Source organism: Oncorhynchus kisutch, linkage group LG6 (genome assembly GCF_002021735.2).
Source record: "Oncorhynchus kisutch isolate 150728-3 linkage group LG6, Okis_V2, whole genome shotgun sequence".
Classification (NCBI taxonomy): Eukaryota; Metazoa; Chordata; class Actinopteri; order Salmoniformes; family Salmonidae; genus Oncorhynchus; species Oncorhynchus kisutch.
The window spans coordinates 66,395,477-66,539,655 of record NC_034179.2 but is presented as its reverse complement, the minus strand read 5'-3'; the positions used below and the strand labels follow the sequence as shown (position 1 = coordinate 66,539,655).

The 144,179-nt window shown below is 44.2% G+C and overlaps 2 protein-coding genes across 2 annotated transcripts; both read left to right on the top strand.

Moving 5' to 3' along the window:
• Positions 1 to 40,701: 40,701 nt before the first annotated feature.
• LOC109893232 (collagen alpha-1(I) chain) lies at positions 40,702 to 62,449 on the top strand. Its single transcript, XM_031827213.1, has 47 exons — positions 40,702 to 40,917; positions 43,019 to 43,210; positions 43,734 to 43,756; positions 43,998 to 44,033; positions 45,138 to 45,230; positions 45,915 to 45,986; positions 46,529 to 46,573; positions 47,045 to 47,098; positions 47,585 to 47,638; positions 47,808 to 47,861; positions 48,046 to 48,099; positions 48,350 to 48,403; positions 48,519 to 48,563; positions 48,715 to 48,768; positions 49,372 to 49,416; positions 49,561 to 49,614; positions 50,185 to 50,283; positions 50,408 to 50,452; positions 50,631 to 50,729; positions 50,896 to 50,949; positions 51,119 to 51,226; positions 52,392 to 52,445; positions 52,616 to 52,714; positions 52,889 to 52,942; positions 53,088 to 53,186; positions 53,543 to 53,650; positions 53,925 to 53,978; positions 54,094 to 54,147; positions 54,348 to 54,392; positions 54,635 to 54,841; positions 55,060 to 55,221; positions 55,548 to 55,601; positions 56,097 to 56,204; positions 56,567 to 56,620; positions 56,755 to 56,808; positions 57,187 to 57,348; positions 57,541 to 57,648; positions 57,948 to 58,109; positions 58,327 to 58,434; positions 58,762 to 58,815; positions 58,933 to 59,040; positions 59,234 to 59,287; positions 59,426 to 59,533; positions 59,639 to 59,921; positions 60,162 to 60,352; positions 60,470 to 60,712; positions 61,122 to 62,449. The coding sequence occupies exons 1-47, from the start codon at positions 40,836 to 40,838 to the stop codon at positions 61,266 to 61,268; spliced, it is 4,350 nt and encodes a 1,449-aa protein (XP_031683073.1). The 5' UTR covers positions 40,702 to 40,835; the 3' UTR covers positions 61,269 to 62,449.
• A 9,697-nt stretch (positions 62,450 to 72,146) lies between these two features.
• Positions 72,147 to 131,890, top strand: LOC109898317 (neurabin-2-like). Its single transcript, XM_020493252.2, has 11 exons — positions 72,147 to 72,316; positions 75,086 to 76,612; positions 118,547 to 118,679; positions 119,834 to 119,954; positions 120,066 to 120,170; positions 122,633 to 122,768; positions 124,455 to 124,598; positions 124,765 to 124,818; positions 124,961 to 125,190; positions 129,026 to 129,122; positions 129,299 to 131,890. The coding sequence occupies exons 2-11, from the start codon at positions 75,149 to 75,151 to the stop codon at positions 129,350 to 129,352; spliced, it is 2,538 nt and encodes an 845-aa protein (XP_020348841.1). The 5' UTR covers positions 72,147 to 72,316; positions 75,086 to 75,148; the 3' UTR covers positions 129,353 to 131,890.
• The last annotated feature ends 12,289 nt before the right edge of the window (positions 131,891 to 144,179 follow it).

Genomic DNA, 144,179 nt, shown 5'->3' with positions numbered 1-144,179 from the left:
GAATAATAAAAACTATTGCCCAATAAATGTGTGGAGTTCAAACAAAAGAGAAATTACTTCACTTCAATTCTTCAAAAAAAGGGAACGATAACCATGTGTTATGATTGTGCCCAATAAATGGGGAGCTTTTGAGGGAAAAGATCTATGAAAGGCTACGTAAATAAATCTGTGCGGAAAATAGAGAATACTGTACATGCACAAAAGCTTCCCTTTCTTTAGCTGCCCGGAAGAGGCGTCCAGAGAATTCCACCTTGGCACTTAAATACACATAAATATCTTCCATCTGGTGGCGATGCAATCACTGGGTCTATTTTATCTGTTTGTTTATTGTTCTCCAAAAATATACAACAAACTCAATGTGGATAAAGTTGACTGAGGAGTGATGGGGGTTGTAGTCATGGTTTGTTATTGCTTCCACCTATCCAGCCCTTCCTGGTAAGTTAAGGCAAAGACGTAAGACACAGAGAAGGTACACTGAAATATATAGCTAAATATCATCAGCTCAAGACCACCATCACAGTACCAGATCAGGGACTTTTCGGGTCGACACCATTGTGATGCTGAATATGGCATAAGCAATCTATTTGACGGGGAAGGTGTGGTCACGTCATCAGATAGGGGTAAGCTCTGATGTGGAAGCCACTGCTCCCCGTTCAGGCCAGGCAACTCGGTCAGGGAGGTAGCAAAACACTGACCTCAATGGAAAAGAATGCAAATCCTTTTTCGTTTTCCCCCTTCCCCTCCCCTGCAATTTAATTCAAGCAATATGTGCCGTTGGTAACTCTCGTCTTCTGCAGCGAGAAGAGAACACTCCCCCCCCCCCTCCCATCTGATCCCCTCTCTCTCCCATTCGCCTCCTATTTAGTTCTTGCTTTCTCCATTGCTCTCACTGTTTTTCTCCTCATCCCTCCCTCACTCACTTTCCCTGCCTCTTTCCCTCCCCCTCTCATTTGTCTTGTGGCGGGTTGGTGATTGTCTTCTGGGCTTGGTTGGTCGGTACGTCACAGTGCCACGTCGGAAAGCTCTCTTCTCTTTCCATCTCCCCATCGCCTCATGGCCAGAACTCTGCCTTGGGAAAACAAACCCCAAACAGTCCAAGTCAAGGCTCTAATTTAGTAACCCGAATACAGTTGTTCCAGATTTTGCAAACGCAAAGTGTATGCTTTAGCTTGGGAGAAGAGAAGCAGGGCTTTAGGAGTTTGTGTTGAGCGGGTTTTGTTTTTGCACATTTCGGGTGATTTATTGCAGACCTGTATTGACCCGGAGTTCCATAGGTCATCCTTCCTGTGATCCTAGGCCTCACTACCAGCCCCTCCTAAAAACATTGGGTAGAGGGATGCTCTCAGGTTACCCATACCCAACACACAATATCTGATCCCAAGACACATCATAAAAGACACATCATAACGTCCAATTCAATTTGACTTGTGTAGTATTTTTTAGCTGGGCGGGTGGAGGCTCAGAATACTTTCCTGATGCTTTTCTCATCACTTGCTCCAACACAGGTGGGAGTTAGCACTGTACCATTTCTAAGGGTTGTCACTTCAGAAAGATTAAAAGGCTACTGGAAGTGTTCTTCGTGATCTCATTTGATTGCCCTTCAACAGAGTTCAGATATAGATGGCCTGTATTCATCGCTGGCCTCCATCACCAACTCAAGAAAACTCTATCCACTTATGCAAAAGACCCATTTCTCTTGTAAAAGCCGTTCTGCTGCTTTCCAGTATGGAGTGAATTTTCAAATATCTCTGGTTCATGTGCTTATTAAATCAATTTACTCTGCTATTTTAGACTGACTCTAACTGAGAGAGGGGGAGAGTGAAATTAAGAAGAGGGCAGTGGTGGCAGCTATTCAAAGCCCTGGGCTGGGTCGTTCCATACATTTCTGTGGTCCTGGCCCAGTCATGGAGGGTGCTGCTGCTTGCCTCTTCCAACGTTAACTAAATGCCAGAACGTGAGCAAAAATTACTAGATAGATTTTCAAAACAATACCTCTTTTAACGGTCCACTATTGTGTCTTTCAGGCCAAAATGCAGCTATTTAGAGGTTACATCAACATCGGATTGTAATGGTCCAGAAGCAAAGCTGGTCAAGGCGAAATCAATCGAGGGTTTTTAGAAAGGCAACACTAGGGGTTAAGCCAAGCATTATCCTACAGCTGGCTGGCATGGGTCACCTGGTTTCTATCCTGTGGTAAGACAGCCTTCAGTATCACTTGGATGACATAGAAGGACGAGATGGGATGCTCTTACTATGACTGGAGAGGCCCTGTATTTTTGTGAGAGTACACAAAATGCAATTCTTGTCAACATGTTCCTGCGTTGTTTTTACGTGTGATATTACATTCATGAAGTCTATAAGAATTGTTTGTAATATGCAAAGAATTCTCATTGTTTCCCTACTATAATTCATGTGACATACAGGGCTTATTTTTCATTTAGTTTGTTCATTAAGTGTTTACAGGTAAATTGAATCAACCTTTGAAAAATGCTCAAACGCATCCATGGAGCTCTTACGCCGTTGACCTGTGCATTCAGAACTTTACCCCCAGAGCCAAAGAGGCACAGCAGCCACTGAGTATGCGCTGATGGGGAAAACATCTGGGGTCAAAATGGAAGGCGCTGGATTTTTCACCTCTTGCCAGGAGGCTCTTGTCATGGACTTGCTGTGCCACACTGCCAACTGCTAAAACTAGCACCTTATCCATTCAAATGAATTAAATGTTTTATTTGACCTTTATTTAACTAGGCAAGTCAGTTAAGAACACATTCTTATTTTCAATGACGACCTAGGACCAGTGGGTTAACTGCCTTGTGGATTATATATATTTTTTCACTTAATGTAAAAGGAAATGCAACTCCTGGTGAACAAATAAGGAAACTGCTGCTGATGAAAGTTGGGTAACACTTCATTTTTTAATCCAGGCCCTGCAGTGCCTAGCTCCACTCCTATTCCCCAGGCGCTCTCTTTTGATGACTTCTGTGACCGTAATAGCCTTGGTTTCATGCATGTTAACATTAGAAGCCTCCTCCCTAAGTTTGTTTTATTCACTGCTTTAGCACACTCTGCCAACCCGGATGTTCTAGCTGTGTCTGAATCCTGGCTTAGGAAGACCACCAAATATTCTGAAATCTTCATCCCTAACTACAACATTTTCAGGCAAGATAGAACTGCCAAAGGGGGCAGTGTTGCAATCTACTGCAAAGATAGTCTGCAGAGTTCTGTCCTACTATCCAGGTCTGTACCCAAACAATTTGAACTTCTACTTTTAAAAATCCACCTAAAAACAAGTCTCTCACCGTTGCCGCCTGCTATAGACCACCCTCTGCCCCCAGCTGTGCGCTGGACACCATATGTGAACTGATTGCCCCCCCCCATCCATCTTCAGAGCTCGTGCTGCTAGGCGACCTAAACTGGAACATGCTTAACACCCCAGCCATCCTACAATCTAAGCTTGATGCCCTCAATCTCACACAAAGTATCAATGAACCTAACAGGTACCTCCCCAAAGCCATAAACATGGGCACCCTCATAGATATCTTCCTAACCAACTTGCCCTCTAAATACACCTCTGCTGTTTTCAACCAAAATCTCAGCGATCACTGCCTCATTGCCTGCATCCGTAATGGGTCAGCGGTCAAACGACCTCCACTCATCACTGTCAAACGCTCCCTGAAACACTTCAGCGAGCAGGCCTTTCTAATCGACCTGGCCGGGGTATCCTGGAAGGATATTGATCTCATCCCGTCAGTAGAGGATGCCTGTTTTTTTTTAAAGGCCTTCCTAACCATCTTAAATAAGCATGCCCCATTCAAGAAATTTAGAACCAGGAACAGATATAGCCCTTGGTTCTCTCCAGACCTGACTGCCCTTAACCAACACAAAAACATCCTATGGCGTTCTGCATTATCATCGAACAGCCCCTGTGATATGCAGCTTTTCAGGGAAGTTAGAAACCAATATACACAGGCAGTTAGAAAAGCCAAGGCTAGCTTTTTCAAGCAGAAATTTGCTTCCTGCAACACTAACTCAAAAAAGTTCTGGGACACTGTAAAGTCCTTGGAGAATAAGAACACCTCCTCCCAGCTGCCCACTGCACTGAAGATAGGAAACACTGTCACCACTGATAAATCCACTATAATTGAGAATTTCAATAAGCATTTTTCTACAGCTGGCCATGATTTCCACCTGGCTACCCCTACCCCAGTCAACAGCACTGCACCCCCCACAGCAACTCGCCCAAACCTTCCCCATTTCTCCTTCTCCCAAATCCAGTCAGCTGATGTTCTGAAAGAGCTGCAAAATCTGGACCCCTACAAATCAGCCGGGCTACACAATCTGGACCCTTTCTTTCTAAAATTATCTGCCGAAATTGTTGCAACCCCTAATACTAGTCTGTTCAACCTCTCTTTCATGTCGTCTGAGATTCCCAAAGATTGGAAAGCAGTCATCCCCCTCTTCAAAGGGGGACACACTCTTGACCCAAACTGCTACCGACCTATAACTATCCTACACTACCTTTCTAAGGTCTTTGAAAGCCAACAAACAGATTACCGACCATTTCGAATCTCACCATACCCTCTCTGCTATGCAATCTGGTTTCAGAGCTGGTCATGGGTGCACCTCAGCCACGCTCACCTCAGCCACGGTCCTAAACAATATCTTAACCGCCATCGATAAGAAACATTACTGTGCAGCCATATTCATTGATCTGGCCAAGGCTTTCGACTCTGTCAATCACCACATCCTCATCGGCAGACTCGACAGCCTTGGTTTCTCAAATGATTGCCTCGCCTAGTTCACCAACTACTTCTCTGATAGAGTTCAGTGTGTCAAATCGAAGGGTCTGTTGTCCGGACCTCTGGCAGTCTCTATGGGGGTGCCACAGGGTTCAATTGTTGGACCAACTCTCTTCTCTGTATACATCAATGATGTCGCTCTTGCTGCTGGTGAGTCTCTGATCCACCTCTACGCAAACGACACCATTCTGTATACTTCTGGCCATTCTTTGGACACTGTGTTAACAACCCTCCAGGCAAGCTTCAATGCCGTACAACTCTCCTTCCGTGGCCTCCAATAGCTCTTAAATACAAGTAAAACTAAATGCATGCTCTTCAACCGATCGCTGTCTGCACCTGTCCGCCTGTCCAACATCACTACTCTGGATGGCTCTGACTTAGAATACGTGGACAACTACAAATACCTAGGTGTCTGGTTAGACTGTAAACTCTCCTTCCAGACCCACATCAAACATCTCCAATCCAAAGTTAAATCTAGAATTGGCTTCCTATTTTTCAACAAAGCATCCTTCACTCATGCTGCCAAACATACCCTTGTAAAACTGACCATCCTACCAATCCTCGACTTCGGCTATGTCATTTACAAAATAGCCTCCAATACCCTACTCAACAAATTGGATGCAGTCTATCACAGTGCTATCCGTTTTGTCACCAAAGCCCCATATACTACCCACCATTGCGACCTGCATGCTCTCGTTGGCTGGCCCGTGCTTCATACTCGTCGCCAAACCCACTGGCTCCAGGTCATCTACAAGACCCTGCTAGGTAAAGTCCCCCCTTATCTCAGCTCGCTGGTCACCATAGCATCACCCACCTGTAGTACGCGCTCCAGCAGGTATATCTCTGTGGTCACCCCCAAAACCAATTCTTCCTTTGGCCGCCTCTCCTTCCAGTTCTCTGCTGCCAAAGACTGGAACGAACTACAAAAATATCTGAAACTGGAAACACATATCTCCCTCACTAGCATTAAGCACCAGATGTTAGAGCAGCTCACATATTACTGCACCTGTACATAGCCCATCTATAATTTAGCCCAAACAACTACCTCTTTCCCTACTGTATTTATTTTATTTTATTTATTTATTTTGCTCCTTTGCACCCCATTATTTTTATTTCTACTTTGCACATTCTTCCACTGCAAATCTAGTGTTTTACTTGCTATATTGTATTTATTTCGCCAGCATTGCCTTTACCTCCCTTATCTCACTTCATTTGCTCACATCGTATATATAGACTTGTTTCTACTGTATTATTGACTGTATGTTTGTTTTACTCCATGTGTAACTCTGTGTCGATGTATGTGTCGAACTGCTTTGCTTTATCTGGGCCAGGTCGCAATTGTAAATGAGAACTTGTTCTCCACTTGCCTACCTGGTTAAATAAAGGTGAAATATGTTTTTTTTTTTAAATAAACATTTTAAGGGGTCCTTGTTACAGTGTAGTTACATGTAACAAGTATTGTGGTAAACTGATAGTTACACTGTAATAACCACATGTATTTGGTGGTAATTGCAGTCTGTAATTTCAGAGGTGTAGCAACAAACGCTTGTTACAAAATGGGCAAGTTTCCACTTAATTCACCAATTTTGTGTTTAGTTTGTTCAGCTGAATCCTATCAGTAATAACTGTCACAAGGTTGTAATCTCTTATGGACAGATGCACTGGGTGTCCGAGATTAAAGGTTGGAGGATCAATAGGCTCTAATTACCTACCTGTGAATGCGCACTTTTCAAAATCTCCACTCACTGTTGTTGCTATCACTTGCCCACGAAGTCTAAAATCTGGGTTACCTTGGTTGAGTTTACAAAAACAGATCAGATATAGGTCAACCTCACTGACTGGGGTCAACCATACGGGTGTCATTCCAGATTTTAATTTGACGTATTTACGTATAATTCATGTGTACGTTACCCATTATGGCAACCTGAAAGGGAAAAGGAAAGGGATACCTAGTCAGTTGTACAACTGAATGCATTCAACTGAAATGTGTCTTCCGCATTTAACCCAACCCCTCTGAGCCTCCTTGCCATCCAAGTGAGAGGATAAACCCACATGTACTGCACAGAGTGCATGTACTATCTACATAAGTGCAATCCATTTACAAGGTTTTAAAACAGGATTATTTCAAATTAAGTGTATCTTGAGGGGTACTTGTAATTAATGTGTACTTAAGACCATTGAGCCCAGCTAACGTTAGCTAGCTAGTTAGCTAGCGAGTAGCGACCATAGCATATTTTCCAGCTTTAGGTAGCTAGCTAGCAAGTCAAGGCTAGAAAACTAGCTAGCATGCTAGCTAATCAAAATGGAAAAGAAACAGATTGCATGGAATGTCTATTCTGTAGATCAGTGGTCACCAACCGGTCGTTACCCATCCTGACAACCTGGGCCTAATCTTAAAGCTTCTGGAAGCACCATCTAAGTGAGAATAATAAATATAAACTAGTACACAAGAGTTCATGCAATATCTGCATAAGTACAATGTATTTACTAGGTGTTACACAGGATTTAGCTCGTTAAAATTAAGTGTATCTTGAAGTGTACTTACTTGTAATTGTGTACCTACAAAGTACGTTACACATTCTGAAAATCTAAAATCGTCAGCTTCTGAAAATAAATACAAACACACTAATACATCAGAGTACATATCTGTAATATCTGCATAAGTACAAGATTGTCGCTAGTTGTTACACAGCATTTAACTATTTAAAGTGAAGTGCACCTTTAAAGTTACCTAGGAGTAATTTCTATATAATTTCTTATTACTCATTACCAAGTGAAAATACTTACAAACAAAAGATGAGCTTCTACTTTAGTCAACTTTATTACATGTTAAAAGACCTTCCATTTCTTACAAAATAATAAGGATTTGTATTGTTAGATTTTAAAAAAGTGGATTAAACAAAGATATAGGCATAGGCCACAAGGTTCAGGGAAGATAAGACCATTGAGCCCAGCTAACGTTAGCTAGCTAGTTAGCTAGCGAGTAGCTACCATAGCATATTTTCCAGCTTTAGGTAGCTAGCTAGCAAGTCAAGGCTAGAAAACTAGCTAGCATGCTAGCTAATCAAAATGGAAAAGAACCGATTGCATGGAACGTCTATTCTGTAGATCAGTGGTCACCGACCGGTCGATCGCAATCAACTGGTCGATCTTCCAGATATTCCTAGTTTATCATCAAACATTTCTGTAGAAAAGCCAATTATAAAGGCTTGGGCTCTTTTTTTTATTTCTGTTGTGCTGTTGGCGGTAGGTGCACTTGATTCAGAAGCCCTGCGCACCGGGTAGGCCAAGTGTTCCCATTTTGAACCATTTAATTTGTCTGAAAAGACAAACTCCGTCTACCCGGCCGACTGGGAGATCTGTTGCTAAATTGAGTGTGCCTACTGCGCTGGCCAATCGGATAGCTTAAATCACCGTGCCTACAGCTTCCATGACCCCGGCCACAGCAAAGTTTTATACTAGTCTACATGAGATTACAGAACTTTTAAAACCATGACCAGAAAGAGACTGTCATAGAATACAGCAAAGAGCTGCTGTTTTTATGAGTGAGTTCATGCTTGCTTTATTCAGCACTGTTTTTATTCAACACTTTTACAAAACAAAAAACACTTCTCCCTACTTCCACATGTGTTGCAGCTACAATGAATGATTATTATTATTATTATTATTCGCAGCTTGTCGTGTCCATTTTAATATCAAGGAATATTTCACTTTCTCTGGTAGTAGGAACAACATGAATTTATGTATGAGGCAGATGTGGTGAGACTTGATTTTCACCATCAGGTGGAACAAGGTGTCCCCTCTCTCTGGTCAGCCTCACCGGAGCAAAGAATGGAGAGAGATGGGACCGTGAGAGGTGGACCCTCTGTTGCACTCTCCCCCCCTCCGAGAGTAATGCTCAAAACAACAGGGAACTCGGAAATCTCAGACTTCTGACTTCAGCGTGTTCAAGACAACTGGGACTCCAACTCGGAATTCCATGTCGGAAATTGGGCATTCTAGAACTCTGACTTTCCGACCTGAAAATCACTGATGTCATGATTTGACCTCATTTTATTCGTCCCCGATTACCCAGTTGTCTTGAAAGCACCATGACAGATGCAAGTACCATCAGTCCAGTAAAATAAAAAAGCGAATGATTTGCAAACTATTTCAATTTATGCTCAGCTGAGCCTCGCAAGTGCTCCACCAACTAATCTATTTTGCTTTCAAAGCTCAAAATGTTAAAAATAGATGTAATTTATTTTTTTAGATTTGAGAAGAGCAATATTGCCAGGCATATAGCCAATATGCTGTGATACTGTATTAGGCCTACTGCACAAACCTTATTCCTACAGAACTGTTTTTATTAGGTTAATGATACATTTTTTGAAGTCATCCTTTATTCATTTGTTGGTAGATCTTGGCTTGCTTTTTGACTGCGAACGTGATCTTGAGTCAGAATAGGTTGGTGACAACTGCTGCAGATAGTAACTATTGTAGTTCGCTAGCCTAGTTGGTATCCCCAACAAAAGCCCTAGCTAACATTTCCTAGCTAGCTAACTCCAGTTAGCTAGCTTGCTAACTCGTCCAGCAGAATGCATGTATCCAAAAAAGCTCAAACAAATTGCACGGAAAAGTACTCTCTGTCCTGTGTTGACATTTCTGAATTACAACACGGTTTATTTCACCGCATTCATTGATGTCAGAATTTTGCCCACTGTCCTTCTCCACCCGGTCTTTGCCCACTGACCTTCTCCACCCGGTCTTTGCCCACTGTTACATGATGTCAGTGTCAACACGTGGGCACGTTCGAGTTTGTCGTTATTTTGAACGTGTTGCCCAGATGGGCAGATCTTGACATTATGGGATAAATAAATAATTTCACCAATGCATCCCTTCCAAAAGTGAGAATGTTCCTCAACAGTGACACCAATGCAAGGTTACACGATGGAGTTAAGAGTTATAATGACCACTTTTAAGTGCATTTATAAACCATTATTAGGTTTACAATTTGGCAAGCACGAATGATTCACACTTTTAAGCATAGCTGTTTATTTAATGTTTCTAAAAAAATGGACTCAGATGCTCTGTTAAATGATTTAACAATTTGAAAGTATCTTTTTTATGTGAACCGTTTGTGAACCCGTTTTTGCCATTGGGTATGGGCATCAGATGCCAGATCTTTATTGCAGAGTTGTGTCAATGAGGTGGTCGGTTTTCAATTGGCTAACACTTATGTGGTTTGTTCAGGCTGAAATGTGGCATTGTTAAACCCCTGCAATTGCAGACCGCATTTACATGTTATTACAGTGTAACTATGAATTATTACAATTAATTACAATACTTGTGCATGTAATTACGTAATAAGGACCCCGTAAAATGAAGTATTACTGAAAGTTGGCCATTTTAGAACTTGGGCCATGTCTACAGAAGCAGACACGTCAGATGGCCTCCAGGGACCGATCCTCTGAAGCTGGTGTGGACAACTGCACCCATAACCTGAACGTTGACCTTTCATAGGGATGGCAGTCATCCCCATAGGTTACCCTCCCTATCTTTGAGTTTGCAGGTCCATTAAACCCAGACACCCATCAGGCAGTGTTCACATGTAAAGCTGAGGAGGAGAGAGATTTACACCGTTTCGCAGCTTGGAGGAGTCCCCATGGAAACCTGTCACTAAACGTTACCAGATGTCGATCAAATGTGGTTCTTGTTGTGTTGTTTTGCTAATATGGTGTGTACAGGGGATACGTTCTAAGCACAGAGCTTTGGGACAACCAAGGGAGGAAATGTACATTTAACAAACCTTTTCATGAACTACCTACTACAATGTTCTGTCTGTGATACATGCCTATCTATAGGCGTTACCGTCAAATGCAGAATGAGAGAGATTTGGCTATTTTTTAATTTTTTTATTTCACCTTTATTTAACCAGGTAGGCTAGTTGAGAACAAGTTCTCATTTGCAACTGCGACCTGGCCAAGATCAAGAATAGCAGTGTGAGCAGACAACAAAGAGTTACACATGGAGTAAACAATTAACAAGTCAATAACACAGTAGAGAACAAAGGGGGAGTCTATATACAATGTGTGCAAAAGGCATGAGGTAGGCAAATAATTACAATTTTGCAGATTAACACTGGAGTGATGAATGATCAGATGGTCATGTACAGGTAGAGATATTGGTGTGCAAAAGAGCAGAAAAGTAAATAAATAAAAACAGTATGGGGATGAGGTAGGTGAAAAAGGGTGGGCTATTTACCAATAGACTATGTACAGCTGCATCGATCGGTTAGCTGCTCAAATAGCTGATGTTTGAAGTTGGTGAGGGAGATAAAAGTCTCCAACTTCAGCGATTTTTGCAATTCGTTCCAGTCACAGGCAGCAGAGTACTGGAACGAAAGGCGGCCAAATGAGGTGTTGGCTTTAGGGATGATCAGTGAGATACACCTGCTGGAGCGCGTGCTACGGATGGGTGTTGCCATCGTGACCAGTGAGCTGAGATAAGGCGGAGCTTTACCTAGCATGGACTTGTAGATGACCTGGAGCCAGTGGGTCTGGCGACGAATATGTAGCGAGGGCCAGCCGACTAGAGCATACAAGTCGCAGTGGTGGGTGGTATAAGGTGCTTTAGTGACAAAACGGATGGCACTGTGATAGACTGCATCCAGTTTGCTGAGTAGAGTGTTGGAAGCCATTTTGTAGATGACATCGCCGAAGTCGAGGATCGGTAGGATAGTCAGTTTTACTAGGGTAAGCTTGGTGGCGTGAGTGAAGGAGGCTTTGTTGCAGAATAGAAAGCCGACTCTTGATTTGATTTTCGATTGGAGATGTTTGATATGAGTCTGGAAGGAGAGTTTGCAGTCTAGCCAGACACCTAGGTACTTATAGACGTCCACATATTCTAGGTCGGAGCCATCCAGGGTGGTGATGCTAGTCGGGCATGCGGGTGCAGGCAGCGACCGGTTGAAAAGCATGCATTTGGTTTTACTAGCGTTTAAGAGCAGTTGGAGGCCACGGAAGGAGTGTTGTATGGCATTGAAGCTTGTTTGGAGGTTAGATAGCACAGTGTCCAAAGACGGGCCGAAAGTATATAGAATGGTGTCGTCTGCGTAGAGGTGGATCAGGGAGTCGCCCGCAGCAAGAGCAACATCATTGATATACACAGAGAAAAGAGTCGGCCCGAGAATTGAACCCTGTGGCACCCCCATAGAGACTGCCAGAGGACCGGACAGCATGCCCTCCGATTTGACACACTGAACTCTGTCTGAAAAGTAATTGGTGAACCAGGCAAGGCAGTCATCCGAAAAACCGAGGCTACTGAGTCTGCCGATAAGAATATGGTGATTGACAGAGTCGAAAGCCTTGGCAAGGTCGATGAAGACGGCTGCACAGTACTGTCTTTTATCGATGGCGGTTATGATATCGTTTAGTACCTTGAGTGTGGCTGAGGTGCACCCGTGACCGGCTCGGAAACCAGATTGCACAGCGGAGAAGGTACGGTGGGATTCGAGATGGTCAGTGACCTGTTTGTTGACTTGGCTTTCGAAGACCTTAGATAGGCAGGGCAGGATGGATATAGGTCTGTAACAGTTTGGGTCCAGGGTGTCTCCCCCTTTGAAGAGGGGGATGACTGCGGCAGCTTTCCAATCCTTGGGGATCTCAGACGATATGAAAGAGAGGTTGAACAGGCTGGTAATAGGGGTTGCGACAATGGTGGCAGATAGTTTCAGAAATAGAGGGTCCAGATTGTCAAGCCCAGCTGATTTGTACGGGTCCAGGTTTTGCAGCTCTTTCAGAACATCTGCAATCTGGATTTGGGTAAAGGAGAACCTGGAGAGGCTTGGGCGAGGAGCTGCGGGGGGGGGCGGAGCTGTTGGCCGAGGTTGAAGTAGCCAGGCGGAAGGCATGGCCAGCCGTTGAGAAATGCTTATTGAAGTTTTCGATAATCATGGATTTATCAGTGGTGACCGTGTTACCTAGCCTCAGTGCAGTGGGCAGCTGGGAGGAGGTGCTCTTGTTCTCCATGGACTTCACAGTGTCCCAGAACTTTTTGGAGTTGGAGCTACAGGATGCAAACTTCTGCCTGAAGAAGCTGGCCTTAGCTTTCCTGACTGACTGCGTGTATTTGTTCCGGACTTCCCTGAACAGTTTCATATCACGGGGACTATTCGATGCTATTGCAGTCCGCCACAGGATGATGACTATGACTTACCACCCTTTCTATATGGAACAAAAATATAAACACAGTATGTAAAGTGTTGGTCCCATGTTTCACGAACTGAAATAAAAGATCCCTGAAATGTTCCATGCACACTAAAATATTATTTATCTAAAATGTTGTGCACAAATGTGTTTACATCCCTGTTAGTGAGTATTTATCCTTTGCCAAGACAATCCATCCACCTAACAGGTGTAGCATATCAAGAAACTGATTAAACAGCATGAGCGTTACAGAGGTGCACCTTGTGCTGGGGACAATAAAAAGCCACTCTAAAATGTGTAGTTTTGTCACACAACGCCACAGATGTCTCAAGTTTTGAGGGAGCGTGTAATTGGTATGCTGGCAGCAGGAATGTCCACCAGAGCTGTTGCCAGAGAATGTAATGTTAATTTCTCTAACGTAAGCGGACTCCAACGTCATTTTAGAGAATTTGGCGGTGCATCCAACCGGCCTTACAAGTGCAGACCACGTGTAACCACTCCACCCCAGGACCTCCACATCTGGCTTCTTCACCTGTTGGATCGTATTTCTGTGTGTAATAAAGCCCTTTTGTGGGGAAAAAAATATATTCTGATTGGCTGTATTCTGATTAGCTGGGCCTGGCTCCCAAGTGGGTATGCCTATGCCCTCCCAGGTCCACCCATCCCAGGTCCACCCATGTGAAATCCATAGATTGTGGCCTAATTCATTTATTTCCATTGACTGATTTCCTTATATGAACTGTAACTCAGTAAAATCTTTGAACTTGTTGCATGGCTATTTTTGTTCAGTGTATATTAGCATGTCGTTTGGACTCTATTAGCATAATAATGCCATGCCTTGTAACAGCAATGTATCTGATGTTGCCAACCAAGGTTTGATATGAGACACAGCATGACAGGTATTTCTCTCATTCCCACAACCGCTCAGTGAGGGTGCTAGCAATGGCATTTCAAATAAAACGTTCTGTTGTCTCCTGGCTAGCTGCCAACCTAAACGTAGCTGCAGGGAGCAAGCTGATCCCAGAGAGCCTCCTACTCAGCACATGCCAGAGGGCGTGATGAAGAACAAGGACGGGATGGGGGCGGTCTGTCTGAGAAGCCCATCGAAGGGTTAGGAGTTAGGACATACTGCCAAGAGTCTGGCGCTAGCCCCGTCCCACTGACCCACAGGCCCGTCTTGTACAGGATACGCTGGATCAAAAGGTGGTTAACCCCTCGACACATTGCGATTTCTAGGATTTTGCTGGGATTTCCCTTCCCTTTGTGACACGTTATTAAGAGGAAGCACTGCATGTTAACTATTCTTCAAGCTAGCAAGTTAATTAAGAACTTGTCCTCCAATAGGGTGTCATTTAAATTGAGGATTCAGAAAGAGGATGGTGCTGGCTTTTATGCTACTTTCCAGCGTTGACAATAGACAATGACAGGACATGAATGAGTAGGGAGGAAGATGGATTAATCATTCAAGAGGAATCATTATATTTTCAAAGAGGAGCATTTATCATTTAAATAAACAGCACAGCAGTGGTCATGAGAAGTTGTCCCCAAAGTCCAGCTTTGACTACAATGATCTTGAAGGATTGGGTTCAGTATGCTTTACCATAATTAAACTGGGACCACCATGGTCATTTCTAGTCAGCTGTAGGAATCCTTCCTTCTCCCAATTCCCTCCCTCTCTTAAGTAAAGAGAGATTAACTTGGTAACATTTGACTCCCCCGACCGTTCTTTCCTGCCTTGGAAATCAGCCCATGGGGGAATACGATACACCTACACACAGACCAGAGGTAGACTTACCCATTCCCTCAAAACGGTGACACAGGTAAAGCATACATTAAAGCTCTGTGTTCATCTGTGCACATTACGCTTAAATATGATCCAGTATGTTAAATGTTATATTTCAGTGTTTAAAATACCCTTTGTTGTCATCTGCATGAACCTTGAATGATTCCCCTTTATATGTAGAAATCTGACCCTTGACTTGACTCGAGCTCCAGATACAGTATTTGTTTGAAACATCAACCCAGTCGCCCTTCATTTCCTAGCTCCCTGCTGGACAGTGCTGTGAGAGGTTGGGCAGGGTCACAGCGTTGTTTGAGGACAATCTGTCGAACACAAGAAACCAGATTTCTCAAATGTCATCCCGAAATCTCTCTCCCCCCCAAAAAAAACAGTTCCCTGTTGATTTGAGCTCAAATAAAACTATTTATGATTGATGTGGTAGCTGTGTCACCCTTTGTAACATACCTGCATGCTGTGACGGGATTTGAATTGGCAGGCAAACATTTTTGTAAATGATATGTAAAAGTAGTTCTTCTTACATCGAAATAGGCCTATTGTCTCTACTACTTTTCAGCAATGTGCTGCAAATGTGTTCCGTGCCAGTTTGTCTGAGTAAAAGTTCAGTTCAAACGCTTCTACTGTGGCATCATTATACAACTGAACCCGCTAGAACTGCTAACTCACTCAGTGGTTTGGGAGATTCATTTACCGTCAACACGGGGATGAGGTCGGGAAGGTGAGACTTAACTCCACATGCCAAGGTATCATTTGTGGTCACTAGAGGCAGGGAGAAGACGAGAGAGAAAGATGGCAGACGAGAGACAAGTGCGTAAAAACCCTTTGGCGCGTTATAAAGTCCAAATGCGCCATGGTGAAACCTTTTGGAATATTTCTGGAGCAATTGCTTACTAACTGTAAGAGGGGGAAAAAAATAAAATATGTATATTGGGTATATATTTTCCCCTTCTGGTAAATGGGGAAACAGCGCCACTGTTCACCCCAGCGACTTGGTCATTGTTTAAGTTTTGTTGATGAAACGGAGGAGAGAAAAAAAAACAGAATCGTGGTAAAACAAAAAGTTTCAATACAAATTCTGCTGTTCCATCGTGCAATGAAGTCCAAGGGAAAAAAACAGTTTGGTGTTTGAAATAGCTCCTTGGTTGTTGTAATATCGCAAAATGGACGTGGCCGTTTCACCAACTGTGGATTTCAGCTTTGAGGCCTCTTTCTGATGACCTTTCCCCAAAGTCATTTTCAAAGAAGCAGTGCACCTGTTACTCTCCTTCACAGGCCTTCTCTAACCTCACCTTACAGTCCTGACTACTAATACCTCCGCCGATGTTGTGTTTCATGATGTCCAGGATACTGAGCAGCAGGCCCTCTAGTGAATGGTGAAAAATGCTATATTACAAAGGAAACTGTGGACGGCTCTGGTTTACAGGACATCGTTAACGGCATTCGTTAACCTTGAGAGTTTTCACACACAGACACACACTAAGTAAAGTAAAAACTCCAGACATGCAGTTTGCCCAACAGGGACATGTTCTAATTCTTTATTTTAGAACAAATGATAGACATTACACCAAATGTTGGCCATGACTGGTTTTACTAATACTTTTTCTTTACCATAACATAACGAAAGCATGGAAGAGGAAGTGACATGGCTATGGGTCCGACCTCTACCCATGATCCTTTGCAGCAGTTAATTGGACCGTGGGTGCAGAGTGTGTGATGTAAGGGGAAATACTGATTGTTTACACAGCGCTGCTTGGTAGGTGCTGTACTGCGCTGTCGCTGCCTTCTAATGGAGAGCGGATTGTAAGTTCCAGCTCTCAACAGGCAGGCTGCACTACTGAGAACATTCTTTCCCCATTACATCACGTAGGCCTCATCATCTACAGGAGACAATTCCTGGGCTTTTTTGGTTGTTTCTTTAGTTCCATTAAAAGCCTGTAGCTCTTCACACAAGTTGTATTTAAGTGTTGTACACAAGGTACACACATCTTGATATATCTACAACATTAAAGAGAATGATAAATTCTATATTTAATATTCCTTAAAAACCATCGTTTTTTTCTCTCTATAACCGCTGTAGCAATCTCTCCAACATATTCTGTTCCTCTCCTTTCCCTGTACTCCCTCTCTAAATATATCCTATTTGATCCACTTCTCTTTCACTCTCTCCTTTTCTCTTTCTTTCACCTGTTCTCTTTTCTCAGTTCCTCTCGGTGTCTTTACAGAACTGAACCAGAGGACCAGAGACCCAGATAGAAGACAGGGAGTTAATGTCGTCTCCAGACAGGCAGCTGAGCTCACTCTCTGACTCATTTTCCCATACTGGAACGCTGTACGACGGGGGGAAGGGTAAACCTAATCGCTGCTCCAAGAGCTGTTTTTCCAAGGCTTGCGCAGGTCTGGACAGTATTTCCAGCCAAGCTGGAGAAAAAGGCCTCTAGACTGACTGCAGTGATATTCAACCAAGAATCCCTTTAGATAAAATAAGGCTAGAATAATTCTCTAACAGCTGGTTTCCCAATGTATTATTTTCTAGGGAACACGCCGTGATGCATGCTATAGGTGCATTAACATTCAGTGTGTGTGCAGTCATAATCTGTTGCTAAACCATGGATTTCCCCTTAGGCTCATTCTAGTTGAATTAAAAGGTAATTAATTAGTTCAGACAATCACAGTCTGAGGTCACAAAACATACTTTCCCCTTTAATGCTGAAAAGACACCAAAATTAGCAATATAATTTTTAAAATCTGGGGAATATTTATGGGACATTTATTCAAATATCAACATTTTTCAAAGAATGCTAGGCTACTGTAGGTTTGCTAGGTGGTTTCTGTCAGTTGGCTTACCGTTTAAGTGTTTACCAGTCGTCCCAATGTCAGTGCATCTTCAGAAATCCAGGTGCCTTGCGAAAGTATTCGGCCCCTTGAACTTTGCGACCTTTTGCCACATTTCAGGCTTCAAACATAAAGATATAAAACTGTATTTTTTTGTGAAGAATCAACAACAAGTGGGACACAATCATGAAGTGGAACGACATTTATTGGATATTTCAAACTTTTTTAACAAATCAAAAACTGAAACATTGGGCGTGCAAAATTATTCAGCCCCCTTAAGTTAATACTTTGTAGCGCCACCTTTTGCTGCGATTACAGCTGTAAGTCGCTTGGGGTATGTCTCTATCAGTTTTGCACATCAAAAGGTCGCAAAGTTCAAGGTGCCGAATACTTTCGCAAGGCACTGTATGCAATTGTGTTGGTGTCCGTTATAGTTAGCTACACAGTAAATCAAGGAGAGTTGAAATCACAGAGTAAAACAAACTCAATTTACTCTACTGGAGTTATCGTAACCCTCGACAGAGTTATACGCTCCCGGAGTTAGTGTTGATAACTGGAATTGATTTGAGACGGAGTACTTTTAACTCCATTCAGAGCAACCAGAGCAACCAGAGACAGGGAGTTAAAACTATGGAGTAACCACAAATGTCTCCTAATTCCCAGCATGCACTGTTGAAGGTTGATTTTCTAAATTGTTTGTTTTAATATCTGTTTTCGCATGTACATTGATTCATTTTGATCTTGTACTACACAATTATATGTAACATACATTTTCCAAAATTAATCTCATCTGTAAATGGTTGGATTTATTGCATCCATTACTGAGAAGGCTGTTCCAGGTTACATTTTTTTATTTTTAAACTAGGCAAGTCAGTTAAGAACAAATTCTTATTTTCAATGACGGTCTAGGAACAGTGGGTTAACTGCCTGTTCAGGGGCAGAATGACAGCTCGGGGATTTGAACTTGCAACCTTCCGGTTACTAGTCCAACGCTCTAACCACTAGGCTACCCTGCCGCCCCATGATGTACATAGTCTCACATGATGGTACCCTCCTCCTTACTCTGACATGCATTCTGAATGTACATTGTGGATGTAAAATTGCTGGACATCCTCCCTCTTAAATGACACATTATGTAAATTGGACTTTACACTTCCACCTCAAATGAGACCATATAAACCCAAAAATTGTCTCCATAGGAGTTGAATTAACTAGTGTAATTATATTGTGAAAGTAAATATTACTCTAAATATTAAACTATAGAATATTGAACAACATTGCAGAGTTTTAAAAAGGTAGTTATTTTCAGTGAATAATGTACAGAGTGAGTAGGGCTTTCTCAAGACCAGGAAAACACATGAATTCAATTTGGAAATATACCTCCACATTGTCAATTTCATCATCTGTTTTCACTTTTGTTATTCAGCCAGGAATGTTCCATTACACACCCCTCTCTTTGGCCGACCCCCATTGAACAATGTGCAATGGTCTAACCAAGTTCTGGACTGTCTGTCATAGAGCCTGTGGGGAGAACAATGGCTCCACTGAAAATTAAGATTTTTCTACTAGTGAGAAAATACCACTATATATTTTGCCTCTGTGGCATCAGTAAGAGTGGAAAGGAAAGGATTGAATATTGAATGGAGATTGCAATGTCTCCCACTCAGGTCAGAGTACTTACCAGAGTATTTACCATTAAGAAAAAATGTACCACTAAGAAAAATCTATATAGCATGTATTGTTATGTCTTGAAAAGGCTGTGGACCCATAGAGATCCTTTAACTATGAGTGTTCTAATTCTTCATTTTATGAGTGGACCACTCTCTTTCATCCAGAGCGAATTACATTTCCTGTAGGGTGTTTCCTTCTGGTCTGAACCAAAATGGCTGCCACAGTGATGTGGGTTCACAGATGATCAAAGTGGGAAGCTTACACAGGCAGGAAGCAATGGTGAGGTCACCGCATCTGGCCCAGTATGAAAACCTAGCACTATTTCTGTTTTTCATCCGTGGGGGTCCACGTCAGCCGTGACTAGCCACCCCGGAGGCAGAATCTACTGCGGGAGCACACTCAGGCATAATCAGATAGTAGAAAAATATACACTTCTTTGGGCGCTTGGACTCAGAAACCCATGTTGGCATCTTCCAACTGCAAAGCGATATTAAGTGCTTTAGAAGTGAAAGAGTCATGTATATATAAAAATAAAGTGTTATATTATGTGACAGAAATCTGTCTTGCCTACTACTTACTTAAACTGCATACTGTGTACTAATCGTACGACATACTGTTTAGAATGTAAACTGTTTGGTAAAAACAAACGCGGCAAGCAACAAATATCAGCATACTAGGCTCCTCCTACTGAGAATTATGTTGATTCCAGCCATTGGTTCATTTTGGTACAGCTGCATCCCCTCGGCTGATTATCAGCTGTTGTCAAACACGCGTGAGTCTTGAAAGACGATTCTCTTCTTCCATAGTGTGCAGCGAATTCTACTAGATGAAAAGCCGAATGAGTACGACATCCTGGCATTTATAGCATGAATACACCATTTTATTTCAAAATATAAATGTAATATAAAACTTTATTTTTTAAAACTTTATTTTTTCTCATACCCAAAATGCCTACTATTTATAACGCAGATACGGGTATTCGGACCGTGGATCTGAAAAAGTCATAGAAAAGAACAAAAGAAAGAAGGAAAGAGCCTGCCCTAGGTTTCAATGGGCAGCCTGCCTATGCTAATATGAGAGTCTTACAGATGGCATACAGATGATAGGTAAATTGGTGTCCATGCCGACTCCGCTCCACGTTGCTATACTGTAGCTGCCAATGATGTAATTCCACCCTGTAATTTAACCCCTCCCATGCTCGGGTTCGTCCTCGCTCTCATTTAGTAAAAACACTGCTTTTGGTGCTCTCTATCTCCCTCTTCTTTGGTGTATTTGCCCTTCCAACTGGGCAAAAACTGGTTGAATCAATGTTGTTTCCACGTAATTTCAACAACAACAAAAATCAATGTGATGACCTGTTTTTACTAAATGAGAGAGAGGAAAACTGATTGGATTTGAAAAAAGTACTTAATGTTTGCAAATTTTGTTATTTCATTCACCCAACTTTGAACCTAAATGACATGGTGACATTTGTTGTTGATTCCACATTGAATTCAGGTTAGTTGACAAATCAAGCTAATGTAAATCAAAACAAGATGTTGAACTGACGTCTGTGCCCAGTGGGCTCTCTCTCTCGCCCATTCCCTCTTTGGCATGGCTTACTATACCAGTGGTCTCTCGCACACACACACACACACACACAGCCTGGTGCCAGACACCAGTCCTCAGGCCCTGTCTGTGTTTATGTTGGGTTTGAGAGAAACAGCCCGTCTGGGTGTGTGGCACTGGCTGGATGCGGCAGGTGTGCTACACACTGTCAAGTGGTTGTAGGGCGAGTGATGTTTACTCACACTCATCTGAGGTCAGAGGATTAAGAGCCATGCCAATTAGGTTAAGACGCTTATAATAGATCTGAGACCAGATGATCATCACTTTAACATTTCTCAATGGAAGCTTAGTGTGGCCAACCACACTCTATCCCTGGGGTTTCTCTCTGGAGGGAACAGAGAAGTAAACTGACATTAAATTAAAAAACATATATTTAAAAAAGCTACTGTCAAATGTCACTTTTTTTATTCATGAAACAAAATTTCAAATCTAGTTCCTGGATTGACTGAATCAACATGGAATTGACTCCAACCCTGAAACGAACAACTCTAGCATCTACAGACACGTCATCAAATTGCTCCATGTCGATGTGGCTATCCCTGGTTTTGGCTTCATATTCTCCCTCTCCGTGCTACTCCAGTGTCTTCCCTGACCAACAAAAGCAAAGGCAGAAAAGTACACACAGAAATGATTCAGTTTGGGAATGTTGAAAACCCACTGTGTGGGGACAAAAGTAGTTTGTAAGCTACAGAGCTAAGGCTTACCTTACTTTCAACAGTAAACCATGAGAGTTCTACAGTTCCCTGCTTCCCTGCTTACCACAGTACAAATCACTGTACCATGGTAAAACATATCCAATGTTTTCAGGAAATGCAGTTAACTTGGGGGGTAGCTCAAGCAGGACTCACACCCACAACCTTGCATCAGAGAGAGAGCAAGAGCTCACAGAGGTCAATTAGAACCTAGCGCTGTGGTGTGAATGGTGCTGGTGATATGGTTGTTCACACCTCAGCCGTGTGTAGACACTGCTGCCCATAGTTACAGACCTGCCTGCTAATGTAACGGATGTGAAACGGCTAGCTTAGTTAGCGGTGCGCGCTAAATAGCGTTTCAATTGGTGACGGCACTTGCTCTGAGACCTTGAAGTAGTAGTTCCCCTTGCTCTGCAAGGGCCGCGGCTTTTGTGGAGCGATGGGTAACGATGCTTCGAGGGTGACTGTTGTTGATGTGTGCAGAGGGTCCCTGATTCGCGCCCGGGTATGGGCGAGGGGACGGTCTAAAGTTATACTGTTACACTAATGGCATTGGAAGCCAGGATTTAATGCTCTACTTATAGAAGGTTAAGTTGCTTTTTCCCCCTCAGTGTTTGGTCTAAGCACATCTATATCTGTAGTTATACATTTTTCCTCAAATCATCTTAACGCAATTCTCTCTGTTAGGACTATGACATTTTCTATGTTCTTTGTTGTTGTTGTGCCCATTATTTATTTTGGTGCTTTTCATGTCTCCTGAATATAGCCTTACATAGAACCCTAATGTCTGAGTTGAGCTGCTGTCACGACTTCCGCAGAAGTTGGCTCCCCTGCCTGTTCGGGCGGTGCTCGGAGGTCGTCGTCACCGTCCTACTAGCCACTACCGATCCCTTTTTCGTTTGTCTGTTGGTTTTGTCTTATTAGTTTCACCTGTGTGTATTTTAGTTTAATTAGCGTCCTGATATATAGTAGGTTGTCCCGCCCTTGTTTTGTGCGGGATTGTATTTGTTACTCTGTTGTATGGTGGTTTTCGTGTGTGTATTCTCCAAACTATTTTGGTCCTGTGTTTGGGCTGGTCAATTGTATGCGCCCTGTGTGTTGGCGTGACCGTTTTTGTGCGCCCGGAGAATAAATTGACAATCTACTGAACCCTGCTCTCTGCGCCTGATTCCACCCACCACTCCTAGTAAATCGTGACAGCTGCCTTAGCTGTGTTAGAGCCAACCTGAGGTGTCTTTTATAAAACTAAGCAATGGGGAATACTTTAGGTAATGAGCAAGGATATACGTAATTGACCATTAGTTCAGCCAACTACCTCATCCCCATATTGTTATTTGCTCCTTTGCACCCCAGTATCTCTACTTGCACATTCATCTTCTGCACATCTATCACTCCAATGTTCAATTGCTAAATTGTCATTTTTTTCACCTCTATGGCCTATTTTTTGCCTTACCTCCCTAATCTTACTACATTTGCACACACTGTACATAGACTTTTCTATTGTGTTATCGACTGTAGGTTTGTTTATGCCATGTGTAACTCTGTGTTGTTTGTGTCGCACTGCTTGGCTTTATCTTGGCCGGGTCGCAGTTGTAAATGAGAACTTGTTCTCAACTGGCCTACCGGGTTAAATAAAAGGTGAAATAAAATAAAAAATGAATTTGGTAACTGAGTGGAGCCGAGTCAACTCGGAGTCGCAATAGGACAAGCCCGAGGTTGATGACAGGGTAAGGAAGCTGTAAAGATGTTGTATTTTTTTATTTTTTTAACCTTTATTTTACTAGGCAAGTCAGTTAAGAACAAATTCTTATTTTCAATGACGGCCTAGGAACAGTGGGTTAACTGCCTGTACATGACCTTATGTCCCATTCAGGTCATCCAGTTCCATTTACCATGGCAACCAATGCAAGAATCCTTTCTGGACATTTTGTTTGTCAACATAATGACGTCATTGAACAAATTAAGACTCAAGACACCCTTTCACCCTTTCTCTCTCTCCTTCATCCCGGTCCTATTGTGTCTGCAACATTGGGAAAGACAGTGGCAGGTTACCTGTAATTGGAGCAGATTATTTTTTAACTCCGTGTTAAATGACATGTTTAACAGTCTCCCAAATTGAAGTGGCTTGAAAGGGGTGCGATTTTGGCCCCGTTCTCCCCCCAGCCTATAATTTGTCTGGAACGCGAGGGCCTATCAAAGAGGATCCACTACCGCCGCTGCGCCTGGCGGGGATTTTTAAAAAAACAACAGACGGTCTGTGAAGGGAAAGAGGAGAGAGGGTATCATCTCCACATTAACAAAACCTTCTGTCTCATCTCATCCCACTGGGGCACGACCTGGTTTCCTCGAAGTTGTCGCCATGTCACTTCAACAAACACTTGATTACATTGTAACCCCATGAGCACAGAAATAGAATTCTACGCTCAGTGTGTTGTCATATTAGCCAAGTCTCCAGTGTCTCACTCTGGCCTCCCTGCTCATCTATACTACCAGTAGGTCTCCTCATAACACCCTTGTCACTACATATATAAACAGCCCATAGCTCAAAACACATACTGTCGCCTCAGTCTCCATAGCCCCAAGCAAGTGTCTCTCTGCACAATTCTGTGCCCTTAGATATCATCCACCCACGCCTTTAAATATACAGTAGCTCACTAACACATCTGTGTAGTCTGAAAGGGATGATTATTACTAGGTAAGGCTTCCCATCACCTAGCTATATATGACAAGTTAAATATAGACAATACAGCAGCGGTCCCTCCTGCGCCGTCTTTCCAGTAGTATCAGTGAACCTTATGGAATAGTATGCCTGTCTAGCGGGGTGCCTGCCTGCGAGTTTAGACCTGCACACAAAACAGCCATGGACTGAATTCTCAGCAGCTGGCTGGGGGAGGGGGCGGGGGCTCTGCTCTACCTCTACCTCACCTGACCATCCACGTCACGGAACAAGGGATTTCATTCGATTCAGTGCTCGCGGCCCAGGAGGCCATATGTGACGCGGCAGAAAATGGTCGGTGCCGAGACGGGGAGCTTTCCAAAGAATCGTATTGGCTACATTGGGGTGAAAAACCAAAATCTACCTGGACAAGTTGAAAATAGTCAGCTGAAATTAGGCTGTAGGAGACAACTTTATGCCTTGGATACCGATTTGAAAAATCCTGTGTCTAGCATGTGTTGGAATGCTACTCCAAATATATTACTTGTACCTTACAGCCCGGTAGTGGTTCACTGTGCTTTGTGGAGTAGCGTAGAGTCCTGACACAGTAAAAAAAGTGGCGTCTGGTAGTAGCCTAATCGCAGCCAGAACACCTGCTGTGAAACAGAAGCCCTCGTTGGAAGCAGGCGCCGAATGACTGCGCCTCTCCTGCCCCTTACCTCTTAACAGAGGCTCGTGAAGTGTGTCTCACAGCTAGTATCTGCTGCCTTCCTTGCCCCGGAGGTGCGCGCACACACTCACACACCTAAGCATATAATCAAATACTCATGGAAAAAACACACACTTATGCACGCATGCAGACTCAGAAACGAGAACATTCACACAAAACATGAATTGCCGCCAGTGAAACGATACATTGGTAAACTATCGCATGAAGCCATTGCGCCATGACGTTTAGACTTGTGAGATGGCTAAGCATCGGCTTAGAACATTAACCTCTGCAAGTCATACCCCGGTGCATCACTTTCACAAGTCCCTCACTTATTTCTCCGGGCACACTTCTGATGGCGTCACCTTGGTCAAATATCCCACTTCCGACACCAAGAAGGGAAATGGCGAGTGAGACATTCAGACCAGAAACCTGCTGACAGTTTCAGATGTTTTGCCTCTTGTGAGGTTGCTAAGCATTTCAGTAATGGCTCCTATAAAACACACCCATATCTATGGGCAGACGGGCACTGAAAAGGCGAAGATGGGAAATCATTACTTGTGATGAATCGGTATGAACACTCTATAGGTATAAAAGGCCTGATTGCTACCTTACAACTAGTTTTATTTCACCTTGGAAATAACAGGGATCCTGCCAACCAATGCTGTACACTTTCCCTTCTATGGATTCTGTTCTCAATCTAGACGAGGGCTCATGAGAGGCAACATAACTCAATTACAAAGGGCATGAGCAGAGAACATAAGAGCCTGCGCTGGACTAACGATGCAGGGTCATTACTGTGGTACGAAGGAAGCTCTAAGTGACGCCACACGCTAACTGTAACTATGCAGGCCCCCAATGTGATGAGGTGGCTGCACAGTGCCTGTTCTAAATTCACACTTTCCTGACAGGGCTGAGTAAAGGAAGTAATTCAGGTTGAAATATCTGCTAAAAAGCTGCAACAAGTGACACTTGAAGAGGGTGTTCTTTTTGAGCAGCTGGGATTTCTGCTAAATTGGGGACAACTTAATGAGGAGGAATGTACTGTATACAATTAGTATTTAGGGAGGGTACTAAAAAGGCTAAATGACAGGATATCTATTAAACCTTACAGATATTTTGTTGTATAAATAGACTCTAATCTATGAAGAAACATGTACTGTATCAGTTGAAATGGATGCCTATTTCAACATTGTGCTTTGTATCCAAAACCTTCAGAAAAATGTTCCAATGTACAGGACACCACTTCCTGGTACGAAAATCATTATGAGTAGCATGAGTGAGGCTACGCAAAAACAAACAAACAAACATATATATATATATATATATATACAGTACATATATATATACACATACATACATACATACATACATACATACATACACACACACACTTAATAGATTACTTTAAATACTCATAAATGTTCGAAACAAGCTGTTCAGTTACTTACTACTCTGCCCCTCAGTGACTGCCAGCAGCAGCAGCTCCGCAGGCGCATACGCCGCGCAAAAAAAAAATGTTTTGATTGTTTTTCCAGCTATTTGCTATGAGGGGGAACTGCCCCAATGAAATCACAGGATTTCGTGGTAAATAATAACAGCACAAAGTAAATGGATCGTCATGGGGCGCTCAAATGTGAGTCCCGTCAGAACTTCTGGGTCTTCTCTCCCTCCCAATAAGTCTCTGGAGCCAAACGACTTACTTCCGATTTTGAGACGAGATCTGCTCTATCAGGTACAGATGGCGCTAAATTAAAAAGTAAATTGTAATTAACTTGAAATAAATAATCATAACAGTCATGGGAGCCTGGAAACCTGATGAACCGGACATCTACATTGAACAAGAGTCAAAGGGCAGAAGGATACACTAGCTCGATCCTTCTCATCGCAGATCTGGTAGGACAAGAAGCATGACGGTGGCTGGCCAATTTGATTATTCACCAGGTTCTACTGTGGGTGACAGGTCGACATGCTGTGTGGACTAAAACAGCATACAACCGGGTCTATCACAAAGCATGATCAAATCAATTAGTCATTTTGAGAAACATTTGTCAAGTCTTTGGGGTCAAATGAACCAGTTATCTACCTTTGATAAGCAGCTAGCTGGTAGCTTGCTAGCTGCTTTAACTACCACGCCAATTTGAAGTCTTTCTAAACTAATATCTGATTAACTCGAAAATATGAAGTTATGTCATAATATGAAGTTATGCGCATCATGCTTTTTAACATGATGTTTGCAGTTAGGGATAATGTGTTTTTACTTATTGCATCAAAATGCTTGTTGCGTTCTCCCTGGTTCGCTCGTTCGTTCGTGAGCTGGCTGGTTGTTCTAATTAGTATAGTCTAATCTTTTTTAGATTACATTACATTTTTTATCACCCCTTTTTCTCCCCTAATTTCGTGATATCCAGATTGGTAGTTAGTCTTGCCTCATCGCTGCAACTCCCATACGGATTCGGGAGAGGCAAAGGTCAAGAGCTGTGCGTCCTCAGAAACACAACCCAACCAAGCCGCACTGCTTCTTGACACAATGCCCACTTAACCCGGAAGCCAGCCGCACCAATAGTCTAATCTTTTTTAGCAAGTGGCATTTTGTGCAGCATTCATTCAGTTTTTGACATGCAAAGGTGAACTACAGTTGAAGTCGGAAGTTTACATACACCTTCGCAAAGTACATTTAAACTCAGTTTTTCACTATTCCTGACATTTAATCCAAGTAAAAATTCAAGTAAAAATTCCCTGTCTTAGGTCAGTTAGATCATTATTTTATTTTAAGAATGTGAAATGTAAGTATAATAGTGGAGAGAATGATTTATTTCAGCTTTTATTTCTTTCATCACATTCCCAGTGTGTCAGAAGTTTACATTCACTCAATTAGTATTTGGTAGCATTGCCTTTAAATTGTTTAACTTGGGTCAAACATTTTGGGTAGCCTTCCACAAGCTTCCCACAATAAGTTGGGTGAATTGTGTCCCATTCCTCCTGACAGAGCTGGTGTAACTGAGTCAGGTTTGTAGGCCTCCTTGCTCGCACATGCTTTTTCAGTTCTGCCCACAAATGTTCTATAGGATTGAGGTCAGGGCTATGTGATTGATGGCCACTCCAATACCTTGACTTTGTGGTCCTTAAGCCATTTTGCCACAACTTTGGATGTATGCTTGGGATCATTGTCCATTTGGAAGACCAATTTGCAACCAAGCTTTAACTTCCTGACTGATGTCTTGAGATGTTGTTTCAATATATCCACGTACTTTTCCTACCTCATGATGCCATCTATTTTGTGAAGTGCACCAGTCCCTCCTGCAGCAAAGCACCCCCACAGCATGATGCTGCCATCACTGTGCTTCACGGTTGGGATGGTGTTCTTCGGCTTGCAAGCCTCCCCCTTTTTCCTCCAAACATAACGATGGTCATTATGGCCAAACAGTTCTATTTTTGTTTCATCAGAACAGAGGACATTTCTCCAAAAAGCACGATCTCTGTCCCCATGTGCAGTTGCAAAATGTAGTCTGGCTTTTTTTATGGCAGTTTTGGAGCAGTGGCTTCTTCCTTGCTGAGTGGCCATTCAGGTTATGTCGATATAGGACTCGTTTTACTGTGGATATAGATACCTTTGTACCCATTTCCTCCAGCATCTTCACAAGGTCCTGTGCTGTTGTTCTGGGACTGATTTGCACTTTCGCACAAAAGTACGTTCATCTCTAGGAGACAGAACGTGTCTCCTCCCTGAGCGGTATGACGGCTGCGTGATTTCTTTTGATTTTCCCATGGCGTTAAGCAAAGAGACACTGAGTTTAAAGGTAGGCCTTGAAATACATCCACAGGTACCCCTCAAATTATGTCAATTATCCTATCAGAAGCTTCTAAAGCCATGACATCATTTTCTGGAATTTTCCAAGCTGTTTAAAAGGCACAGTCAACTTAGTGTATGTAAAGTTCTGACCCACTGGAATTGTGATACAGTGAATTACAAGTGAAATAATCTCTCTGTAAACAATTGTTGGAAAAATGACGTGTCATGCACAAAGTAGATGTCCTTAACCGACTTGCCAAAACTAAACTTTAAACTTTTAATGACTCCAACCTAAGTGTATGTAAACTTCCAACTGTATTTATGCTGTTGTAAATGGCACAGATCACTTTATCTTCTCAAAGAAACCCTTGGTAGTTCGAACACTTGGTATTATATTCCTGTCGTGCTGCTTTGTTGAGAACTCCAACCACCCCGCAACCCGGATATTCAGCCAATCAGAGGCCGCCACTGCTCTGATGACACCTTTCATGTGGTTACTTCCCATCTTCTGAGATGAGCAACTATTCCTCATTGGGTAATTCCAGGTTCACATTACTGTACAGGTGTGTTTCATTTTTAAACATGAGACAGTCAGTAGAAACGTCCATGTAGCCATTGACGTGGAGCTTGAACCCCTCTGCAGACGCAAAGAAAATAAATCTTAGGTAACCTCGCTCCTCAAACAGACACAGATTGCCCAATTTACTGGTGCCCTGGTTCCTGTCTTGCAGATGTTCGTAAACCACATGTTGTGTGTTTAAATATATGATTATTAGCCCCCCAGTAATGCGTTTTCTTTTCTCCACCCACCTCCTCCCCACTGACATCCACTTGCTGCTTTTGGCAAACACATGGCTCCTGCAAAACTTCAAAAGGCAGGGCTTCCGTTCATAAAAACGACATGCTTTAAAGAGAGAGGCACCTTTAGGGTTTGTGGGTCGTGAGGGAAAAGCTGCATCGGTGTATTCATTAAAGGCCTCTTATGGAGGTAATGAAAAAACAACGGTCATCTTCTCATCACTTGCTGTGCTGGCTTGCTCTGTTCTGCAAGTCTTTGGTCTCCCTAGTGGAAAATGGTACATAATAAATAATAACCATCAAATCATTTTCTTTACCCTCAAGCTGCTCTGAAGTGCAAGGTAGACCAAACGGAACATCAAGCTACATTGGTGTGTTTTATGGTAGCAAGGTGCTGCTGTACACTTACACAGTGCAGTCAACTCCCGATAAGTAAAGATAAACCTTGTGCCTAAACTCTAGCCCCAGCCATGCTAATATTCTTGATATACCTGTAGCCTCTCGGCATTATTACTTCATTGAAATGTGTTCGCTTACATACTTACTCAGTCAAATCTTTCATGAGTAAGACAAAAGTACTACAATAAAGGAGGCACTTGATCATCTTTCTACTGTGCACTTGATCATCTTTCTACTGTGCACTTGATCATCTTTCTATTGTACTATATACATGTATTTAAAAATTATATTTAGATGAATTTGGCTCTAAAACGTTGTGCTGACCAAGAATAAGTCTGAGCAATATAAAGGAGTCGACCACCTAGGTCTGAACAAACATGCGTCTTCAACTTTGGGGTAAATGGCAAGCTATAGAAGGGTGTGTGTGTGTGTGTGTGTGTGTGTGTGTGTCTGTGCGCACATATGGCAGTTGGCAAACTAAACCCCTAAATGTTACTAGTAGCTTGGCATAACCAACCCTGCTCTTATGGTTTGTCCTTAGAGGCCCCAAATGTAATAATCTGTCCTTCTTTAAAACCCTTTCCTGCAGTGAAATGACCTAGTGGCCTCATTGGTGGAATGTTCATATTTTTCATCTTTTCATTTGAATTAATAAACATTATCAAAAAGACTACCAAGAACGACGCCAAGAAACACCTGTTTAGCCCACTGCAGTAAAAGGTTAACAATGTGTGTAAATCAAACATCCCATTGCCCTTTGTTTCTTTCTGTTGTAAAAACAATAATAGTATTTTTCCCCAATTAAGACTAATGCTAATCTTATCTGCTTCCCTGGCACTCAACTGCATCCAGTCTCACAACTTTTCCATTATCTTGTGTCCAACTTAACTCAAGAGCCTGACGTCTGCTATCGCTATGGGGGGCTATTGTCTCGTGTCAACTGCGAGAGGAGTAGTAACCTTTCTGCGCTGCGGTCTGCAGAAGAAATGTACACCGCGACAGTTCATCCTCTCCCTCTTTCCATCTCTCTAAGAGTCTGAGCTGACCCAGTGGGACTCCACCCTTCTTAACCACCAGTTTGAATTGTATAAGACACTGACCACAGAACAGTAGATTACAAAGAGTCCTGTCAGGCTAGCCGGACCAGTAAATTAATGTTTCTATTTCAGACGCTGTTTTCCCTTTGGCCAATGCAAGGCACCAGTGGTGCTCTCAGGAAAGCTGAACCTCTAACAAATGGAGATGGGTAAGAGTAGGTGACTAACTGCTGCGTGACTTTGCGGTACTGCAGTAATACATTTAGTTTGTAATCCATTTAGCATATACGGCATTTTGCATATTGACCTACTTTCAGCCATTTTAAGTGAAAAATAAAGGTATTTGACCACTAGTGGCCTTCACTGCACTTTACATAAACTCGCGAAAGAATGAATGTGTTAGAAATGACAAATTCGAGTGAGAAATGCAGTACAACCCTTTGAATTCCACAGGCTCCTTGAGAGTAATGAAGCCATTGAAATGAAAAGCAACAAAGACAACAATCATATATAGGACAGAAAAGTTCAACTGGTTCTACAGTGTCTCCTCCTTTTTTCAGAACTTCAATTCCTCCCTGATCCTGTGTTTTCATTCCAGGAAAGCTCCCGGTCGGTCTGCTGGCAGGGCCACGCTCAACAAGAGAAAGTTTCTCTGCTCCGTCTGGCTTCAACCAGCACATTGATCAACACTCACATACAGTGCATTCTGAAAGAATTCAGACCCCTTGACTTTTTCCACATTTTGTTACGTTACAGCTTTATTCTAAAATGGATTAAATATAAAATCTCATCAATCTACACACAATACATCAATGACAAAGTGAAAATATTTTTGGGGGGTGGGCAAATGTATTGAAAATAAAAAACAAATACCTTATTTATGTAAGTTTGCAGACCCTTTGATATGACTTGTAATTGAGCTTAGTTGCATCCTGTTTCCAATTATCATCCTTGAGATATTTCTACAACTTGGAGCCACCTGTGGTAAATTCAATAGATTGGACATGATTTGGAAAGGGACTCATCTGTCTATATAAGGTCCCACAGTTGACAGTGCATGTCAGAGCAAAAACCAAGCCATGAGGTCAAAGGAATTGTCCGTGGAGATCCGAGACAGGATTTTGTCGAGGCACAGATCTGGGGGAAGGGTAACAAAGAATGTCTGCAGCATTGAAGGTTCCCAAGAAAACAGTGGCCTCCATCATTCTAAAATGGAAGAAGTTAGGAACCACTAAATCTCTTCCTAGATCTGGCCACCCGGCCAAACTGAGAAATCGGGGGAGAAGGACCTTGGTCAGGGAGGTAACCAAGAACCCGATGGTAACTCTGACAGAGCTCCACAGTTCCTCTGTGGAGATGGGAGAACCTTCTAGAAGGACAACCATCTCTGCAGCACTCCACCAATCAGGCCTTTATCGTAGATTGGCCAGACAGAACAACTCCTCAGTAAAGGGCACATGACATCACGCTTGGAGTTTGCCAGAAGGCAGAAAAATGACTCAGCGACCATGACAAACAAGATTCCCTGATCTGATGAAACCAAGATTGGACTCATTAGCCTGAATGCCAAGCTTTGAGTCTGGAGGAAACCTGGCCCCATCCCTACGGTGAAGCATGGTGGTGAAGCATGGTGGTGGCAGCATCATGCTGTGGGATGTTTTTCAGCGGCAGGGACTGGGAGACTCGTCAGGATCGAGGGAGAGACGAATGGAGCAAAGTACAGAGAGATCCTTAATGAAAACCTGCTCCAGAGTGCGCAGGACCTCAGGCTCGGGTGAAGGTTCACCTTCCAACAGGACAACAGCCCTAAGCACACAGCCTGTTCAAACATCTCTGAAGAGACCTGAAAATAGCTGTGCAGTGACGCTCCCCATCCAACCTGACAAAGCTTGAGAGGATCTGCAGAGAAGAATGGGAGAAACTCACCAAATACAGGTGTGCCAAGCTTGTAGCGTCATACCCAAGAAGACTTGAGGCTGTAATTTTAATACATTTGCAAACATTTGAAAAATAATGTGTGTAGATTGATAATGTGTGTAGATTGATTGGGGGGGGGGGGGGGGGGCATTTTAATACATTTTAGAATAAGGCTGTAATGTAACAAAATGTGAAAAAAAGTTGAGGGGCCTGAATACTATGAATGCACTGTATAATACATATATTTGACTCCTCTGCTAAAATATACAGGATCTTAATTTGAGCCAGTTTACTACAGCAAGAATAATCCTCCAGCAACAGGAAATGTGAATTATTATGTGGATTATAATTAATTTCATGGGAATGTTTGTAGGGGTTGATACATTTTCCGTAAGGGCAAATCAAGTCTGAAATGGCAAACTTCAAAAGCCTTTTTAATTCTCAGCAACAAAAGTGATCAAATTTCTTAATTCCCGATTTCATTGTATTCTTAGTTAATAATAAAATACAGTTTCACTGCAGTGCAGACAATAAAAATACAGTATTCAACTACAGCATAACAGAAATGATACAGTATGAGGCGATGAGTCATAGTAAGTGATATTGGGTTGCATTCTTCCCCTAGCAGGCCTACTGAAATGGTAACGACATCATCATAAACCCTCAAAAAAGGATGTGGTGGTGGGGTATGGAGCGATAGATCTCCGTCTTACCCAATCTGACACCAAGAATCCATCTCATTTGCTTACAATTGGTTGGAGCATGCAGCAAAGTTAACATGATAATGGTATTGTCAAGAGTTACAGCATCGTAACACGATGAGACAGATCTGAAGTCTCGCATGTTGTATGTCCAGGCTTCATCGAGTTCATAATATATGTTACTTATCTTCAACCTTAGATGAATAGACAGTAGTGGTATGTAGTATGGGTGTGATGGAACCTCAAATGTCTTCCTATTTGTAGTCCAGATAGTTAAAAACCCATGACTAAATATTTGTACCTCTCAGATTAAGTCCTTTCGTCTTTTGTTCCATTTCAGATGTGGTGGTTTGGCCTTTGTTGTCAGAAATCACATTGAGTGCTACAATTTCAGTGACTTGGAATGAAATGAGAGGACCCAAATATTTTGTGAGCAAAATGAGCCAATGGTTTTCCACGAGCCAATCGAGTCACAGTTTGAGGCCTTTGATTGGCTCATTCCCGAGAACTATAAGTCAGTCATTTCTATTTTTCCCTAGTCATTTTTTTAGAGATATTAGTTTTGTTTGTACAGTGTGTGTGTGTGGTTGGAGGCTGTTTGAGGACCTATGTACTGCATCCAGTGTGTCCATAGATGTCCATATGATGTTGTGTTTGAACTATGCTCACACAGAATACGTCTAGGTGTACTTTCCAAATGCACATTTCTCTAGAGTCTAGAACAGAAAGTGATTAAGATAAGTTTCTGCAAAATAAAGCTACTATTACTATAGACAGAATAGAACCATGTATTTTTTTATGAATGAGCAGCGTACGCTTTTCTTTCCATGATTTACTGACGATAATTGAGGTCTTGCAGTGCCATTGGGTCCATCTTGCATTCCTCTCCTTCTTTCCAGGTTTGCAGAGATTCCTACTCATTTTCAGTTTTTATGATGTTACAGGGAACCACAAAGAGGATGGGACCCTTTCCAAGAGGGAACAGCTGCGGTGAAACAACAACCTGCGTGAAGCTGGTGTTTTCAGAGGCATCCCCTCAGAAAGGGCAAGGAGGGTCCCAACACCTGATTGCACAAGACTGACACCCACCCATCAACCAGTCTCCTTGTATTTTCCTTCAACAAACAGTGCCAGTAGCCGTTGATTCGATTAATTAGGCAACTCTCTAAAACAGGTTAATGAGAGGGTACGTGGCTGTGCATCATTGGTCAGGGCTCAAGGCTTGTCATGCGCTGCGTTTACATAGGCAGCCCAATTCGGATAGTTGTTCCACTAACTGCTTTTTGACCAATCACAACAGATCTTTTCACATCAGATATTTTTCAGAGCTGACCTGATTGGTCAAAAGAAAAAAGAAAAAAGATCAGAATTGGGCTACCTGTGTAAACCCAGCTTCAGAGGGCCACTTGGCATAACACAGCAAAGAATGACACTCATAGGAAGCTGATCATTCGTTTATTTGTAGATGGGAGCTCTACCTTGAAAGGTTGGGTAATTGGGTAATGGGTAATTCCACAGTAACAGAGTGATGCTGAGACTCAGATTTTTCACTTTAAAATGTACTATATGTCAAACTAAAACCAATGGTTGCAAAGTTGAACAAACCAACTCTATACACACACACAGATCATTTGTATCCATTTCTACAGATTATTTTGTACAAAAACACATTTACTTGAAGAACAGTGCAGATGCAAAGTTTGGTAACAGAATGATGACACAAACAGCACAAACTATCATTCTGTTACCAAACTTTGCATCTGCACAGTGAAATTGCCTATATGTAAACTGGCATGCATGTGTAAACTCCTTTTACTCAATTACTGTACTCCATTAACATACCATTTTTACCTAATGTGCTCCACTGTGGTTTTTGACATTATCATGTAGGCTTGGGGTCAATGGCATCTCAATTCTATCACTGGCATTACATATCTAAGTGAAGCTCTGCAGCTCTTAATAAGCCACATGTGAGGTGTTTTGGTTGGCAAAGAGATGAAGATTCTTTCTCAATGCTGGTTCTAGACGATGGCGAGATCATTGAAGTCTCTGCGTTCTCTCGGCCTCGATCTCGCCCTCCGACTGAATGATCAAAACTACAGTCTTTTTCGTTGCAGCTTCCCATCTCTCTTCATGCGGTCTTTCCACCATCAACAGTCCATGTCCAAACACTCATAGGCCTAAATGTCTTTGATTCCTAGTTTTCTTTATCCCTCACCTTCCCTGAGGTGAGAGCAATATGGCTGCTGCAGCCACCAGCTATAGCAGCGGAAATTTCCATCACACTGCTTTTACACATTCATATATCGTTAGGATCATATGGCAATGTTGCCCCACTTCTGAGGCGAGGGGGTGTGTGTCTATTTGTCAATAACAGCTGCTGCGTGATGTCTAATATTAAAGAAGTCTTGAGGTATTGCTCGCCTGAGGTAGAGTACCCCATGATAAGCTGTAGACCACACTATATGTATTATTCGTAGCCATCTATTTACCACCACAAACTGATGCTGGCACTAAGACTGCACCCAATGAGATGTACAAGGCCATAAGCAAACAATAAAATGCTCATCCAGAAGCAGCACTCCTAGTGGCCAGGGACTTTAATGCAGGCAAACTTAAATCTGTTATCTCATTTCTTTTTAAATAACTCTAGACCACAATTACTCCACACACAGAGACACATACAAAGTGCTTCCTCACTCTCCATTTGGCAAATCTGACCATAATTCTATCTTCCTGATTCATCTTTACAAGTAAAAACTAAAGCAGAAAGTACCAGTGGCTCAATACGGAAGCGGTCAGATGACGCTACAGGACTGTTTTGCGAGCACAGACTTGAATATGTTCCATGATTCATCCAATGGCATTAAGGAGTATACCACCTCAATCACCGGCTTCATCAATAAGTGCATTGATGATGTCGTCCCCACAGTGACCCTACGTGCATACCCCAACCAGAAACCATGGAATATAGGCAACATCCGCACAGAGAAAAAGGCATTCAAGGAGCGGGTCTCTAATCCGGACTCTTATAAGAAATCCTGCTACACCCCCAGATGAACCATCAAACAGGCAAAGCTTCAATACAGGACTAAGATTGAATACTACTACACCGGCTCTGACGCTCGTCGGATGTGGCAGAGCTTGCAAACTATTACAGACTACAAAGGGAAACCCAGCCGCGAGCTGCCCAGTGACGCCTGCCTACCAGACGAACTAAATGCCTAAAGCATGCATGAGAGCACCAGCTGTTCCGGACGACTGTGTGATCGTTCTCCGTAACCGATGTGAGCAAGACCTTTAAACTGATCAAAATTCAAAAAGCCGCAGGGCAAGACAGATTAACAGGACGTGTACTCAAACCATGCGTGGACCAAGTGGCAAGTGTCTTCACTGCCGTTTTAAACCTCTCCCTGACCAAGTCTGTAATACCTACATGTTTCAAGCAGACCACCATTGTCCCTGTGTCCAAGAAAGCGAAATGAACCTGCTTAAATGATTACCGCCCAGTAGCACTCACGTCGGTAGCTATGAACTGCTTTGAAAGGCTGGTCATGGCTCACATCAACACCATCAACCCGGAAACCATAGATCCACTCCAATTCGCATACTGCCCCAACAGATCCACAGATGATGCAATATCAATCGCACTCCACACTGCGCTTTCCCACCTGGACAAAAGGAACATCTATGTGAGAATTCTGTTGATTGACTACAGCTCAGCTTTCAACACCTAACTGCCCACAAAGCTCATCACTAAGCTAAGGACCCTGGAATTAAACACAATCTTAACTCTATTTCTTGAACTGCATTGATAGTTAAGGGCTTGTAACTAAGCATTTCCCGGTAAGGTCTACACTTGTTGTATTTGATGCATGTAACAAATCAAATTTGATTTGATATACTAAGAACTAAGCCAAGGACAGGGTCTTGAATTACAGGCTTGTAGTTTGACTTTTTAATTTGAGATATCTGACACTTTTGCTTGTCAAAAGTAGCCCTGCACATGTAATGGATGTTAAATGGCTAGCTAGTTAGCGGTGGTGCGCGCTAATAGCTTTTCAATCGGTGACCGTCACTCGCTTTGAGACCTTGAAGTAGAGGTTCACCTTACCCTGCAAGGGTTGCGGCTTTTTTGGAGAGATGGGTAATGATGCTTCGAGGGTGACTGTTGTTGATGTGTGCAGAACGTCCCTGGTTCACGGCCAGGTCGGGGTGAAGGGATGGAAGTAAAGTCTATACTGTTACATTGATGCTGTTGACCCGGATCACTGGTTGTAACGGATATGAAATGGCTAGCTAGTTAGCGGTGGTGCGCGCTAATAGCGTTACAATTGGTGACGTCACTCGCTTTGAGACCTCCCCTTGGCTTTTGTGGAGCGATGGGTAACTATGCTTCGTGGGTGACTGTTGTTGATGTGTGCAGAGGGTCCCTGGTTCGAGCCCGGGTAGGGGCAAGGGGTCAGACTAAAGTTATACACACAACTCCTTCTTTAGCAAACCATTCAGCGTGACCATGTTTATGTATTTTTTTAATGTAGGCTATTTTTTTGTATGCATTTCCCTCTGGAGACATTGGCGTCCATCACAGCAGACAACACTGTGGCTTTTGCTGTTCAACTTGACATTCTTACTGCACGGTCAATTTGACATTTTAGGCACGATTCGATCTTGAGAGTTTGGGCGAACGCCTTTCCGCATACCCTCAATTTATGACGGACATTACTTTTACACGACCCTGCGATCTGTCCATTTTTTTTTGTTTTAATTAGTAGTCTAGGCCTATACAAGCCAATCTAGGAAAAAGTGCCCAATACGTAATTGCAGTAACCAATGCGAAGTTGCAGTTCAGTCATTGTTGTTAAACATTCAACATAAATAAACAGTCTTCCATCAAATTACGTTTCTATTTTAATCTGCTGATCGACAAGTGACGCTTAAAATTGCATCATCAAAAATAAAGCAAGAAGGCTTACATTTACAAAAGGTAGGGTATTTTACGCTCGTAAAGAAAATCACAAAACGACGATGAATTGCATTGATCATTGTAGATATACAGCCTATCAAACATGCGGCTGATCTGAGTGAAATTATCTTTAGGACGGATGATTTGGACGTAACCGCAATCTATCTCATTCACACAATTGCCGGGTGGCTCGCCATTGGTCCTGTAGACTGCCATTGGACTGTACAGCAGTCCATCCTAAATGCTACCTATCCAAATGGAGGGTGCATTCACGCAAAGCAAGCTTCCTTTTCTCACTGACTTTCCATCATTATGAGAAGCCAATCATGCCCCGTTATGTGTTTATAATGGTACAATGCACCTGTAATTTAGTCCCAACTACACCTGATTCAGAACTCGAAATGATGAGGTGGCGCTTTCCATCTCAGAGAAAGCATTCCATCGTCATCCTCGTAAAACAAAGACATACGCATTTCTTGATAATGTGAAGGCATGTGAGAGAGGCTCAGAAGTGAAGGGGATAGAGAAGGGGTGGGATTGGGTAGTTCTGCTCAAAGCTGCAACGTGTCTGCAGTGCAGAAAAAAGACGATTGATGCCAATTTTTTTTCATTTTTTCATAAGGAAGACGCAGACGCAGGCGCGTCTATGGAGAGCTGTCGTTCTGCGCGTAATAATTACAGTTTGGGCGTTACGGAGCAGTGCCTCCGACGACCTACAATTACACTTTATTCACTGATATCTCGTTGTATTGATTTGCTATATGTGCATGGATACTGTATGATTCCTTCATCTGGGGAGTTGGGATGCTTTTTGTTTTGATTTTTAACAAACTTGAGAGAGACAAACGTCCTAAATAAACACATTATTTTTCGTTCTGAATAATTCGTTTCCATTTTGGAAAGTCCCCTAAAATTCCACATCTGTTTCTGTCATGCTAACATTTTTTGCGTGTTTATGGCTGTGCACAGAGGTTCTGCAGCATACATATGACCAGTAGAAATAGAATAATTGACGGTTTCCATTGACAGAGAGAATCAGGTACATATTCTTCAAACAGGCTATAACCGGGAGTTAATTGACGGTATTCTCCTCAGGCGACCTGTCTTGGGGTTGATGCCAAGATGAAAGATGAGCTGGCAATCCACAGGCATTCAATTTTCCGACCTCTCATACCTTCCGAAGCCGAGCCCATATCGCATGAACTATACTATGAACACATTTGAAACAAAAACGTTAAATTACAGCCAAAATAATACTATAGCCTAAACTGTGGCGTTCCATTGTGCCACATAACGACAGTCCTCCCCTAAACTGTATCTCAGTAAGGCCTAGCAGCCATCCTTTCAGAAATCAAGATCCTTATCGATATGATGATGGGCTACATGCAATAGGTTATCGAAAGCACCTCTCCCAATATGATAGGTCATAGACCTTCAAACCACATTTACTACAAAAACGAAAATAATCTTAGAAATACATTCGATAGTGCCCCACATCTGGATTCAATAGATGAGCAATGTCACCGTACACAAAAATGTAGGCAAACGTTTCCGATAGATACATTTCGATCAGAAATATTATTGGCCTGGACACAGATCCCCACAGAATAATACATGGCAACGAAACCACAGCTCCTGAGCTTCTGAGTGCATGCCCAATTTAGTGCCCAAGTTGATGTGGCACTTTTACTCGTAAAAGTAACACTGTGCTACAACTGTGCTACAACTGCAAAGCATTATTGACAACAAAATAACATCTGCCTGGAAACACACAAGCGAGGTGAGGAACATCATTTAAGTCCATTTCCTGTGCACAGCTCGTTTCTATTTAATTGCAACCCTGAAGAATCTACCGAAAGTGAGCTAGGTATCCGGGCCCTCCTCGCCAATCGACTTTTGGAGATGTCATGGCCTGTCGCCTGTCTAAGCCAGGATGAGATGGTTTTTAACAAAGCCTCCACCTTTTCTAGAAATATCAAGTTTCCTGGGACTTTAAGGTGAAAAAAGTGCATAAGACACCCCCTTTGCACTGATGGTAGGAGGGACTTTTTTTTAATGAACATGACCATGCTAGAGCTTTCTGGTGAAGCCAGCACCTCCCCACAAGTTTGGAATATAAAAGGCAGGGCAAAAAGTTTCTGTAGGCAGTAGGGAGTTTTCTGCGGGGTCTGGATTGGAAATACAGAGGACCGGACCCTACTTGTATGATTGGAGTCTAACGGAAAAAAAACTTCCCCCTCGCCTCAAAGAGTCTACATGTCTAATATTTAGCCATGTTCAGCTTTGTGGATATTCGGTTAGCGCTGTTGCTCAGCGCAACAGTGCTTTTGGCAAGAGGACAAGGCGAGGACGATCGTAAGTGTCACTTTTAAGTCTATCCTTGCCTCTGGTATGTGTTGTCTTAACGAAATCGATATGGAAAGACAGTGGGTTGATGGAAAAAAGTGGTTTTCATAGGGACAAGGTTTGCTGATGACTGAGCCAGTCTGATACATATGCATATTGGGATACATTTATATTCTTTATCTGTGGTAAGTGTTTATTGGATCCCTGTTTGTTTTTTGTTGTTGTGGGGCATTAATAAGGATAGCCTACCTCTTGCAACTTGAGCAGAGTGTATGCGCATCATTGCTCGTTGGCCTTCTCACGCTTTGGCACGTGCTTTTGGAACGAGTTGGTACAGGTTCCAAGGCTTTCCCTTCCACTCCTTATTTGATACCCTCGAGGTACATTTTAACAGCGGGAAATATTGGAATGCACGTAAGGGATAGAGGGGAAAGCCACAAGGCATGCCAGCTCTCTGCCCATTGGATTGAGTGGAATTGAATAGGCCTGTATGGCTCAACAGTCTGGAAATAAAGGATACAGGTGTTCAGTTGGTTATTAAACAATCATTTGTAGCCTGAGGCTAAATGTCAGCCAAGTAGAAAAAGAACAGGGTCATTCCTGAACGATGGAAATCTTGAACCTCGGGTTTTTCTAAATGGCATATGGCCTAGGATACAGTCATTCATCACACGTAGGCAATATATTTTCAAAAATAATTGTTTTACTTTTGTGGAAGAAAGAAAATAATACATTGACCTAAACATTGAAGGAGAGGACAAAGCATCATCATGCGCAAATTCCCTTGAAGAGTTTCAGGCTCAGTTATTTGGCCTAGGTAGCCACTTACAAAACGTTTATTATAATAGAGATAAAGGATAAGAACCGAATGCATTACCTCTAGACAAACTACATAATCCGTTTTAATGTATTGGATTATGGTGTCAACTTGTCTAGACTGGTTGAGTATAGGGTTTCTAGTTGCATCTGGGGCGGACAGATGTGCAAATTCGCTCTACGGCCCAGTAGCGCCACCATGTGGTTCTGACATGCAACTCCAACAATGGAATGCTTTAGACGCGCCACCTACCATCCCCTTTCATTTTTTTTAATGATAATTGAAAACACATTGAGACTTCGGAAACTTTCCACTGAGGGATAAAAGCTTGTTCTTGCCAAGCCGATAGTTTTCAATTATTTCAGCGGCGTTTGGAGGACAGCATTGACGACGTGGACCTTTTCCACTGACTGTTTCGCCCTCTACAGTCAAATTGTAGTAACTCCAGTGGACCAACATTGTTGGTTTGGACACAGGTAGGCGGGCCCACGGCCAAACGAAGACCACAAATTAGCCATCAATACAATATATAATATAGGCTATTTTAGGCCTAGTTCGAGCGCTAGCTGGGCTTACTTTGGAAATGCAATGTCTGGTTGGATATCTAACAATAAATAAACAAGCTCAAAACGAATTTTGAGGTAGTCAAGCCTGCTGAGTATACTACAAAGCAGGATCAATTAGTTAGCCAGCTAATTTGAATAAAATAAACTGAAATACTTAACGTTATTCATTTTCTGGTTCATTAAGAAAATAAATTGTTTCAGATTTAGGCAAGTTATCCGGGTAACTAATTGAGCCTACTTTGTAGTATACCCCTCAGGGATTGCTATTTTACATTTCAATAATATTTGTTAATATAAATGTAGGACATAGGCCTTACTTGAGTCGTTTTCCAGGCCTTCTGTCCTGTTGTTCATTCCAATCAAGGCATTACAAATACATTTGTCCTTTAGCACAGTGTTTCTTAACCCAAGTCCTTGAGTACCCCCAACAGCACACATTTTTTGTTGTTCCCCCTGACAAACTCACCTGAATGAACTTGTTGGGGATTAATGCTAGTTGACAAGTTGAATCAGGTCAGTTTGTCTGGGGCTAGAAGAAAATGTGTACTGTGGGGGTACTCGAGGACTGGAGTTGATTTAGCAGACACTTATATCCAGAGCGACTTGGTGAGTGCATACATTTTCGTATACATCACCTGGTCAAGGCGTCATCACATGGGCATCCGTGCCTTCCAAGTCGACATTGAAGGCAGTGTTCTGACCTATTTCCTCTCTGCGTCTTTCTCAGGCACCGCCGGCAGCTGTACGTTGGACGGTCAATACTACAACGACAGAGATGTCTGGAAACCCGAGCCATGCCAGATCTGCGTGTGCGACAGCGGCACGGTCATGTGCGACGAAGTTATCTGCGAGGACACATCCGACTGCCCCAATCCAGTGATCCCCCACGATGAATGCTGCCCCATCTGCCCCGATGACGGTACGCCGATTTCCTCCCGACGCAACGTTCACGGAGTTTACGTTACAGGCGCAGGCGCTTCCAGAGTCAGTTTTGAAAAGTTTTTCGAGGCCTCAGAGGGACTATGTGCTTTTACTTTTAAGGGGTTGGACAGCATTTTATGGATGGCCAACGAGGAATAAACTTGGATTTACCTTTATACCAATCACACCAGTCACTTTTTTCCCTTTTCCTCTGAAATGTGATGGGATACTCAGTGCTCCAGGCACATATTATGCGCATGACCAGTCTGGTGCCACTGCCACCTCCTAACTACCTTTGGCCTTCCTTTCAACTTTGACCTAGTCTTAAATTGGGCATTTTGTGTACATTTTCATTAGGCCTAGTTCAGAGATTGAAGGCCCCTATTAATTCTAAATCTAATAGCATAGGCCTTATGTACAATTTGAATAATCCCTACAAATATTTAAGTTGTTTACTGTTCAGACTATTTCAGATATTTCACATTTGAATCTAATTGTTTTTTTGTTTGTTGCTACCATAGGCTTCCAGGAGCCAAAGGTTGAGGTAAATATAATATTATCCTTATTGTTATTATCTATTAGATAAAACGTATAATTAGATTTGCTATTATTGTTAACGTTTAAAGTGGACTTTACATGTATTCTTTATTGTTGATTCATTATAAACACATCATTGCAACAAAACTATTTGATCTTGACTGCAAAACTAGTAAGGCCTTAGGACAATATGAACCACATCCTCATTGAGAATCATAACCTAATGCTACTATTTTCCCGTCAAATAGGGACCCCAGGGTGATCGTGGAGCCAAGGGAGAGCCAGTACGTTCCACTTCCTTATTCCTATCATGCCTTGTATTCACTTCCTGGGGGGCCAAAACCTAACAAACATGAGATGCATGCAAAAGCTCAAGTTACAGTCTTTCACCAATCCTCCTTTGACAGAGGTGTGTGGACGTTTTAAGGTTTGCACCTGTATCCCAAGTTAGGATTTGGCCATTGTGTTCTGGTGTATTTTTGTACTTGTGGTGCCTCTTGTCTCCGTTTTCAACGACAGCATCTTGCACATATCACTCATAATGACTGTTGTATTATCTCGTAATACTCATAGCAGAGTTTTGGCCGATAAGATATTAGCAATTAGTAGATTCTGCTTTTATATTGGTAATGGCTGACATGAGGTTAGATTATTATCGAAGGCAATGGATAGACATGTACATCCAGAGTCTTTGGGGTTTACTGGTGGAGCTAATTATTTAAATCTCAATTCATATTCTTCAATTGGTATAGATGCTATACTTACTCCAAAACCCAACCTGTCTAGATACCCATTTGGTGACTAGCATTTTGAGATATGTGCGGATTAGCAGCATATGCAGATATATTGCACATTTATTGAAATAGAAATACCATTTCTTAACTTGAATAGTTCTACTCCATTTCAAATTCATTTGAAGAATAATGTAGTTCTCACAATATCCGGGACAGTGACCGGTTGGCCCTAACCAAATACTTTTAAGTGGGTACAGTGTAGTGTTACAATCTTTCTGACTCAAGTCACTTGGGATTGTCTTATAACTGAGACAGTTGGATGGATGGATGGACAGACTGGTAGATACTTATAGAGTTGGATGAACAAAGAGAGAGATTGATGTATGGAAGGACAGATAGATAGCTAGACTAATGTACAAGTAATCTGAAGGTATCACAGATTTGACCACTCAATTTGCTCCTAATATACTAGGGGCCCTTATGCCTTGAGTTCACCCCAAACCCAAGCCTATGTTATCTTTTCCCTTGTCACTCTTCACTGATGCCTTATCCCCCATAGTTAACGATGAAGCCCTTTTCTATATTCAATGACTACTACTATGTCTCTGTGATAGTTCATCACTAACCAGCTTCTCTCTCTCGTCTCTACTGCAGGGACCTGCTGGTTTCCCCGGCAACGATGGTATTCCCGGCCAGCCCGGCCTTCCTGGACCCCCAGGCCCCCCTGGACCCCCTGGCCTCGGCGGAGTAAGTAGCTCAGGCCAAGATGGACGTTTAGCCCACTTAGTAATGACCCGGTGTCAGCTTTTTGACCCAGGTGGAAAGGTTAAACGGTTATGCGTTAGACAGAGGAAACTGATCCTAGATCAGAGATTAGGGGCAGCTTCTGTTGGGGGTTAGTAACTTAGATTTAAAGAAATGGGAGAAAGTGGCTAACTCTGACAGCTGGTAGGAGAACACAGCAACACCCTCTTATGATGTCACTTATCTTAACTTCACTGATCTCCATATAGTCTGGACAGGCTCCAAATACAGTTAGCGCAGTAAATACAACAGAAACTATTGTCTATTCAGAATGATAAACCTCCAGAAAGAGTACAGGCAAGAGCACGGGAGGTATAATGTTAAGCTATCCTGGTTAGAGTGCAGTGCAGTCTGTATTTCAGCACCAGGGCAGGTGGACAGCGCCCAGCCAGGAGTGGACAGGGAGGTCATGCCTAACACAGCTAGGGAACGCCAGAGAGGTAGTCACCCTGTAGATATGTAATGGATATGAACAGATCTCTCATTGATATGGACAGTCCTAGTGCCTTGCATTCTCTAGCCGTGTTAGGCCCATCCATATACTGTATGTCGAGATCACAGCACTGTTCTCCTGATTTCCAACACTGACTGACTGTAACACATCTTTCCCTTGTGTCTCCCCTACAGAACTTCTCCCCTCAGATGTCTGGTGGTTTTGATGAGAAGAGCGGTGGTGGCATGTCCATGCCCGGCCCCATGGTACGGACATACAACTACATAGAGCCTGTTGGCCCAGTAGTATCACTCACTCATGGAATCTGTTTGATGTACAGGCACTACCAAAAACTATGGCCATGAGACACTTTTACTCAGCAGAAGTCACACAAATTGACCTCTGTGGTACTCCACAGGTCACAGCAAATACTATCCCTTAAAAAATAAGATATTTTCATGTCTTATGTACCTCCATATTCCATAAACAGCTAATGTACATATTTGAGATATCTGCATAATCTTTGACTCATAATCTCCCTGTTACCACTGTTTAGATGCCGTGAAAAGTTACTGATACCACTATTCAAATATCACTCTTCCTGGTATGACTTTTGGGCATTAGAATGTATACTTTGGGAGGACTTTAACCCCCGCCCACCCAACCTTTGGTTGATCCTTTGGTCAGTTGGCTCCTTCTCAAAGATATATTCTAATAGGAAGACTGATCTCAAAGATATATTCTAATAGGAAGACTGATGTGATTGGTCAATAATTAACTGATTGTTTCTCTTCCTTTTGATTGACAGGGCCCCATGGGTCCCCGTGGTCCCCCAGGACCTCCTGGCTCAAGTGTAAGTATCCCTTCCCTTTGTGTTCTAGCTGTTTAAGTGACATTTGTCATGTAGGGGAAGAGACCTCGGGTCAACAGTCAAAAAGAGGTCAGTTTATGACCCTAGCTGAATTGCATGATGGGAGTGGAAGTCACTCTCGAGTTGTTTAATTGTAGGTGTGTTTTTTAAAGCATAAATGGTTCCTGACCATTTCTATTTAGTATCTGTTTAGTTCTTGTCATTTGCTTGCAGTTTTAGTGTCTGTCATTGGCTTTACTTTTAGACTTATTTGTATTGCTTTTTTGTTCAGTTTTTCTGTTGCTGTTACATTCAGTTTCAGTCTTCGATAACTATAATGATCGTGGGAATGTTTTACCCACAGGACTCATTCTCCCATATGCTCATAGCCCATTGACAACAGAACTAAACAATGTTGTTTTTTGGATGGATGAACATCATAGTCTGACATTGTCTCTTTGTCTCCCCCTACAGGGACCTCAGGGTTTCACTGGCCCCCCTGGTGAGCCTGGTGAGGCTGGTTCTTCTGTGAGTATCTTGTTCTGGAATCTTCCACAAAATGATACAACACCATCTCAATATCACCTCAGTATCTGAATCCCTCACAAACACGCACTTTGAGCTAAATTCTACACCATATTCTGCAGGGCAATACAATATCAAAAAGCAGAAAAATAAATCAATATACAATAGCTACACCCCCCCCCCCCCCCCCCACACACACACACACACACACACAACACAGATGCACACACACACACATCACCACCTTCCAATAGTATTTTGGCTGACCTACCTATTAATTATAGTTTCTAGATTAATGACAAATTATTCTAGATTATTTCCATTACTGACAAATTGTAATGATATTTCTCATATCAAGATATCTCTCTCACACACGCACACACACGCACACACACACACACACACACACACACACACACACACACACACACACACACACACACACACACATACACACAGCCTTCTCACCCAGTGGTTTATTTCTTACAGGGTCCCATGGGTCCCCGTGGTCCTGCTGGTCCCCCTGGCAAGAACGGAGATGATGTAAGTCACCAAGATATCCATCATTAAAATCGACCATTAAACATCTATGTCCCAGGACAATTTCTGGGTAAGATATTCATAAGGGGGATGGATTTGGAGCATAATTTATTCCTCACCTTGTCTCCATCCCTCTCCTTCCTTCCCTCCTTCCTACCCTCTTCCCATCCAGGGTGAGTCTGGCAAGCCTGGTCGCCCCGGTGAGCGTGGCGCTTCCGGCCCACAGGTGAGTCGCAATGTCATTCTAATGTCATTCCATACTCCATCCATCCATACACTCACTCTAGAACGTTAGTCTCAAGAGCAATAGCACCTAATGGTCAGACACCATGAGACATCTCATATACTTGAAGGGATGTTAAACCATCATAACACTCTTTCTTTTTTTCTCTCTCTTTCTTTCCCTCCAGGGAGCTCGTGGATTCCCCGGAACCCCCGGCCTTCCCGGCATCAAGGGACACAGAGTGAGTCACCGCACCCCCAAACTGTCCTGGTAGTAGTTCCTCTCCAGAACAGATCCAGGATCAGCTAAACGTCCCCATGTCTAAACTTAATCATGAAGGGGATGCACTTTAAACAGATCTTGGATCAGTGTCTGGTGGCAACATCAGCCTATACTTCAAAAATAGCAGCAATACAATCTGCCCTATTTTCCTCTCCTCTAATCTTGTCCTCTTTCCCTCCCTCTCTCTCCCTCTCTACTTCCTTCTCTAGGGATTCAGCGGTCTTGATGGAGCTAAGGGAGAGTCTGGCCCTGCTGGACCCAAGGTGAGAATCCTTCTCCTCCACCTCTCCTATGGATGTTGAAATCACACACCATCCCCCTTTCCCCTCTCTCGTCCCCCATTCACTGACCTGTCTGTGTCTGTTTGTCCTTCCTCAGGGAGAGGGTGGTGCATCCGGTGAGAACGGAGCCGCTGGAGCCATGGTGAGTCCCATCCTCCATTTTTGTCAGCAGACCTACAAAATAATATGAGTGTAGAGAGAGGATCACTAGCATTTTTAGCATTCTGCAGCAGTAGCAATGTGAATGGCAGCCATGATTACTTACCGTACCAATATCTCTCCCTCTCTTTTAGGGACCCCGTGGTCTGCCTGGTGAGAGAGGCCGTGCTGGTCCCAACGGAGCTGCTGTAAGTCAACCCCCCCCCCCCCCCCCCCCCCCCTGTAACCAGTTGTGGAAAAAGTATCCAATTGTCATACTGGAGGGAAAGTAAAAATACCTCAATAGTAGTACTTTAAAGTATTTTTACTTAAGTACTTTACACCACCCCCTGTAACAATAAACAAGGGGTGCAATATCATCATCACAACATAGTCCTATTGACAGAGACCCTGTTCCCGTAGCTCAAAGGTCATCACATTTCCCAAGACATTTTGTATGTCAGTCCAGGGCTAACTTGTTGGAAACAACCATTCTTACTCTCAATCTACAAAATGCCTCACAAACTGATTTACCTGAATGTCCTATATTGTTGAACATGCGCCTTGTAAAGCCTTGCATACTGGCCTCAGTAGGAAGCCATATTTTATATGTTCTAAAAAATTCAGTATGTCAGTTCATTCATTTTACAGTGTCATGTTGGATTCTGACATTGAAGGGTCAGCCATTTTGTTTGTTTACAATTGATGTTTACAGTTCAGCCATATTGGAATTGGACCCTGAAGGGTGGTAGCTGGTTGCATCTGACCCAGTTGTGCCTCTCTCTCTCTCTTTGTATCTTTCTCTCCTGCAGGGTGCTCGTGGTAACGATGGTGCTGCTGGTGCTGCTGGTCCTCCTGTAAGTACTAATGCCAGCTGTCTGTTCACACATACACAACCATCAACAGAAACATATTAGTACACAAGCACACTTATGCCATATTCATGATTTAGACTGTAACGCAATCCTCTCTCTCTCTCTCTTGTTTTCTTATATTTTTAGGGCCCCACTGGCCCCGCTGGTGCCCCCGGTTTCCCCGGTGGCCCCGGAGCCAAGGTAAGATTTCAACTTGCACCTAATCCGTGTTCACACACACCTGTATACCTTCTACCTTCTGTCCTCTATCCTCCACCCTCTACCCTCACCTCTAGTTCTTTCCCAGGGGGCCGTATTTAGAGAGGTAGATGAGAGAAAACATACAGTACATCCATTCTAGCACAAAAGAAAACAAAAAAACAACAATGGCAATAGTAATCTACATATTGCTGGGTTTCCAAGATAGTGGTATCCATTTGCACAACGCATGAAACCGTGTGTAGTTGGCTGCCAGTTGAAAGTATATCCAGCTTCACTATTGTGATTGTGCCATGCCATGTGACCTTGTGACTTTCAGAGGTCACATTGATTTATATGTGGATATGATTCTATTGAATGGCAGCATAGTCGAGTATTAGTACAGAACTACCATAGGGAAGTACTAGGGAGTAGGGTAGTGTAGTACACGAGTACTTCACTTGGTAGCAGTAGTACTACTTGAGTAGTACTTGTGCAGGGTAGTACTAGTACAATACTAGTTCCATGTTCTTTCTGTTCTTGCCCTGACCATATCTATCTTCACCCCAACAGGGAGAGGTTGGTGCCCAGGGAGCTCGTGGTGGCGAGGGACCCCAGGGATCCCGTGGAGAGGCTGGTAACCCAGGACCCGCTGGCGCTGCTGGCCCTGCTGTGAGTTTTACCCTCAAAACCTCTAGTGAAATACACCTCTGGACTGTGTGGGAGACTTGAAGTTGCATTTGTTATCCTTGTGAGAGACTTTCCCCTCTAACCCGTTGGTTTGTGTCTCTTGTAGGGAAACAACGGTGCTGACGGAAACCCCGGTACCAAGGGTGCCCCTGTAAGTATATACCTCACCTCACTCCTCAGTGAACTAGCCATTTTAGTTGTCATTGGTTTGTCTTGGTATTTGTTAAGAGTTCAACTTTGGAAATAACCAAGATTGTTGTCACTGACTGGTCTCTCAGTGATGATGAATCCAGGAAGTATATTGATTGTCTCTCTGCTGCCTCCTTTAGGGTTCTGCTGGTATTGCTGGCGCTCCTGGCTTCCCTGGACCCCGTGGACCCCCCGGACCCCAGGGAGCTGGTGGAGCTCCCGGACCCAAGGGTAACACTGTAAGTCCAGCTCTCTCTGACTTCTATCACCAAATATTGTAAATATATATAATGATATCTTATCTAAAGTTGCTGTTATAACTTGGTCAGAATACATAGACCATTGAGTGTTTCTATAACGACGATAATAATAATGATAATGATGTTTGTTATTTCTTCAACCTAGGGTGAGGTTGGTGCTAATGGAGCCAAGGGAGAGGCTGGTGCTAAGGGAGAGTCTGTAAGTACACCTTTTGACTTACTCAAATATGATCCACCAAGTCACCCATACCATGTACACTGTACACACATACTCTGTCAGCAGCCTATATGTCTCTGATCCACATCTCAGCACAATGCCTTGCCACCCTCAATTTCTCTGACCTCCATCTTGTTTCTCCATTACCCAGGGCCCCGCTGGAGTCCAGGGACCCGCCGGCCCTGCTGGTGAGGAAGGCAAGAGAGGGTCCCGTGGTGAGCCCGGTGCTGCTGGTGCCCGTGGAGCCCCCGGCGAGCGCGTAAGTAACCCAGATGGTCACACACTGTCCCCTCTTCATCATGCTGTTCTCCTGTTCTTTACATGTAGGAATCCCCCCATTCTCTTACACTTAGGACAGCCCGTTTCACTGTCCTCTTACCCCTTACTCTTAGGACAGCCCGTTTCACTGTCCTCTTATCCCTTACTCTTAGGACAGCCCGTTTCACTGTCCTCTTACCCCTTACTCTTAGGACAGCCCGTTTCACTGTCCTCTTATCCCTTACTCTTAGGACAGCCTGTTTCACTGTCCTCTTACCCCTTACTCTTAGGACAGCCCGTTTCACTGTCCTCTTATCCCTTACTCTTAGGACAGCCCGTTTCACTGTCCTCTTACCCCTTACTCTTAGGACAGCCCGTTTCACTGTCCTCTTATCCCTTACTCTTAGGACAGCCCGTTTCACTGTCCTCTTACCCCTTACTCTTAGGACAGCCAGTTTCACTGTCCTCTTACCCCTTACTCTTAGGACAGCCCGTTTCACTGTCCTCTTACCCCTTACTCTTAGGACAGCCCGTTTCACTGTCCTCTTATCCCTTACTCTTAGGACAGCCCGTTTCACTGTCCTCTTATCCCTTACTCTTAGGACAGCCAGTTTCACTGTCCTCTTACCCCTTACTCTTAGGACAGCCAGTTTCACTGTCCTCTTACCCCTTACTCTTATGACATCCAGTTTCACTGTCCTCTTACCCCTTACACTTAGGACAGCCAGTTTCACTGTCCTCTTACACCACATGTCCTCCAATCTTTTAGTTTTAGATTACCCTCCCCCTGCCTCAATAAACCCGTTTAGTCTTTTTATAGTCTTTTTTTAGTATTTTCATACATTGCTTACTTCCTCACAGTACAGCTAGTGTTGGCACACGCATTCACAATGATGATATCTCTATGACTATTCCATCACATAAATAATCACATTTTGACTCATGAATGCTTAGCTCGTTGGAACCAACATCTAGTTAACAACCTCTCTGTCACCCTCTCCCTGATGTTTCACCTCATTTGGCCACCAGAGGGCAGTGAGCGCTGAGCAGTAATGTAGTGTTACTGAATGGTTGTGTTATGGTGCTGAGGTAGCAGTAATGTTCTGGTACTGACTGAGTGACGGTGTTGAGGTATTGACCTGTGTTGTGTTTGTCGCCCCCTACAGGGTGGCCCTGGTAGCCGCGGTTTCCCTGGCTCTGATGGAGCTGCTGGCCCCAAGGTGACTACACACACACACACCTGGAACAGACACACATCCACACCTGCAACACCCACCCACTTGTTCAAATGTATATACTACAGAGCACCACCAAATGTTGTTACATTCTATGGTTACTAGCTAAGTACAGCAAACTCATCACTCCATCTCTCTCTCTCCCTCCATCACAGGGTGGCCCTGGTGAGCGTGGTGGCGCCGGAGTTGCTGGAGCTAAGGGTAACACTGGTGAGCCTGGCCGCAACGGCGAGCCTGGTATGCCTGGATCCAAGGTGAGTTAGACAGGGGATCGGTCTCAGATCACAGGACCTTTGTTATACTCAACAACTAATAGATACTAGATGAATGAAACGCATATATTCATGCTAATATGGCATATCAAGGTATGTTATGTACCTGACCTTTGCCCTCTCACCTTTGCCCCCCCCCCTTCCTCCCATCTCTAGGGTATGACTGGTAGCCCTGGCAGCCCTGGTCCCGATGGCAAGACTGGCCCCTCTGTAAGTTCCTCAGCTACAGATTCACCTGACCCTCACGACACCAATTCAACGACACTGAAAGACACTGATAAAGACAAAGACCTATGGCTACTTAGGTAGCCCGATATCACTCTGGTCACTGACTCTCTACCCTCTCCTGTGAAAGGGTGCCGGTGGTCAAGATGGTCGCCCCGGACCTCCCGGCCCCGTTGGAGCCAGAGGCCAGCCCGGAGTCATGGGATTCCCCGGACCTAAGGGAGCCGCTGTGAGTAACCCTCTCTCGTGCTGCTCTCACTCGGGCGCAATATTTTACGGGCTAATTCGAGAAATTAGATCTGAAATTGCTAGGAAACAATGTATCAGTGGAGGCTGCTGAGGGGGAGGAAGGCTCGTAACAATGGGGGGAATGGAGTCAATGGAATGGTATCAAACATATGGATTCCATGTGGTTGATACCATTCCATTGACTCCATTCCAGCCATTAGTATGAGCCGTTCTCACCTCAGCAGCCTCCACTGCAATGTATGATATAGTTGTCCATAGCCTAAAACCTAGGTTTCAGTATACAGTATTGCTCTCTGATGGGAAATGAGCTAATGGGTAATTGTTTTTGTCCTGTAGGGTGAGGGTGGCAAGCCTGGTGAGAGAGGAGTCATGGGACCTGGTGGCGCTGTTGGCGCTCCCGGCAAAGATGGTGATGTTGGTGCTCCTGGTGCCCCCGGTGTTGCCGTAAGTTCACTTCCAGCATCCCACAGTGCTTCACACACAGAGCTTCATTCTTCAGCATTGCCTGCACTGTGTCAAACTTGCACACAAGCAAACACACTATCACTAATACAAGCCAGCATGGAATCTCCTAGGAGACTGCAAAACCACTCAGTTTGTTTTTGCTTACATTATATGGGGGTAACTCCATCCACTACCAAGGTGTAGCACCCACCATTAAGCCGGTCACACTGATTTTCCTAACCGATTCTCCTCTTCCTTCTTCTCCTCCTCATAGGGACCTTCTGGAGAGCGAGGCGAGCAGGGAGCCGGTGGCCCCCCTGGATTCCAGGTACAGCACTGAACTATGGGAAATTATCAGCATCTGACCAATCACAGATCTCCACCTACTTCAGGACCTCTGGCCCTGGCCTCACCTGTCTCTCTCTTGTCTCTTTGTATAACAGGGACTTTCAGGACCCCAAGGTGCTATTGGTGAGACTGGCAAGCCCGGAGAGCAGGTAAGAATACTACAGGAGTACAGCATCTTTGGTGTCACTCACTTCCCCATGCCTTGTCCTTGGTACTCATCACTACATGACACTTGACTTCCTGACAAGATTTGTGACTTGACAATGCTAATCTCAAATCTGTAATTGTGATCTCTAATATCCTCTCTCCTCTCTCTCTCTCTCTCTCTCTCTCTCTCTCTCCTATCTAGGGTCTGCCCGGTGAGGGTGGTGCCCCTGGTTCCGCTGGATCCAGAGTGAGTATCCCAGAATAATAATCACATCACTTCCTGGGTGGTAGACTGCTACAGCTACACTGTAGCCTAGCGGCCTAGCCAAACAAGACAACGACTAACAGCTAAAGCAGCAACAGACTAGCACCCAGCCGACCCAGGCTAAAGACATTAGCATTGACATCGATAACCTCCTTCATCTTATATACATGTGATGTGATGTACTGGAACCAAAGCTGATGCCCTCTCTTCTCTCCATACCCCAGGGTGACAGAGGCTTCCCCGGTGAGCGTGGTGCCCCCGGCCCATCCGGACCCTCTGGTGCCCGTGGCTCTCCTGGCTCTGCTGGTAATGATGGTGCTAAGGGAGAGGCTGGTGCCGCGGGAGCCCCCGGTGGCCAGGGACCCCCTGGCCTGCAAGGAATGCCCGGAGAGCGTGGTGCTGGTGGTCTGCCAGGCCTGAAGGGAGACAGAGTGAGTACCGGTGCTGCCCTTCAATTGTCATCCGCCATGCCTAAATTCATGTTCATCAGTAGGCCTTGACTTCATACTTCTGTGGCACTCGGTGGCATACCCTCCATCCATCCAAACTTCCACTTGCATTACAGTGGACTTGACTGAGTCCATTTGTCTCTGTATCTGCATAACCCACAGCTTACAATACTAACTCAGCTACTCTTGTGTTTTTACAGGGTGACCAAGGAGTCAAGGGTGCTGATGGCGCCGGTGGTAAGGATGGCGTCCGTGGTATGACTGGCCCCATCGGACCCAACGGCCCTGCTGGCTCTCCTGGTGATAAGGGAGAGACTGGCGCTCCTGGAGCTGTTGGACCTTCTGGTGCCCGTGGTGCACCTGTGAGTACCTCAGGCCCACCCTGTCACCATCTAACCACAGACATGACACAAAGACCTAAAGACATAGCTCCACATGCATCCCTACCACGGGCATCGCTCTATGGGAGTTAGCCTTGAAGCTTCGAATAGGGACCACGTTGCCACAATGCACGAAGTAAAGTAGAAAACGGTGCCGGAACGTACCGAGCACCAAAGCGAGCAATAAAGAATGAAACCGAAGTAGAAATAAAGGCGTATAGAAGAATGAACTTACCCACACTCATGTGATGCTAGTCCCTGACCTGTAACACACTCCTGACCTGACTAACCCTAACCTTCTCTCCCAGGGTGAGCGCGGTGAGTCTGGTGCCCCCGGACCCGCCGGATTCGCTGGGCCTCCTGTAAGTACACACACCTCTTTTACCTGTCCTCATTTCACACCGAAATCACTTCTCAATCCACACAGAAAACACTTCTCAATCCACACAGAAAACACTTCTCAATCCACGCAGAAAACACTTCTCAATCCACACCGAAATCGCTTCTCAATCCACACCGAAATCGCTTCTCAATCCACACAGAAAACGCTTCTCAATCCACACAGAAAACGCTTCTCAATCCACACAGAAAACACTTCTCAATCCACACAGAAAACACTTCTCAATCCACACAGAAAACACTTGTCAATTCACTCAGAAATCCGTTGCCAGTTCAAACAGACATCGGTTGTCAATCAAGATGATGGCTCGTAACACCTTGCACACTATGACAAATCTAAATTCGCTGGCATTAAACGAGACAGGCTTATCTTATCATAGCATCCAGTCTAGACGGGACCTCCACACTAATCTGCTCTACATTCACTCAATCACTTCTTCTTCTCTCGCCTCCTTCAGGGTGGTGATGGTCAGCCTGGTGCTAAGGGAGAGGCCGGAGATAACGGTGCCAAGGGTGACGGTGGTGCCCAAGGACCCGCTGGACCTACTGGAGCCCCTGGACCTCAGGTATAACACGTGGGACTGACCACTGAGTACCCACCCTGACCCATCTTAAATGGTTCTCTGTAGCTCAGTTGGTAGAGCACGGCAGTTGCAACGCCAGGATAGTGGGTTTGATTCCCGGGACCACCCACATGTAAAATGTATGCACGCGTGACTGTAAGTCACTTTAGATAAAAGCATCTGCTAAATGGCATATATTATTATATAGTTCTTTATTGATACGCATTCAAATGAATTCCACTATCATAGCCCTACAGCGGTGCTCTCAGTGCTGTTATATTGGTCTACCCGGTAAGACCACAGTATCACAGAGGTGTTTGTGTTTCCTCTTGTTTACTGACTGAAGCACTGCTGTATCCACACAGGGTCCTGCTGGGAACACCGGAGCTAAGGGCGCCCGTGGTGCTGCTGGTCCCCCTGTAAGTAGCTTTTTTATCTTATCCTCCCAACATCTCTCATCTGTCTGACTGTACAAGGTAGCATTTGCAAAGTAGAATCATGCTTCCCACTCTGATACGCTAGGTTGACCAGTGCCTCTCTTTTCTCTCCTTAGGGTGCCACTGGTTTCCCCGGTGCCGCTGGTAGAGTTGGACCTCCCGGCCCATCGGTAAGTACTTCTTTCTCTACCACCATTCCATTCGAACTGAACCATGTCCATCCTCCATCAATATACCAGTCAATGCCCCGGATCTGGCCATAGGTTCCAGATTTAACCGTAGGCTAACACTAAGCAAGCAAACAGCTCGATTATAGCTTAAGACAGCAATCCCACAACACAACGGCACAACTATCAATACAACATGTTATTGTGCAACCAACCCAAGACACAACGGCATTGCACGATGCCCAAACAAGCATCTAGCTAGGCGTTAGCTCAGCATTTGGTTGATCCCAATACTGTCATCGATAACAGCCATTGATACAGGTTTATTCAGTCAACTTCAGCCTCGTCTCACACTCAACCATCATCTCCTCTTTCTTTCAGGGCAACAACGGACCCCCCGGACCCCCAGGCCCTGGTGGAAAGGAAGGACAGAAGGGTAACCGTGGTGAGACTGGCCCCGCCGGTCGTCCTGGTGAGCTTGGAGCTGCCGGACCCCCTGGTGCCCAGGGAGAGAAGGGACAGCCTGGTGGAGATGGTCCCAATGTAAGTACCCTTTTTTGGGGGGGGCTGTCACTGTCACCATAACAAAGTAACACTCTGAGCCCTAAACTGACAAGAGAGAACAATACAAATACTCCGTTTGGAGTGCACCTGTAACACACACCGCTGGAGTTGAGATCTGACGCTTTAGAAAAGGGACACCTCAATGACCCATTCTCTCTTTCTCTCCTACAGGGACCCTCTGGAACTCCCGGACCTCAGGGTATCGGTGGACAGCGTGGTATTGTTGGTCTGCCCGGACAGAGAGGCGAGCGCGGTTTCCCCGGCCTCGCCGGACAACTGGTCAGTGCCTCGGAGTGCTATAGTTCTAGAACGTTAAAGGGCGTTAGGCTTTTGCAAGAGGAGGCAGTGTTCACGCTGGATATCCCTCGTTTTCAATAAGGCAGTGGCTAGGTGGTGTATAAGCCTGCCGCGATGATGCCAAAGGCCCTCTGTGCTATCTCTGCCAAGATGGCAGCCGACAAGTGCAACGCTCTTGCAGTAGCTTATTCATAGAGTACAGTTGTCATTGCGCTACATCAGTAGTGGTACTCCTGTGTTATGGTTGAGGTCTAACCCTGTTCTCTTATTTCCTGCTTTAGGGAGAGCCTGGCAAACAGGGACCTGGTGGCCCCTCTGGTGAGCGTGGACCCCCCGGACCCATGGGCCCCCCTGGACTGGCTGGCGCACCTGGTGAGCCTGGTCGTGAGGGAACTCCTGGTAACGAGGGATCTTCTGGTCGCGATGGTGCTGCTGGACCCAAGGTGAGAGCTATGCTTGTACACATGTCCTCAAGACAGAGTCAATCCCTTCACTTTGGGAACCAGCCTGTTGGCATACTGTAAGACAATCTACACTGGGCACCATTACACGACTACTTGCATGGCTGAAATAGGCATCACATACTGTAAAGTATTGGGATTATGTCAGGAGTTTGATCTTCTCTTGGCCCGTCTCTGTTCCCCTCTGTCTTGCCTATAGGGAGAGCGTGGTGAGTCTGGTGTTGCCGGTGCTTCCGGTGCCCCCGGGCCCCCTGGTGCCCCTGGATCTGTCGGCCCTGCTGGAAAGTCCGGTGACCGTGGAGAGTCTGTAAGTGTCCAGATCCTCAGCCATTACTCCCTTAGACTGGCGAGGAATACGTAACTGGGAGCAATTCAGACTTGATGATGTTCAGAGACCTTACTGTATGTCGAAAGCGGTTGTTGCCTCAAAATGGCCGCCCGTCGCACAGTAACTAGTTTTAAGGCTCTAGAAGGGGTTGATGTCTTAGTTTGTAGTCCTGTTAGAATACAGCATATACTGGAGCTCCTAGTAGTTGAGCTACATAGTCTTTATGACATGCCATCGAGTTGGGTTTATCAACTGAATTGATTGTCATAATCTCTTTCTCTCTCTTTCCCTTTCTCTCTTCTTCAGGGTCCTGCTGGCCCCGCTGGTATTGCTGGCCCTGCTGGTCCCCGTGGCCCATCTGTACGTATATGTTCCATCACAGATTCATAAAACCATCACGATGAATACAATGTTTGCTCATCCACTCTGAGTCTGAGGAAAGGGTATACTGAACACACCTGTCCTATTCCCACCCAGGGGCCCGCTGGAGCTCGTGGAGACAAGGGAGAGTCTGGCGAGGCTGGAGAGCGAGGCATGAAGGGACACAGAGGATTCACTGGCATGCAGGGACCCCCTGGCCCCTCTGTGAGTACCCCTACTGATTACAAATCAAAAATAATAACAACACACAAGTGACTCCAGCAGAATCAAGGGAAATGGGTCGCTACACACAAGGAAGAGATAACACAAAACCTAGCAAGTGGGAAAAATCAACCTTCTCCCTGTAATATTGTGGTTTGATACAACAGGCACCTAAATCTATTGTTTCTGCCCATAGGGACAATCTGGAGAGTCAGGACCTGCTGGAGCCTCTGGCCCCGCTGGACCTAGAGTGAGTATGACCCACACTATGACAACAGTCACACAACTATCAACACAGCAACGTTATGACTGTGGATCACTTCTCTGGTGACAATATGATGTGGATAGTCTACACTGTATTATTAAGCTATGGCTCTCCCTACACTAGGGACCTTCTGGATCAGCTGGTGCCGCCGGTAAGGATGGTATGAGCGGTCTGCCCGGCCCCATCGGACCTCCCGGACCCCGTGGTCGCTCAGGAGAGATGGGACCCTCCGTAAGTCACTTCAACCACTTCAAAATCAAAATATTTTGCTCCTAGTACTTCTCTTATTCTTCATCACATCCTAACTTGGTTGGCCTTTGCTTCCTCCACATATAGGGACCCCCTGGCCCTCCCGGTCCCCCTGGCCCCCCCGGACCTCCCGGCGGTGGATTCGACATGGGCTTCATTGCTCAGCCTGCTCAGGAGAAGGCCCCCGATCCCTTCCGTCACTTCCGCGCCGACGACGCCAACGTGATGCGCGATCGCGACCTGGAGGTAGACACCACCCTCAAGAGCCTGAGCCAGCAGATTGAGAACATCCGCTCTCCCGAGGGCACCAAGAAGAACCCCGCCCGCACCTGCAGAGACCTGAAGATGTGCCACCCCGACTGGAAGAGCGGTGAGTTGGACCCCTCGCTAGACTTTGGTTGCTCGCTCCTCATTAGTCAAGAAATTGCTTGGGCTTTGAGGAAAGCATGGAGCTGTATTGGTTTGGACAAGTTTTGGCGTAATGTGTAAAGACATCTTCAGTAGACACAAGCTCTTTTAGTTTCTGTTGAGTCCTGCTGTCTGTGGATTCTCAAAACGACCACAATCACAGTGGATGTTCTTGACGCGATCCACTCTCTTCTCCATGCAGGCGAGTACTGGATCGACCCCGACCAGGGCTGCACCCAGGACGCCATCAAGGTTTACTGCAACATGGAGACCGGCGAGACCTGCGTCTACCCCACCGAGGCTGATATCCCCAAGAAGAGCTGGTACACCAGTAAGAACATCAAGGAGAAGAAGCACGTCTGGTTCGGCGAGGCAATGACCGATGGCTTCCAGGTGAGAACCTCGGCGTGACAACCTGGGCCGTTGGGAAAAGAGGACCCTAATTGCACTATTCTCTCGGGTGACGAGTCCTTGATGCTAACTCTTATCTGGTTCTCCTTTCCCTCACAGTTCGAGTATGGCAGCGAGGGCTCCAACGCTAAGGATGTTAACATCCAGCTGACCTTCCTGCGCCTTATGGCCACCGAGGCCAGCCAGAACATCACATACCACTGCAAGAACAGCATCGCCTACATGGACCAGCAGTCCGGCAACCTGAAGAAGTCCCTGCTTCTCCAGGGCTCCAACGAGATCGAGATCAGAGCCGAGGGCAACAGCCGCTTCACATACAGCGTCACCGAGGATGGCTGCACGGTGAGTCCTCCTTCCGTCTGTTACCTACTCTCTGCTGTATCTTAGGCTGTGTCCGCTCAGGAACTTCTCTCAAAAGAATCCTTCCTCTCAGGGATGGTTGGAGAGAGAATTCTCGCCTCTAAAAGAGGTAGTTGGTGTAAGACTGTGGGCATGAGCAGCAGTCGTCTTGGAAAGGGCTTTTGGGATTATGGTGTTAATGTCGGACAAGGGTCTCACTGGTTGGAAGCAGATGAGGGTTTGATGTGAGGGGCTTTGTGATCTGGGATGATATTCTTCCATCACTTGGTATAAAGGGCTTTTTCCAGGAGCCGTCTTTTGAAAGGGGGAAGGGAGGGAATGATTTTAAATGGATTGGGAAATGCAACTATGGATTCTGATTGTGCCTTTTTCATCTTCTTTCTCATCACAGTCGCACACCGGTGCATGGGGCAAGACAGTCATCGACTACAAGACAACGAAAACATCCCGTCTGCCTATTATTGACATCGCTCCTATGGACGTTGGTGCACCCAATCAGGAATTTGGCATTGAAGTTGGCCCAGTCTGCTTCTTGTAAAAAAGAAATCTGGACTTGAAATTGTTTGTGTGTGTGTATGTTTTTTTTCTAGCAGTCATCCCTCTCAACCCTTTTCTATGCATTTTTTAAAAACCCTAGAGTTACATTTGGCCGTTCAAAAATGGTCCACTTGCTTAAAACTGCACTTCTGAAGACAGTGGTTGTGTCATCAAGCTTTTTTACCACCACCATCAACACCGAGGATACTTTAGAAGACTCAATGGTTTCACTGGCAAAAAGAAAATAATATATACTTGTAAAGTGTAAAATCCCCCCCCCTGGAGTTTGACAGAAAAAAAACATCCCAGATACAGGTGACTTTTTTTTACCACTGCGGAAGGACAATGAAAAAGAAAACCAAATGCTTTGTACCACTTTCAGGTGATGTCAAATAAATCTTAAAAATGACAGTGAAGTGTCTTGTTGTTGTACCCACCTGGAGAAGCAGTTGTTCCTTCTGAAGTCACACAAAAGCAGCATTAGAGACATGGGTTCAACTTCTTTTTTAATCTTATGGCTACCTCAAAAAAGAAATCCACCGTTACCCAGTGTTAGTGAAGCCCAGGTTAGATTTTACACGGCAGAAGTATGGTTGAAAGCAACAGCTGCAAAAGGTGATATTCTTCAAGAGGTCCTGACAATGGAGGGTGATCAAAATTGTGCTACTATGTTGTCATTCTTGCTTGCAGGACCTTCGGTGCTAAATTAGCAGATTATCTTGATGTCAGTCATAACAGATGTGTTTCAAGTGTTCGGCTAAGATCTCTGCAACAGAGGCATAGCAAGAGGTATACTGTAGTTAGGATGCACACAGTCCTGTCTAGTGTAGAATGAGCAGGTGGATTTGTTGTCTTTTGTTTTTAACATCTTTTGACACTTTTTGGTTGTTGTTTGTTTCGTTTTGAAATCCCCCCTTTTGTTGTCCAATTGCTTCTAGCAGTACCCCTCTTTCACCCCCCATTGTTTTAGTTTTTTAGTTTTGTTTTCTTATTTTATGCGAAGGGTTTTGGAAAAAAATTGAACACAGAAAAAATTGAAATATCAAATTATGAGCGAAGCAGACACACCGTTGGGGGATTAAAACAAGAGGATCTGTACCTATTTTGTATATGTATAAAAATTTGAGATGTTTTTAATTATTTTGGATGCTGAAATAAAGCATGTTAAAGTGGTCTACCTTATGTTTGTCAGACATGATCTTGACTATTCCCTGACTGCCCAATGGACTTGAATGAGGCACAGCTTGCACCTGTTACAGTTGTTTTGACTGAAAGGAAGATTAAAGAAAATCTCAGAAATGTTTGCCTCTGAAAATGATATGCTCCTCAGAACCAGGTAACATTTAAGGTGGAACCGTGTCCAAGTCAACAATTAGGCTAAAGTAAAAACACGTGGTGGCCATTGTTAGTGTTAAAGACAGTTCAATAGTACAAACACAGAACAGAAGCTGGATACTTCATTACTCTACCTTTACAACATAGGCTAAATGGGTTCATCCTTTTTTCAAACTTAAATCCGCTCAGGGCAAAATCCAGTTTGAAGATGAATATCCAAGACATTTGACCTCAGTCCCCCACGCTGTTCGTCTCCTTTCGACGTGGTAAATTAAAATAGATGTTCCATTCTGTTCTGTCAAGTATATCCACCCGTGATAACCATCCACATTGGCGCTCCCTTGGAGACAACACCTCTGTATGCAGTGGTCACAGTTTACGCATTGATGTTTACGCATCCGTCGGCAAAAGCAAAACCGCGTCACAATTGGAATCCAATTTGTTTCAAGCATAGTGGATCTGAAATAGAAGAAAAATATACAAGAGGATAGCCATCCGTAAGACATTCTCTCCGATGAGCATTCAGTTGTGGAGAACCAGCACCATAGTCTAACCATCTCTGCCTTTCAGAGGCACACTATTCAGCTGGGCTCTACTCTACCAGTTAGCCCTGAGTTGGCTTTACAAAGGGACCGATTGTCCAACCTGTTGTGTCAGCAGGCAGCAGCATAGTAGGCGGCTACCCCCAAATTCCGGAGGACTATAAGGGTTTTATTTAGTCTGTAAATTCCAACTTTTGGACTCACATTTCTCGGATATGCAACATCAATGCTAAACACAAATAACAGCTTTTTGACTAAATAATATAGTTTGGGTAGGCTAGTCTGTTTTGGTTTTCCTGCTTGTACTCAATTTTGTAGACGGAGTGGTGGCCTGGGGATGGGGTACGTTTAGATTTTGAGAGGGGGTGAAGATTCATGATGGAATATTGCGAAATTGGATAATTCATTCTGTAAATGAATGCCCTTGTAATTTCGCTCTAGAAGGATCTTTATAACAATGTTATAATCATTGTTCAATAAAAGATAATTAGCTTATTTTTCTCCTATATTGTTGATATTCTCTATACCCTGTCTCAATCTGGACTTCATGTCAAGAAAAGTGTGACAACATGCAGGTAGGCAGGCACATCCACACACAAGCACACACACGTTTGTTTTACTATCCTTGTGGGGACCAAATAATTTATTCCCATTTAAAAATCCTATTTTTCCTAACCCCTAACTGTAACCCAAACCCCTACACCTAACCCTAACCCTAACTATAACATCTAACCCTAACCCTAACCCTAACTATAACATCTAACCATAAACCTAAGACCTAACCCTAATTCGAACTCTAACTCTAATACCTAACCTTACCTAACTATAAACTTAATTGTAACCCTAACCCTAAATCTAACCCGTAAGCCTAAAATAGCCTTTTCCATGGGGAGACTGGTGAAATGTCCCCAAATCACTGTGAGGATTTCTGGTCCCCATAAGGATAGTAAAACACACACACATGCACACGCACAAACACACACACACAGATCCTTAAAGCCACATTCTGTATGTAAAATTCCAGTCATTGGAATTGATGAGATTATTACTGTCTTGTTTTACCACAAACCATGCTTGTTTTAGTAAGTTGTGTTGCTTTCATTACATGTCATGCACCAGGCCCAGATCCTGTATATTGGCCATAGAAATGAAGTAGATCAACTATTTGCATTGCATGAATTTGCATTTGCTCTGTTGTTTCCATTTTTGTTCGTGACCAACTCTTTGATTCACGGTGGGCATATTGTTTTTGTGCCGTTTGTTTGTAGAGCGCAGTTTTTTAAATAATGTCAACAGAGGAAATACTGCCATCTTGTGGAACCAGGTGGCTCGGGTCATATAGACTAGGCCTAGCGGCACTCTAAAAACAGTAGATGTATATATCCCCTGAGGAAGGTATTCCTAAACTGAGAATGGCGTTGCGTACCCAGACGGTGCGCTAAATAAAAATGTGATTCACATAAAAACAAATAAAAATACAAATCTTCATATTTTCAAACAGTCCATTTATGTTTTCCAATTGGGCTATACTGTACACTTGGGCGAGGTTTTTCTTCTCTCACCTGAGTAGCCCCGTTTCTCATTTCACATGCCCAATTTTTTTTTTAACCATCAGCAACACAACGTCAAATACAGGTAGCCTAGTCAAATAATGAACATCCAATCACATTAACCGTTACTCTCCCGCATGAATTCCACTAACGGTCCGTATGGAGCCAAACTGTAGCTGCTGCTAAAGTTGGTATCTGTACTGATGGCACAAAAGCAAAGACAGGGAGACGTAGTGGAGTGGTAACGTGTGCAAGCAGTTGCTCCCGACGCCACTTGGGAACACTGCAGCATCCACTGAGAGGCTCTTGCAGCCAAGGGAATGCCTGACAGCTTGAAAGACGTTTTGGGCACTACAGTGAAAATGGTTTAACTTTGTTAAAGCAAGGCCCCTGAACTCTCCTGTATTTTCTGCACGGTGCAATTATATGGGCAGCGACCATGCGGTGCTTTAGAACATACAGGAAGTGCTGGGTTGTTCGTGAACCCGGCTCGCATATCAGAAGAGCCAAATCTATTTATAAAAATATGTAAAAAATTAAGATATGAATAATCAAAAGATTTAAATGAATAGAATTAACTAATTCAAAGAACGAAAAAAAAATAAAAATAATATAGGCCTAAATGCTCAAGCACACACACATTCGTTCTGACTGTCTGCTCAGACTAACAGCCTCACCTGTTGTTCCTGTCAATCAGGCACGCAGTGTCAAGCAATGAACCAAAGATGTGTGAGGGAGGGCCAAGCCAACTCACTCAAAGTCACACACTTAGCAGCCGAGGAGAGAGAGGAAGGACAGTTGTGAAAACAACAGCTGGAAAATGAGTTGGAAGCACAGTAGCATTTGGATGCATTTTAACAATGTAGACAATGTTAGAGCACAGTGTAGAATTTGCCAAAACAAAATCTCATATGAAGCCGGTTCTACGCACAACCTACACCGGCATATGCGAACTGTGCACCCAACTGTGAAGCTAGCTGTAGCGGAGCTTCGAGAAAGTAGGCCTACTCCGCGACCCACAGCATGGACCAGTTTATACCAAAGTCCATGTCTGTAGCAAAACAAGGTCAAATTGATATTGCATTGGCTAAAATGGTTGCCACGGATTTCCAGCCATTTTCGATCGTGGAGGACAGAGGTTTTAGAAATTATAGCAATAGTCTAAATCCAATGTACACAGTTCCAAGCAGGAAAACCCTTTCAAAATCAGTTATTCCACAACTGTACGAGAGCACACAAGAGTCCAAAAAGCTACTGCAGTTTGCCTTACCACTGACTGCTGGACATCAAGGGTAACCACTTCTTACATATCGGTTACATGTCACTTCATTGAAGATTTTTCGATGTCTAGCTGTCTTCTGGACTGCTTTGAGTTCTGGACTGCTTTTGAGCAAGTAGATGGAAAAGTGGTCTGTTGTATTAGCGTCAATGCAGCTATATACATTATAGATGTATATGAGCAGTAGATGAGAATGTAGTATCAGTAGACAAAACATGAACCTGAACTAATAAGTTACTGTTCTCTCTTTTCAGCTACGTGACAGCCTCAAAAATGATACTCCTGTGTAAGGGTCTGCAGCGAATCACAGCCAGCCCCCAGAGAGAAGCAAATGTAACCACAGGACATGTGACAGAGTTGATGGACACCCTATGTTCATCAATGGACAGAAAGTTCCACAGAATGGAATATAATCACGTGCTATCAGAAACCGCTGCACTTGACCCCAGGTTTAAGAAGTTAGCCTTCAGTGATGCCAGAGCGAGTGATGAGGCTCTTCAAATAATAACCTCGGCAGTAGGGAGGAACAGCCCCAGCAGTCAGCTGGCTCAGGCACCAGGGCAACAGGAAGAAGAGGAATCAGATGGAGCAGAATCACCAGCAGTAGTGCCACAAATGCTGTTTGACGAGAGAGTAACTGGGGATGCAGCACGAAGGAATCCCTCAGCAGATGCCATAATGGATGCCTCCTGCATTATCTGCAGATCCTCTGAGCTTGTGGAAGAACAAGACCTCTGTCTACCCACTGCTTACTAAAGTCATGACAGAGATACTCATAGTGCATAGTGGCCACATCTGTTCCCTCTGAAAGGGTCTTCTCGAAAACGGGACAAATCATTACTGAGAGAAGAAACGGCATCAGCCCCTCGAAAGTGAGGCAGCTTGCATTTCTGAATGCAAATCTCTGATAAAAGCAAAATGTGGTCAGCATTGCTGTGTGATGCTGGTTATAACATGGCAATAAAGGAGAGAAAATAGGGAACAGATTCATGTTTTAAGTGGGATGCTGCAGTTTTGCACATTGTTATTTATTTTTCTTTGATATGGTGCAATATTCTATTATTATGTTGTAAAGATTGTATTCGTTTTGTATTGTTAGGTTTATATGCAGTTTGTTTATGTACATTAAAAGGTTATACTTTAAATGCAAATGTTTAATAGCATTCTTTTTCATAACCAAATGGATTTAACAATGGATTGGTTTGTTAAGGGAGAGTATGGTTTCATTTAATAATTTAATTAGAATTGTTTTAACACCAATCATAGTCAAACTATCGCAAACTGTTTGACTTGAAAAAATACAAAACATAAATTTTTTTAAAGAGCTGCTTGGGAGCCAAAAGAGCCAGCTTTTTTTGGTGAGCTGAGCCGAACGAGCCGGCTCAGTGAAAAGAGCTGGAATGCCCATCACTATTACTGACCATCATTTTCACGTCTGACCGCTTGTTTGATGACGAGTTTCTCCCACGACTGGCCTCTGGGTGATGTTTTTTTCTTGACTGAATGATCTGAATCTAGGATTACAGGAACTCTACAGGAACTCTCCGCAACTATATTCAATGTGCGGGACAAAATTGAGGCTATGATAAAGAAATTGGAGCTGTTCTCTGTCTGCATCAACAACGACAACACACAGGTCTTTCGAAATTGCAACAAGCGGTTCTGTGAGTATCCTGCCTTGTCAAATCGCGCTGTTAAGACACTGATGCCCTTTGCAACCACGTACCTATGTGAGAGTAGATTCTCGGCCCTTAATAGCATGAAAACTAAATACAGGCACAGACTGTGTGTGGAAAATTATTTAAGACTGAGACTCTCTCCTATACAACCCAATATTGAGTTATGTGCATCCTTTCAAGCACACCCTTCTCATTAACCTGTGGTGAGTTATTCACAATTTTCAATTAACAAATAAGGTTTTATATGTAAGATAGTTAAATAAAGAGCTAAATAATGTATTATTATAATATTATTATTTGTGCCCTGGTCCTATAAGAGCTCTTTGTCACTTCCCACAAGCCGGGTTGTGACAAAAACTCACACTCATTCTTATGTTTAATAAATATATCGTAGTGGCAGGCTTACAATGATGGCAAAAACCACATTTGAGAGTTACAGTATTTTGGCGTGATGCCTGACAAAATGTGCACCACCACCGCCTGCAGTCGCTATCGAGTCCTTTTGGCTGTCTGTCACATGCATCACATGTTGCCTGGGGAGGCTCCAGTCGTTCACCACAGTGAGTCTCCAGACAGAGAGAGACAACAGGCAGCACAAATGTGGGTCATTACTGCGGTGTGTGTGTCTGTGCAGCCACATGACCACAGGCAGGGGAGGCGTTGCCATGGAGACTCCACCACAGTTGTGTGTGTGTGTGTGTGTGTGTGTGTGAGGGCCGCACTCGAGTTGAGAGATTCAAGGCCTCAGCTGCAATGAATCTCTCTGAGAACTGGTGCCTGCTGTGAGCCAACCTGCTGCAGGTACAGTGGTCTGGACCCTACATCATTTGGTTCTGGTGGCACTTGGCTGCAGCATGCTGCTTGTAACACCACCAGAGGTGTGGCTTTGAATCTGGAATGGGGCCACATATACAGAATATGTTTGATAAAACAACTTGCTTTGAGGTTAATACTCATTTTATTATACAATGTGGATGTGGATATTCGAGGGTGTTACATATAAATAATTTAAGCCCATCAATACTAATAATAATGTGCATTTTCTCACAGACTCACACTGTATGAACACAGTTCTCTTTTGTTATCCAAGCTGGAGAAGAGTAGGGATGTGTGGTTTGTTGCTCTGCCATCTGCTGGCTACATATGGTCAGTAGAAATACATCTTTACATTTGAGTAGGTTGAAGATAACAATACTGCCACTACCTGTATTTACTGTTACCACTAGTCCTGTTATCAATAGGTAGGAATGATACAAGTCATCTTTAATATGTTCATGGTATATAGTGAATGTGCTGATATATAGGGATATATAGGGTTCCGTCAAGGCAACATCTCTTACCATCCCGCCTCTTCTCTCTGCAGTAAGTCTGCAGTGTTGAGTCATTGGTTTAGACAGCTGGGGCTGCATCCCAAATGTCACACTATCCCCTAAATAGTGCACTTCTTTTGCCAGAGCCCTATGGGCCTTGTTCAAAAGTAGTGTGCTATGTCGGGAATAGGGTGCCATTTGAGACTTTCCTCTGCTGTGTTGACCCATGGTTAACCCCAAAGGATGATAATTCTGCCACTGCACGTTAGAACCTGGTGGTAGAGGGAAATGATCTCTCTCTGTGGAGACTAGACAGATGGAATCCCACTATAAACTGTAAGGTAAAAAAAAATGTACACACAGATATTTTAGAACATGGTTTTCTCACCATGTTCTCTGTGCCCATCAGGTCTGTTATTGGAGTGTTTTACATGTCCAAGGACCATTGTGGTGACACTGACAGGAGGAACCACCTAACCTTAACCGATCAGAAAGAAAGGCAAGGGCAACACGTATAACAGGCTAGGGAAAGACTGAACATGAAGACGGTGTTTGTTCTTTAAATAAACAACACAAAAGGAATACAAAATGATTACACTTTTGCAATGCCTTTATAATTCAATATATAGCCTATGGTATTCTTTCTATAGAGGGCGAGTGAGCAAATCACATGGGTATGAGCCTATAAAAATATGCCTATAATTTAATATCTTAAAAAATATCTTTAACATGCCACTTTCCACCTGCGGTGCCCAGAGAATGGTGGCAAAGTGTCTCTAAGTGCATCAATGATGACTCTATCAATTTACAAAACATAAAACAAGGGCATCCCTCATCGAATACAAGTTTCCCTCTAATCCTGCATGTTATTGTCATGTTCAGTGGGATAGGCCTGCATTTTAAGAGATGGCTTGGTTTATTCCCTATTTGTCATTCATTTTTACCAGGTTAGTCTCATTGAGATAAAAATCTATTTTTTTCCAAGAGAGACCTTCATTTATATACATTTCTACCATGTATATTCAGCTTTCCAGTCCCTATGTGCAACTAGCCTAGTAGTAGCCTACACACTTTGGAAAAAATACGCTATCTAGAACCCAAAAGGTTTTCCCCAGAGGACCCAAAAGAGTTCTACCTCGAACCAAAAAGGGTGGGTAATTAACAACGTCATGCACCCTGATGTGGTCAGTGGTATAAGCTACTATAAGACATCTTTATGTCAAGAGGTAATTTTTTTGTAAAACAACTGAACAAAAATACAAACTCAGCAAAAATATAAACGCAACACGTAAAGTGTTGGTTCCATGTTTCATGAGCTGAAATCAAAAATCCCATAAATGTTCTGTTTGTACAAAAAAAGCTTATTTCTCTAAAATGTTGTGCACAAATTTATCCTTTGCCAAGATAATCCATCCACTTGACAGGTATGACATATCAAGAAGCTGATTAAACCGCATGATCATTATGCAGGTGCACCTTGTGCTGGGGACAATAAAAGGCCACTCTAGAATGTGCAGTTTTTTCACATAACAAAATGCAACAGATGAATCAAGTTTTGAGAGAGCGTGCAATTGGCATGCTGAATGTCCACCAGAGCTGTTGCTAGATAATTTAATGTTAATTTCTCTATCAAAAGCCGCCTACTACATAATTTTTGACAATTTGGCAGTATGTCCAACCGTCCTCACACCTGCAGATGACATGTAACCAAGCCAGCCCAGGACCTCCATATCTGGCTTCTTTACATGCGGGATCATCTGAGACTAGCCACACGGACAGCGGTTGAAACTGAGGAGTATTTCTGTCTGTAATAAAGCACTTTTGTGTGGAAAAAAACGAATTCTGATTGTCTGGGCCTAGCTCCCCAGTGGGTGGGCCTATGCCTTCCCAGGCCCACCCATGGCTGCGCTCCAGCCCAGTCATGAGAAATCCATAGATTAGGGTTTAATTAAATTATTTCAGTTGACTGATTAAAATCGTTGAAATTGTTGGATGTTGCGTTCATATTTTTGTTCAGTATACATCGATAAAGGAAATGTAAACACTTTTAGACAACATCTGTTTAATGTAATGAAAAGGCACTATAACGCCTGTAGCCTATCCGATAAACTCGACAAGGATCTCATCTAGATTAGGCCTTCTTATACCCCCTAAACCCATAAACGATATTTTTTGTTGTTGTAATCTATGAATAACTGTATTAGGCTCAAGAGAAATCCTATTTGTCCCTGCATTTAAAGAGCAACTGCCCGTGGCAAATTGTGTTTGCATGGAAGTAGAACATTCTGCAAAGGATTGTTTCAATTTTTACCACAAACCAAGAACAGAAAGTCGTCACACTTATCACCATCGCGATAAACGATCTAACAAAACCTCATTGGGTTTGGATAATCCTATGATGAAGTGTCAAAAGGAAAGTGGTGTCATTTGGAGGTTCCACTGGCTGTTGTTACACTTCTGTGCACTGTACGCACAGACAAATAGTAAAACAGGCCTAGCATACCACCCCGTCAAAATAGTTAATCGTGTCTTTGGAAGATGTTGTGATTGCTTTTGAATCGTGAGCATTAACCATTGTTCTTCTTGTGTCTTCACAGATTTAACTCACGAGGTCGCTGCCGACTCTCACATTTTTGTTCCATTCCAAGGAACAGCCTAACAATGTAACAACCACCACCACTTCGATATATATATTTTTACTGTTCATTATATTACATTTTTTTAATGATGTGTGTAACATTTCATTGGGCTATACTTTGACTCAATTTATTTCAGATCGAGCTATATGAAAGTGTAACAGCTTTTGGCGTTTGGTCACCAGTCGGTCTAATGGTTTTGGGCTATAAGGGGCTATACACGCAAATACAATGTCATTTGTAATTATTTGGGTGCTGAAATTAGTAATTTGTATAAAAACTTAATTTTATGTGACGTTTAATCGGCTATAAACTCATAGGTCTAGCAGCCGGTTCAGTGGGATAATAAATCATCTATAGACCTGTTCGACTATTGTAGCCAATAGCCCTACGAGAGGCATGTCTTTTGCAAGATAAATTAGGGGGGAATCTTCAAGTCTATTTTGTTTTGCTCTACATCAAGGGTTAAAGTTGCCTGTGATGCCATATGCTGTTGGTGGTGAGGAGGGGGAGGTTGGAGAGAGAGAGAGAGAGAGAGAGAGAGGGAGAGGGAGAGAGAGAGAGAGAGGGAGGGAGAGGGAGAGAGAGAGAGAGAGAGGGAACGAGCAAAGGCATCAGTTCGCTACGCTCGCAAGGGAATCAGAAGCGAAAACAGAACGTGGACACAATGGATTCTATAATAGACAGATTGTAACTTGAACGTAACACTGTGAGCAAGGTACGGTAACCAAACCTAGTAAAGATGTAACGACATTACATGTTTTTGCTTTTATCTTGCTCTTGTAGAGAAAATAACTGGTATTCCAACTGCAGAAGATGCAGGAAGCGATGTACAGCCATCATGCAAGCGAGGTGTTCGAGGCCCTTAATTTCCGCAGGGTCCTAATGTTTTTGACAACACGGCGTTTTGACGGACGCACATAGGGTATTGTTGGGGATGTTTAATGAAAGTGTATTCCACAATAAATGTCCTGTATATACATAGTTTGTTGAGCGTGCTAGCGTTTATAGCGAACAGACTAAACTATAGCGCTCCGTAATCCTAACTGACTGTCTGCCTGGTAGTCTATTAGTCACAACAAAAACCTATCATAACATGACATGTGTTTATTTTAGATGCTCCGTTGCACATCAGACACACGTTGCTACATTTTACAGACTACCTATTTGGAACGTGTCGTTTCCTGATACAATATATCGTACGATTGTTGGACTGTAGCTGAGAAAATGTCTATTTTGTGTCAAAAATTGCGGAATGGTCTATACGCTGAGAAGACGAGTCACTGACAAAATAGCGTGCTCCATGACTAAAGAATTTAGGGTAGATTGTGTTCGTGTTTTGTAGAGGATGTCCTTTGTGCTGTCAATGCATAGGCTGTTGCAATAGCTTATCCCATTCATTGAAATGGCACTGATCAAATGCGGATATATGGATTCTCTGTCCGATTTCAATTAGGCCCAATGTTGGATAGATTCTCATCAAAGGCATTAGGTATATCATATTTAAATCCAACTGACATCATACATGACATGTCGACTACATCCGTTTACATACAATAGGCCTATGTGTAGTGGTAGAAGGATACTGTGCTTTCTTTGTAAATACAATTACAACGTTCATGGGATAAGGGGTCGCCATGGTAATATACGATAAGAGGAAACTGGATCAATACAGTGCTGCTGATTTGAAGAATAAAGGCATTGTGGCATGTATTTGCATAATTATGGTCCAGCCTGGTATTTTGTACGTGATTTTCAACAACATTTAGGCATATTTAGTCTATTACATGGTCTGAGTGCGGCAGGGTAGACTAGTGGTTAGAGCGTTGAACTAGTAACCAAAAGTTTGCAAGATTGAATCCCTGAGCTGACAAGGTAAAAACCTGTCGTTCTGCCCCTGAACAAGGCAGTTAACCCACTGTTCCTAGACCATCATTGAAAATAAGAATTTGTTCTTAACTGACTTGCCTAGTTAAATAAATACAAATATATACAAAAGTATCTGGACATCCTTTCAAATGAGTGGATTTGGCTATTTCAGCGTCACCTGTTGGTGAAATGTGTATAAAATTGAGCACACAACCATTGGCAGATAAATGGCCTCACTGAAGAGCTCAGTGACTTTCAACATGGCACTGTGATAGGATGCCACCTTTACGACAAGTCAGTTTGTCAAATTTCTGCCCTGCTAGAGCTGTCCCCGGTCAACTGTAGGTCCTGTTATTGGGAAGTGTCTAGGAAATGTCTAGGAGCAACATTGGCTCAGCCGTAAAGTGGTAGGCCACACAAGCCCACAGAACAGGACTGCAGAGTGCTAAAGCGCATAACGTGTAAAAATCGCCTGTCCTTTGTTGCAACACTCACTACCGAGTTCCAAACTGCCACTGGAAGCAATGCGAAAAATCTTAACGCTACAACACACAATTTACATTCTAAACAATTCTGTGTTTCCAACTTTATGGCAACAGTTTGGGGAAGGCCCTTTCCAATTGCAGCATGACAATGCCCCTGTGTACAAAGTGAGGTACGTAGAGAAATGGTTTGTCAGGATCGCTGTGTAAAAACTTGACTGGCCTGCACAGAGCCCTGACCTCAACTCCATATAACACATTTGGGATGAATTGGAACGCCGACTGTGAGACAAGTCTAATCGCCCAACGTCAGTGCCCGACCTCACTAATGCTCTTGTGGCTGAATGGAAGCAAGTGCCCACAGAAAAGTTCCAACATCTAGTGGAAAGCCTTCCCAGAAGAGTGTTATAGCAGCAAACGACGAGCAGGCGTCTACATACTGTTGGTTATATACTGTATTTGAGTGACCGTAAAGACATTGGATTTGCAGTCCTCTCTCAAACAGACTCATGGCTCTGATTACATGAATGAGGATTATTGTTATACAGTTAGCTTTAAGACCCTGTGGTGTCTTTCTACTTTGCAGCAGCTTTTGCTGTCGGTGTTGAGACCAGAAATCTTGAGGCAGCTGAGAGAAATCCTAGCGATCAAAATGATATAATGACTAAGGGATACAGCACAAGCAATCCGTCACAAGTTGAACTTCTGCCAGGCCTACTCCAATTTGCTATCTGTGTGTTATTGTTGTAAACCCTAGACTAGTCATATCATATTTATCTCATATCATTCACTGCAGTTCTCCTTTCTACGTGTAGGTGAATAAGTAGGTTACAGCCTGGGGCGTTGCAAATCTCCTATTTACATCAGCACAAACTTCCCTCACACCCACGTGTGTAGCTTTCTATTTTTTCTCTCTCTTGGATTTCTCTAACTTGCTCCTTTTCAAGCTTCTATCCATCCTTCCCTTCCTTTCTTGTGTGCAAGATCTCTATCTATCTTCCTTTCATTTTCACTAACCCACTCTCTCTTCCCCACTATCGCTCAATGCGGTTATTGCATGTGTGCCTGTCTACCTTATGTGGCAGGCAGACTCCCTCAGGTGAAATTGAGTGGTTTTGTTTGTTTTTCTCATCCAGGGGGAGGAAGACAGAGGAGCTATGCTGTTACTTCCAAGTCTCAGTGGCTCAGTTTGATTAACCATGATGAAGACTGAACCCCCATCAGCGGGCAGTGCCAGCTCCACCCTCCGGAGCCCGTCCCCCCACAGGAATGCCTATGAGGCGGGCATCCAGGCTCTGAAGCAGGCCCACGACGCCCTGAATAATGCCGCCAATGGGGACGATGCTGCCAAGGATGGAAAGCCGCCACGGCCTACCGGCAGGGGCCGCCGCCAGTACGGCTCCAATGTCCACCGCATCAAGAACATGTTCATGCAGATGCAGTCGCCTGGCGATGAGGATGACCCGTCCAAGGCCAATGACCAGGCGGTGCGGCTGTCCCTGCCCAGGGCCAGCAGCCTCAATGAGGACGTGAACCACAGCGCCCTGCTCAAGCTGGGCGCCACTGTCTCTGAGCGCGTCAACCGCTTCGACCCCAAGGGCGGCGAAGTCGGCGGGTCCCGAGGGGCCTCAGCGGGGTACTCCAAGCTTCAGGAGACGAGGAAGATCTTCGAGCAGCGCCAGCTGCAGGAGAAGCAGTCGGCCACCAACCGCATCCTGCTCAAGAAGGAGCGTCCGGTTTCATCCGCGGTCCAGGACAGTCGGCTGGATGTGGTAGTGCGCTTCAATGGCAGCACTGAGTCTCTGGACTGCCTGGATATGGTAGGGGGAGCCGGTGAGGCGGTGTCGCCCACCGTTAGCCAGCTAAGCGCTGTCTTCGAGAAGGGTGACCTGAGGAACAACCTGAACCGGCCCTCCTCCACGTCCCCATTGCCCTCCCGAGGAGAAAGCCCCACTCCGGCGAAAACAGCGGAATGCCTCAACTCCAAAATCATCGCCAGGAAGGTGCAAGTCTTGCCCCCAGGAAGTCAGGAGGATGGGAGCAGCCAAGCCTTGGACCAGGAGGGTTCCCCCAGAAGCCCCAGGAACAGAGCAGCTCCCCAAAACGACAACGGCTCCTCAGGAAGTCCACAAACAGGGGACAGGACCTCTTCTGCTTCTACCGAAGCCAAGCCTGAGAGGGAGAGAGGGAAGGAAGCCAGGGGCTCAAGTACCGGAGGCGAGCCTGGCAGGGAACCAATACCCAGGGACCAAGAGGACTCCTCCACACCCGAGGCAGGAAGCCGGCTGGTGCAGGCCGAGATCCACGCCTCACTGGAAAATGGAGAGGCCTCTGGGGGCCCCAGTGACATGGTAGGGCGGCAGGAGGGAGAGAGGGGCCACAGGGAGGAGCCAGGGGAGGGGCCCCAATGTGAGGGACAGGAAGAGGATGGCCTGGAGGAGGAGTCTCGTAAGGATGATTACTCGGAGGGCGACCTGGTGGACATCAGCGCATACAGCGGCATCGGAGAGGACTCCGGCGGCAGCCAGCTGGATGAGGATGAGGAGGAGGAAGATGAGCCCTACGAGCCAGAGTCGAGCTGCTCTGAGATCCCGGGACTGCCTGCTGAGGAGGAAGCACCGCCGGAGAACAGGAAGATCTGCTTTAGCACTGGACCGATAAAGGTGAGTCTCTGGTTCAGGTGGGCAGAAATGAGGAACAGTTTATCAGGAGATAAGGGAAGAGACTGGTCTGAAGTGGAGATCAGAAGCTATCTAGTGGTAGACTATTATTTTTACCCTTAGGCATAGTACTTCGTTTTATTTTTTGTTTTACAGTAGTATTCAGAAGACTAAGCTCTATGACTCATTTGTGTAGAAGTTATAATAGTAGTTTGTTGACGCTACCACACAGTTTACATTGGCCTACGCCTCTACACATTTTACACATTTGAATGACTTTGCATTTCCTGTATTGGTGAAAACATCTTGTGAAAGCCTGTGCAAAGATCAGCATCCACATACTTCCTTCCACCTTCAAATCAAATGTTATTAGTCACATGCTTTGTAAACAACAGGTGTGTACTAACAGTGAAATGCTTACTTAGGGGCCCTTTCCAACAATGCAGAGAGAAAGAAAATAGAGAAATAATTGAAAAGTAAAACATGTAATAATAGATACACAATGATCAACCATAAATTGGCTAATAGGGGTACCAGTACCGAGTCGATGTGCAGGGGTACGAGGTAATTGAGGTAGATATGTGAATATAACTAGGAATAAAGTAACAGATCATAAACAGTAGCAGCAGTGTATGTGATGAGTCAAAATAGTTCATGCAGATTGTCCGGGTAACTATTTGGTTAACTATTTAATTAACCATTTAAGAGGTGTTCAAGTTACATTTGAAACTCTCTACTAGTGTTTGCCAGGTAAGTATCTTATAACTGTAGGTTTACCTATCTAAGATGTGCCAAATACATTCTCTCCAGCTCAGGGCTCCAGCTATGCATTTGGTTTGCTAACTTTCTAGATAGGTTGCGAGATCAAGCTTCTCGGTTACAGCAGAGACAATCAATCCCCTGGATCAAGATCCCTGCTGTCTAGTATTTGTTTTGTGCGTGCAACCTTTTTGAGATAATTGTACAACTTCATGACCTGTGGTGTCTTTGTCCTTGCAATTAGTTTAATGTTCTCATGCGCTTGTTAGCATTTAGCTAGTGTTCGCTATGTGAATTTGCCAGCGTTTTTTTTTTTTGTTGCATTTATTTTAAAAAAAGCATTCAATTGTGTGCACTGCCGGTATAACCATATACCCCGGTATGGTACAGAAATGGTATGAAAATCTAGATACTTCCCAACTCTTTTACGGAGTGCTTCAGAGATAGAAGCTAATAGCTAGGTTTTGACTTCTGGATATCAGGCCCACTTATTGGTTTAGCTGTTTCAACACAGCAGCTTCAGCGTGTGTTTACTGCAGAACACATTTAGCACTACTGTGTGAGCTGCTCTATGTATGACTAAGTGACTGACAACGTGTGAAATCTCTTTTTGGCGTGGTCAGCATTCATTCGTTTGCTTGACACTGAGGGCCTACTCAGTAGTCCTGACAGCAAGATAGACTTGTTCCACCTGCCTTGACGCCAGTCAGATTAATCTTTTCAGCTTGCACCAGCAATAATTATTGTGGTGAAATCCAATGTAGAAATCCCCCTTCAACAGCTTAGTTCCTCTAAGATCTGTATACTGTATCAAGGGACATCAAAAAAGCTGGGGCGAAGAATTAAATTCCCAATGCTGTCTCCTGCTCCAATGATATATAATTTGCAGCCAGGTATAGGCTAGGTGTTCTCAGGGGCTTCAGCCTGAACCACAAGCACATAGTTTACATCAAATGTGAAATGATGTAGGTAGGTAGATATTAGCTCTATGCTTCTGTATATTGTCATTATGAAATGTCAGATGAATATGCCAGTGGCCTTTCTCTCCTGTCCCTTGGTGACTTGCCATTAAATGCCACCAGCAAGGATTTCGTCTCCCCACCATGCACAGCATGCTAACCAACCGGACAGCCACCCTATCACTGTAACTATGTGAGATGGATTTTCTGTAGCAATTTTTGCCTATACAATATATCTTCACCTCTTCTCAGTCAGTGAGTGTCTGAGATTTCATGATTGTGATGGGGCCCAATAGATTTGCTGCATAGCCTTGTAATCCTCGTAAAGCATTGACTGCTTCGCAGTGGGCCACCCTTAAGCGCAGCCACTTGTGAAACGTGTAGTGGCATGCCACGACTTTGCTGTCACAGCAAGCAATGTCCCTTTATTCCTCAGTGGCGGAGGATAGAAGCTAGCATTTAGGCTAGTCCATCATGGTGTAGAGTGGAAGGTTTGAAGCTGTTAAATCTACTAGACCTATCTCTGCATAGCCATTGCTGTTGCACTGGCTTGATCTGACCTTTTCAAGAGCTGGAGATGACAGTTCAGCGTCTTATTTGACCTTTCTGACCTATCGACACTGTTACAATGTCATGGCTTTAACTCAACCAAGGGTGTGGCTTAACCATGATACATTCACTGCACCTGGGAGTTCATTCTGCGGTCAGCTTCCATTGTTGATCAACTGTACATGAGTGTCTTGTTTTGTCTGCAGTAGCGCCTGATACTTATGCATATTCCCGTACCGTGACTGACTGACTCCTTCCATCAAGGTGATGGCACTCGGTGAAGAGAAGGAATGTCAGTTAGGCATTCAGCAGGCCATGGGGATGACTTGGTGAATCACCCGTGTTGTCCTCTTTGCAGAGATGAGGACAGAAGAGGCAGGTACATTGTCCACTCGGTCAGCTCCAGAGTGTCTGGGTCACAGGGCTGCATCCCAAATTGCACCATATTCCCTAGATAGTGCACGGACTTGGTCAAAAGTAGTGCATTGTAGCAAATTAAATTCAGACATTGGCCTCATTACGGAACAAATCTCATCATTGATACATTTAATCACCATTTGACTTCAGCAGGGTATCTCTTTGAAATAACTTATTCCAAGCCTATTCACAATGGTGTTGGGCTGGATGCTGATTGGAGAAACTTGCCGAATGATCAGAGAAATTATATTCAAAGCTTTTCTTTTAGGTTATTTACCGAAAATGAAGTCATGGATGCTTTGCTAGCGTTGGACAACAAGAAATCCACATGAACCGACCAATTGGATCCTGGTCTGCTTAAGTGTGCAGCACCGATCATTGTTGGTTCAAACTCACATTTTTTTTATTTAAAATTGTTATCAGGAAATATTCTAAAAGTATGTATATCAGCTCTTGTGCTGCCACTCCATAAGGATGGGCATAGTAGTGATCTTAATCATTATTGCCCCATTTCAAGGTTTCCTGGTCTAGCTAAGATTCTTGAATCCTTGGTAAATGTACAGCTTTGCTCTTTTTTTTTTCATCTGAGAAATGTATTTACGAATGTATACCAATCAGGGTTTAGGCCTGGGCACAGCCCTATTACAGCAAGCATTTTAGTTGTTAATGATCTTGTCAATGCTTTAGACATTGAAATGAAATGAGCCGCTTTGTTTGTGGACCTGTCAAAAGACGTTGATACTGTTGATCAGGCTATTTCATTTAATAAGTTGTCCTCGATAGGCCTGAGCTCTGACACCTGTTCCTGGTTTGACGATTATCTTAGTGACAGAACTCAGGCTATCGTGATTGATGGGGTTTAGTCTGAATTTCTTGAAGTACATGAAGGTATGTAAAATGGTAAGTTCATCTGTATGCAGATGATACTACTCTGTATGCTATTGACCAGACTGTTGATCTGGCATTTTCAAAACCACAGTCAAATGTTGTAGCTATGCAGGAATCCCTTGCTGATTTTAAAACGTGTGCTTAATACGGGCAAAACGAAATTACATGTTGTTTTTAAACTCTTGTAAAAAATGTTTCAGATGAAATACATGTTCACTCATTAGATGGTTCTCCAATCGAACGTGTTCCCGCGTTTGGATTGATAGTGGATTTGACGTTTAAAACAATTAAAACATATAGATGATTCGGTTAAGGAGCTAAGACTTAAAGTTGTATTTTTTCAACCGAAACCGATTGTGCCTTTTTCTAAGCAGTAGGAAGCTGAGTATTCAGTCAACCTTTTTATCTGTTCTTGATTATGGTGATATTATTTATCAAAGTGCAGCTGCTACTACTCTTAAACCGTTGGATGCCATCTACCATAGTGGCCTTCATTATGTTACAGGCGGCTGTTTTGAGACTCGTCACCGCATCCTGTATCAAAAGGTTGGCTGGACTTCCCTAAAGACCTGTATATTACTCCATTTTTGTTGTCATCTCGATGTTCTGGTGCCATCCGGGCATTGTAAGTTATTGACTGGGAACTTATTTGTTGAGGAATGTAACTGGTTTTCTGGGTGATATGGGATTTTATTTGTGCTTACCGTGTGTGTGTGTCACACACACCACCGTTCAAAAGTTTGGGGTCACTTAGAAATGTCCTTGTTTTTGAAAGAAAAGCAAAACATTTTGTCCATTTAAAATAACATCAAATTGATCAGAAATACAGTGTAGACATTGTTAATATTTTAAATGACTATTGTAGCTGGAAACGGCTGGAATACAATGGAATATCTGCATAGGTGTACAGAGGCCCATTATCAGCAACCATCACTCATGTGTTCCAATGGCACTTTGTGTTAGCTAATCCAAGTCTATCATTTTAAAAGGCTAAATGTTCATTAGAAAACCCTTTTGCAATTATGTTAGCACAGCTGAAAACTGTTGTACTGATTTTAAAGAAGCAATAAAAACTGGTCTTTAGGCTAGTTGAGTATCTGGAGCATCACTATTTGACTTTTGAGTGTGTGTGTGTGTGTGTTTTATATATACACACACACACACACACACACACACACACACACACACACACAATAATATATATATATAAAACCCACACATATATATATATAAGTTATTGTGGAGGCCTGCTGTAATTCACCAGCTTCTCATAATTATAATAATAATAATAGTACAACAGGGAAAGGGATGTGCTGCAATTACTTCAAGTAAGGCCAAGATTATTTTAATCTGGTGGATGAATGCCTGGTGTAGGAGGACCTTTATGTCTAAAGAGAGAGAGAGGGAGCCCTGATAGGCCTCTAATTATATGTGTGGCATTGTGCAAACCATAGGGTAGTATGTAGTGGAAGAGTCCATGTTTGTGCTATACAGTGTTAAGAAGTCAAGGTGAGGGTCATAAGGCATTTTTGGGGGCTATTTGTAAGGATTATAGGTTATGACACTTGAGTCTTGAGTCTGCCTTCACGTTTTTTTTTACACTAACTTACACATTCCATGTCGGTGACTTGCTATTCTGAATCATATTTTGTTCAGTTCGGGTAATACAGGATTTGCTACCTTAAGTCCTCTGTGAAAAGGTACTTTTCTATCGTTATATGAAGACACATGGATAAGATGTGACAGTTTAAGGACAGGAGCCTTGTGAAAAAGGGGTAGCTACTATCAGCTGGTGATCTGGCAGACCAAAGGCTTAGTGCTTTAGGGTTTCCAGAGAAGGACATGTCAAACCAGTTCAGCTCTGCTGTTGTGCTCCAATGACCGGCTTTTCAGTCCCTGAAATCTCCATGGGAAACTGTAGTGCTTCCTTTGTTGGGGCGGCAGGGTAGCCTAGTTGTTAGAGTGTTGGACTAGTAACCGAAAGGTTGCAAGTTCAAATCCCCGACCTGACAAGGTACAAATATGTTGTTCTGCCCCTGAACAGGCAGTTAACCCACTGTTCCTAGGCCGTCATTGAAAATAAGAATTTGTTCTTAACTGACTTGCCTGGTTAAATAAAGGTGTAAATACATTTTAAAAAACACTCAAAGCCATTAACCTGTTAACCTTTGCTTTTTCTTCTCAGTGATTAACCGTCATCATTCGATTTTTTTCAGACTAATATGGCATTCATACCTCAATGACAGTGAAAGCACAGTAATATGACATGAAAACGTAATATGTTCTCCATCTCTTTCTTCTAAGCAGGCATGCTGTCATTCTTATCAGACAAGTGTTTTACTCTCCATGGTGGAGAGCTGATGATAAACACCGTCTCTCTGCATTTAGAGCAAGCTAGACCCTGTACTTTCTTTCTTTCTTTCTGTCTGTCTGTCTGTCTGTCTGTCTGTCTGTCTGTCTGTCTGTCTGTCTGTCTGTCTGTCTGTCTGTCTGTCTGTCTGTCTGTCTGTCTGTCTGTCTGTCTGTCTGTCTGTCTGTCTGTCTGTCTGTCTGTCTGTCTGTCTGTCTGTCTGTCTGTCTGTCTGTCTGTGTCAGCTGACTGGTAGCACATTCCTTCAGTCCCCTATGTCATACTACCCTGCTTCCCACTGCTGGCTTGCCTCTGAAGCTCAGCAGGTTGGTCCTGGTCAGTCAGTGGATGAGAGACAGATGCTGCTGTTGGAGGGCCAGTAGGAGGCACTCTTACCGTAGGGCCAAATAAATATTCCAATGCCCCAGGGCAGTTATTGGGGATATTGCCCTGTGAAGGGTGCCTTCTTTCAAAGGGGAGGTTAAACGGTGTCTTGACACTCTGTGCTCACTAAAGATCATATGGCACTTATCCTAAGAGTAGGGGTGTTAACCCCTGTGTCCCGGCTAAATTCCCCATCTGACCCTCATACCATCAGGGCCACCTAATCATCCCCAGCTTCAAATGGGCTCATTCACCCCCCCCCACCTCCTCTGCCCTGTAACTATTCCCCAGGTCTTTGCTGTAAATTAAAATGTGTTCTCAGTCAACTTACCTTGTAAAATAATTTGCTGACAGCTCTGTGAGAGGGTCCCAACTGTGTGTTTATATGCCCACACATGTCCATTGTGTGTATGCCTACTCATGTGTGGTTGAGTATTTGTATGTGATGAGAGAGTTTGTATCTGTCCATCCTTGTGTGATTGTGAGAGAGTTTTTCATTTATTTATTTTATTTCACCTTTATTTAACCAGGTAGGCTAGTTGAGAACAAGTTCTCATTTACATCTGCGACCTGGCCAAGATAAAGCATAGCAGTGTGAACAGACCACAACACAGAGTTACACATGGAGTAAACAATAAACAAGTCAATAACACAGTAGAAAAAAGTCTATAGATTGTGTGCAAAAGGCATGAGGAGGTAGGCGAATAATTACAATTTAGCAGATTAACACTGGAGTGATAAATTATCAGATGGTCATGTGCAGGTAGAGATACTGGTGTGCAAAAGAGCAGAAAAGTAAATAAATAAAAACAGTATGGGGATGAGGTAGGTAAATTGGGTGTGCTATTTACCGATGGACTATGTACAGCTGCAGAGATAGCTGCTCAGATAGCAGATGTTTAAAGTTGGTGAGGGAGATAAAAGTCTCCAACTTCAGCGATTTTTGCAATTCATTCCAGTCACAGGCAGCAGAGAACTGGAAGGAAAGGCAGCCAAATGAGGGGTTGGCTTTAGGGATGATCAGTGACATACACCTGCAGGAGCGCGTGCTACGGGTGGGTGTTGCCATCGTGACCAGTGAACTGAGATAAGGCTGAGCTTTACCTAGCATGGACTTGTAGATGACCTGGAGCCAGTGGGTCTGTGACCCCGTTAAGTTTTTTTCCTGATCCCAGACAGACTTGGGCGGCCCCTCTTATCCTCTCAAAGGGAGGAAGCAGTAGAGAGGGAAGGAGGGCTGCGAGTGTGGGGGCAGTTTATGGGGAAGTAGGGCTGGGTGGGGCTAGGGCTGTGGTGATCATGAAATTGAATCAGCCAGTGATTGTCAAGCAAATAACTGCCACTCTCACAGTAATTGACGGTTAATTAACATGAACACATTTAGCATCTCCTGCGTTCCACGCATAGCCTATAAGCCACTGATGCAGTCCTTTGGAACATCACATTTTAAAAAGTCTAAAACATCCATGTAATGTAGCCTACACCCTCACAATAAATCCATGATTTATTGTAGACAGGTCTAGAACATAATATGTAGAAAATGTCATCTATTTCAGATGAACAGAAGAGCATAGTCTGAGTTGTCCTTATGTTAGTCCCTGATCTGGCTGTGCCATATGGCTGTGGGCTACACTAGTTCATTCAGCAGACAAGATTTGCTTGGAATTCCGTGATATTATTTCATAGTATGAAAATACAATTGAACATAGCTGAATAAATAGCGCAAAAGCAGCTATTCTGTGTTGAGCAGTTAATAAAGAAACAGGTACTCCTATTTGATTCATTTAGAGTTATTTATGTAACTTTAGTTGTGATAAAAAACGCTGGGCTATATATGGTTGGATCCTTAATACATTCTAAGGCTGCATGATGCGACTCAAATTTTTTATTTTTTTAAGTTGCATGAAATGCATGAACTCTGCTTTGTTTTTTGCACAGGCTGCTCACACTTCATCAGTCTATCATTCACAATTTGCCAAGCACTTAATAATGCCTCAAATTTCCGGGTGGCATCCCCTTAGTGTGGCCATAATGCTCCCTAAAAAAATCCAGGCCTTTTGTGGCCAGTGGCCGTTTTGCCTTTGGGCTGAATATTATAATTATAATTCCCTGCTGCATGCTCCATAGCACCCCTCACTTACATGGCTCTCCGTCAGGATGATCAGGTATTTCTCACAGGCTACAAGTGAAGACCGACACATTGGGGACGCAACTGCACGTGTCCTTATCAAATTCCGAGGTGGATATTGGAAGAACTGTCGACATGTACTTTTTGTCAGCCAACAAGATGAGTAGGCCTAATGAACAGCAAAAGCACTAGCCTATGTCAATCTTCTGTCCCTCATAGTACAACATTTGACCTATTCTGTGTGAGAAAGAAGTATTCCAAACATAGTCTGGGACAGTTGCAGGATGAGATAGATCCCAAATTAATATAACCACTAGCATAAAAAAAAACTGTAAGCAATGAGACTGACATAACAGATCAGAACGTTTAGCTTACAATTTTGAGAAACTATTAGGCTATTTCTTCACATTATACGCGCAGCAATGCCCACATGGCAGTAGGCTGTAGGCGCAAATGTACATTAGCGGGAAAACGCCATTCTCAAACGTGACCACAAATGTGATTATGCATGTAATGCTTTCATTATAAAGGTGCGTTTTTATGGTGAAAATTATCTTCCCCAAATGTGATTAACATGTGCTGATTATGTATGCCAGTTAGGCTTTATACCCATTGTAATGCTGATTTAATGTATTTAATTTGATGACGTTATTTGACCACTTTAGTTGTGATACAACCAGAGGCCATCACTCTGTTTTCTCACACAATTGCATAGCCTGAAGAAATGTTGCGCAACATGGGCTCATGGGCTCTCGTGAAGTGTTTGATTAGATTTTCGATTACATTTGCATTGATGTCAGAGGGACAATAGAGTGCTGAGTACCAAGCAGTTAGTGAGCTTTGTAGGCTACTAATGACCCTCAGCAGCATCAGAGCTTGGAGAAGCCTAGTTACCGTGACTAAACGGTCACGTGGAATTTGACTGCCATAATGACTCGTGACCGCCGGTGTGGTGGTAATCCGGTCACCGTAACAGCCCTATGTGGGGGCATGTCTCAGAGAAGGATATAGCCCAATTTCGAGAGGAAGTTGGGAGGGAGAGAGAGAGATCACATTTCAGTGTGTGGACACCTGGCTCACTGCTGGGGTAGCGCCTTGATGAGTCTGCCATCACCAGAGCCAGCTGGGCTTGTGTCTCTGACCAGGGATCTGAACCGGCAGACACTGTCTTGTCCATTAGCGGTTAGTTTCACCTTGCTCACATCGAATAACAACTGCCTGCCATCCGTAGTATTACAAGCTGACATCCTTCAATGCATCTGGTAGATTATGTGTCCAACTAACCACCAGCTACCATGTGATTGCGTTAGTAAACAGTACTGTTTTTGATGCATCATCTAACTGTAGATCTAGCATTCCAAAGGAAATGACTTATTTGAACAAATGACCTTCTCATCAACATCTATCCATAGCATCGGGGTATAAGCAGTATATAATACCATAACCTGGTCCATTGTCTTGCCCAGGCCTTGTACAGTGCCACATTCTAAGTATTGAAACAGATTAGCGGAATGCCCTAGTGGTTATAAATAGAAGTCTACTGCTCTGAACGTTCCCATAATCCACTGCTTGGTTCTTAGAGCCTCTGTACTGCCGTGCGGGGTTATTTAAAGACATCTCCCTGTGTCAGAATGCTACGGTGGCGCTGCAGGGGGGGTGCAGGTCTGGAAGCCACTTAGGTTAGGTAGACGCACTGTACCATAAATGAGAGAGTAACGCCGCCATACCGTGGATCTTTTCTTCTGTTTCTCTCCCCGTTATGCAGAGGCCCTTATCTTTCCGATACAGACTGCTCTGCAGTCAGCAGCCTTTCTGTTCACGTTTCGATTGTTATCAAAGTTTCTGCATTCCATGACAGTGCTTTTTTATAGACTTAAACGGGCAGCCTTGGCTACAATGTTGCCTAAGGCTTAGGAGGGGGGAGCAGGTCAATAATGTCAGTAGACAGGAAGTTTTAACGTCTCCTGTTCCTGTCCCCTCGTCACCACCTGATAATGACACTGATAATGTCATTTGTATACGAATGTCAAAAGGTTGACACTCTCATGACTCATTGTTTGGGTTAAGCTAGTTAGTAGCCTATAAGACCACTCACCAGACAGGACCTGAAGTTCTGTGTTTGTGACATATAGGAGGCTATTCAAAGTTCCAAATCCACTCATAGCCTAGGCTACTGTCCACTCAGGATGCTTGTATGTAGCATTTTTACATATTGAAACAAACGTTGAGAGAAATAATATTTTGTCCAGCAATTGCGGCTATGCTTGCAGATGTGCATCATGTGCTGCCACCCTAATCCAAAAGTATTTAACTCCAAATAACAAAAATATAGCTTTTGTAACATTTAAACTTAAACAACTCCTTTGTGAGATAAATCTTTTCAAATCAAACATGTATGGAATCAGGTGAATTAACACTCCTCAGTTTAGCAGGCTTAAAAAACCTCTTAAGGATCCACCCTATTTTTCAATTTTCCCCCAAAATGACATACCCAAATCTAACTGCCTGTAGCTCAGGCCCTGAAGCAAGAATATGCATATTCTTGGTACCATTTGAAAGGAAACACTTTGAAGTTTGTGGAAATGTGAAAGGAACGTAGGAGAATATAACACAATAAATCTGCTAAAAGATAATACAGAGAAAAAAACGACCGTTCTTTTGTATTTTTTTGCACCATCTTTGAAATGCAAGAGAAAGGCCATAATGTATTATTCCAGCACAGCTGCAATTTAGATTTTGGCCACTAAATGGCAGCAGTGTATGTGCAAAGTTTTATATTTATCCAATTAACCGTTGAATTTCTGCTCAACATTTTGTATCAAGACTGCCCAAATGTGCCTAATTTGTTTATTAATAACATTTCATGTTCAAAACTGTGCACTCTCCTCAAACAATAGCATGGTATTCTTTCACTGTAATAGCTACTGTAAATTGGAAATGCAGTGAGATTAACAAGAATTTAAGCTTTCTGTCAATGTCAGATATGTTCTGGGAAATGTTCTTGTTACTTGCAACCTCATGCTAATTGCATTAGCCTATGTTAGCTCAACCGTCCCGTGGACTGGACACCGATCCCCAATAAGTTTTAAGCTAAAACCCACATGGTTGCAAAAACTAACTAGCAGAAATTGTTAACCAGTTAGAAAGGATTTAAACACACTTTGCTGTAGGCTACTATTTACTAGTTAACAAAAAAATCATGTATGTCCTATAAAATATAATCACCCCACCCAGTATTGTAATCAAAACTTAGCAGAAAGCATGTTGTCCTTGGCTCAGACAGTGTAGTAGCGTGGGCTCAATAGCACCTTATTAGCGTGCAAGATCTTGTGAATCAGCTGTACATGTGATGGAAGAGTGTGATGAAAGAATGCACTGTGCATGCAGAGGGATGCAATTCCATTGAATTGGGGCTGGTTTAACCAAAATATGCCATAATACCTAGAATTGCCTTGTGTATCCCACAAAGAAAAGGTTCACTGTTATAAGCTAACTTTTGTGATGAATTTAAGCAAAACCCCCTGGCTTAACTTCCCATGGAAAATTACCTGGAAACATTCCGTAAATTTACCGGAAAGTTTCCGACCCTTTGCAACCCTAAGTAGCCAGCCTAGGCTACTGCTCATATGTTGCTGTAATAGGCCTACATGTTTCTCCTTTGCATGGTGTTTTGTTGCAGTTTTTTTTTGGGGGGGGGGGGAATTATTCATTGTCAAGCTTTAAAAACTGAAGCTAGACTGCAACATTTTAGTACCCTAGCTCTGACTGTGACATGTGTCTGTACACTTTCCCTCCACTGTGCACGAGGTAAACAGGACACGCGAAGCAGCGCAATTGACTTTGAATTCACAGATGCCAGCTCCTCGTCAGGCTGTTATTTCATAAAGTAGATAACTAATTTATACTTGCTTGTGTCCTATTGTACTTTAGTAGTAATGTATACCCACTTGTGAATCCTTTATCTTATTGGTATTTATTATGGATCCACATTAGCTGCTGCCTTGCTGGGGTCCAGCAAAATGAAGGCAGTTTATACATTTTAAAAGAGCATTACAATACATTCACAGATTTCACAACACACTGTGTGCCCTCAGGCCCCTACTCCACCACTACCACATATCTACAGTACAAAATCCATGTGTATGTGTGTGTGTGTAGTGTGTGTGTGTGTGTGTGTGTGTGTAGTGTGTATGTGTTACTTCACAGTCCCCGCTGTTCCATAATGTGTTTTTAATCTGTTTTTTAAATCTAGTTTTACTGCTTGTATGAGTTACTTGATGTGGAATAGAATTCCATATAGTCATGGATCTATTTAATACTGTGCGCCTCCCATAGTCTGTTCTGGACTTGGGGACTGTGAAGAGACCTCTTCAAATCAAATCAAATTGTATTAGTCACATGCGCCGAATACAACAGGTGTAGATCTTACAGTGAAATGTTTATTTACGAGCCCCTAACCAACAATGCAGTTTCAAACAAATACGGATAAGAATAAGAGATGAAAGTATCAAGTAATTAAAGGGCAGCAGTGAAATAACAATAGCGAGACTATATACAGGGGGGTAAGGGGGGGGTAGCCATTTGACTAGATGTTCAGGATTCTTATGGCTTGGGGGTAGAAGCTGTTTAGAAGCCTCTTGGACCTAGACTTGGGGCTCCAGTACCGCTTGCCATGCAGTAACAGAGAGAACAGTCAATGACTAGGTTGGCTGGAGTCTTTGACAATTTTTAGAGCCTTCCTCTGACACCGCCTGGTATAGAGGTCCAGGATGGCAGGAATCTTGGCCCCAGTGATGTACTGGGCCGTTCGCAGTACCCCCTGTAAGTGCATTGCGGTCGGAGGCCGAGCAGTTCCCATACCAGGCAGTGATGCAATCAGTCAAAATGCTCTCAATGGTGCAGCTGTAGAACCTTTTGAGGATCTGAGGACCCATGCAAAATCTTTTCAGTCTCCTGAGGGGGAATAGGTTTTGCCGTGTCCTCTTCCCGACAGTCTTGGTGTGCTTGGACCATGTTAGTGATGTGGACACCAGGGAACTTGAAGCTTTCAACCTGCTCTGCTACAGTCCCGTCGATGAGAATGGGGTCGTGCTCGGTCCTCCTTTTCCTGTAGTCCACAATCATCTCCTTTGTCTTGATCATGTTGAGAGAGCGAGGTTGTTGTCCTGGCACCACACGGCCAGGTCTTTGACCACCTCCCTATAGGCTGCCCGTTGTTGTCAGGTCATCAGTCCTACCACTATTGTCATCTGCACATTTAATGATGGTGTTGGAGCCTTGCCTGGCCGTGCAGTCATGAGTGAACAGGGAGTACCGGAGGGAACTGAGCACGCACCCCTGAGGGGCCCCTGTGTTGAGGATCAGCGTGGCGGATGTGTTGTTACTTACCCTTACCAGGAAGTCCAGGATCTAGTTGCAGAGGGAGGTGTTCAGTCCCAGGGTCCTTAGCTTATTGATGAGCTTTGAGGGCACTAAAGTGGTGAATGCTGAGCTGTAGTCAATGAATAGTATTCTCACATAGGTGCTCATTTTGTTCAGGTGGGAAAGGGCAGTGTGGAGTGCAATAGAGATTGCATCGTCTGTGGATCTGTTGGGGCGGTATGCAAATTGGAGTGGGTCTAGGGTTTCTGGGATGATGGTGTTGATGTGAGCCACGATCACCCTTTCAAGCACTTCATGGCTACAGACATGACTGCTATGGGTTGGTAGTCATTTAGGCAGGTTACCTTAATGTTCTTGGGCACAGGGACTTTGGTGGTCTGCTTAAAACATGTTGGTATTACAGATCCAGACAGGGAGAGGTTGGAAATGTCAGTGAAGACACTTGCCAGTTGTTCAGTGCATGCTCGCAGTACACGTCCTGTTAATCCGTCTGTACCTGCGGCCTTGTGAATGTTGACCTGTTTAAAGGTCTTACTCACATCGGCTACGGAGCGCGTGATCACACTTTCTTCCGGAACAGCTGGCGCTCTCATGCATGTTTCAGTCTTATTTGCCTCAGATCGAGCACAGAAGTTATTTAGCTTGTTTGGTAGGCTTATGTCACTGGGCAGCTCTCGGCTGTGCTTCCCGTTGTAGTCTGTGACAGTTTGTAAGCCCTGCCACATCTGACGATCATCCGAGTTGGTGTAGTACGATTCAATCTTAGTCCTGTATTGACGCTTTGCCTGTTCGTCAGAGGACATATTGGGATTTCTTATAAGCTTCCAGGTTAGAGTCCCGCTCCTTGAAAGTGACAGCTCTAGCCTTTAGCTCAGTGCGGATGCTGCCTGTAATCCATGGCTTCTGTTTGGGGTATGTACGTACGGTCACTGTGGGGACAACGTCATCGATGCACTTATTGATGAAGCCAATGACTGATGTGGTGTACTCCTCAATGCCATCAGAGGAATCCCGAAACATATTCCAGTCTGTGCTAGCAAAACAGTCTTGTAGCTTAGCATCTGTTTCATCTGACCACTTTTTTATTGATCAAGTCACTGGTGTTTCCTGCTTTAATTTTCGCTTGTAAGCAGGAATTAGAAGGATAGAATTATGGTAAGATTTGCCAAATGGGGGGCGAGGGAGAGCATTCTATGTTTCTCTGTGTGTGGAGTATAGCTGGTCCAGAGTTCTTTTTCTGCACATTTGAACATGCTGATAGAAATTTGGTAAAACGGATTTAAGATTCCCTGCATTAATGTCAGCCGGCTTCTAGGCCCGCCACCTCTGGGTTAGCATTTTCTTGTTTGCTTATGGCGGAATACAGCTCATTCAATGCTGGCTTAGTGCCATCCTCTGACTGTGATGGTATGTAAACAGAATACAAAGAATACAGATGAAAACTCCCTTGGTAGGTAGTGTGGTCTACAGCTTATCATGAGATACTATACCTCAGGCGAACAATAGCTTGAGACTTCCTTAGATATCGTGCACCAGCTGTTGTTTACAAAAATACATAGACCACTGCCCCTTGTCTTACCAGATACCACTGTTCTATCCTGCCGGTACATTGTATAACCAGCCAGCTGTATGTTGATATTGTCGTCATTCTGCCACGACTCCGTGAAGCATAAGATGTTACAGTTTTTAATGTCCCGTTGGTAGTTTAATCTTCCACATAACTCCTCGATTTTATTGTCCAAAGATTGCACATTTGCTAGCAGAATGAAGGGAAGTGGGGGTTTATTCGATCGCCTACGAATTCTCAGAAGGCAGCCTGAACTTCGGCCCCTCTTTCTCCACCGCCTCTTCAAACAGATCACCGGGATCGGTGCCTTTTCCCAAGGAAGCAGTATATCCTTCGCGCGGGCTCATCAGAGTCATGATAGGAAAAAAGTGATTCTGCTAGTCCATGGTGAGTAATCGCAGTCCTGATGTCTAGAAGTTATTTTCGGTCATAAGAAAGGGTAGCGGCAACATTATGTACAAAAAAAGTTTTAAAAAAGAAGAAGTTATAAACAAAGAAAAAAACACAATCGGCTTGGGGCATGTAAAACGTCTGTCTTCTTCTTAGGCGCCGTCTTATGGCATGTATTGTGGGGTATGCATGGATGTGCGCCAATAGTTCAAACCGACAGCTCGGTGCATTCATCATGTCAATACCTCTCCTAACTACCAGTAGTGATGAAGTCAATCTCTCCTCCACTTTGATCCAAGAGAGATTGAAATGCATATTATTAATATTAGCTCTCTGTGTACATCCAAGTGCCAGCTGTGCTGCCCTGTTCTGAGCCAATTGCAATTTTCCTAAGTACCTTTTTGTGGCTCCTGACCACACGACTGAGCAGTAGCCCAAGTGCGACAAAACTAGGGCCTGTAGGACCTGCCTTGTTGACAGTGCTGTTAAGAAGGTAGAGCAGCACTTTATTGTGGACAGACTTCTCGCCATCTTAGCTACTGTTGTATCAACTGACAACCAAGATTACATCTTCTGTAGGCTATGGCAATGACCCGTTGGGAACCATAACTTGGCATGGACATTTAGCCACAACACCTTTAAACATTTCGGTCTGGTAGAAGATTTGGTCAGTGATGATATAATACAGTGCACTGGCTGGCTCGTGTGTGTGTGTGTGTGTGTGTGTGTGTGTGTGTGTGTGTGTGTGTGTGTGTGTGTGTGTGTGTGTTTGTGGCAATGCACTGCCGTTTGGCGTGCAGCACGTTGACAGTGCTTGCTGTGACTTGTAGTGCAGTGCAACGCGGGCCAAAAATAAATTGACAACCTAAATCATTCGGCGGGCCAGATAGTAATGTGTCACTGGCCAGGTCCGGCCCGCGGGCCTTGAGTTTGACACTTGTGGTCTAAATCTATTGTTTATATGTCTATGGCTGGACTGTGTGATGGAATTGGAATGGTGATCTGTGTGCATGTTGTGTCAGTGAGTTTGGAGAAACTGGGTGTATCATATTAAAGAGAGGAAGGAGAACAATACCAATGGCATGCCTGAGCAGCACAGCAGACCTCCCTCTCTTTCCCTCCCTCGCCTCAGTCTGCCATTCCCCTCTCCCTGGAGAGAAGGATTAATAAAAAAACCTGTCTCTCCCTTTCTTTCTTTCTCCCAAATCCTCAACAGGAAATAGGCTATGCCGTGAGCCTCATTGTGCCAGTTCGCACCCAATACACCTCCGAATTTCAACGTAGCTTTTAAGTCTTTGATTCCACTCTGTGGTTTTTTTCGGTTTTGAAAACAACCTCACATTACCTATTATCATTTCCCCAGATTTTGCCTCAACAGACATTTTGTGTCGCCATCTGGCATGTTTGCTCTTTTGCCGACGGCAGTTTGCATCCAAAGGGCAGGACTCGTTAGCAGAATCTTTGAAGACTGCTTCTGAGTACCGAGTAGAACCTCTAAGAACAGGAATCGGACAGAGCGCATGTTCCATTTCTTTCAATTGGTTTGCCTCTGCAATATTGTTCTCCACCATCCAGTCTGATTTGTCTTGAACTCTTTCTATGCCACTTCTAGACAATTTTACTGATACAGAACAGTTACTGTATTACCAATGGTCTTAACTCAATTTAAACATGCTATTGTATTTGTTCTGGTTCATTAGCCTAACCTTGGGAGTCTCTCTCCAGCCTGCTAACAGTTTTCTGCCTGTGTGAACGAAAGCTCCTAATGATCCTAATTATCTCCGAACCTCATTCCATCCCTCCGATGCCTTCGGAATTGCCTGCTGTTGCAATCCCCCATTACAGAATCGGGTGGGGGGGTGTCTGTTGAAGCTTTGGAACAAATGAGGATATAGCATGACTTCAACATTACCAGTAAAAGCCAATGTAATTCGACCCCAGTGTTTGTTTCTGCCAACTGGAAAATCACAAGTTTATGACGCTCCTCGTCCATTGTTACTATATCGTCTTTGTCTTGTGCCCTCGTGTTAGAGAGAGCCTACTCCTCTGTAGATGCCCATGAACTGAAACATGCTTAGAATGAGGGAGGAAGAGTGTTTTTTGTTTTTTTTCCTGGCCGTGAGGCGGCCATCTTGGTAGTGGTGTAGGCCGATGTGACATGCCCCATTTATGGAAGTAGAGGCATTCTTACTGTACATGACATAGATTGTTTGTGAGGTTAACTTCAGCGATAGCGTGTACTGTACCCCCAGTCAGTGTGTGTGGCCATATGAACTGGTCTTGGCTGTACTTCAGCCATCAATGAGATTAACATCCTACTACTCCCAGGATTCATTCCGCTGCTGACTGTAATGGTACAGTAACTCATCTGATTTAAAGCAGCGGGTTATTGAATATGGTGTTATGAAATATTTTTTCATTTAACCAGGTAGGCCAGTTGAGGACAAGTTCTCATTTACAACTGCGACCTGGCATATTGACTTGGTTAAAATCACAACCCAAAACAGGGAGTTCTGCAGTTCTACATAGGCCTACTCCAATCTCTTCTACCTCAGTATGTGCCCCACCAAACAAATTTCCTTTCAGGTGCTGTCACAGTCAGAAGCCTGACACAAAGCCAGGTCACAGGGAAACATTGTAAAGAACACACAGCTTTTGTACATGTATCATGGGCAGTAGGTAGCCCAGCTGCTAAGGACTTGGACCTGTAGCCGAAAGGTGGCCGGATTGAACCCTGGACTGGGCACTGCAAAAATGTGGGAATTGATGGGTTCAACACATCCTAAAAGACATTGCCCCTACCGTTAGGCCCCTTGAGCAAGTCTCTTAACATGCTCTCCATCCAGGTGTGCTGATCCTGTGCTTTAAAAAAAGTGTGTGTGTGTGTGTGTGTGTGTGTGTGTGTGTGTGTGTGTGTGTGTGTGTGTGTGTGTGTGTGTGTGTGTGTGTGTGTGTGTGTGTGTGTGTGTGTGTGTGTGTGTGTGTGCGCGCGCGTCTGAGTGCCTTGCCGTCAGGGAGAGATGAGAACAGCATTTAACCATATGACGGTGGACTTTCAATCCAAGGCCGTGTTTATTTTATAGCCCCAGGTATAGGCAGTGTCTTAGCCATGACTTGTTGTATCTTGTGTGTAACCTCCACAGTGATCTCTTCTCAGTGTTTTCTCCCATTCAGCGGAGTCTGACAGGTAGAGACGGAGAATGGTGAGAATGGATTGTTTGTGCCACATCGATTTAAGAGGCTGGAGTGCCATATTGTGCGTTGCGGGGGTCTGAATTGAGCTGGGATAGAAGTTAGTCACCATTTACATCCCTGTCATCATAAGGTTACAATGAAACGATTGTGTAATAATGATTAATAGACTACCCTGCCTATTGTCTCTCATTGTAGCGAAAAATAGTTATTCACTGTAAAGTAAATGGAACTGGTCAAGGAAGTATGACAATGTGATTGACTTACATTCACTCCAAGTGACCCATGAAAGCACCTAGCCTTATAGAGCACCTCTGCAGTGAGCTTTGTATGTTGGTTAATGACTAGCCCTCGTGTAACCCATTCAACCTGAACCCCACCCTTACCGCGCCGCGGTGCGAAGCGACGCTAGCCACATGGTAACCGTCATAATAGGATTACTGCTATGTCTCCGTTCGATAACAGCGACACTTACTAGTGTATACAAGGAAGGGTGGCCATGTTGGAATCCGAGATTCAGAAATACACTGTGAACCAAGATCAACAAGATGGAGCACTTTGATTCAAAGCGTAGCTGATCAGTAACCAAACTTTGTTATGGTGGTCTTTTCAATAAACAACCTAGCCCTGTTGTGACCTGATCAACGCTCAGCATTGTTTCCATTCTGCATTTGCGTGTTGGTTACAGTGGAACCTTGGTTTGCATGTGGCTCTTCTGTCTCCCCTCTGCGTTAATGTGACTGTTTAAGTAACCTAATTGTGAACCATGAAGTCTGGGTTCATAGCATTACACCAGCATGGGTTTCCATTGTAGTTTGATGATCATGTGAACACAGTGAATCAAGCCATCGCACTCAGAGAAGGCTTTGACCTTCTAATGGTTGTCGATGTGATTGTTGCCCAGGCAACTCCAATCGCTGCTGCCCTTCTTACTTTCAGCCTCTGACATCTGTTTCAGGATCAGATTTCTACCAAAGGCCATGACCATTATGAGCTAACAAGCAGAACAATCCCCTGCAAATGAATCGACTTCAAGGACATTCTACACTGAATGTGAATAATTGTCTTGTTCTCGTCCTAGTCTCGCTCTCTCTCTCTCTCTCTCTCTCCTGGAGAATGGCTTCTGCCTGTCAGTCTAAACCGTGGCAGCCGTTTTCCTACTCACACATTTATATTAAGAATTGCTGTCTGCGGTGGAGCCATAGCTCCTTCTTCCTCTCCCCTGTACACACACACCTTCTCTCTGACACCATATTCACCTGTCTGTCTGTCTGTCTGTCAATGCATTCCTGCACAATACCACCATGCTTAAGCTGCCTCTTTACCAAGATGTCATCACCAATGCCATCTAAAGCAGGACTTGCTTATGTCTCACTTTTTTTCTTCCTTCCTCAAAGCAATGAGCAGGGTTGCCAGTACTGAACCTTTCAATCCACCATTTGTGAAGCGCTTGGGTTTGATTTAGCCTAGTTCTTATAGAGGCTGTCCAAGGAAGGTCACAGTAGGGGAACAACTGGCAACCCTCTCACTAGTTATGACTCACACCCTGCTCTCTGTCTCAACATGCTCCTGAGCCATGACTCAATCCTGCTGCTTTCATTCATTTTTCCTTTCTCTAAAGCTCTCTTTATTTTTGCTCCGTTTTTTTTTGTCCTGTCTTTCTAGCTCTTTACCTGGCTCTGACTGACTGCTTTCTCTCTTTCTTTATCGTGTTGTTTTCTCTCTCTCTGTGTCTTTCTTTATCTTTCTTACTCTTCCCTCTTGAGTCAATTCAAAAGTCACAAAAATAAGAAATGTGCCACGAATCGACTGAATTGAAATGGAATTGAGCCCAAACCCTGAAATATACCATGTAATCAACACTCCAATGTTACAGTTACAGTGCATTGTGGGGGATTTGTATTTTTTTGTGGACGGCACATGGAGACTTTTAGCCCTTTTGGATACAGGCTTAGTTAATGACTTTCTCAGACACACAAAGAAGCTAGGCTAGAGTCTGCTGTTAGTGTTATTGTGTTTTCTCTCCGACCCATTTTCCTGGTGATTGGGAGAGATGCCTACGAGGGCACGGGGAAGAGTGAACCGCGCCCGCCGTGATAAAGGGGGAAAGGCGAGGAGGAGAAGTCGGTGGGAGGGAGGGAGGTCGAGGTCGATATATATATATATATATATATATATATATATATGAGGTGATGGATATAGAGGTGATATGTGCCAGGGTGAGTTTGGTGGAATGGAAGGAGGGAAAAGGAGAGAAAGAGAGGGGGGTTGATTCAGGATGTCCCTCCCAGACTGCAGAGTCTAATGAAGTGCACAGTGCACCCCCCCCACCCCAAACATCCACACTCACCCCCATTCCCCTTTCCAGCTTCTCTCAGCCCACTTCCCCTCCATAGAGCGACTCTGATGGCGAGGTTGTGTTGTGGCGGCCTGGAACTCCCACGTCCTCCATTTTTTTTGAAAGCGCTTATTATTTTCTCCACTTGTCCTCAAGCTGTCTGCACCGTCTCCACCGCCTGTCACTACAACTCCTCTGCTCTCTCCGTGACGCCGTAGCTACGCGTCAGCGGGTACCGCTGCTGGGTCAGTTTATGCTCGCTGTAGTACGTATGCAATCCCACAACGCTTAGGGCCACAGTGCATCCCTTAAATAGGAGCAAACGTTAACTTTTCTTTACTCTTGTCTCAACCTGGTATTTCGAGGCAAGGCCTTTCATTTCTAAACTAGAGTAAATTCCATCCCTGTTGCACCCCACTTTTGGTAGTTTTTGACATATTTTTGCCTATTCGACGTGCCTTTAGTAAACTACAGACAAACCTTGGATTGTATTTGTCGCTGCCAGAGCTTCTGTTGAAGTCTCAAACATTTGTTGTGTTTGAAGTTTAAAGTGAACAGTAATTATTATGCTTTCCTTTAAAAGTGTTCCCAACACCTCTGGCAGGATGCAAACAAAACTTGAGGAGAGTTGTTGGTTTGGTCCGTGAGCTCACAGTAAAATCTCAAATGTCTGACGATCTACTGTGGCTCTCTGGTGTGGCTGGCTCTCGTTCTTACACAACCCTCTTAAATCAGCTTCCCTGTACTTATATTTGGACTCTTGTGTAAGACATTTTTTTTTGGGGGGGGGGGGTATGTGACACATTTGTGTGTGATCCTTACAATGGATGGCTGTCATGTCATGGCTTGTAGCAGGCTGTCCCTGCTCCCTGCTTAGTGATCACCTTGTCGATGAACACTGAATATGACCACCGTTGATATCACCGTATATCCAACCTATTGTTACACGTCTTAGTTCTGCATGTCTAGTTTCATAGGCCGCGATCTCAACACAAGAAGAAAAAAAGCCTATGTGCACTAAATGTAACTAAGACGTGAAGAAAATGCTCCTGCATAAGTAATCATGTCTATAAAAACATGCTGCGTCCTCCCATCCGTCCTCCCACTGCCCTGGCATCTCTGTTGCTTTTATGGTTCCGCAGTTTCCTTCCAGTTTCACAGCAACGAGGAACACTATTTCCAACAAGAATGATCTCTGGAAGTCGGCCCGCTAGACATGACATCCACTGGAATCACAGCACATAAATGTGACAATGTCGAAGTCCCAAAATTGCACCCTATTCCCTATGTAGTGCACCACTTTTGGCCAGAGCCCTATAGGCCAGTGTGGAAACGGTCAACAAACAGTAAAGTGTTTGTTGTGAACTTTTAGAAGTGGGATTTTCCCTGGACGGTTTGTTACCATTATCACCATGTTGCAGATTGTGACAACACGACGGCCATTTCAAAAGCCAATCCAACAGGAACCTGCTGACTTCAAGGTCTAATCACGCCTTGTGAGGGCCGAGGTCATGAAAGACTTAGCAATATAAACTTGTTTACGAGAGCCGAGGGCAGGCAGGAAACAGCAGTTAGAGCTGAAGGGAGAGAGGGCTGTGTTCATGTTGCGCTAGTGACGCACAGCTTTTACTGTCACTTAGCTAGCTGGGCTACAAGAGGCCCCGGGAGGAGGAGGAGGAGGAGGAAGTGCACTGAAACCAAGGTGTTTCGGCTTTCGCAACAGGCAGCGCCAAACATAGATGTATAAGTAATAGCTCGGGTATTACCGCAACCAACGTGTGGTAATTGCTTCCAAGTAGAAATAGCTCCATTGACTGGTTGGTCTTTTTTTTGTTGGTAATTGTAGATCTATGTGTCTATCTGGTCTATTTAAAAAAAAATTGATATACAGTTTATTCTATAGAAGAGGTTTGTATGGAAAGTGATACTGTCGCCCTCAGTGCCCTGTTGTCACCCAACACTGTCTCTTCTTCAAACAATGTAGATATGATCTGAAATCATGTTTGGTGCTTTGTTCTTACTTCCTGAATTGTTTGGCAGTTGTAATGCCTACTCTGTTCGACAAATGTCAAATTCTACAAATGTGTTACCCTAAAAGTGAATTGTGTTAGGGGGCATAGCTGACTTTCGCCTCATTCTTTTGACATTACTGTCAGTGTCTTTTAAAAATATATATATACTGAGTAGCAGATAAATAGTGTGTGTGTGTGTGTGTGTGCACCACACACACTCCATTGTGACATGTAAAAGTCTGTTCCATAGCAATGACCCCCATTAGCACTGGTAGACTGAGACCTATTTCTCTGTCATTTAGTTTCTGTGCAACACTTTTTAAGACAGCTTCCGCCTGGAGAACGGCTTTTCTGGAACGACATTGTGATTGTTTGGCCCCAAAATGGCTGTCGTCAGCGAGGAATGTCACTCTGGCTCGGTGGCCTCCAGGGCTGTTTTTGCTCTCACGTGGCGTGGCTAAAAGACCGAGAGGAGGAGGAGAGGGGACGGTGAAGAGGACCTTTTTAAGACGAGCTTTCACCGTGTGTGTGCGTGTCCTGTTTTCCTACCTTTCACACTCGTAACTTCCACTAAGTATCTCTTCTCCGATGACAGCCGATCTTTGCCGTTTGTAGTGTTTTTTTCCTGTGTTATGCAAATTATTTGCGCGAGGTGCATCTCTGAATAGACTTTTTGCGGTTCTTCTGTTTGTCTTGTTATTGTTCTGGTTTTACTGCAGGATGGTCCCAGAGGGTTGTTTTGGTCTCGGAGAGGAAGTGCTAAGGCTGCTGACACACAGGCTATTTTCCTCCCCTTCTCCTCCTCCGCCTGGGAGAAAATGGCGCCTGTCTTTGGCTGGAAACACAGGGGGTTGGTTGTGAAGAGGGCCACAACGGGTCAGGCTGAAGTGGAAAGAGACAGAAAAACGAGAGAGAGAGAGAGAGAGAGTCTGTCTTTCGCTCTCTCGCTTTCTGTTCACGTCCCTTTGATAGTCTTCCACTGGCTAGAAGCCTGTGGAAGGGTTAGAAAGAAAGAGAGAGTGTGAGGGAGAGAGAGAGAGCACACTGCCATCTTTGTTCTCTTTCACTCTCTTGTCTCCTTCCCTCTTTTGCACATGAGATCTGTGCCTCTCCCTGCCACTCTCTCCCACTGCCTCTCTCTTTTCTTCCTCTCATTCCATCTTTCTCTGTCTGCCGTCTCTCTGTCAACCTCCCGAGCTCTCTTGTCAGTTAGTGCCACTGTCTCCCCTCTCGCTTTCTGTCACCCCTCTCTCACCCCTCGACCCTCCTCCTTTTGCGCTGTCCTCCTCTCGCTTGATCTCTCTCTGTCTTTTCTCCACCCCTCCTGCATCCACCTCACTGCGTATCCGCTCAAAGCAGCCATTTAAAGAAATGGCCTCATTGTAAAAGCTGCCACCCTGCCTCTGGGTGTCAAACTCATCCAGCCCAGAAAGCCTGCTCACTGCTCCTACATTATGTATGCGTTGTTTTGTTATTGTCCCTCCGCTGTGTGTGCCTGGTGGGTCCTGTTTTTTGAAGGGGGGGGGGGGGGGGGCCCGATCCACACTGTACAGGAGGGACCATTTTGCCACTAAGTGTGTCTATGTCTGTTTGTCTGTCTGTCTGTTTGTGTGTGCTAGGTTAGCTGTTTTCTAAATGGGATTCCTGGAGCCACTGGGTTGGGTGGTTGTGGAGAGGAAGGAGGGATGGGCAAGTAGAGATGCAGTGGTTTGGGGAGAGATATCATGATTGTTTTGTTTGTTGTAACTGGTAGAAGCTTTGGGGTGGGTCTTTCTCTCCGTCTGGCATTTGGTAGTTCAGTTAAAGTAGCTGTATGTTGCTAGTAGCGGTAGGCTAGAAGCACTGGCAGTTGTCTCACTGACATTGTAATTGTGCAGAGTTTACAGTTAACACAACAGTAGCAGCTACTAGCAGCCGTGACCTCGGAGGCAGTAGCCAGTCTCAGTCAATGGGACAGAGGGGCTGAGACGGAGACAGTGCCCTAGGCGGGTGGTAGGCTGGGCGTCATGCCTTTTGACCCCTGACCCTTTTCCCTCCACCCTACTGAGCCTCTTTTGTGTGGCCAAAGGACAGCCATTTTGGCCAGTGTAATGCGCCCGTTATCGGCCTCGGTCCAGTGGCCAGAGAGAAATAAAGGACCTGTGAGGATCAAAAGGGCATAATCAGGCTTTTACAGCTGCTCAGGCTGAGATGGAATGTATACTGTCTGGAAACACACATGCATTGTAGTAACCCAATGTGTGGATAGGTTCTACAGCTAGTGTTTCCCTGTGACATAATGTGCAGTAGTAGTCCCCTACCAGCGGTACAGTACACCAGCAGCAGGGGTATTTATGGGTGTTCGTCATTAAAAGGATGCAGGCTGAGAAGGACATGACCTCTAAAAGAGCGAGAGAGACATGCCCCTGCTTCTTCGTCAGACATAGCTCAATGACTGCCCTGGGGTGTGTGTGTGTGTGTGTGTGTGTGTGTGTGTGTGTGTGTGTGTGTGTGTGTGTGTGTGTGTGTGTGTGTGTGTGTGTGTGTGTGTGTGTGTGTGTGTGTGTGTGTGTGTGTGTGTGTGTGTGTGTGTGTGTGTGTGTGTGAGAGAAAGGGGGAGACCATTTGTGCATTCTTAATGTGTATCTGTGGCCATCTGGCCAGTATGTAGGAGAGAGTGTTCGTATCTTTATGCACGTGTGCGTGTGTAGTTATATTGGTGTGTAAGCCCGCCTCCATTCTCTCTAAGCTGATTGGACGGTCTCTGACAGCCAGTGTGCTCTGTGGCAGCAGTAGCAGTGCTGTGATTGGTCCAGCTGCTCCAGTGGCGGGGGCTGTCCCAATGGGGGGGGGGGGTTTGACGTCAGTACTGCTCACCGGGTCAGCATGGCGAGAAGAGAGGAGAGAAAGGGGGGGGATGATGGAGGAGCAGGAGGGAGGGGACACTGCAGCATTCAGAACCCCTCCAATACAAGGACGGATGGTTTTTTTTGCCAGGTTGGAGGAGGAAAGATGGAGAGAAGAGAGGAGACATTCATATACTCTCTCTCTCTCTCTCTCTCTCTCTCTCTCTCTCTCTCTCTCTCTCTCTCTCTCTCTCTGCAGTGACACTACTGCTGGTAGTAGTGCGTCAAGGGCCTGCTATTTTGAATGCCGGTTGTGCAGAAGGCGTGGGGGCAATTTTGGGGAGGCATTTGACTATTGTGGCTTCTGCAGTGTTGGATTCTTGGTGGGCAAGGCTTGTCATTTCAAAAGATGCCATCATAGATAGAATGTGGGAAACGTTAAGGTGTTAGCAAGGCTCACACCATTAGAAAGATGGATAACCGGGCCTGCCAGGAAAACACTTCATTGTTTTTTAAACTCGAAACGGAGAGTGTTCAACTCTGCGTGTTGACTTGTCATTTATTATTTGTAAAATTTATGGTGGATCGCTCTGACCTGCAGTACTGTCCCCATTCACCATGGTGGAGGGACCAGGAACAAACACCTCAAGTACCATGCCGTTTACAGCCAGATACGCTCTCTCGTTGTAGTTCTCTCTTTCTTCCTATCCACTACCTAGTTCTCTCTTGTTGTATTGCTTTCTTTCTCCCTATCCACATCCTAGTTCTCGCTCGCTGTCTCTCTTATGGCCCGTTCGCTCTCTCTTACGGCTCGGCTCGTTCGCTCTCTCTTACGGCTCGGCTCGCTCGCTCGCTCTCTCTTACAGCTCGCTCGCTCTCTCTTACGGCTCGCTCGCCCTCTCACTGCTCGCTCTGTTTCTCAATATGTACAGGGCCAATAACAGAAATGAAGATCCTTCATTTTCTCCCTCACTCCTTCTGGGGAGAGGTAGGGGGTTATTAGAACAGAGGGAATGCTGCATTCCACTCGCCATCTCTCTCTCTCTCTCTCTCTCTCTCTCTCTCTCCTCATTGTTGATTAGCGGGAAGGAGAGCGTCACTCCTTCTATTGCTCTCCTCCTCTCTCTCCCTCCCTCATTACCCCCCACTCCTGTTTTTCCCCTCCTCCTCTCTCTCCCTCCCTCATTACCCCCACTCCTGTCTTTCCCCTCCTCCTCTCTCTCCCTCCCTCATCACCCCCCACTCCTGTCTTTCCTCTCCTCCTTTCTCTCCCTCCCTCATCACCCCCCACTCCTGTCTTTCCCCTCCTCCTTTCTCTCCCTCCCTCATCACCCCCCACCCCTTGTCTTTCCTCTCCTCCTCTCTCCCTCCCTCAGCACCCCCCACCCCTGTCTATCATCTCCTCCTCCCTCCCTTAGCACCCCCACTCCTGTCTTCCCTCCCTCCTCCCCCCCCCCCCCCCCCCCTCCCCAGACAGGATGCTAGTCTATCACAGGGCTTTGCCCCCAATCTCCTTAATGCTGAGTGCCAAGCAAATTGGGTCCCATTTTTACAGTCTTTGTTATGATTCTTTCAGGGCGGACACTCTAAACACAAGGCCACTGTGTTGGCTACAGCTGGGGTGTACACCGTAATGAAATGTGATTGCTTTATTGATTGGTGACCACTAAAAGCAGCCATACATCATGGGATCAATAACATTTATTTAAGCTTTGATCTTTTAACCCCAAATGGTGTTTGGAACATTGGGAGATCTGTTGTCGTTTGAGGCCTCCAGGCTTTTTTTTTTGGGGGGGGGGGGCGGGGGGGGCTAAGCACTCTGTGACAAATGACCTTTTGTGTAATGTAAAACAAAAAAACAAAGAAGGTTAATTGAACGTCGCTTCAGCTCCATGGCCTCAGACACAGTCCTTAGCTACTGCGGTTTAGCTACTAAGTGTCATGCGTTTATCTGGTTTGAGCCCTGGTATGAGTCGATATTCAAATCAGCCAATATCATAGACAGTAATTAACTCAACACGTTATTTAGATGAATGTTTTCCTTCAGCTCCAAAAAAATGATGTTCACGTGCTGCACACGAGCCACGTTGTTGTTTTGGTTTGAATCTTGCCCAAAGTCTGATTTCGTCTTCAACCCTGGTCTGGTCTCATACCTGGTACCCTGCCCTGGCTAGCTCAATGTGTTGATGACGATGACAGCCAGAAGCCCTGCAGCTAGTCTGCTCCCTCTCCTCTTCCTCCTCCTCTGTTGCTCCATTCACAGAAAGAGGAGTGTCTATCCCTCCCTTCACTACTTCCTCGGTTATCCATGCTAATGAGCCTGAGGGCCAGGGAAGTGGACAGAGCGGTGCAGAGCGGGGAGAAAGGGGAACGTGAGATTTTCTCGTCTCCACGTGGATTCCATCCCTTTTAGGAGATCAAAGCTGTCTCTGTCCGTCGTTTTTTCAAAACTGCTATTATATATTTCTAATATATGATTTAATATGTTGCATTTCGTACGCTTCCTGTTAATCTAACCGTTTGACATGCTGTACGATAGAAATGGATCTAATGAATGGTTTCGCTTGCTGAGCGTTGACCTAGTGTTAACAACACACGATTTAATAGCTCGTAGCTGCTACCCTGCCAGGCTTTAACATACTATGACCTCATGCACATCTTCTGACACATATCCCCGCTGTTACATAGGAAACTGCTGTGGTGCCTGCAGTGTTCTACCACGACTACATGTCCTACTGCTAATCTAACACTTTACAATGCCATCTGATGGTAACGGAGCTAATGAATAGTCTGCGCTAGTGTCAGTGCTATTGATAGCCAAGGATAGCCATGCTAGCTACAGTAATATGCCATCTCAGTGATGGCTAGCTACATAGCTAGTTGCTACGTTTTAATGGGCATAGATCGGACTGACATGCAGAGGCGTATACTGTCGGCTATAAAGTATCCTGCAGGGTTGTGTTTCTACTTCCAGGGGGGGGGGGGGGGGGGGGGGATCTCTGTCTACAGTACGTATATCTTCTGGTTTTTGAAGCCGTCCTTTGAGAATGCATCTCGTGAATGGTTTGATTTATAGTCTCCATGTCATTACTGGCACATCATCCTTACACAATAGACTGGCCAGTCCCTCCCTCTGGCTATGGTAAGGTGCCATAATAACATATCTGCTGTACAACCCAAGTCATTTGCAGAAGGGCATACGAAGCATGTATTGTGTTTCAACTGTGAACGGTCGTTTCAAACACCAACTGGTGTGTGTGTGTGTGTGTGCATCTTCTGAATGGTTTCATTGACTAGAATAGTGCACTGTTTATCTGTAGGCTTAGGCCTACTATACAGGCTACAATGTACAGTGATTCGGACCAGTGTTTCCCAAAATGGTGGGTTCCTGCGGATTTCTTTGGGTTGAGTCATACGACTGGGCACTGGCTATATGCTTTTGCTTTATTTGTGGCTTATATTTTCAGGAAAACACCCAAAAGCTCTATTGAAGATACGTTTGAAAACACACACACACACCTACAGGAAGAGAATACCCCCCCCCCCCCCCCCCCCAAGTCTGGCAGTGGAAACACACACCGACGCGCACACACACACAGGCCTGTCACAGGGGAGGTGAAACACAAGCTCGATCTGTATCTACCACTTCCTGTCACCATGTTGTGCTTCCTGTCATTCCCCAGTAGTGTCTGACACTGTCGCAGAGTCCGTCTTGAGCGTATTCTGCTGTATATAGCCCTATGATACAGCGATTGCACCACAACGTGGCAGACACCATAGCAACTCCTTAGCGACAAAGATTTTTTTTTTCTTTTACCCAGCACCCTTAGCTGTCAGATGTAGTGACACATGAACCCCCTAGAGACATACAGACAGATTGAGGCTAATGGTGCGCGGGTGTGCGCATGTGTGCGGGCACTGTCAGACTGCATCCCCAGCACATCATCACATCAAGTCAACAAGGAAATCAACCAACCCTCAAAACCACCTAGCTCTCTCTCTCTCTCTCCCCTCTTTCTCTAAACCTGCACATCTAGACAGGAAAACATCTTCATCAAAGTATTCTCTCCCTACTCCCCCCGCCTCCCTCCCTTCCTCCCTCTCTAAACCCCAGCAGTGTGGTCCCTCTCCCCTCCACTGTTAAAACCAGCATGTCTCCTTAGGTTCATTATCAGATCACCAAGTGGATTATTTAGCTAGGCAAACACCCTCCTCTGCATCCTCCTGCCCCTGCTGTGGTAGCTGTTCGCACGCTATGCTAACGTTTTTAGGCCTAAGGCAGCGATGTAAAATAGTGGCTGGGACAAAGTTGGTGTTATAATGTGGGATTCGGGCTTTGAATTAAAGGCTGCAGTTTTCACCTTGAGCAATGTATTTAAAAAAAAATTCAAAAAAAAAAGTTTCCAAAAGGAACTATTTGGTTCCTAAGCTAAATCAATCAGATACTCTAAATGTACACTACCGTTCAAAAGTTTGGGGTCACTTATAAATGTCCTTGTTTTTGAAAGATACGCAATTTTTTTTGTCCATTTAAAATAACATCAAATTGATCCGAAATATAGTGTAGACATTGTTAATGTTGTAAATGACCATTGTAGCTGGAAATTGCTGATTGTTAACTTAGGGCTAGGCCCCTTTTTTTCTCCACTTCCTGTCTGAATGACGTGCCAAAAGTAAACTGCCTGTAGCTCAGGCCCTGAAGCCAGGATGTGCATATAATTGGTACCATTGGAAAGAAAACACACACAAACACTGAAGTTTGTAGAAATTATTAGTCAAATCAATGGCACCAACTAAACAGACTTTTTGGGATACAAAGAAAGATTTTATCTATCAACGACACTAAAAAGACACTACATGTTATAGCTGGGACAAATCAGAGGAAGATTTTCAAAAAGTAAGTGAATATTTAATCGTTATTTGTGAATGTATGAAACCTGTGCCAGTGGAAAAATATTTTGATGTGGGGCGCCGTCCTCAAACAATTGCATGGCATGTTTTCGCTGTAATAGCTACTGTAAATTGGACAGTGTAGTTAGATTAACAAGAATTTAAGCTTTCAGACGATATAATACATAAAATGTACATAAAATGTACATAAAATGTTTCAAATCCATATTATTTATTTGAATTGCGCGCCCTCCAGTTTCACTGGAAGTTGTCCCGCTAGCAGGAACCCTAGCCTAAGAAGTTAATGGAATATCTACATAGGCGTACAGGAGGCCCATTATCAGCAAACATTACTCCTGAGTTCCAATGGCACGTTGTGTTAGCTAATCCAAGTTAATCAAGCTAATCATTTTAGAAGGCTAATTGATCATTAGAAACCCCTTTTGCAATTATGTTAGCACAGCTGAAAACTGTTGTTCTGATTAAAGAAGCAATAACACTGGCCTTCTTTAGACTAGTTGAGTATCTGGAGCATCAGCATTTGTGGGTTTGATTACAGGCTCAAATTGGCCAGAAACAAATAACTTTCTTCTGAAACTCGTCAGTCTATTCTTGTTCTGAGAAATGAAGGCTATTCCATGCGAGAAATTGCCAAGAAACTGAAGATCTCGTACAATGTTGTGTACTACTCCCTTCACAGAAAAGCGCAAACTGTCTCTAACCAGAATAGAAAGAGGAGTGGGAGGCCCCGGTGCACAACTGAGCAAGAGGACAAGTGCATTAGAGTATCTAATTTGAGAAACAGACGCCTCACAAGTCCTCAACTGGCAGCTTCATTAAATAGTACCCGCAAAACACCAGTCTCAACATCAACAGTGAAGAGGCGACTCCGGGATGCTGGCCTTATCCGGGATGCTGGCCTTCTCCGGGATTCTCTCTCTCTCTCTGCGGGTTGCCTCATGCTTTAATCACATGCATGAGCCTATTGCCCAAACTGATTGCATTTATATGGCGTTCCTCTGTGAGGGATGCTGAAAATACTCTGGTCACATTCCCTGTGTACAAAGGCCTGGCTGAGAGCTATGCTGTATGTGTGTGTGTGTGTGTGTGTGTGTGTGTGTTCGTTCCATGGTAACCAGGCCAACAGTGTCAAACATGGGCCCGCATGCCCAATTTTCAAGGCGCATGAAACCATATGCTTATTTTTTTTAAAGGAAAAACTGCTAGTGAAATACAACCTACGCACAAACTCTGCCCTGCCTCACTGGAGTCTAAACTGCTGACTGTGCCGGAGCTTCTACATACATTTGTCCTTTGTGTTCGCCTTCTGAATGTTACCTCATGTCTCACTCTCCCTCCACCACTCCCACCCCAGCCAGCCATCATAAACCCTCCACCCCACTGAAGTGCACATACAGCTAACTGGGCAGTGCCTAGAGAGAAGTAACAGGCTATGCTAGGGTTGTTATTGCTATGCTGTTAGCATTAGCAACGTGCTAGCGTAGTGCCAGCCACATGCCAGCTAAATCCTGTGGAATGGCTGAGAGGCAGGAACCAGGAGATGGGTAAACACAGTGGTCAGCCCAGCCACATTCCTCACTGTCTCTGTTTGCGTCCCAAATTGCACCCTATTCCCTATACATTTAAACTGTGCCCATAGGACCGTTTGGGATTGAAAACGTTCTACCCGTCTCCCTAAGTAACCCGCTGAAGGTAGGGGTTGCCCTTAACATATCTAGGTTGAGATTTACCCTCATTCTTCATCTCAACCATTTGGGAGATTGATGGAATAATAGCTGATCCTGTATAAGTTGTTAAGAACAGCTCCCACAAACTGAAAACAACCAGAGCATCTGTTTTATCCCCCCTCTCGCCCTCTCGCTCTCTTTTTCCTTTCTCTCGGTCTCCCCCTGAATCGGGTTAGTCCATGGAAGTGTAAGAAGGCTGTCTTCCCTACTAAAGCTACATACGGTGTGCTAATCCTACTTCATACTATTTAGAACACACTGTTTAGTAAGAACGAATGCAGTAAGCAACACACATCACCGTATTAGGCTCATCCTACTGGGAATGCGTAATCGAATGCACAATTGCGTTGATTCCAGCCATTCGTTCATTTTGGTACAGCGCGTCGCTTTATGTGATTATCAGTTGTCAAACAAGTGGATCTCGAAAGACGATTATCTTCCTCAATAGTGTGCTGTGGAATTCTACGAGATGAAAAGCCAAAACGAGTATGACATCCAGGCATTTTAAAGCATACTAAATGTTCGAAATGTCAAACTATAAAACGTTATATTTTTGCATACCCTAAATGTTTCCTATTTAGAACGCAAGTATGGGTATTCGGACACTCTCTCTGCCACAGCTCCAGGGGACAGACGGATGGACGAGCGGGCGGGCTGGCGGGCGGGCGGGCAGGCAGGCAGGGAACTATGACAAGCTGCCAGCTAGGGATGATGCCAGAGCAGGGCCCAAAATTGAGACTTGGTCTCGTACTGTAATATCACCATGATTTATTCACATCTGTGTGCTATACAGTAGCCTGCTTGCTAGCCTGATGTTGCTACGTGTCATTGTGTGTCTTTGGTGAGATGACAATATAGCATTGATGAATGTAGAGCTAGTCAGGCACATAGGCTAACTGCACATCTACATGGATACATTATCTGAAAATTGTTGGCTACTGTAACTATCTTAGCCACCCTTATTCACTAGAATAACTTCACTCTCAGCTGTAGAGTAAAAAAAAAAGAAGTTTTTACTGGTTTGCATTTGGCTGGTGTTTTATGGCTGTGAAATCATGCTGGGCAGCTGCGTTCATTTTCCACTGGTCATATCTGATCTCTGAGGTCATCGGGAATCTGCTCTCTCAGTCCGCCCTCATTCTCATGTTGTATTTCATGCTGGTAACCACAAACCAGTTTATAATAGAAATAAGGCACCTCAGGGGTTTGTAGTATATGGCCTATATACCAATACACTGAACAGAAATCTACTGCAACAATGTCACTGACTTACAGTTCATATAAGGAAATCAGTCAATTGAAATAAATGAAATCATACCCTTATGCCCAGCCAATAAGAATGAGTTTTTCCCCACAAAAGGGCTTTATTACAGACAGAAATACTACTCTGTTTCATCAGTTGTCTGGGTGGCTGGTCTCCGATGATCCCGCAGGTGAAGAAGCTGGGAAGTGGAGGTCCTGGGCTGGCTTGGTTACACGTGAGGCCGGTTGGACGTACTGACAAATTCTCTAAAATGACATTGGAGGTGGCTTATGGTAGAGAAATTCAAATGAAATTCTCTGGCAACAGCTCTGGTGGACATTCCTCCAGTCAGCATGCCAATTGCATGCCCCCTAAAAACTTGAAAAGATAAACATCTGTGGCGTTGTGTAACACAACTGCACATTTAAGTGGCCTTTATTTGTCCCCAGCACAAGGTGCACCTGTGTAATGATCATGCTGTTTAATCAGCTTCTTGATATGCCACACCTGTCAGGTGGATGGATTATCTTGGCAAAGGAGAAATACTCACTAACAGGGAAGTAAACAAATTTGTGCACAAATTGAGAAATGTAGCTTTTTGTGCGTATGGAAAATGTATAGGATATTTTATTTTAGCTCATGAAACATGGGACCAACACTTTGCGTTTATATTTTTGTTCAGTAATATATTCCAGTCAGCAGATGCTTCTATCCAAAGCGACTTACAGTCATGCTTGCAAACATTTGACCTACGAGTAGTCCCAGGAATCAAACCCACTATACTGCCGTTGCAAGCGTTATACTCTACTAACAGCTACAGTACAAACCTCTCTGTGTCTGTCCTCATTCTTATTACAGCTCTAGAAGCCATTACTTAGATTTTGTCCATTATAGTTTTAGCACATTTCATAATTGACTCTATGGGAAGATAGAGATTAGTATAGAGAGATATCATTGAGCTGGTCAGCTTTTTCATATCGAGTGAACGCGGACAGTATCTTTTATGCTCTGACCAATTATTGAAGCTTCCGCTAATTCGGCCATATTGTCAAAGTTATTGTAGATTATGTTTTCAAATGTCAAATAGCTTAATTCGATGTTCACAATTTAACTGGGCAATACGCCATGATAGTGGAGACACTGAAAACACACAGGTTTTTTCAAATGTGTGTGCTGTGCACGTTTTAAAAAGTGGGTGAGTGTTTGTGTGTATGTGTAAAATGAATTCCCTGAAGTCTAGACCGAAAGTGATGCTGAGACTGGGGGAAAAAACTGCCTTCTGACTGCCGCCTGGGGAGAAGGAGACAAAGAGAGAGAAACTGGTGTCAAACTAACATTTGCCAAGCTGCGGGTTGCTATGGCAACGGGCATCACGTGGCCACTGTGTTGGTATTCACACAGAGTGGGGAAGCCGTTGAGAGAGCTCAGGTGAGATATTCTTGAAAAGCCGAGTCAAGATTACAATGCATTTGATAAAATATTGATGCTACTAGGCAGAGAGAGTGAGATTGATGGGATGTGTGTGTGGAGGGAGAGGTCAAAAACAAGGTTGCGAAAGAAAGGGCCTATGGGATATTTAAGGATTTTTATGCTTGTTTTATTTATTTTCTCTGACCGACCCAATCATTCTATATCCCTCTCACTTTAAATATTCAAGCCTAAATACTGTCAAAATGTGCTTAACAAGTCACATAACTTACATGGACTGGGCAATAATTGTGTTGACTTGTTGCACCCTCAACAACTACTGTGATTATTATTATTTATGAACATTTGAACATCTTGGCCATGTTCTGTTATAATCTCCACCCGGCACAGCCAGAAGAGGACTGGCCACCCCTCATATCCTGGTTCCTCTCTAGGTTTCTTCCTAGGTTTTGGCCTTTCTAGGGAGGTTTTCCTAGCCACCGTGCTTCTACACCCGCACTGCTTGCTGTTTGGGGTTTTAGGCTGGGTTTCTGTACAGCACTTTGATATATCAGCTGATGTAAGAAGGGCTATATAAATACATTTGATTTGATTTAACAGGATTTTAGAATGACTACCTCGTCTCTATACCTCACACATACAATTGTCTGTAAGGTCCCTCAGTCGAGCAGTGAATTTCAAACACAGGTTCAACCACAAAGACCAGGGAGGTTTTCCAATGCCTCACAAAGAAGGGCACCATCTAGGGGTAGATGGGTAAAAAAAACTAAAACAGATATTGAATATCCTTTTGAGCATGGTGAAGTTATTAGTACACTTTCAGTGGTGTATCGATACACTCATTCACTACAAAGATACTATAGGTGTCCTTCCTAACTCAGTTGCTGGAGAGGAAGCAAACCGCTCAGTGACTTCACTGGGAGGCCAATGGTGACTTTAAAAAAAAAAGTTAGTTTAATGGCTGTGATAGGAGAACTGAGGATTTGTAGTTACTTCGCAATACTAACCTAAATGTAAGAGTGAAAAGAAGGAAGCTTGTACAAAATACAAATATTCTAAAACATGCACCCTGTTGGCAACAAAACTAAAACAAAAGTAAAACTGCAAAAAAATGTGGCAAAGAAATGAACTTTGTGTCCTGAACACAAAGTGTTATGTTTGGGGCAAATCCAACACATCACCGAGTGCCACTCTTCATATTTTCAAGCATGGTGGTGGCTGCATCATCAGTATGCTTGTAAACAGCAAGGACTAGCTTGTTTTTTTTGGGGATAAAAAGAAACGGAATAGCGCATAGAGCTAAGCACATTGTAAATCTTAGAAGAAAACCTGGATCAGCCTGCTTTCCAACAGACAGAGATTTTAGATATTTCTGTATTTCTTATTCAATAAATTAGCAAACAGTTCTAAACACACATTTTCACTTTGTCATTATGGGGTATTGTGTGTAATTGGGTGAAGAAAAAAATGTCAATTTTAATCAATTTTGAATTCAGGCTGTAACTCAACAAAATGTGTAATAACTCAAGCGGTATGAATACTTTCTGAAAGGGAAAGGGGATACCTAGTCAGTCGCACAACTGAATGCATTCAACCAAAATGTGTCTTCTGCATTTTAACCCAACCCCGCTGAATCAGAGGTGCGGGGGGGGGGGGCTGCTTTAATGTTGCTATTTGGGAGACATCCATAGACTGTCTGTCCATAGACATCCAAATCAAATCAAATCAAAATGTATTTGTCACATACACATACACATTAATGCGAGTGTAGCGAAATGCTTGTGCTTCTAGTTCCGACAATGCAGTAATAACAAACGAGTAATCTAACTAACAATTCCAAAACTACTACCTTATACACACAAGTGTAAAGGGATAAAGAATATGTACATAAAGATATATGAATGAGTGATGGTACAGAGCGGCATAGGCAAGATGGAGTAGATGGTATCGAGTACAGTATATACATATGAGATGAGTATGTAAAAAAAGTGACATAGTTTAAAGTGGCTAGTGATACATGTATTACATAAAGATGCAGTAGATGATATAGAGTACAGTATATACGTAGACATATGAGATGAATAATGTAGGGTATGTAAACATTATATTAAGTAGCATTGTTTAAAGTGGCTAGTGATATATTTTACATCAATTCCCGTTATTAAAGTGGCTGGAGTTGAGTCAGTGTGTTGGCAGCAGCCACTCAATGTTAGTGGTGGCTGTTTAACAATCTGATGGCCTTGAGATAGAAGCTGTTTTTCAGTCTCTCGGTCCCAGCTTTGATGCACCTGTACTGACCTCGCCTTCTGGATGATAGCGGGGTGAACAGGCAGTGGCTCGGGTGGTTATTGTCCTTGATGATCTTTATGGCCTTCCTGTGACATCGGGTGGTGTAGGTGTCCTGGAGGGCAGGTAGTTTGCCCCCGGTGATGCGTTGTGCAGTCCTCACTACCCTCTGGAGAGCCTTACGGTTGTGGGCGGAGCAGTTGCCGTACCAGGCGGTGATACAGCCCGACAGGATGCTCTCGATTGTGCATCTGTAGAAGTTTGTGAGTGCTTTTGGTGACAAGCCGAATTTCTTCAGCCTCCTGAGGTTGAAAAGGCGCTGCTGTGCCTTCTTCACGATGCTGTCTGTGTGGGTGGACCAATTCAGTTTGTCTCTGATGTGTACGCCGAGGAACTTAACTACTACCCTCTCCACTACTGTTCCATCGAAGTGGATAGGGGGGTGTTCCCTCTGCTGTTTCCTGAAATCCACAATCATCTCCTTAGTTTTGTTGACGTTGAGTGTGAGGTTATTTTCCTGACACCACACTCCAAGGGCCCTCACCTCCTCCCAGTAGGCCGTCTAGTCGTTGTTGGTAATCAAGCCTACCACTGTTGTGTCGTCCGCAAACTTGATGATTGAGTTGGAGGCGTGCGTGGCCACGCAGTCATGGGTGAACAGGGAGTACAGGAGAGGGCTCAGAACGCACCCTTGTGGGGCCCCAGTGTTGAGGATCAGCGGGGTGGAGATGTTGTTACCTACCCTCACCACCTGGGGGCGGCCCGTCAGGAAGTCCAGTATCCAGTTGCACAGGGCGGGGTCGAGACCCAGGGTCTCGAGCTTGATGACGAGTTTGGAGGGTACTATGGTGTTAAATGCTGAGCTGTAGTCGATGAACAGCATTCTCACATAGGTATTCCGCTTGTCCAGATGGGTTAGGGCAGTGTGCAGTGTGTTTGAGATTGCATCGACTGTGGACCTATTTGGGCGGTAAGCAAATTGGAGTGTGTCTAGGGTGTCAGGTAGGGTGGAGGTGATATGGTCCTTGACTAGTCTCTCAAAGCACTTCATGATGACGGAAGTGAGTGCTACGGGGCGGTAGTCGTTTAGCTCAGTTACCTTAGCTTTCTTGGGAACAAGAACAATGGTGGCCCTCTTGAAGCATGTGGGAACAGCAGACTGGGGTAGGGATTGATTGAATATGTCCGTAAACACACCAGCCAGCTGGTCTGCACATGCTCTGAGGGCGCGGCTGGGGATGCCGTCTGGGCCTGCAGCCTTGCGAGGGTTAACACGTTTAAATGTTTTACTCACCTCGGCTGCAGTGAAGGAGAGTCCGCATGTTTTGGTTGCGGGCCGTGTCAGTGGCACTGTATTGTCCTCAGCGGGCAAAACAGTTATTTAGTCTGCCTGGGAGCAAGACATCCTGGTCCGTGACTGGGCTGGTTTTCTTTTTATAATCCGTGATTGACTGTAGACCCTGCCACATACCTCTTGTGTCTGAGCCGTTGAATTGTGATTCTACTTTGTCTCTATATTGACGCTTAGCTTGTTTGATTGCCTTGCGGAGGGAATAGCTACACTGTAGACTGACTGTTTGGGACACATCCATAGACTGTCTGGTTGTAGTTATCTAATAGCTGGAGAGAGAAAAAATCATCTTCGTTGGCTGCTGCACAGGGCCAATCATATGATATTATGCAAAAAACACTTCTGGTTTATGTGCTTTGAAATGGCTGTTCCTTTTCTTATGCTATGGTGTGGTGTGGTAAAGTAACTCATCCACAGCTGTCTTAGGACGAAATGTTTCTGTTTTTTAAACATCTGGATGGCGCTGCTGGGCTTTCACCAGCTGAAATGGGCTGTAAAATCAGAGGCATAGTTTTTAGGCTTATATTCCATTCGGGAGGTGTTATGCAAATGATGTGTAAATTGAGCCCTCATCAGTTAAAATCATGTTGATATACGGTTGGGCTTGGTTCAGTGTGGCTTTGTGATAAGTAGTCCGTCTCTGATGTGAAAGATAGCTAAGAGGTATTGGTATTTACTAGGGGTAGTGATCTGGCTTGCACACAGGAACTATGAAGCTTCTGCCTTTTTGGAGCAGAGGGGCGCGACAACACCTACTAGCAGCCCTGAATAGAGCGGCTGATAAGGTGACGTCTTTCACTTGACAAGAAGACGCATCACACTCCTACACTTGATTATTTTAAATGAAAAAAGGTGGACTATTTTGACATTGAATCCTGCATTGTTGGGGAAGGGGCTTGCAAGCTTCTTTTCGTAAGAGCTTATGAGGCAGACGGTGTTCGTGTCACTCTGGAACGCTGGAACTTGAAGAGGAGATTCGAGGACTTGAACCAATGCTGAATTCCAAAACTTAGTTTGTCATGTTTTCTTTTCGCTTCTTCTCCCTTCTGCCTCTTACACAGTAAACCTCCAGTTCCTGTATAAAAAAAACACACACGGCTCATTACATTCTCCCCTGACCAGCTGATGAACTCAATTCCCTTGTTGCCTACTTTGAATTATTTCTCACATCTGTGCCCCCATCTACCTTTCTTTACTCTCCTCCTATGAGCACAAGACATTGAAAAGATGCCTTTGGGCAAATTTGTCTCACTGGGCCTAGATAACATAGAACAGGACTAGGCCACTATGGGGATTTGGTGTTAGAATTCTAGCAGTACAAAATCGTAAAGGTTGAGGGTTGTGTTTATCCTTTAACCTCAGCAAGAGGATATCCACCTTATTTATACTTGACCCTCTTAGCACGCTTGTGGATAACTCTGTTAGAGCTGTTGTTGTTCATCTGATTAGTTGGTGTTTTTTTTTTTTTTTTACAATGGAATTCAAAATGCATATTAATAATGTTGTCATGGCAACCCTGGATCAGAACAAATAACTGAATAAAGGATTCCTCACAATTTATGATATGAATAATACACGTGAAACTCCATGACCTGTGTGTGTGTGTATGTGTGTGTGGCCACGGCCACGTGCATGACCCCATTTCAAATATTAAACCTCATCCCACTGAAAGCAGAACACGTACCAAAAAACGCCCTGACCCGCCTGGACAACGCTCTAATACACTAATGCAGGACGGGAGGTTATGAAAAATACATCCACCCTGTTAAATATAAATCACCTGAGTACCACTAAAATACGCCCCACCTAGCCGCTCACTGGAGCACCCTCACCACCGCTCTCCACACCCACATGTTGCCAGCGTAACATGGCACTCCAACACCCCCCAGAAGTATGTCCTCGCTGCCAGAGTGAATTTGGCTAGCTGCAGAGGGAGGAGAGAGGCCTTAAATACACACACGCTCTCTCTCCTCTCTCTCGCACACACACACACACATGAAACTAGATAGACTTTATTAGGTTGGATGAGAAGCCATTAGCTCAGTGAGAAGCCATTAGCTCAGTGAGAAGCCATTAGCTCAGCGAGAAGACATGAGGGTGTGTGTTTGTATCAGCGAGCTGTATAACACCACCCCTGTCTGTCTGGTTGTTGGAGGCGTCTCCTTCCGCCCCGTTAGCGCCTTGCCTGCCTGGCTCTCCTTTTAGCTCCGGGTAGAGGCTTGTAGGCACAGATTTAGGATCAGCTTACATTTCCCGTAGTCTTATCCTTAACCATTAGTGGTGAACATGCTACACTGACCTTAGATCATTTTCTAGAGCAAGGGTTCACAAAGTTTTTCACTCTGGGGGGCCCCCCTTCCAGCATCGGGGAACATCCTGCGCACACCCCACGTCTATTTCTATGGGCACAAGCACTGTTCATGACAAACTGTTCACCACCCCTCTTGTGGGTGGAGAGAATTTTGCAGGTTTGAAGCTTATTTCCTGCAATTCTCCACATTTTGTCTTGGGATGCAAAGGAGATGTTGCGGATTTAAAGCAAATTTTCTTGCAATTCTATACATTTTGCCACATCTATGTGTTCATGTGATATTTGAGTGACAAAAAAATAACAACATCTATGGGCTAAAAAACAAACATTAGCTGACATGGGCTAGTTGATCTGGACATTTCAGATAAGTTCTAAATAGCTCTCTAAGGTATGTAATGACTTAACATGACAAGAGGAAAAGTGATGATGCACTACTGTTCTAGAGGACATGTCTCCTCTATGGGAAGCCTGTTGTGGTGTAAACCTTGCGTGTTGGTGAGTGTCGAACTGACCTATGACCTTTTTGTCTTCTCTCGGCAGGTGTTCACCACGTACTCCAACGAGGACTACGACCGGCGTAATGATGACGTGGATCCCATGGCGGCGTCGGCTGAGTACGAGCTGGAGAAGAGGGTGGAGAGACTGGACCTCTTCCCTGTGGAATTGGAGAAAGGTAAAAACCTGGTGGAATCTTCTAGACCATTACATAACCCTACTGATCCTCACTATATTGTTAGCCCTGCATGGTTCAGTCGGTAGAGCATGGCGCTTGCAACACCAAGGGCCGTGGATTTGCATACGTAAAATGTATGCACACGACTGTCGCTTTGGAGTTCAATAGCATAAACCAGTACAACAGAAAGACAGAGAGAATTAATGAACTGTAACTATTAAAGTTACAACTAGTAGCTAAACATTTTCAGTGAAGTCTGTAGTTTCCATTAACCCCCCCCCAAAAAAAAAAAATATATATATAATATATGGGACTCACAATCACAGCCAGATGTGACACAGCCTGGATTCAAACCAGGGACTGTAGTGATGCCTCTTGCATTGAGATGCAGTGCCTTAGACCGTTGCGCCACTCGGGAGCTTGAATTGCTTCAACTAGCTAGTTGAAGTCTTTCAGTAACCTTTACCTTTTTCCTCACAAATCTGCTAGCCACATGACGAGCGAACACCTTAGTGGTCACCAATGAATCCAGAGTCGCCCGTTATCTCCTTATTGGATTTATATTACACTAGATTAGCAGTGGCTAATTGGGTTCTAATACGGATAATGCCCGCTTATACAAAGTGGCGTAGTAGCTTTAGCTAGCTACTGTATCTTCCAGTCAAGGTCCCCCATTTTATTCAATTTATTTCCTTACATTGGGAAGGGAACATATTTATGAGGGTAGAGTTCAGTTGGGCCTTCTCGCTTCAGCAAGCAAAGGAAAGGAGGGGTGCGTAACGACCATGACAAATATCATGAGAATGTCTTACCAAGACAAACTTCCAAAAGGAGCACTCAACAAAAAAAGAGCAGAGACTGATTTATTTTTGCTGACTTTAATCCGTTGTACAGGATGCAAACAGGTCAATGACGTTTCGACGTCAAGCTGACGTCTTCCTCAGTGACCACTGCAATTAGCTCCTATTTCTAGCTAGTGGCCCATTGAGACACAACAATGGATTAAAGGGAGCAAAAATAAATCAATCTCTGCTCCTTTTTGTTGAGTGCTCCAACTTACCTTGAATTAGTCCTTTTTGGAAGTTTGTCTTGGTAAGACACTCATATTTAGGTTATTTCCCCATTTCCTATCTCCTATCCCCTCTTCTGCACAGATGGGGATGGTCTGGGGATCAGCATCATTGGCATGGGTGCCGGGGCGGACATGGGTCTGGAGAAACTGGGCATCTTTGTCAAGACGGTCACTGACGGAGGAGCTGCACACCGAGATGAAAGGTTCTGAACCATCTGTGTTCCAGCAGTGTATCCCAAAATGATTTTTTTTTGCTTGCTCCTCGTCCTCTTTTCCCATTGTTCACTATCACTCTCTTCCTCCCTCCCCTGCAGGATCCAGGTGAATGACCTGATCGTGGAGGTGGATGGGACCAGTCTGGTGGGCGTGACCCAGGCCTTTGCTGCCTCTGTCCTCAGGAACACCACCGGCACTGTCAAGTAAGAACCCTCACTCAATAGCTGTCAATAAACACTTTGTTTCAACATCAAGCTATTGGTACAGTCAGTATCTATAGTGTATTTACTGCACACTGGTCAAATATGGTGCCACAGTACCCTGACAAAATCTGTTATGAGAAACTAAGCATGGGATTGGAGAGAAGGGGATCTAGATACAGAACCGTATAAAGACTGGTGATGGGGAACCAAACATACTATTGCTCCCAAGTACCATAACTCTACCTCCCTTCAGACTGGATCACAATTGGAATCCCTCTCTGCCATTTCCCACCTCTAATCCCCTCATCCTGACGCTCTCATTCCTCTCTCCTGCATTATTAACTGCCTGTGGAGGTCTTTGTGTTAATTGGCGGGGCAGTTTGACTGTAGTGTAGCTAGGCGAGCAGAGACGTCTCTCATTGTCTTCACGTCACAGCCACCCAGAGATCGGACAGCCTGATTTTAAGACATTAGCCTGGATCCCAGGGAGATGGCGGAGAGGCCGGTGTCGGTGAGGGAGCGGCGAGGCCATTTATAAAACAGCCTGGTCCAACCTGATTCTCGGACCAAGCTCAGGTTGCTGTCTGACACTACGGACTATAATCAAAGGAGTGAGGGAGGAAGAGAGGGAGGGAGGGATGCCCCAGAAATGTTATCGCCCAATTGGACTCATCTCCCCTTGTGGAAGCACCTTTGTTCAAAGTGAATTTGTCACCTATTGTTCAGTTTTGTACGCCCTGTTTAATCAAAAATCCAGGAAATGGATTTGTCTGTAGACAAAATTATCTGTGGAGAATGCTGATGTATGACCTCATCCAAGGTAGGATGGGTTTGTACAGATGGTGGCAGGGGGACACTTGCAGATTCACACGTACAGGCGGTTCCAGACAAGGCCTGGTTGTTTTCTACTTCGCCTCATGTCCTACTTCCTGGATGGAGCGTGTCTCTGAGCTTGTGAATATTCATTGATTTAGCACATCCGTCGATTCCCCCTCACAGGCTGCTGACTGGTTTCACGGACAGGTGGTGATGTTTTGATTGGTCCAAAATTAGAAGCGCCGTCTCTCTGGTAATTATGCTTCAGCATAGTCGCAGCAAATAGATGGCGTGGTTTGTTTTGAAAATGCTGGAGAGGTTAGGTGTCGTATTTGCTTGACATCTTTCTCTGTGCACAGCTTGGCTTTTCCACATAGTGGTTAGATTCCTAGTCACCGTTTCTTCCTCACGTTTGACCACCACAGAGTTATTTCTCCTCAGGCAAGAAAGGGGCACCCTAGTGGGTTCTTAACCCTCACACACTCATCACCAAATCCCCGCCCACACTGAATGCCACAGTGATGCTGGCAGTCGTGTTGAATGATGTAGCTACCTCTCTCTGGGGACTCATTGTGCATGTGTGGTTGTCTAGTCTCAGGCAGGGATACAGATTGGTGACCAGAGGGTTGTTAGTTCAAATCTCACTTAAGGGATTTTTATGATGTAATGATCAGTGCCATTATTTTTTTCTGCAGTGAACCATATTAGGTGTACACAAATCTATCACGTTAGAATAGATTTGGAAATGGTCATTTTCAGCATATTGTCTAGAGCACCAACATCAAGGGATATGATGTTCTGTGGAAAGGATCCCTTTTGGCACAACGTGGTGTTAGCTACAGCGACATGGTTTCCTTTGTCTTACGTGTCACTGTGCATCTGGCTGCTTTGCACACAGGCTTGGGTGTGACAAATGATCCCCAGGCAACCGTCCAGTTGAGTTCTTTCCGCTCGATCATTCCATTGGACAAACATGTGACAGCCAGAACTGGTGTCGCGGTCTTAAGGGTCCCATCTGCAACAGGATAACTCTGTAGACGCTTCAGTCACTCATTCTATAAAACATGCATGTCCTCTCATACATAGAAAAGGTGATACATAGAAAAGGGGTGTTTCTAAAATGGATATCTATTCCCTATATAGCGCTCTGGGCAAAAGTAGTGCACTTAAATAGGGAATATGGTTCCATTTCAGACAGTCTTCAGATGGCGTGCTACACTTATTCACTGAATTGTTTTTCTCCCTCGGCATAATCTTGTCACATTTTCTACTCGTTACAATGTCAACTCATCCATCCATGTACAGTGAGTGTCATGTTCCTTCCAGGCACAAGATGTAATTTTCATTCCCCACAAAATGTTGCTGCCCTGGCTTGCACTTGTTTGTAATCTGTGGGGGCTATTTTCTTGGAAAATGTAACTGATGAGTTATTTGAACTCTACAGTCTGGTCCTTCTATGATTATAGCATATTTATCTACATTCTACTGTGTATCTTCTGAAGTTGCAACCACTAGACCTAAACTTAACCACCCTACCCTAGTTTTACCTTACTACCCACTTAAACCCTACCCTAGGTTTCCCATTGGCTACTCCTTGACAGACATGCCTTCCTTACTCACCCTGTTGGTCGTTGTTGCCCATGCAGGTTCATGATTGGCCGAGAGAAGCCAGGTGAGCAGAGCGAGGTGGCCCAGCTGATCCAGCAGACCCTGGAGCAGGAGCGCTGGCAGAAAGAGATGATGGAGCAGCGTTACAGCCAGTACATGGAGGAGGACGAGGAGGTGAGGGGCTCATAATTGTCTGTGTCCCAAATGGCATCCGATTCCCTCTATGGTGCACTACTTCTGACCAGTTACCATAGTGCCCTGGTCACACACACACACACACACACACACACACACACACACACACACACACACACACACACACACACACACACACACACACACACCATGAGAAAGATTACTTCAGCCCATCCAAAACATATTCGCTCGTTCCGTCAGTCAATAATATGACAAAACAAGATGGCGCTAATGAAGCGTTTGACACTTCCTCCCCGAAGCCTTACAGATGTTCCATCAGGCTCCCTTCACAATGGAATAATACAACTTGAAATTCTAGACAGAACCCTCCTTGTTCACCTCCCCTTCACTGATCTAACAGGACCGGATAGGTGTAAGCAATGTGACGGAACCTAGGTGCACATAGTGCTTTATACCTGCCCAGTCATCTCAGATCTTTGAAAGGGTCTGAATAAGGACAGAGGCGGTAGGGGGAAAGCGTTGTGGCATGAAGCCCAGCCCAGCAATTGTCTTAGTTCCTTGTCTCCACTCAGTCTCTTCCATGGAGCGGAAATGCTTGAATAATTGAATCCGTCTCCTTGTTAAATTCAATCATGTTCAATAGATGTCTGGGTTTGGGTGTGAAAGACCGACAAGTATGGACCAAATGCCATGACCCAGGTCTGGTATTCCATCATACTGTGTCTCCCCATCAGAACATGCCCCCCTCCCAACAGATCTGAGCCTGCGTCAATGTAATTTCCGCGTAAAGATGCGTTACCAGTTAACATACAAGTCCTTTCTAATACGTTTAAAAATGAATAGTAGTTGTTATTTGGTCTTGTTTTTATGGGTAGGCATCGTTTGATGGCATTGTCCTATGTGACTCCGGCTAATCCCTCAGTCTCTCTTGTTTCTCCCCCGACTCTGGTTGGCTATGCAACGTTCAAACAGTGTAAACATTTTCAGCACGTTTGGAGAGTTGACACATCAGACAGTGTTGTTGTGACAGGCGCGTTCAGGGCTTCGATGCTTGGTCCAACTGGGAGGGTTCAGACGGGCAGACAGACCAGTGTTGATGGGGGGGGGGGGGGGCATTCCCTCAGAGAGTGACTCATTGGTATAACAAGCCTTTGTTGGGGCTTGTCCCAGGCGGCTGTTGTTAAAGGAATATTTAGAATGGCTGTGTGTCGGTCTGTGTGTTGGGAGGTGTTAAGAGTGAGTGTGTTGGAATTATGTGTGTGTGAAGGGGGACTTTCAAACAGAGGTGTGTGTGTGTTTTTTGTGTTATTGACCTCACCAGGTCCATATAGACGGTACAGTATAGTGGGGTTTATTGCGTCAATCAACAGAACGATTATAGACAAATTTGTATAAACTATTTCTCAACAAAGATTCCCGTCACTGCAGCCACGGAGTCCCCTGACAAGCTTTGCCTTTTGACAGGCTTCCCTGGTAAACATAAAATGGTGGTTGCCCAATTCTAGGGTGTCAATTCTGGCCCACTAGCATTCTACTCATGGATGGCTTTTTCCTCTAAGCTCAACTTTACCATCTAGTGGCCATTTTAGGGTAGAGGGAAAACATTGTTGGTTCACAACAAGACCGAAACATGACAGGAATTTGTCTATATGCACTCCCTGAACATATTGTGAATGTACTCTGAATCTTCTGAACGTCCTCCAGACAGGTGAGTATGCCACGGACGAGGAGGAGGAGATGAGCCCCATGTTCCCCAACGCCATAGAGGTGTTTGACCTGGCGGAGAATGAGGACATGCTCTCCCCAATGGAGATGGACCCTGAGAAAATGGCCCACAAGTTCAAAGAGGTGAGCAGGGATGCTTGATTCCAAAGGCAAATGTTCATCTCGAAATGGAGAAAAAGTTATATTCAATTCAACTTCTTGTTGAGAGAGCGTATGAGATGAGACATTGTGCTGGAGTGAACCATGGTGTTACATTATTTTATTTTTTTACCTCTCTCTCCCTCTATAGCTACAGATAAAGCATGCGGTCACCCAGGCTGAGATTCAACAGCTGAAGAGAAAGGTTAGACCTGCTCTAAAATCAATTAACCAACAAACATAGGACTGGTTTCACAGACCCACGTTAACCCTCGACTAAAACACACAGTCCAGGAGTAAACTAGAAGTATATAGGAGTAAACTTGACACTTTCTTCCCTTATGTAGCTGGCGCATTCAGAGCAGGACAAGCTGCGCTGGCGCATGGAGCGTGCCCAGCTGGAACAGAGCGTTCGGGAGAACAAGGAGCGCATGGAGAAGCTGGAGGGCTACTGGATGGAGGCCCAGAGTCTGTGTCAAGCGGTGGACGAACACCTGAAGGAGACACAGGCCCAGTACCAGACCCTGGAGCGCAAGTACAGCAAGGCCAAGCGCCTCATCAAGGAATACCAGCAGAAGTAAGGCTGATAAATAAGGGGGATTCTGAGGGTTTGTAGGAGGGAGAGGAATGGAGGATTCTGGGGTTTGTAGGGGGTAGTGCTGAGCAATTAACCGAAATTGTAGGTTTTTGTTATTAAAACGACCTAGATCGGTTCAATTACTTAAATTCCTTTGGTTGAAGGATCTACAATCATGCCTGACGAGGCCAATGAAATCTGTATCTCGTTGGAAGCCCCGCCTTCCACAGGTGATGAACGTGAGGCTCAGATTAATTCCTTCAATTTAATACCGCTCTTCACCGAGCCCAGAAACGGGCGGTGCTGCGCCAAACAGGTGTTGTACCTAGTTTCCTTCTTTCAGGGAACAGTAGTTATAGTCATAACACTACGTTCCCTTTCAGTCAGTCAACTTCGGTACAACATACTATGGGGAAGAATAATCACACCCCAAGCCGACCCCAACGGATACTAAATTAAACGGCCCCTGACCCCGCCAGATGCGGCAGTCTGGGTATTGCGCACACGGCACACTGCCTAGTGACTTTCCCCCCATCCCCGCCGTGAGAACACTGTGTGCTATACCGGGAACAGTGACATCCACCAGACCCCTGGTTGAGTGCGCACATACACTGCTAGGTAACCCTTGCCACTTGGCGCTGCATGCCAGGGAGAAAGCATCCACAATCCAGTGGGAGAGTAACCTCTGTTGCTCTTCAGATGCAAAAGGAGGTGGTGAAAAGGGAAATGTCTCAAAATCTAAGGACCTGTAGGACATGGCCATGGCCATGACACAGTGTCATCTTAGAGTCGCCTGGGGTGAACTGAGTATAGGAAGGGAGGTCCACAACACGTTTATCCGAGGCCAAAGCCATGAGCAGGGAGGTTTTGTAGGAAAGGATCTTCAGGTCCACCAACTTCAGAAGTTCAAAGTGGGTCGCACATAGTGCCTCCAAAACGAACACCAAGTCCCATGTAGTCGCAATGTGTTTAGAGACCCGTCTGAGACAGAGAGTACTGAAAAGAAACAAGTCCTTTATCTTGGCACCAGAGCTCAAACGCTTGTCCCTTTTCATAACCAGGAATACCAGCTGTACCAGCGGTCCCGGATCTTCGACATAGGAATCACTCGGATTGGTAGACGGGAGAATATTTCCTCTCTCAAAACGAGCACTGAGGCCTTCGTTAACAGTCGACGTGATGAGGCTGCAGAAGCGTGGGGGTAGCACAACAAATTGTAACCTGTAACCTGACGTCACTGTTGGCATGATCCAGGGCGACACTGCACCATTGGTTGGAGCAGACAGTGAGACTCCCGTGAAGTAGATCTTGTAGACTTGGAGAGATTGGTTGTACTTCCATTTCCACCACTCTTGACAACCGTGTGTCTGAACATGAAGGAACGCTTTTCATCGAACTCGCATATGGGAGACAACACTTTTAACACCAGTGAACACTGGAACTCGGTTGAAAAAAACGGTGTTCATGTGCCACGGTTCACAGCCTCCGGTTATGTGCCAAGGTTAATTGGCCGGGACACTTGGAGGTACTGTTGTCACAACAAGCGTCTGTCAGTTTAGGCGGTAAGATGTGTTCTGGTAACCGGCTGGCATCTAGCGCTGGACCGAAAACTTTATCATAGAGGTTACCCTACCGACCAGTCATAGGTCTGGCGACCAAAGCTCCTTGTAACCTAGCTGGGAATGGGATAGACAGCTCTGAAAAACAGACCCCTTCTGTTGTAACAGATGGGGGCGATTCGTAATTAAATCTAACTCCCAGGAATGAAAAGCGTTGAGCTGGAGACAGACAGCTCATATGAACCAGAGACTGCATGGTGGGATAATAGTATGATCGCGTCAACCCCTGATCGTTCCCTTGACTCTGCTACCAACAACCCACTAATCGCCTAGAGACCCCATAACCTGTATCACTAAACACCTCATAGGGACTAGTGAGCTACAAGCAGGAATCCGCAATAATTCCCAGTAATGAGCCATCTGTGGGGGAGGGGCGACACAACTTGTCACGGTTACCCTGGGGAGATTGATATACCTCTTGATCCCCATGGAGCGCAGTGTAACAGAGGGGGCAGCATTAAACACACTTCCAACATGAGTTGTGCATCCGTGAAACTGTATAGCCTACATGAAGCCCGGACCCTTTATGGGCATAGGGGGCTCTGGCAATGGCTGACGTATCACCCCGTTTGATATGGCTTTGGCCTTGGCACTGTTTCCTTCACTCCCTCCAACTCCAGATGGAAATGGGGATGAGGTTACCATAACGCCGGGGGAAAATATATTAAGTTTCACTCGCAGGAAGTTAAGCATGCTAACCAACATTAGCCAGGAGTTTTTTTTAGCATAAGCTAGGCTAGCTAGCCTCTTTGACCGCAGCATGGTCCATTTTAGAATAACCAAGCGACTTAACGCTACATATACTAAACAAAAGAGCTACCCCAGCAACTCCACTGTGGGGAGGCAGGAATAGCTAGTAATAGCTAGCTAACCTCTGCGACTGTGTAACCGAGGTGGGACCGGACTCTCCCATCAACAAGTCAGGGAAGAGAGGCAAGCGGTGCTTGACCGAGGCAGACACAGGCGGTAGGGTGTAACGTACGCTAACCCCATTCCGTACAAATGTGTGCAACCGCGACATTCAAACGAGGCCGCAAAGAAGACTAATGGGACTGTAGCGACCGTGTTGACATCAACATTTGGGGTGTGAACTACATTTCTATTCAAGCATTGATTGACATGGTAATGGGTCTATAGTATTGGAGAATATTTGACAAAAACTGGCCCTTCCGACTCTGTAAGTTACATCGTTACGTGTCATGGCATAACATACATCACGCATAAAGCAACAAATTCTGTCTTAAATGCTGACCAGACCGGACACGTCGCCCGAGCGCGAGCGTTGCAAAATAAATGTAGAAATCCACATTGCCGTGCCCGCACGCCCTTTGCCGCCACGGCAAGATGCCGGCTCTACCACTATGGGACAGTTTAGTTGGCGCAACGTAAGACAGTCTCATTTTCAGGTGGTTTGTTTTAGTAGCGTGAACCATTGCAGTTCACACAGCGGAATAATTGAAATCCTACCCTCACGCTTATCACCTATGGAAGGCAGGGCTTCCAGCGAGGCGCAGATTTCATTGGCCTTGTCAGCCGTGATTGTAGATCCTTCAACTGAAGTCACGAGAGTGCGACTCCCCCATTGTATGTTGTACCAAAGTTGACTGGCGGAAATGGAGCTAGTAAAATTATTTTTTTGTCAGACAGCGTACTTAGCCAGCTATTAGGCAGCTACAGCTACTAGGTTCGTCAGACAGTACAGTATGGGGTACAGTATGGGGAGCACCGAGATGACGTTGGATGTTTGTTTGGCTGACTGGCTGCTATTGCCTGAGATGAGATGACTGAATGAAAAATAATAGTCATAAAATAAAAACCAAATAATAAACTGATCTATTGAGTTATTTCATAGTAATTATATTGATGTCTTCTCAATGTGGACCTGACAGAGACAATGAATTGTTGTCAATGTTTTGGCAATTGAATGTTCACTGCTTTTGGTTTGACCCCCCCCCCCACCCCCATTTTTTGGAAATTGAAAACGAAATTGAAAACCATGAACAATTTTTGTATAATCGAACCGAAACCGAACCAACCTCAAAAAAGCACTAATGCTCAGCACTAGTAGGGGGATGAGAGGAATGGGGGTTTCTGGGTTTTGTAGGAGGGAAAGGAATGGGAGGTTCTGGGGTTTGTAGGAGGTAGAGGAATCGGATTATCGGGTTTGTAGGAGGGTGGATGGGCAGGATTCAGCCTAACCACGCATTGTGTCTCAGGGAGATTGAGTATCTGAAGAAGGAGACGGCTCAGCGCAGAGCCCAAGAGGAGACAGAGGCCACTCATAAGGAAGAGGCCGACAACCTCCAGGACAAGGTGTTGTATATTTAGGTTCTACTGTATGTGGAAACATTTCATGAAATTCTCAATAATTATGTAAGACATTTTGCTTTGGTTAATCAAGATGCATAGCAAGAGGATGCTACTGAGTTATGATAATTCTGTCTGGACATTTTGTGTGTAATAAAAGCCCCTTCTCTCACTCTCCTCAGATCACAGACCTGGAGACCAAGGTGGATGCTCTGAAGACCTCTGATCCCTCCTAAACCTCTGGCAGAGAGAGGGAAAGGAGGGACAATGCCTTCACACTTTTACAATCCACGTTGCACCTGACGGATTGTAAGAATGATGAAAGAAGAAGAAAATAATGGAGAAAGGAAGACTTTAGGTGCAGCAGTTTTAAGTGGGGAGGAGGGGGGGGGTTGAATATATATTTTTTTTTTACTGATGTCTGTCATTTGCTTCGAGCCGCGTCAACAATCCCAATATGCTCCTTATTCAGTACCTGGAGTCCTTGTTGCATTGAACCACATTCAACTAGTTAACTACCCAACTGATCAATCTGTGAAGGAGGTTGCTTGTCTTCTATGCTCTTCTTTTTTGTCTAATCACTTGTAAAATAACTAACCAGGAAATACAGCCCCTACTGACTTAATGCTTCTAGTCTATTCTAGACCTACTGGATATGGGAAACAGAACCGGACAGAAGAAACTGTATTGATGACAGAGACTCTCCTCCGATACTGTTGAATATACTGGTGATAGACAGTGCTTCTGCTGTATGGCATGATCTCTCTTGATCTCTACTAACTGAACAAAGGAAACTGTCCACTTCCCCTTTTTGCTAGACTGCTCCCCTTGTATGATGGAAAGACTCAGGTTGGGTTCAAGTTCATTTGTACAGTGATGATATGCTTGTTTTGTATATATTCTTTACATATATTTAAAATAGCTTAAAAAGCTTAAGCAATGGTGGCTGGGTTGGGGGGTGGGAGGGTGTTGAATGGAATCGACGTAAGCATCGAGGAGACTGGGTATACAGAAGATGGTCTTAATTCCAAGTGGATATAGGACACGCAAAGTGGGTGCATTGTCCTTTTCTATTAGCAACATGGCAAACAGGGTGTGAATATGTGTACGGTTAACAGTTCAATGTGTTACTAGTGGTTTTACTTGCGTATGTCTCACCTTGGGTTCTGATAATGTAGAGAGTCAGTATTATTTGACTTTGTGCTTCACTCTATATGAGTTTCAGAATCCGGGTTTTTCCCGCCCCGACCAGTAAGGTCTTACTCACTCTCTAACGTTTGCATCTGGAATCACTGCTAGATTAGCAAAGGGGGTTAAATCTAGCCCCCAGATGGTGTAGCCCTTCGAATTTGGGGACTAGATGTCAATCTTTGTGTAATGTTGGGGTAGCTAGAACCATGGGGAAATGTTGTTACATAGCAGCTTTATGAAAGAGAGCGAGATTGACGGAGGCAGGGGGGGGGGGGGGGGGGATTCTCCAGCATGCCTCAATAGTCTCAAGTGGCTTCCTGTCTTGTCTCTTTTTCTTCACTTCATCTGATCTGAAAAACACAGGGAAGGTAAAAGCAAAGCAGTGTGTCTGATCTGATTCCTACCAGAGGTGCTCCTGTCACCTGTCCAGTGTATCTCAGGTCAGTGCAGATGAAGGAGACCGGAGGAGGCCACTGTGGACTACTGAGGTGCAGTAAAAAGGTCTTTGTCTGTAGACGCGATGCTCTCACTTGATTCTCCAATAATACCAGTCAGCTGCCTTGCTCCCTCTTTGCTGCTCATGTTTGTCAACAGTGTCTTTTTTTTATCTAAGACTAGGCATTTGGAACTTCCTGTCATCACTTACTTCACTGTCCCCTAGTAGCACAAACAGGTCAGACTCATTCCCACTATGTATGAATTTTTTTATCTTAAAAATGGCCCTATTATTATTTTAATCTTGTATCATTTGAATTGTTTTAATGTCAAATTTGTATTATTTTAACTATGAAAACAAATGTATTTGACAGTGTTTTCATGGGCCCAATGTTACTGTACAGCTCTGTCATGTTGCAGTACTGCTCTAAGCCAGGAGGTGTCACACTTTCAGTGAGTTTTGATTGAAAGAAGGCATACTAGGTCATCAGGTCATGAACAATTCCTGGTTTGCCATTTCTGGAATAAGCTGGCACGTTTTATGACCATATTTTGCAGTATTAGGTAATATTGGAGTCGATGTGTGAACAACTTCCACATGCTGAGAAGTGGCATTGAACAGAACTTTAAAGGCCCAGTGCAGTCGAAACATGATTTCCTGTGTAAAATTATATATTTCCATACTTTGCGGTTGGAATAATACTGTAAAATGTTGAAAATTCTGATAATGCCCTTTTAGTGTAAGAGTTGTTTGAAAAGACTGCTTGGGAATTTCTGCCTGTTTTGGTGGGATGGAGTTTAGGCCTGCCCTAATTAGCTAATAGAATTCCAAACAGCTAGTTTTCAGTTTCCACCTGCCCACTCAGACCACTCCCTAGCAGTCCTAGAAAACGGATCGCTTGAGAAATTGCTCTTTGCTAAGAAAGTCTTTTTGTTTCTTTTTGATGATTTGAAGTGAAAACAATCACAGTGAGGTACTTAGATGTTACCCAGAAATGAATTCATATTGAGATGAAATGGAGGAATTTGACCTTCTTTTTTTTTAGCAAAAGGAAACACAATCCAAAAAAAATGACTGTGTTTGTCTTGTATGGCCTACTAACTCCACACAGTATGCTTGTATAGGATGCTGGCGGTAACATAGTGAGTGTGCCAGTATGGAACACACATGGTCCAACTTAGAGATAAGCAGTGCCTCTCTCATCTCAAGACCTTTTTTTCTCCACTGTCCCCAATGGTATTATTGCTACTTTGCGCTTTCCTCTTAGCTATATGCAGTATATGTTTACTTAATTTAAAAAATCCATCTTCATAGTGAATACCTTGCCTACAGTTGTGAATCAAAACTGTTGACCTCTACTTAACCAAAAGAGAGAGAGCTGCGTAGAACACATTCAGATAGATACGCTGCTACTGTGTCTGTTAATGTATGACTCTCAAACGGACCTAACCAACGGACTTGCCTGTAAAGTCTTCATCACAAAATGGACTCCTTCTCTCACCTCTCAGATGGCCGGCAGAGACTGGACAAGTATATAATTTAACTACAAACGGGACTAAATGAAATATGTTCATCCATGAACATTCCACGGCTAGCTATGCTGTCAGTAAAGTTACGACCATGGGAAACGTGTCAGAAATGGGATAGTTGACCAATGAAATGGCTGGGTGAAAAAGGGATGTGGTGTAATTACTGAAGTGGATCTTTGAATTTGACACGACATTTAGCATCTTTGTGATTCCAGTTCTGATAGTACCCCTTCGAGGCAGTATTAGAATACAGTACATATGCTGGGCAATTGCATGTTCATATCTGTACTTCAGAATAGGAAAGGGGAACCACATGTACACATAAACCACGCGCCAATGAGGGCATGAAACAGGAGCTCTATATTGTGATCTAGACCAGATTAATCGTATGGTGTCTCATCTTTTCACATTCCATCGTACACTTTCATTACTTTGAGTGCACGAGATTCAATATGCCAGATAAATGCTGTTGGAAACTCATTCTAGATCTCTGCTTCATACTAGAGGATCTTGCGTTATTGACCATGGCCCATTAGTAAGTGTAATAGCATTGACCTCATCTGAGGTTGAAGGAAACTGGTTACATTCCTTTTTGTATTGTTTTTTTTTTTATCCTTGCCTTGTGGTTTGCAAACACAATGAGTAAGAGGGGAAAAAGTCCTGAAATTCATCATGTTTGTCTCACATAATTTACTGTCATTGTTAATAAATGCAGATGTGTTGAACAAGAGTTCAAGGGTCACGTTGGCTTGTTTTGTATGCACTGAAAGGGGTATCATTTTCATAAATGAAAGGTAATAGTAATGTTAGTGTCTGTTTCAATTTTATGCACTCAATTTGTTCACAAAAGTCAAGAGGTTCTTTCAAAGGTTCTTTTTTTTTGTTGAAACGGCCTCTTTCAAGAGGCTATTTCACTTTTAAATGATTTCCTCAAAGTGTCTTCTAGGAGCTTTAGGCTAATAGTTGGCCTAAAGGTATAACAAGGGACATAGCCAACACATCCTTGAATTATTGCTCTTATCACAGCACAATGCCTATATCCTTGCCCCCCCCCCCCCCCCCCCCCATGTTGTTCCCAGCCCCCGCACTCCTCACGAAAACTACCTTGATGAGGTCATGCACAACATTAGGTTGCGTGACGTAATACCGTTATAAAGTCTGTTACTTTTCATCAGTCATCATTAGTAATTACTGTTCTTCCATGGAGCTGACACGTACAAGGACAGACACTTCAAGTGGATCACTTATGGATGACAGAAAGACAGGCTTATTCCTTGAAATACACGTAGGCCAGGGATTTCAAAAGTTGCCTACATGAAAGATGAATCTGACTGACTGTATTGGAAATAAGTTGTTATGCCCTAAAATATTGCAATAGCGGTATGGTTACTGGCTTGTAGCCTTTGGATTGTTTTTACTTGGATAAGTGCTCTTCTCAAATTCCTGTTTTGTAGCTAAAACAGTCAGGGGCAGGGACGAGCTTCCTCAGCCCATTGCAGAGCAGGATTCATTTACGGCATCATCTTGTGTCTAACAGTGAGACCGCTGATTAAAAAAACATGAATCATTCATATTTAGCTATATATTCTCATCGTGGTGGAGCACACCGTTTACGAACATAATTCAAATGTTTTAAGGACTGTTAGGCCTCTATAGCCTCAATCGGTAAGCTATTTAAGCAATAAGGCACAGGGGGGTGTGGTGTATGGCCAATATACCACGGCTAAGGGCTGTTCTTTATGCACGACGCAACGCAGAGTGGTAATAAATGTTTTGTCATACCTGTGGTATACGGTCTGATATAACACTGCTGTCAGCCAATCAGCATTCATGGCTCGAACCACGCAGTTTATAACATTTTATAATCAGCAGTGGGCCTATTATGTCATTAGCCTGTGAATACATTTTTAAAAGTTGTAATAATCATAACAACTGATATTGATAGGCATATTAGTCATATAATAGTCCTATATATTAGTGCTATTGCTAATAGGCTATCTATAGTGGTTGCATTATAGAATAGCACCTAGCCAATCAGGTGCAGTAGGACTATGTTTATGACATTATCATTATCACTTTATGATACCTGCAATTCCCAAATTCAGGCTGCAGTTTAAACGGGTTTGTACTGGTTGTACAAGTTTTAGCAAATAGAAAAAACAAACAATTTTGCATTCTTCCCAAGTCGGATGGAAAGCAGTTGGATTTGAAAGAGCAACAGGAGAGAGAGAGGTGGAAGAGGATGAAGAGTCAGTAGTCCAGCCGAAGAAAAACAGGACTGGCAGTGGAAAGACAACCTGGTCTCAGAGCCTTTTGTATTATTGTCAAATAATGTAAAACCAAGCCACTCCATTTAGTATTGTTAGGTTCGTTCTTTATGTCCTACCTTGTCAATCATGAGTTCATTGGTGAAATTAGCATTATGACAATATCTTTAATTAAATAATTCAAAAACCTTTATTAATGCAATTGCAGACAGAAGTTGACAAACAGAAACATGACACGAATGTTTATGAGTAAGTTCTGCATCGTACAAAAGGTCTCGAGTTGTTTTATTAAACCGAAGTCCTGCCTTAGTGATGTCACTGACTACGTCATTACCCTTTTACTCCTGAGACCAAAACCCTGCATCTGTAGCTATACAAACATGGAGTTTCAGTGTTTATCTAAAAGCTCGGCAATAAATGCCCCCTCCCAAAAGTTGATTTATTGTGTAATGTCTGAGTAGTCTCTTATCTCCCACACTCCCCTGCAGAGTTCTGTCTCAGTCACACATTATAAGAGAAAAAGAGCAACAACTGTGTGTCACGTTCGATGTATGGATGAGACCAAGGCTCAGCGTGAGATGAATACATACAGTGGGGCAAAAAAGTATTTAGTCAGCCACCAATTGTGCAAGTTCTCCCACTTAAAAAGATGAGAGAGGCCTGTCATTTTCATCATAGGTACACTTCAACTGTGACAGACAAAATTAGAAAAAAAATCCAGAAAATCACATTGTAGGATTTTCTATTAATTTATTTGCAAATTATGGTGGAAAATAAGTATTTGGTCACCTACAAACAAGCAAGATTTCTGGCACTCACAGACCTGTAACTTCTTCTTTAAGAGGCTCCTCTGTCCTCCACTCGTTACCTTTATTAATGGCACCTGTTTGAACTTGTTATCAGTTTAAAATACACCTGTCCACAACCTCAAACAGTCACACTCCAAACTCCACTATGGCCAAGACCAAAGAGCTGTCAAAGGACACCAGAAACAAAATTGTAGACCTGCACCAGGATGGGAAGGCTGAATCTGCAATAGGTAAGCAGCTTGGTTTGAAGAAATCAACTGTGGGAGCAATTATTAGGAAATGGAAGACATACAAGACCACTGATAATCTCCCTCGATCTGGGGCTCCATGCAAGATCTCACCCCGTGGGGTCAAAATGATGAACAAGAACGGTGAGCAAAAATCAGAACCACACGGGGGGACCTAGTGAATGACCTGCAGAGAGCTGGGACCAAAGTAACAAAGCCTACCATCAGTAACACACTATGCCACCAGGGGCTCAAATCCTGCAGTGCCAGACGTGTCCCCCTGCTTAAGCCAGTACATGTCCAGGCCCGTCTGAAGTTTTCTAGAGAGCAATTTGATGATCCAGAAGACGATTGGGAGAATGTCATATGGCCAGATGAAACCAAAATATATTTTTTGGGTAAAAACCCAACTCGTCGTGTTTGGAGGACAAAGAATGCTGAGTTGCATCCAAAGAACACCATACCTACTGTGGAGCAAGGGGGTGGAAACAACATGCTTTGGGGCTGTTTTTCTGCAAAGGGACCAGGACGACTGATCCTTGTAAAGGAAAGAATGAATGGGGCCATGTATCGTGAGATTTTGAGTGAAAACCTCCTTCCATCAGCAAGGGCATTGAAGATGATACATGGCTGGGTCTTTCAGCATGACAATGATCCCAAACACACTGCCCGGGGAACGAAGGAGTGGCTTTGTAAGAAGCATTTCAAGGTCCTGGAGTGGTCTAGCCAGTCTCCAGATCTCAACCCCATAGAAAGTCTTTGGAGGGAGATGAAAGTCTGTGTTGCCCAGCAACAGCCCCAAAACCTCACTGCTCTAGAGGAGATCTGCATGGAGGAATGGGCCAAAATACCAGCAACAGTGTGTGAAAACCTTGTGAAGACTTACAGAAAACGTTTGACCTCTGTCATTGCCAACAAAGGGTATATAACAAAGTATTGAGATAAACTTTTGTTATTGACCAAATACTTATTTTCCACCATAATTTGTAAATAAATTCATAAGAAATCCTACAATGTGATTTTCAGGATTGTTTTTCTCATTTTGTCCGTCATAGTTGAAGTGTACCTATGATGAAAATTAAAGGCCTCTCTCATCTTTTTAAGTGGGAGAACTTGCACAATTGGTGGCTGACTAAATACTTTTTTGCCCCACTGTACTTTTTAATGAAACGTAGAACACTTAACAAACTATACAAAACAACAAACCGAACGTGAAGCTATAAACGATAGTGCAGACACAGGCAACTAAACATAAACAATAACCCACGAAATACCCAAAGAAGATGGCTAACTAAATATGGTTCCCAATCAGAGACAACGATACACACCTGCCTCTAATTGAGAACCAATCTAGGCAACCATAGACATATATAAACACCTAGATAGTAAACAACCCCAAAAACCTACAAAACCCCTAGACAGTACAAAAACACATACATCACCCATGTCACACCCTGACCTAACCAAAACAATAAAGAAAACAAAGAATACTCAGGTCAGGGCATGACAGCACCCCCCCACAAAGGTGCGGACTTCGGCCACAAAACCTAATCTAAAGGGGAGGGTCTGGGTGGGCCATTTTCACGGTGGCGGCTCGGGTGAAGGACGTGGACCCCGCTTTTCCTCCGTCTTGGCCCACTTAGGTGGCGCCTCTGGAGTGGGGACCTTCGCAGCGGGCCCCAGACTGAAGATCATCTTAGAGGACGTCACTGGACTGAGGAGCGGCTCTGGCAGCTCCGGACAGAGGGAGATTCCAGCATCGCCGGCTTGACAGGCGGCATCGGCATCTCCTGGTTGGCTGACGGCTCTGCCAGATCCTGGTTGGCTGACGGCTCCGGCGGCTCCTGGCTGGCTGACGGCTCCGGCGGCTCCTGACAGGAGGGAGACGCTGGCGGCTCCGGACAGGAGGGAGACTCTGGCGGCTCAGGACAGGAGGGAGACTCTGGCGGCTCAGGACAGGAGGGAGACTCTGGCGGCTCAGGACAGGAGGGAGACTCTGGCGGCTCAGGACAGGAGGGAGACTCTGGCGGCTCAGGACAGGAGGGAGACTCTGGCGGCTCAGGACAGGAGGGAGACTCTGGCGGATCCGGACTGTGACCCGTCGTGGTAGGTTATGGACTGCGACCCGTCGTGGCAGACTCTGGACTGCGACCCATCGTGGTAGGTTCCGGACTGTGACCCGTCGTAGGAGGTACCGGTCTACGGCCCGTCGTAGGAGGTTCAGGTCTGCGGCCCGTTGTAGGATGTTCCGGTCTGTATATTGTTGTAGACTGGACGCTCTGGACTGGGTACTGTAGCCGGACGCTCTGGGCTGGGTACTGTAGCTGGACTCTCTGGACTGGCGAGGCGCACTGTAGGCCTGGTGCGTGGTGCCGGCACTGGTGGTACTGGGCCGAGGACACGCACCTCAGGGCGAGTGCGGGGAGGAGGAACAGGGCGTACTGGACTGCCGAGTCACACTATAGGCTTGGTGCGTGGTGCCGGCACTGGAGGTACCGGGCTGGGGACACACACCTCAGGGCGAGTGCGAGGAGCAGGAACAGGGAGTACTGGACCCTGGAGGCGCACTGGTGGCCTGGTGCGTGGTGCCTGCACTGGTGGTACCGGGCTGGGGACACACACCTCAGGGCGAGTGCGGGGAGGAGGAACAGGGCGTACAGGGCTCTGGAGACGCACAGGAAGCCTTGTGCGTGGTGTTGGCACTGGTGGTACTGGGCTGAGGACACGCACCTCAGGGCGAGTGCGGGGAGCAGGCACGGGATGTACTGGGCTGTGGAGGCGTACTGGAGGTCTGGAGTGTAAAGCTGACACAACCCGTCCTGGCGGGATGCTCATTCTAGCCTGGCCAATGCGAGGAGCTGGAATATAGCGCACCGGGCTAGAAATGCTGTGCATCTCTGCATAACACGGTGCCTGACCAGTTACACGCTCCCCACGGTAAGCACGAGGAGTTGGCTCAGGTCTCCTACCTGACTTAGCCAATCTCCTCTTGTGCCCCCTCCCCCCAAAAAAATATTGGGGCGGCCTTTCGGGCTTCCGTGCTAGCCGTGTACCCTTATATCTTCGCCATTCTTCCATTCTCCTGTATCCCTCCTCGCACTGTTCCAAAGAATCCCATGCAGGCTCTGGCACTCTCCCTGGATCGATTTACCAACTCTCAATCTCCTCCCAGGTTGTTACCCAATTGTCCTTCTCCCGGGTCCATCTCTCCATTACGCGCTGTTCCTCCCAATCACGCTGCTTGGTCCTTTTAAGGTGCGTTATTCTGTCACGTTCGATGTATGGAGGAGACCAAGGCGCAGCGTGAGATGAATACATACTTTTTAATGAAACGTAGAACACTTAACAAACTATACAAAACAACAAACCGAACGTGAAGCTATAAACGATAGTGCAGACACAGGCAACTAAACATAGACAATAACCCACGAAATACCCCCAAAAAGATGGCTAACTTAATATGGTTCCTAATCAGAGACAACGATACACACCTGCCTCTAATTGAGAACCAATATTAAACAACCCTAAAAACCTACAAAACCCCTAGACAGTACAAAAAACACATACATCACCCATGTCACACCCTGACCTAACCAAAACAATAAAGAAAACAAAGAATACTCAGGTCAGGGTGTGACACTGTGGAACAATTCTAAAACTATATAATGAATATTTATTGTTAATCTGTAGTCTAGGACCCTATAAATGTAAGGAGGGAGTGGTCTTATAACCCCTCCTCTTCTATTAACATAACATAAGAATAATCAATTATTCTAATACATCAAACATTTGTTCAGCCCCAAATCATGACCCCAAGGTGAATCCTGACAGTATGATGTGTTAAGTTTGGTATGGTTACATAAGACAGATGGTTACTTAGTAGGGTGGTTGGTTGGGTGTATAACGCAAACGTCTAGCAACCCAAATGTTGTGAATTCAAATCTCATCATGGACAACTGTATATACTGTATATACAGTTTTGTATAGTGTATATACTGTATATACAGTAGCAGTCAAAAGTTTGGATAACTATGAACTATGAAATAACACATAATTTAACACCAATTATACATTGTAGAATAATAGTGAAGACTCTGTGTTGTTGTATGTGTCGAACTACTTTGCTTTATCTTGGCCAGGTCGCAATTGTAAATGAGAACTTGTTCTCAACTTGCCTACCTGGTTAAAAAAAGGTTAAATAAAATAAATGAATAAATGCCTATTTGTGCCATGCTGTTCAGTCGAGCGCTTCCTGACAGTTGACTTTCTTGTCGCCTAGAAGAAAACGAATCTAACTTTATGACAGCCATCCATGCAGGACTAACATCCATTCAAATACTTGGATATAATAGGTCCTGTTGAAATTGTGGAGCATTAGAGGAGGGTAAATGTGCTATTTCCAATAATGAGCCAACTCAAATGTTAAGATTGAATTCATATTCATATTATTATATTACAGTGCAGGAAGGAACCAGTATTTGTTGTCATTTTCACTTACCTTCTTTCCCAACCTGGTCTCAGAGGATTTCACATTATTCTGTAAGTAAATCCAAGACACTCCATTTAGTATGATATGTTACGTTTTGTATGGTATGTAATACAGTCGTGGCCAAAAGTTGTGAGAATGACACAAATATTAATTTTCACAAAGTTTGCTGCTTCAGTGTCTTTAGATATTTTTGTCAGATGTTACTATGGAATACTGAAGTATAATTACAAGCATTTCACAAGTGTCAAAGGCTTTTATTGACAATTACATGAAGTTGATGCAAAAAGTCAATATTTGCTGTGTTGACCCTTCTTTTTCAAGACCTCTGCAATCCTGGCGTGCTGTCAATTAACTTCTGGGCCACATCCTGACTGATGGCAGCCCATTCTTGCATAATTAATGCTTGGAGTTTGTCAGAATTTGTGGGGTTTTGTTTGTGCACCCACCTCTTGAGGATTGACCACAAGTTCTCAATGGGATTAAGGTCTGGGGAGTTCCCTGGCCATGGACCCAAAATATCCATGTTTTGCCACTTAGTTATCCCTTTGCCTTATTGCAAGGTGCTCCATCATGCTGGAAAAGGCCTTGTTCGTCACCAAACTGTTCCTAGATAGTTGGGAGAAGTTGCTCTCGGAGGATGTGTTGGTACCATTCTTTATTCATGGCTGTGTTCTTAGGCAAAATTGTGAGTGAGCCCACTCCCTTGGTTGAGAAGCAACCCCACACATGAATGGTCTCAGGATGCTTTACAATCGGAAAGGTCTCCGGTCTCCGGTCTCTGGATGCCCCAACCAATCGGAAAGGGGATTCATCATAGAAAATGACTACCCCAGTCCTCAGCAGTCCAATCCCTGTACCTTTTGCAGAATATCAGTCTGTCCCTGATGTTTATCCTGGAGAGAAGTGGCTTCTTTGCGGCCCTTCTTGACACCAGGCCATCCTCCAAAAGTCTTCGCCTCACTGTGCATGCAGATGCACTCACACCTGCCTGCTGCCATTCCTGAGCAAGCTCTGTACTGGTGGTGCACCGATCCCGCAGCTGAATCAACTTAAGGAGACGGTCCTGGCGCTTGCTGGACTTTCTTGGGCGCCCTGAAGCCTTCTTCACAACAATTGAACGGCATCTCCTTGAAGTTCTTGATGGTCCGATAAGTGGTTGATTTAGGTGCAATCTTACTGGCAGCAATACCCTTGCCTGTGAAGCCCTTTTTTTGCAAAGCAATGATGATGGTACATGCTTCCTTGCAGGTAACCATGATTGACAGAGGAAGAACAATGATTCCAAGCACCACCCTTCTTTTGAAGCTTCCAGTCTGTTATTCGAACTCAATCAGCATGACAGAGTGATCTCCAGCCTTGTCCTCATTAACGAGAGCATCACTGACATGATGTCAGCTGGTCCTTTTGTGGCGGGGTTGAAATGCAGTGGAAATGTTTTTTTGGGCTTCAGTTCATTTGCATGGCAAAGAGGGAATTTGCAATTAATTGCAATTCATCTGATCACTCTTCACAACATTCTGGAGTATATGCAAATTGCAATCATACAGACTGAGGCAGTCTGGCTACGACTGTACATTTGTGGATGTCAATCACCCATTTCGTATGATATGTTAGAAATTACAATTCATGTTATATGTTGCGAATTTGCAGAGTATGTTACACATTTACAAAATGTATGATATGTTACAAATTCTAGCTTGCTAATGTTAGCTAGGCTATGGGTTAGGGGTAAGGTTAAGGTTAAGTTTAGGAGGTAGGATAAAGTGTCAAGATTAGGATTAGGGGAAGGTTTAGCTAAAATGGTTAAGGTTAGGGTTAGGTGAAGGGTTAGCTAAAAGGGTTAAGGTTAGGGTTAGGGGAAGGTTTAGCTAAAAGGGTTAAGGTTAGGGTTAGGGGAAGGGTTAGCTAAAAGGGCCAAGATTAGGGTTAGGGGAAGGTTTAGCTAAAAGGGTTAAGGTTAGTGTTAGGGTAAGGGTTACCTAAAATGCTCAGTAGTTGCAAAGCAGCTCAAAATAGTACATTGTTGAAAAGTTCCTAATTAGCTAAAATGCTAAGGTTATCCATGATGAGATTCGAATTCACAACAATGGGTTGCTAGACATTTGCATTATACCCCCGACCAACCACCCTACTAAGTAAACATCTGTCATATGTAACCATACCAAACTTAACATATCAAACTAAATGGAGTGTCTTACAGAATAATACAAAAGGTTCTGAGACCAGGTTGTCTTTCCACTGCCAGTCCTGTTTTTCTTCGGCTGGACTACTGACTCTTCATCCTCTTCCATCTCTCTCTCTCTCCTGTTGCTCTTTCAAATCCAACTGCTTTCCATCCGACTTGGGAAGAGGAATACCTGTTGTATTCGGCGCATGTGACAAATAAACTTTTGGATTTGATTTGACTGGGTTGTGTCTTAGCCTACTGATTAGTTGTCTGACCAGCTGTGTGCTTCCACCTACAGGAGATGAATCTCAGCAGTAAGTCTGCGGGGCTGCAGCTGTATCAGGATGTGCTGGGTGAGCTGAAGGAGCGTGTGACCACTGACAAGGTGACAGGACTCCTGGCTGACATCAGAGACCTGCTGGCCCAGGTCAACGAGGTGAGACTGACACACACACACACACAAACTCAATAAGTAATAAGAAGTAGACACATGCATGCACACTGGCACAAGATCATAGAGGTCCTACAATCATAAATCATATCATCACACTTGAGATGTTCCTTTAGGTTAATAACCTTCTGTATGTTTTTGTGTTGTTCAGATGCAGGAGCCTGGCCAGATGAGCAGTGTGGCCCAGTACCAGGCCTCGGGGCTGGCCTCACGCCTCCCAGGGGACTACGAGGTTCAGGTTGCAACTCACTTTACCCTGCTGCAGCTCCGTGACTTCACACAGAACCTAAAACGCAGCCTGTGCAACGTCAAACACCTGACTTCCAGGCCAGGACAGAGGGGCTGAACTGTACTCTACAGCAGCAGCAAAACCTGTGCAGACATGGATGGGGGACCGGAGGGGGGTCGTCCGTGCCAGAAGCCTATTGGACTTCTAAAGCAACTGCGTAGTGATGTAGTCTTGCTGAAACATGTTTCATTTCTGTTCGAGCCTGCTTCAGTCTTTCTATCTAATCTGTCCATCAAGGTCAAACGGGACATTTGAAAACATGAAGCAAGCCGAGCACTTTATTTATCTGAGATAGGGGATGGCACCAAAACCAATTGTGTAGCGTCCCTGTATCTGCCAAGGTCTGTACCTCATAGTATAACTGCAGGTAGCTGGTTCAAGCCTTGCTCTATCTGTTCCCCATCAATTGGGACAATAGCAACTGGTCAAGGACTGAGTGCCTGCTTTTCTTCATCTCTTTCTCCCCATGAGGGTTTTGTTCTTAGCTTGTTCTGCCACTCATCAACACCTCTGATTGCTTTCTCAGACTTTCCTTGAGATAAAGCAACACCGATAGCTGCCAGAGAGTGGCAAGTCCCCGACAGTCTTTGAGATACTTAAAAATATATATATTTATGAAGTACTGGGATATCATTTGTTAGTGTGTTTGAATTCATTTGCTTGCATATGCAGTTATTTATTTAGTTGTAATGTATTTATACTGTATGTGTTTGTATACTGATTGATACTGTTATTCCTAGAGTAATTTCCTGGTGGGTGTCAAGAGATTTGTACTGTATGTGGTTTGGCAGAGAGGTCATATATTTTTTTATATACCAGGAGCTCTGATCTCCTTCTCTTTGTTTTATTTATTATTATATATATATTTTTACAGGACAATAGGAAGTTGGAAGACATGTATAGAACAAACAGTGAGGAAGGGCTTTAGACGAACGGCTGAGTTGAGACTTGATCCCGTCGCCTTGGAGGCATGTGTGTTACTGCTCGAACCAGACTCCGGCACGAGAGGGTTATTGGTCAATACAGTCACCCCTAGAGTCATTTCCTGGTAGGCGTGTCATTCCCTGTTTAGGAAGATCATATTCTAGTTTTTATTAACACAAAACAAAGTCTAGAATTAATTATTTAGTAACAAATTATTTAGTCTAGCAATGATGATGAAATATACTCTTCAAGCTGAAGTATGTAAGACATTGAACATGTTCAAG

Excerpts from the sequence above, each read along its gene's own strand:
- LOC109893232 (XM_031827213.1), top strand. The coding sequence starts at position 40,836 with ATGTTCAGCTTTGTGGATATTCGGTTAGCGCTGTTGCTCAGCGCAACA. Across the intron at positions 47,862-48,045 it reads GTGGCGCTTCCGGCCCACAG|GGAGCTCGTGGATTCCCCGG; the intron begins GTGAGTCGCAAT and ends CTTTCCCTCCAG. Across the intron at positions 59,534-59,638 it reads CAGGAGAGATGGGACCCTCC|GGACCCCCTGGCCCTCCCGG; the intron begins GTAAGTCACTTC and ends CTCCACATATAG.
- LOC109898317 (XM_020493252.2), top strand. The coding sequence starts at position 75,149 with ATGATGAAGACTGAACCCCCATCAGCGGGCAGTGCCAGCTCCACCCTC. Across the intron at positions 120,171-122,632 it reads AACACCACCGGCACTGTCAA|GTTCATGATTGGCCGAGAGA; the intron begins GTAAGAACCCTC and ends TTGCCCATGCAG. Across the intron at positions 124,819-124,960 it reads TTCAACAGCTGAAGAGAAAG|CTGGCGCATTCAGAGCAGGA; the intron begins GTTAGACCTGCT and ends TCCCTTATGTAG.